Raw genomic sequence first — 144,179 nt, 5'->3', positions numbered from 1 at the left:
GCGTCCGAGCTACTTGGTGGCTGAAGTAGGAGTGAGTTTCTAACATAGGCGGTGGTCGAGTCACGCGTGATAGGTCACGTGACGGTATGACCTCGACTCTTGTATAGCTTGGGTTATAGGTCAATGCCGTTCTTTTTTAGGGGGTTGCTTCCCCTTTGGGGTGAAGCGTAGTTCAGTGTCCTAGCACTTTAACTGAAGTTAATGCTATCTATGTGAGTTGCGTAAGAATATGTAATTTAATGAGATTTTTTTTAAGATTTCACAAATCCGAAGCAGTGCTTGGTTTTCACCCCGTTACACACTTTCTTATGCACACCACCCTGCTTCCCTGTAGTGACTTACATTTGTGGAGGAGGAGGGGCCACAACTCCAGCAACAGGGATGGGGTCCCCCTCGTCGGGTCGCCGAGAGTTATTAGCTGTTCCCCCGATAACATTGATGGTCCCCACTTGTGGCTGTGAGATCACTTGTGGACGACTTCTGGCCATGGGTATGACTGATGAATTTCAACAACATTTCAATTATCTCCTACTGGTATTTTGAGATGTGACTTCATGACAGTGTAAGTGTAACTCTCCTTTTTTTAGACCCCCTGAATAATGAATACAGTGGAACCCCATTTTAAGACCCCCAATTTAAGACTCCCTCCCTTTTGAGACCTTATTTTTTCAGATTTTCTGTTCATAACCTGTGTAAATTTATCCCCATTTTCAGACTCCCTCCTTATTAAGACCTGATTTTTTCAGATTTTGGAGGTCTTAAAAGGGGGGTTCCACTGTACTACTTAACCCCCTATCAAGACCCTCTTTTTCTGTTCACAATCTCTGCAAATTAAACCCATATTAAGACCCGATTTTCTCATATTTTTGGAGGTCTTAAAAAGGAGGGGAGGAGGGGGATCCACTCTATCAGTAGCTAACTATTTCTAGAATTTTCACTACGTCAGTTTCTCTTGGGTTTATCATCCCTTAAATATCACTGATAAACACAAGGAGGTAAACTATTCAGTAGGAAGACCTGCTTTGTTCTCATCAATGCTAACCACGTTCAGCTAAACTTATTGAATTAACAAATTTCATTATGTGGCTAATAGCCATTTCAACAACTAATTATCACCACTAAACATGACCACAAGGTGGCATAAATTACACAAAGCAATCTTTATTTCATTGGTACAATTTGTATACAAAAGGTTTGTTTTAAACTTACTTGTTGGCTCTCTTGTTGTAGTTATACTGTGACTATCCAGAACAATTGGCGTCTGAAAAAAAGAACTCATACATTAACACACACACACACACCTCAAGCAAAGGCTCCTTTTTAGCCCTTTCTTTGAAAAAAACAAAACCCCTGACATTTAAGCACCAAGCATAAGTCTATGTGCCAGAATTGTAAGCTTTTACAACTTCCAAAGACATTACATGGCATGCAAGAGCTGAAGAAGTATACAAAGAAATCCTCACTCAAATCTTCTACAGCAGTCCCTCTCATGAACGGACACCCTTGGGCCATAGCAAAACTGTCCGTACATTGCAGGTGTCCGGTCACGGGAGGGGTGACCACACAACCCCCTCCCCCATACACTCACACAGAGACACACAAACAACAGGATTGAGTCTATGATAATCACTTCTTGTGGCTACTAAACAATAACAATAAACTCCTAATACTTCTTTAAACGTTCTGTAAAAAGGATTTGTATGAAAAGTGTTGAAAAGAAGAGATAAAATAAATCCTCAAGGCAGTGAACACACTCACCATGCACTGACATACGAAAGCAGCCACACAAACACAGCACAGAGGAGCGTGTGCAGATGCTTTGCAAGAATAAGCTTGAAAACCAGTTTGAATAAATAGCAGCAGATAGAGCTGCATGTCATAATCATGTAATTTATTTTTTTCTTGTCTGGCTTTATTGACTGCATGCCGATCATGTGGCATGGCAGTGACTTTTCACTCTTCAGTCGGAAATACACTGTACATAACACAGCTCCCATTCTCCCTCACTAATGCCTACCCCAAGCCGTGACAACTGATGCTTGGAAATTGTGTGGAAGAGTACACCTCTCTATTTCTCTCCAATGCTCTTCCTGCTGACATGCAGTGACACCGGACACCCCACAGAGTTTAGCCAGCTAACCCTCCACACCCCCCCCCCTTCCTCTCTCTCTCCCTCCCTCCAGCCATGTACTGTTGGGGGCTGTGGCCAGAGAGGCCAGCTGCACTATTCACTCAGAGCAAAACCAGTTGACAGTGTCGTAACTTTTGACAAAGCAAGACAACTGAAGGGTTCATAGATTACGCAACCGACTCACTGGTCAAGGCTGAGGGGAAACAAGAGTATCTTGTCAATGAAAGAGGTTAGGCCTACACACAGACACACGATGCTGAGAACTGTGGCCGGTTTTTCACTCACTTTCGCTCAGGACCTTCATCGACTGTGGTTTCTGTTGTTTACGTCCAACAGACAAGAATAAAGAGCTCAGTGCAGTTTCATGTTGGCATCTTCGCATGTACTCCACTCCGGACCAAAACTACCCCCCCTCCTCAGTGATGGGTACACGTGCACTCAAGTTATCAGTGACTGTCATCACGCCATTGCGGCTGTGATCTTTGTACCAAGAACCGGACTGCTCTGTTATCGATTTTGTTGTGGTGATAATTTGACGATGGTCTGTCCGTACATTGGAGGTATGACCTGCTGTTGGGACCGAAAATGAGTGTCCGCGTCCACGTTTTGCAGGTGTCCGTTTAAGGGGGGGCAAATATAGAAGGAAAACACTCCGTGCCGAGCAAATGTGTCCGTACATGTCAGGTGTCCGCTCACGCCGGGGGCCGTACATTGCAGGGACTGCTGTACCACAGAAATACAAACACTTTTAAAGCAAGAGAAAGAATGCATGTTAGTGTCCAAATAAGTGTGAAAATGTGCTGTATGCAGCTGTGTTTGTAACAGCAAGGATGTTCATTTTATCAAACTAGCATTGAAGAAAAACAGTTCCGTGAGTGTGACTAATAAAACCTACACAGACACACGGGACATTCAGTGAGTCAATCAAGTTCAAGACAAAGCAGATAACAGTTAACACTCACCACAGTTTTAGTAACGCCTTCGTTAAAGGCCCTGAGACGTCTCTGTTTATCACAATACTGCTGCCACGTCTCCTCTGTGAAGCCATAGTTGAAGTAATCTGTGATGTCAGCACCTGGAGAGAACAAACATTCAGTGAACTTCAACTACTCCCTTTAGTACAGAACATCCCACTAATATGGTCATAAAGTCTTCAGATGTGTACACATTCTTCACCAACAAACTACATGTAGTTCAAATTGTTTAAAAAAAATCTACATAAATTAGCTTTAATAGTTGGATCAATACTATCAATATCACACAGCAAGAAAACATAACAAATCTTGATAGTGATGCCTTACAATTGCTGTACACTGCTGCAGTGTATGGGGAATCAAGAATCTAAAACACACATAGAAAAGGCCAACAAATGTCTAAGGAGAAATATGGAGGTCCAAGAACTCAGATCTATGTATGCAAGTGCCTGTAAGTCTAAGTAATACAACAGCCATCATTTACCTGGTTTCCTCCACGGCTTCTCCTCAGCTTCAATACTGTTGAGATCAAATTCGTAGACAGGTACGCTGTTAATGGTGCCCTGCGCGTCTATGTCGATGCCTTTTGCTGTCCCTGCTGGCTTGGTGCCTGTAGCTGCAAGTTCAACACATGGTTTAGCGGCTCATGTAATAACTGATCTGTTCCTCAAACATAAACCTCAAAGGACTTGGAAATAATCACGGTGACGTAAGAAAGGTTGACATTAGTATATTAATTTTGACACATAATGCCTTTAAATTTAATGACCACAACCCTAAATCTTAAAACACACCTAACCTACTATCTACTGTCACAAAACTGTGCTATCAAGAAGTCTACCATATTTCACGCCAAATGCAACACCATAGCCCTATCCAAACCAATCCTTTAAGTTCAGAATCCAACAGAATTACAGCAACAAAAAGTTGTCAGCATCTCAAACTTAAACTGTCAAAGACCACATGATGCATCGGTAATGTATTCGTTTGATGTAAACAAAAAATACGCTGATGATAACCTTATCTACCATTACTAAAGGCTGGGTATCATTCATTCAATGAATGATGCACCCATACATAAATGTGAAGCTTTACAAACTGACAGTGACACACAGCACTAAATAAAATACAACTCACAAAGACATCCGAGTTTTGCTTTAACACACACACTAACACACAAGTACATACCTGCTGCAGGTTTCTGGTAGTTACTTCCACTTTTGAACAGATTCCTGGGTTGCCTGGATTGCAGAAAAGATTCAAAACTAGTACAGTCCTGTTAGTATTAGTACTGTAAACAAAACTGCAAGATCGAACTCTGCTGATAAAAATCGATGCAGTATGGCAACCACTACCAAGGAGTGTATATTCGAAAATTTTTATCTAAATTTTGATTTGATTAATATACTTACCCGAATCACATGATTAGCATTGACCCACTTCGATGCATAGGTTATGATAAAAGCTACCCCGTCTAGGTATAAGGGGAGCAACCCCAACTAAAAAAGTGACTGCACCAGCATGACTGACACCCTGGGTTACGTCCCATGTAGCCTACTACGTCATCAATGGTGCTGGTCACGTGATACCCCTTCAATCGACTAATTGAACATCAAAAATCGTGCGGGGCAGGAGGGAGGGAATTACCCATGTGATTCGGGTAAGTATATTAATCAAATCAAAATTTAGATAAAAATTTTCGATTATAATTACATATTCTTACGCCGAATCACATGATTAGCAGATAACTCCAACCAGGCGGTGGGTAAGATCAAAGAAGTTCAAACCCACTCTTAAAATCTGGAGAGGCATTGTCCCGCTGCCACCAAAGCAGGAAGGGACCTAGATCCATCGTTACAGATAGATCCATACTGCCAGAAGGCAGCAATGTCTCCCTATTAAACTGATAAAGACAAAAGCCGAGCACCAGTAAGCTGTGTGCAGGACATCATCCAACCTCCCAGACCGTAAAACGGCCGAGGAGGAGGCCCAGGCCCTGGAAAAAGAGCTCGGGCTGAGCCTAGGGGAAAGATAGCCGAAAGCTACGCCAAGGCGGAGGGGAAGAGAATCCCTCGCCAAAAAACTGGCCCACTGCCAAACATCAGGGAAAGAGCCGGTGAGAAAGAAAACATCTAGCTCACTCTAAAACCCTTGCCAGGAACTGGCCCACTGCCAAAAGACAGAACGGGGACCGAGAACCAACCTAAATGACAGTCGCAATGCCGCTCAGGCAAAAAAGCGAAAGACAGCATCAGAGAGCCCGTAAGCTGTGCTCAGCACTTCTTGCCATCTCCTGAACCATAAAGGGGCTCAAGTCTTGAATAACCCGAGCCGAGTAGAGGGGCAGACAAGCTGCCCCCCCCCCCCCCCTTACTATTGGAAGGAAAAGCCAAAAACCCTGGAAACGACAAGCGTAAGGTTGACCGATCATAAATGAAAAGCACCAACCTTCCCCAGGACCGTAAGACAATCATGCCAAAGAAAAAGCCTTGGCATGGAGAGAGGCCCGAAAGGCCGGAGAGATAACGGTCAGCTCCAGAGAGGAGTGACCTGTTTCCTAGAAAGAGAGAGAGACGTCTGAGTACAAAAAACCAGAGTCAAACTCAAAGAAAAAACTCAGAAGAGACGGTCACCAGAAGTCCACTACCAGACCATGCAGAAGCACAGAGGGAGGTAAACAGAGGAAGAAGCGGCCTACGAAAAGTGTAAGCCGCCAGCAGAGCGGAGAACGCGATGGCCAAAGCCTGATGTGACCGGTGACTCTAACCAAAATGACTAAAGTCAGAGTGATCACAAAGCAGTCTGCTTGTAGGTAAACGAAAGAAAATCAAAAACCCAAAACAGAAACGAGGCTGGAAAGGAAAAACAGAAAACTGTGAAGCTAACCAGCCTTAAGACTCCCTGAACGAGAGTTCACAAGAAGAAGGGCCCGAAGAAATTTCGCGGCCGACCGAGCCCAGAAAATTCCTGAGTCTGGCTGAAAAACCAAACACGTCTGATACCTCAGAACCGAGAATCAGACACGGAACACAACAGGCAAGAGTCCGTAATAGTTGCCAGCGGTAGAAGGGTGACCGTAACAGGCAACCCACCCCACCGGAAGTCGACCCGACCCGCCTCCTGGCAGGATGAGGGAAAAGAGGAAGACACAAAATCTAGAGACACGGAGACCGTAGTCGCCCATGCCAGGCAGGAGACTATTACACGGGCTAAGGCTGAGAGCCGTAACGCCCGTAGACCCGCCACCAAAGATGCTGGGCTGAAAGCCCGCACCAAGAAACCAGAAAATTAACTAGACCTCTACCGAAAGGGGAGGTTTAGCCAATAAAGCTGAGAAAAGTGATAGGCCACAAGAATGACCCCTCACCATGCATTGCTAAAACCAATGCAAACTCAGTAAAATCTGAATGTAACCTCCGAGGCCACCTCAAGTAAACCTTAAGTTTGGACGAAACACCAGAACAAGTCCGATCGCTAGAGAAAGACAGAGTCAAAATCGGCGAAAAGCCCACTAGGACCAAGTCCAAAAGAGTAGACAACAACCACCACCACCAACGGATGAAATGGCTGTTGCACCAGCCGAGGCTGAAAAACCCGGATGCCCTAATGCAGGCTGTTGTTCCCAAAAAATACAGACTAAGACGTCTGTGCAAGGAAGAACCTCTCCGGATAAACCTGAGCTGAGGACTTAGCCTGAAAAAGCTGAGTCTGCTTAGGTAGAGCCCGTTTTGCTGCTTCAAAGCTTGGAGAGCAAAAGAAGAGACCTGAAGGTCCCTACACATCTATATCTCCTTGGAGGCCAGGAGGCCAGGGAGGCCTTGGAAGCCAGGAGACTTAAGAGGCCAGGAGGCCTTGGAGGCCCGGAGGCCATGGAGGCCAGGAGGCCTTGGAGACCAGGAGGCCAGGAGGCCTTGGAAGCCAGGAGACCTTAGAGGCCAGGAGGCCTAAGAGGCCAGGAGGCCTTGGAGACCAGGAGGCCTCAGAGGCCAGGAGGCCTTGGAGACCAGGAGGCCCGGAGGCCTTGGAAGCAAGGAGACCTTAGAGGCCAGGAGGCCTAAGAGGCCAGGAGGCCTTGGAGGCCATGGAGGCCTTGGAGACCAGGAGGCCTCAGAGGCCAGGAGGCCTTGGAGGCCTTGGAGGCCGGGAGGCCCTAGAGGCCAGGAGGCCTTGGGGGCCAGGAGGCCTAAGAGACCAGGAGGCTTCAGAGACCAGGAGGACTTGAAGGCCAGGAGGCCTTAGAGGCCAGGAGGCCGAAGAGAGACCCATCCACCGAGGGTGAAGAACTAAGGGTGTCTCATTGATTCCTCACAAACTAGGAATGGGCGAGGAACAAGTCCCGTCTGTACATGACCGTATGGGCATTGTGCAGAGAGGAAGGACTTCTCCGTTCTAAATTCGCCCTAGCAAAAGTGGAGAAAGCATCCCCTGCGTCCTGCTCTAAACTGAGAGTAAAGGGCGCAAAGAACTCCGTAAAGGAGTGTCTCCGAGATGGAAGCAAGTTCCAAAAGCTGTCTGCCCACTTCCTCAGAGGGGAAGAGAGTCTGCTCAGAGAGCAGGGGACTCAAAACGTTCCCCAAAGAAGAAGTTCCGGCGTGACCGGCAAAGGTGCACGCAGAGGGGCAAAAGACGACAGCAAATTCCGGGACATCTTGGGCAAAGGCAACCTCCTCTGAGCCGCTAATGTCCCGAAGCTGGGAAGGCCGGAGCCTGAAGCCCCTTTCCTGCAGGTCAACGGCCAAACTTCACCCCTGACTAAGAGGAGGATGAGAGGCGTCGAAGACCAAAGGCACAGGAAGTGAGGAGAACGGCAGAACCCACTACCGAAGTGTGTGGTAGCTGCTAATCCGCCTGAGGCAGGGAGCCTGCAAGCCCAAAGGGCACTGCTGACGAAAAAACCAGACTCAAACCAGATGGGACCATAGCAGGTCCACTATCCAGTGAGCCCCCACTTCCGGCCGGAGCCAGAAGCGCAGAGGTCGCGTACGACCACCGCCGTAAGGCAAGGTTCGAACTGAACGTGCCAGTAGCCTGTGCACTAACCAGTGAACCGATACCTCCAGCCGGAACTGGAAGCACAGCCGTCGCGTAGGGCAAGGCTCGAAACCGGACGTGACAGCAGTCTGTACACTAACCAGTGAACCTACGCTTCCGGCCGTAACCAGAAGCGGCGCTGTCGCGGACAACTGCTGAAGTAGGTAAAGGCTCGAACCAGAAGTGACAGCAACCTGAGCACTAACCAGTGAACCTACACTTCCGGCCGGAACCGGAAGCCCAGCTGACGTTGACGACTGCTGACGTAGGGTAAGGCCCAAACCGGACGTGACAGCGGCCTGTGCACTGCCGGTGAACCTACACTCCCGGCCGGAACCGGAAGCGCAGCTGCCGCGGACGACTGCTGACGTAAGGCAAGGCTCAAACCGGACGTGAACGCAGTCCGAACACTAGCCAGTGAGCCTTTTACTTCCGGCCTGAGCCGGAAGCAGCTGTCGCGGACGACTGCTGACGTAAGATGTGGGACGCACCGGACGTGACAGCAGGCTGCGCACGAGCGGAAGAACCACTGCTTCCGGCCGGAGCCGGAAGCCCAGCTGTCGCGTACAACTGCTGGTGTAAGGCGGGGTTCGGTCCGGACGTGAACGCAAGTCGCTCACTAGCCGGTGAACCCCTACTTCCTGCCAGAGCAGGAAGCCCAGCTGTCGGAACCGACTGCTGGAGTACGGAGAGGTTCTGACCCGACGTGAACGCAAGTCGCTCACTAGCAGGAGAACATCCGATTCCGGAAACCGGAAGTGCAGCTGCCGTAAACGGCTGCTGCAGACACCAACCTTGAAGTGGCCGGATCCCCGGAGGGACATGCACTGTTGCGCTACCGCAAGCGGAAGGCAACCAATGCCGGCCAGGAAGAGGAGAAGAAGATCCCCAAGGGACCGTCCAGAAACATCGCGGTGGACAGCAGCCTGGTCCGGAGAAGACCCAGCGTCTGAAGGAGAGAACGTCGCCTAACCCCCAGGCGGGGGGCAGAGCTGGCGACGAAGTCCGCCGAGGCAAACCTCGCGAACGAGGGAATCTATTTCTGGAAATAAGCAAAAGATAAGTGCAGACCCCAGAGCCCGAGACTCTGGAGCCGAAACAGACGTAAAACGACAGCCTTGGAGGCCAAAACGGACGGCAGAGAGCCAGACGGCCAATCGTCCGTAACATAAAAAACGGCACAGAACAACGTAAAAACTTGCCTAAAATTGTGCCAACATGAACGACAAAGGCGTTCTTCAAAATAAGAGGCTGCTGAGGGATAGAGCTTAGCAGGGCCCAAGCCCTAACCCTCAGCCTTAGCTCCCTCTAATTCTCATTAACGGCCAAGTAAGCACCGAGAGAAAAATAATAAAACGACTGAAACTAGCAAAGTCCGAAAGGACGCCAGCCTTTCAGAAGCCAGCAAAGAGGGCAGCTAAAACCAGTTTAGGAGCTACCAAAGGCAGCTAAACAACTAGCTATACGAAGAGTTAAGCGTCCGAGTACGGACGAAAAATCAACATAACAACAACATGCTAGCTAAAAATGGCGACCAAGGAGGAAGCCACAAGTCTGAAAATAATAAAGTCCGTACAGACACAAACATTTCAGAAGCAAGCGAGCAAAAAAGATAAGCACGTACGTAAAAGCTACCGACGGCAGCTACAAAGCAAGCTACGACAGCGTTAATAGCCCGAACACGGCTAAAACAACAGAAGCCAGCCAACGTGCTAATGCAAATGGCGACCGTGAGGAAGCCAAACAACCGCTGAAAACTTCAGAGTCCAAAGGACATGCGAAATTCACAGCAGAAACAATAAAACATACAAGAAAATATGAACGATCTCACCAGCTGCAAGCCAGCAAGAAGTAGACGGGGGCCGAGGCCGGTGGGTGCCGTAGACACAAAACCAGCCAGAGCAAAAGCGAACACAACCGTCACCCTTGAGTGATAGTAGTCGATTGAAGGGGTATCACGTGACCAGCACCATTGATGACGTAGTAGGCTACATGGGACGTAACCCAGGGTGTCAGTCATGCTGGTGCAGTCACTTTTTTAGTTGGGGTTGCTCCCCTTATACCTAGACGGGGTAGCTTTTATCATAACCTATGCATCGAAGTGGGTCAATGCTAATCATGTGATTCGGCGTAAGAATATGTAATTATAATTTTGTATACATGTATTTACACTATCTTTATAATAAACTAAATATTGCTCCAATGATAACACATTTTATAGAAACAAAAAATACCAAACATACTCATTGACGCTCCAGGCTTTGATGTCTCCAATAGTGACTTGAACGTTATCCTCATCAGAATCATCATCGTCATCTTTCTCTTGTGACTCCCCTTCCTCCCCGCTCTGCACATATAAAATAATATTTGTGATTAATATATATAACAATATATAAAAGGTTCATAAAAATACATAACTATTTATCAGACATCTATTAACAACAATTCCAGATGCACGAACAACCAAATTACTGAGCTGTTTCGGAAAAAATGAAACTGTACAAATAGGCCGACTGCATACATATCATTAATAATTTCTTAAACAATATCTTGCAAAATCTAATAAATCTTTATCCTATCAAGTTTATACAAACCGCCCAACCAGAGGTTGGCTACATGTTCTTCTTTCATGGTTTTCTTTCTTTCTTGTAAATCAAATTAACACTCTTCACCTGAGTGTGTACACTGCACTTCTTTTTGGCGGCTTTTCGCAAAAAACACAAAGATGAAAAAAGTGAAAGAATACAGAACAAGTTTTGAATACCATTTCTCCTTCTTCCCTGTCCTCTTTCTTCACCACAACTCCATTCTGTACTGCAGGGACACCTCTGCTGAAAACAATGCATTTTTAAACAAATCTGGAAATTATCGACATGAACTATTATTATATATATACTCACTAAATTTTCTTGCTTGATTATTTGTAAAATAAGATATATGTTTCAGCTCCCTCCCTTCTCCGAAATTGGTGGCATCAACAATAGGACAACTCTGATACATAATAAGATTCAGAATAGGTATAGGCTGGAGCACTGACGAATCAGTTACTGAGCCCCCAGACTCAAGATATGGCGAGTCGGCTACGGAGCACCCAGGCTTCGGGAACCAGCACTATCCACAAGCTACCTTTTTTCCCAAAGACCGAGGAGTTAAAAAAAGATTTTGTTTTTAAAAGTTAAATTCCAAGCCCGGCGGTCTTTGGGTGTGTTTTTTCTTCTGGAGAAAGATTTATGGAGATCAGTTTTAGAATCAGGAAGACTTGTATCTCGGCAACAGCACAATCTTAAAGACTGACAGAAGCAATATACGTGGTTTGCAGGTGTCGGCTCTGTCAAATTTGATGCGAAGCAGACACGTTTTGCCATAACTGAAAAGAAATTTGTTTTTTTCTCTTGTTAATGATTTTAAGTATTGCATTTTACTATTTTTTAGTAATAAATCAATTAAATGCTGCTTTTAGCCTTGGGGCTAGTGATTCACGATGCTCGGTTCGCAAACGCATTTGTCTTCAATCTTTCAGAGTCCATCCAACAGCTTTGGATCAAATAAAGAGAGCGGGGGAAAAAGAACGGACAGGATGAAAAAAAAGAAGGTTGAAAGATTTTGTTTTTAAACAACAAAAACAAGTGATGGCAGGTCTCAAACCCTGGACCACACGATCCATGGTCCAGATAGTCTAACCACTGCACCGCCACTATGCACACCTTATTGACACGATAGGCAATAAAAGGGAGGTCTATTTTGAGATCTACTGACGACTATAATTATTGGTTCCCGAGCCTGGGAGCTCCGTAACCGACAGGTAAGTTCCCGAGCCACTCTGTTCAGAAAAATAGTTTAAGCAAGTCCATACAATATTAATACTCACTTTGACGGTGGCTTGTCTTGACCTGCATCACCATCCTCCTTGCCTTTACCTTCATCTGTAACAAGCTCTTCATATCAAACTTCATTCCAATGGTTTGTCCATGTAGTTTGTAGAATTCAACAATCCGAAAAGGGTTATTTATAATTTCTCTCCCTCTCTCTTTGAAGTCTTTCACAATAAAAAATTTCACACTGGCCATACGCACTTGGAGTGTATACAGGGGTCAGAATTTTGTATACACTCCGGCGTTTATTTCCGGCCACGAAGCGAATTTGCCATTCGACACCACTTTGCGATAGGAATGCAGAGCAGTTGATTATAAGACTACAAAGAAACAAAAACAATCTGATCCCGCACGGCCTTTGCTGTAACGTAGATTACATTTTCAGGGTGTACTTAAAAGACCAGACACTGAACCGCATCAACACTCCGAGCGTAATTCGACGCCATTTTGCGAAGGTACGCTTCACTTTCAATTCATGGTATCAAAGTACGCTGGAAACAAACACAGACAAAAAAACAAACAGTGAAACACACACACAAAACTTATGCTTCACGGCAGTTTATTGTCAGAGCTTGGAACACTTTTGGGGTGTGTATCAACCTAGTTTGTATATTATGTGAGTGTACATTATTTGCCAACCCTCGCCACTCCGAAAAAGAGATAGCGGAAGTCCATACGTCAGACTGATTTTTCATTGGCTACTTCCTAACGACTTGTTAAGGGGCATTTCATTAGCTACAGATTTGTAACCGAGTTTTTCATCGTCAGAGTGTATACAGACTCATCGATCCTGAATACAGTACACTCTGAATCTGAGTGTAGAATGCTGTCATTGTCACTGTCAGATATTTTGTCTATTATTTCATGCATTAAAACAAGTCTCATATTCCAAATCAGAACACTCTTATCTTACCAAACACTCTGTATCTGTATCTGTAGGTTACGTCGCTAGCATCCAGATTGCTGGCTTTGGCGCGACGGGTGGGTGTGCGCAGCGACGTCGCTTATCGGCGGCTGGTAGTCAGCGCCGCCTTGAATGCCTCAATAGAGGCTGAGTGGACAACTGTGTTGTCCAGGTGATTCCACTCTATTGTGGATCGTGGGAAGAACGACTGCTTGTATTGTTCAGTGTTGCAGCGTGGTACAGCGAAACACCTGTTGTTATTTTTTATGTAATTGTCTATGGGGTTGCTACCAACGTAGTCTGCTGTTTGTCTTCTGGGTCGAATCATGCGGCCAGTACGTTGAGGGGTCAGGAATTTGTCTGGAGGCATTGCCGGCACCAGCCCCTCAACCACCTTGTAGTAGAAAGTCAGGCGGAGGTTTACTCGACGTTCCTGGAGAGTTGGGAGGTTGTGGCGTGTCAGGAGGCCCGTAACAAAGCCAGGATGTCTTGATCGGTAGTCGTTGGCGATGAAACGTGCTGCTGTGCGCTGTATGCGTTCCATCCTATCGATGTCCTGCGCTTGGTACGGGTCCCAGACTACTGCTCCGTACTCAAGGTTGGGTTGGAAGGGACAGTTTTGAGGATGGTGTTGTTGAGGGAGTACATGAAGGTGGAGGGTGGTTTGTGGGAGATGCTCATGACATAGCACTTGGTGGCGTTGAAGCGCATTCCCCATTTCTCTGCCCAGCCTTCTAGACACTTCAGGTCCTCTTGTAGGGTGGGGTGGTCGTTAAAGGTGTTGATCTCTCTGTAGACGAGACAGTCGTCGGCGAACAGCCTAACCTGGGATCTGACTGCCTGCGGGAGATCGTTGATGTGGCTGAGAAAAAGGAGTGGGCCCAGCACGGTGCCTTGTGGGACGCCTGAGTCGACGGTAGTGGGCTGGGACGTACTGCCTTCAACGACGACTTGCATGCTGCGTTCCGTGAGGAAGCAGTGAAGCCATGCGTGGAGGGGGCCTGTGATGCCATAGTTGGCCAACTTGAGGAGGAGCCGGTCATGGGGACGGTGTCGAATGCTTTGGAAAAGTCTAGTATGGCCATGTCAATTTGTTTGCCTTGATCAAAAGATTGTAGTAGGTCGTTGGTGGTGGTTAGTAGTTGGGTTTCAGTGGAGTAGCCAGATCGAAAGCCGTGGTTCAGGTTTGTAAGGATTTTGTGGGCTTGGAAATGGGACATAATGTGGCGGAAGATAATGTGTTCAAGGAGTTTGCAGGGGACAGAGGTAAGGGAGATTGGGCGATAGTTGGCGGGTTCGTGGCGGTCCCCTTTCTTAAAGGCACACGACACGTTGGCCGACAACCAGTCCTTGGGTAGACGTCCGCTGTCGACAGAGGTCTGGAAGATCAGTGCTAGCGCTGGGCCGACGCTGTTGGCGAGTGTCTTGAGGACGGTGTTCGGGATGCCGTCTGGTCCGGACGCCTTGTTGACTTTCAGTTGTCGTAACAGCTTGGTGACTCCGGGGACTGTGATGGTAATGGGTGGGATGTCAGGGGCGGTGGATTGGAGGTGGGGGAGGGGTTGGGAGGAAGTTTTGGTGAAGACAGATTTGAACTGGTTAAGGAGGATGTCCGATTTTGACTGGCTGTCACTGTGGAGTTGGCCTTTGGTTTTGAGGGGGGCTACTCCGACATTGTCCTGTTTCCTGGCCTTGATGAACCGCCAGAATGGCTTGGTGTCGTTCCTATCTAGCCCTTCTTGAATGGTGCCGTTGATGTACTGCGTTGAGTTGCAGAGAGAGAGAGAGAGAGAGAGAGAGAGAGAGAGAGAGAGAGAGAGAGAGAGAGAGAGAGAGAGAGAGAGAGAGAGAGAGAGAGAGAGACCGGACCGACAGAGACACTCAAGACAGAGAGAGAGAGAGAGCGTTTATTGTACGGTGTTCGTGCATGCTGAATAAATGCAATTTTTCATGACAATGAACCTTAAAACCAAAAGCTCGAAGGTTTAAGCTTATAGCTTTACCAACCGAATTACAACTTTACCTCCGTAGAGCCATGCATCATCGTCGTCGGCAGCTGCCTCTTCTGTCGGCGCTTTTTCTGCTTCGGGCGCAGCCATTTTTGATTGTAGTACACATGCAAAGCTAGCATTTCGTGCGTTTGATAATCGATTATAAAATGTAATGTAAGTTTTAATAATCTTTTCAACAAATTCGATTTATGAGGCATTTTTTTCGGGTTTTTCGCTTGATTAAACTTGTATCAATACATTTAGTTTCGCATCGTAAGGAAGGGAAGAAACTGCATACACCAAAAAAAACTGCAGTTGCTCCCCGTGCACTATAAACTTGACTGAGAGTGAGACTTCATCTCCTTCCTTGTCTTTTCTTGAACCCATTTCTCCACCCCAATTCTCCCACACCCTTCCCCATTGTTTTATAATCCAGTATTCCGATGGGTTCCCTGACTCTGTGTGTGTTGTCAGGAAAAAACAGATGAAAGCACACACGCACGCACGCACACACACACACACACACACACACACACACGTTGATGATCCAAAATCACGATTTAAAATTGTCAAACCTTTTCTGAAATTCTCTGTGATATTTTAGGAGTGATTTTGTTTGTTTGCTTGTTTATTTTTGAACTGGTGGATGTTATTCTGTACATTCTCGTTCTTGTACCTGTCAGTATCTCAATCAGGAAATCATGCAAAAGACAAAATTTGCAACAACAAAATACAAAACAATTAAAGCTAACTGCGTTTTCATGGTCTTCTTTACGTTGTATTCATTCAAATGAGAGTATGCTCATGTACAAAAACATTTGAACAAAGGTAGAGTCTGTAAAAATACAGACAACGTACTTCCCAATTTAATTATGACAAGACAAAGAGCACTCTTAATCATCAATGCTACTTTCAACAGAAGTGGAAGAAGCAGCGCAGCAGTGAAAGAACCATCATACTGAAAGCAGCTGTGACAATAACATACACATTTCGTAATACATTTTGGAATACATGTACATGTACATGTATTAACATCATCATGATTATAATTTAGAGTGCTCATGCAATTAGTAATGCAGAAAAATACATTCAAAGGCAAAGCACAAATCAAAATCATAACCGAGTATCTCATTAAGCTTCATTGCAATCGTGTTTTTACGGTAACAAAAAAACCCACAAATGGAGACGTGTAACAAAAGAATGAAAATATTCTTTTCTGATTCACAACTACTGTCTTAATTTGTACATTACATTTCGATATGTGGGTACATACATACTCGCATTTCTGATTTAATTTATCTACTTCATTCATGTTTCAGTTGTCATCCATTCATCATGACACATTTACACCTGTGATCTTGCCTACTTCTTTGATGTTCTAAGATTCATCCACTAGTCCTTCCTAACCCATTCACATACACAGAAAGCATACAACAGTTCAAGGCTTTAACCTAATTAATCAACAAAGTGGCAAGATGAACAAACCAACCAAAACTTGTTCAACAAACTACATGTGTACACATAATTATAATGAACTACACTGATCACATTTGTTCACTATATACATCTGAAAGACACAATTTATAAGCTCCATTTTTGTCTGCATGTACATGAAATTCAGCTGGAATTGATTAAATGCTTATAACTGTGATTCTCAATTGTTCCTTGGGGGGTGGGGGGGGGGGGGGGGGGGAGGGGGGGGGGTAAAACAAAACAAAAATAGCACAACCAATTTCAAAATCATAGTTTTAACCACAGCCAGCAACGCTCTGCTACCCTCCACCTTGCTGCTTAATCTACAGGCTGCTTCACCAAAATCAAAAGCCTGAAACCTCATTTTCAGATATACTCCACTCCCATTTTCAAACACACAGTGAACAGATATATTTAAAGTGATATAATCTAGCTAAAAACAAAACTGTCTCTCATAGCCCCAAGAGCTATACATTTCAGGTTGGGGGTTGTAATTATGTGACCACACATCAGGAATACCTTAAAAATAAACGTTTGAGTGCTGAGTTACTCAAATTGAAAACGGCTGTGTTTTGAGTGCATGGGCATTCCTGACTGTCATTTTTATTGTGGCGCCAGTCATAATTTTCGTCCTACCTTTCGCCCCTGAGCGTTTCTAGAGCTATACAGATTTGAAATTGAGCCCAGAGTGTTGAATAGATGACAACACACACGAGGAAGGTCTTGGAATTAGTGCATGAGCGTTCTTTTTTTAAAATCTAAATGCTGTGTTTGGTTGTCAGTTCGGACAGTGATATTTTCTAACGGTCCGTGTGTTTGTTTATGTAATGCGAAGCGTTTTAGCCCTGTATGGCACAGAATGACAGTACAGTGAATGTCCCTAGAACTGTTTAAGGTCCAAATCGTCAGAAAACATTCAATAATGGAGCCTTAGCAAACACTGTACATAATTGTAGTTTCTTTGGCCTTAGGTGTACATGTACTAACTTTAACTCAAACATATACTTTTACCACCATTGTAGTTGTACAAGTGTGCTAAAAGTTGAGAACACAAGCTCATATGGTTTGTTTGTTTTTTACTTTGGGCGGTAAGGATTTTTTCTAACATTTTGATTTTTTTAACTCTTGGTATAACTTTGGTGTCAAAAAAGAAGGCTGACAAATAATCAGCATCAGCATAATACATGTTCATCTTTATTATTTTCTTTGAGCCTTTAGGAGGAGGAGGGGTGTGAGGAAGACACTTTACAAAAGATCATGCCAGATAATAATAATAATAATAATAATAAAGATAGCTTATATAGCGCCGCTTCACAAATTTAACTATGCTCTTAGCGCTGTACATCGAGATATAACAATTTCAATAATATAAATACAAAGATGATATTATAATAATACACATTTACAAATATCACTCACGTGCATACATCCTCGTGCACACCACGCGCATACACACTCCCACTCATTAACAAGTGCTTCCATCCCCCTGCCACTGAGATGTTCATATACCCCCCTGGACAAGCTCACACCATGTCCGTCTCCTCTCTAGACTGTACATACACTCAGCAAGAAAAAGAAAGACTAAATGCAATAAAGTATTAATATTACTCCACTTAATGGTGTGTGTTTTTTGTGTCAGACCTTTACTGAAGATCAAATAAATTAAGTTTCTCCGTTAAATTTTGTTTCTTTTGTTTGTGTTGTGTTGTTGCATAGTGTTCTTTTCCTTCCAATACCCGCTACACGCCTTGTGTTCAGCTAAGATTCTGCCTGGCAGTCGGCACCATGACTTTTCTTCTTTTCTTCCTTGCTTTGTTCTTCAATGCTCTTCAAGTCCCCACCGTCGGCCTCAGTTTTCACTCCTTCTCCGCCCTGTTCTCTTCCATCCTTCTCTTCTTCTCCCCCGTCTTTTTTCACTCCATCCTCCAATTTTTCCACAGTTTGGCCACCAGCATTATCACCAATTTCCGAAGACTCTGCAGTGTTTGCGTCTTTGGCCCATTCGCCTTTATCATTCGCTGCTGCTGGAACTTCTTCCGTGTCAACGTAGATGATGTCATCGGGATGTGGGGGTTTGGGAAGGAACTCTTCTTTTGGGCAGATCTCTTTGAAGATGGTTTTTGCCTAGGAGAGAAAAGAGCAGATTGAATGTATGAATCATTTTCTGCCTCTTCGAAAATATTGTTATGAAAATAACCAGCAAAGTTTTTTTGTGACACATGCACTCTCAAATGAACCCGACTTTTTCAGTTTATATTGACCAAGAGAAAACAAAGTAACTTTTCTACCAAATTTGTAATGGTAAACGTTTTGCTTTATGTTTGATGAAAAATTCCCCCTGTCAAAATACATCAAGCTTTTCAAAGCCAAAATCTTTTGATTGGCAATAACAAAATTTAATAGATGATGTTCAGAAATAACTCTGTCAGGTTTGTATGGATTGTGAAGAGTGAATACTCTTGGATTTATTGAGGCACACTTTCCCATGGGACATTATAGGTCAGTCACTAGTAAAGGGGTGCATCTCCAAACGTGGACAAGGAGCACGCGTAAAAACACCCCCTTGTGTAGAAAAACACCCCTTGCTATGGACCAGCCTATAATCTCACAAGGGAAAGCAATCAATGCAGGAGTATTCACTCTTATAAAACACTGACAAATCCAGCAGAGTTATTTCCGGAATGTGTCTATTCTCTACAAGCTTACCTCCTCCACGCATCTGTCTGTGTCCAGCTCCACTCCAGGCCCTGTCACTACAAAGACATTGCTGGGTAACTGTTCGGATCTGCTGACTGCCGACAAATCTCTGTGCTGAAAATGAAGCGACCACAGCACTCTCGGTTTCCGTGTGTCCTTGACTTTGTCAGATTCTGCAGCGTCCGGAGTGGTAGCGTCAAACAGTGCTGACACGGCCGGCTCTAGGTCTGAGCTGATGTCAGAAACTGCTCGCCTTGTCATGTGCACCACGTCTATAAAACATGAAATTTGTCAGATGTTGTGTTCCTACAGTGGAATCTGATTTTTAAGACCACCAAATATCTGAGAAAATCCTGTCTTAAAAGTGAAGGTACAATGTAGTCTTACAATGGACGTAAATTTACAGAACTTAAAAACTAACAAGATCGTCAAAAGTAAAAAGTCCTGACACTGTATTTGCTGTTTGGCTGCTAACACTAATGTAATTATTGTTGTTATCCTTTGATTTTTCTTTTTCTTCTTCTTCTTCACACCATAACCCAGCCCCATATCTTCAACAGTTTCCTTTTCTCCCTCAGTTTTCCTCCTTTTTGAGTCACTTGAGAAAAAGTGACTCTATGTAATCGGTCAGTGTTAGTCTGTCCGGCCGGCCGTCCGGCCGGCCGTCCGTAGACACCACCTTAACGTTGGACTTTTCTCGGAAACTATCAAAGCGATCGGGCTCATATTTTGTTTAGTCGTGACCTCCAATGACCTCTACACTTTAACGATGGTTTCGTTGACCTTTGACCTTTTTCAAGCTCACAGGTCAGCGTCAAAGGAAAAATTAGACATTTTATATCTTTGACAAAGTTCATCGGATGTGATTGAAACTTTGTAGGATTATTCTTTACATCAAAGTATTTACATCTGTAGCCTTTTACGAACGTTATCAGAAAAACAAGGGAGATAACTAGCCTTTTCTGTTCGGCAACACACAACTTAACGTTGGGCTTTTCTCGGAAACTATAAAAGTGACCGGGCTCAAATTTTATGTGAACGTGACTCATTGTGTTGTGAATAGCAATTTCTTCCTGTCCATCTGATGCCTCATATAATATTCAGAACTGCGAAAGTGACTCGATCGAGCGTTTGCTCTTCTTGTTACTATCTAATAACAGAATTTAACTTAAACAACAAATTAACCAGCTTGAAGAATGAGTCTGTATAACCATGAGTATGTATCAAAGCATGAGTGATCTTACCGGAACTTAAAAAGACAAGGAAACGTATAGATCTCCATATTTTAGAATTTCTGCAAAGCAACAAAACAAGGAAGGAATAATGATCGAGAGGAAGTAGAGAGGGATTGAATGAGATACAATAGACACCCCCTTTTTATACCACAATCAATCTGAACAAAATCAGATATAACAGAGAGGGAGTCTTAAAATGGAGGTAAATTTACACATGTAATGCACAGAAAAATCAGAGACATCTGGGCCTTCAATTAAGGGTTTCGGGCGGGGATGTAGCTCAGTCGGTAGTGCGCTGGATTTGTATCCAGTTGGCCGCTGTCAGCGTGAGTTCGTCCCCACGTTCGGCGAGAGATTTATTTCTCAGAGTCAACTTTGTGTGCAGACTCTCCTCGGTGTCCGAACACCCCCGTGTGTACACGCAAGCACAAGACCAAGTGCGCACAAAAAAGATCCTGTAATCCATGTCAGAGTTCGGTGGGTTATAGAAACACAAAAATACCCAGCATGCTTCCTCCGAAAACGGCGTATGGCTGCCTAAATGGCGGGGTAAAAAACGGTCATACACGTAAAATTCCACTCGTGCAAAAAACACGAGTGTACATGGGAGTTTCAGCCCACGAACGCAGAAGAAGAAGAAGAAGAAATTAAGGGTTTTAAACGGGAGTTCCGCTGTACTGATAAACTGTTTCTTACACAAGTGACGAGGAGACACCATGGCAGATGGAGGTAATTCAAGAACTGTGGTGGATGGAGACTGGGGCTGCCCCTCATGAGGTAACTGTAGCAGTGACAGCTGCAAACCATAATACATCCATTTCAGTACGTCAGCCTAAAATGTAATGCATATCAGGTAAGTTTATGTCTTATCAGGAACAAGTGTAAGATTTTGAAGATATCAACCCATGCTTCAAAAATGGTCTGGATCTGTATTTGAAAAAAAACTGACATATTAAAGCTTGAAAATCTTGTTTTGTTGCAGATTCGAAACATTTTCTGTGTAATTTATTGCATACAGAAAAGTAATAAAGGTAGGAGATCTAGCTGCAGTCTTCTATAATCTGCCTTTCACCAATCCTCACAACAATTTCTCAAACTGAAAGAAGTACATACAGGCAGGGTACCAGAGCAGCTAGGGTCTGCTAAGGAAAACAGAAACGGGTGCATTTGTCACCAACATTTGTTTTCAACATATGGAAGCAAATAAACAAACACGCATCAATCTGCAAACACACACATGCGTGCATGCATACACGCATGCATACAAGCATGCATACACACACACAAACACTTACATCCTCTCCTTCTCCTGACAAAATTGAGCTGTCTGTCACAAAGATGCCTCTGGAAATTCGACTGAAACATAAACAAGAAGGGCAAAGCCCATACGACTCACATGCTTGACCTTCTGCTTTACACATTTTTCCTTCCAAAATACATGTGACCTTGACCCAAGGTCAAGGTCATCCAAGGTCATGCAACACAAAGCTGTTAATTCAAGACATAGGAAGTACAATGGTGCTTATTGGCTCTTTCTACCATGAGATATGGTCACTTTTAGTGGTTCACTACCTTATTTTGGTCACATTTCATAAGGGTCAAAGTGACCTTGACCTTGATCATATGTGACCAAATGTGTCTCATGATGAAAGCATAACATGTGCCCCACATAATTTTTAAGTTTGAAACAGTTATCTTCCATAGTTCAGGGTCAAGGTCACTTCAAAATATGTATACAATCCAACTTTGAAGAGCTCCTGTGACCTTGACCTTGAAGCAAGGTAAACCAAACTGGTATCAAAAGATGGGGCTTACTTTGCCCTATATATCATATATAGGTGAGGTATTCAATCTCAAAAACTTCAGAGAAAATGGGAAAAATGGGAAAAATAGCTGTTTTTTAGACAACATTTATGGCCCCTGCGACCTTGACCTTGAAGCAAGGTCAAGATGCTATGTATGTTTTTTTGGGCCTTGTCATCATACACCATCTTGCCAAATTTGGTACTGATAGACTGAATAGTGTCCAAGAAATATTCAACGTTAAAGTTTTCCGGCCGGCCGGCCGGCCGGCCGGACGGACGGACGGACGGACGGACGACTCGGGTGAGTACATAGACTCACTTTTGCTTCGCATGTGAGTCAAAAACAGCAAAATCAGTGCCCCATGTGGCAAAAATTCAAACACACTATCAACATACATGCACACATAAAAATGTAATGACAAAATGCCTGGTACAGATAAAAACTTATCCATTTGCACTCATACAACTTACACTTCCAACACACACACACACACACACACACACACACACACACACACACACACACACACACACACACACACACACACACACACATACATGCACCCACACTCGCACACACACACACAGTTGCAAAAAGCACCTTTCTTGAGGAACCTTGTAGAAATCCTTGGGGAGGTAGCTGGGATCTGCTATCAAATACCTGAAATACAAAACAAAATGTTGTCAGCTCTGTGAATAACATGAGAAAATCACAGTACAGAGGAACCCCCAAAATCTAAGAAATTCAGGTCTGATAAAGGAGCGACTTTTAAAAGGGGGGTAGAGCGGGGATGTAGCTCAGTCGGTAGCGCGCTGGACTTGTATCCAGTTGGCCGCTGTCAGCGTGAGTTCGTCCCCACGTTCGGCGAGAGATTTATTTCTCAGAGTCAACTTTGTGTGCAGACTCTCCTCGGTGTCCGAACACCCCCGTGTGTACACGCAAGCACAAGACCAAGTGCGCACGAAAAAGATCCTGTAATCCATGTCAGAGTTCGGTGGGTTATAGAAACACGAAAATACCCAGCATGCTTCCTCCGAAAACGGCGTATGGCTGCCTAAATGGCGGGGTAAAAAAACGGTCATACACGTAAAATTCCACTCGTGCAAAAAAAAACCACACGAGTGTACAAGGGAGTTTCAGCCCACGAACGCAGAAGAAGAAGAAGAAGAAAAAAAGGGGGGTACATTTACAGAGGTTATGAACAGAAAATCTGAAAAAGCAAGGCCTTAAAAGGGTAGAGGTCTTAAATTGGAGGGTCTGAAAAGCGGGGTCCCACTGTACACCAAGACACAACAGATCCTGGATTCAATTTCAAGACCAAAAGCAGAAATACAACACATGCACAAGTGCATTCTAAACTCCTTAACTAACCAAAGAGCTATGTTAACCACTTTCCTTTCTATTTATCCATAACCTTCAGAATAATTTAGTGCCACATAACCCTTTTCTTTCTGCTCTGAGTAATAAACATGCAAGATCCCATGTATTATACATCTTATCCAAATATTATAGAGGTATACCAGATGGAACTCTCCATGTGTTGCTCTTATTGTGTTCTTTCGGTTTTACATGTGAGCGCTATCTTACTTACTTGCAAGAAATCCTCTGTCCAGCTGAAGTGATAACGCCTGTGCATCTAATAGTCAAAAGAAAAAATGTAAACATATAATGCGGAAAATAGTTCATGTACTAGACTCCACAGTGCATTCATATTTGTAATAGAAACATTTCATCTGTGAAAAAAGGTTACTTCTAAAGTGTGGTATGTATTCTAAATCTCATGGATGAATTGACATGGGTTTTTTCTTCTAAATTCTAGCACCAAAGAGTTTGTTTGCTTCTTGGTTCACAACATTCATATTGAAGCGGTGCATAATCTTTTGACCTGCTCAACTCAAAACAATAAGTGCAAAACTTTACACTTTGTTTGCGATAAATCAAAGTCAAAATAAATGTTTAAAAACTTTGAAAATAGACTAGAATCACCCTCTACCTGCAAGCATACTTTCACCACCCAGACATGTCAACAACACAAAAATCTACAAATAAATCTCTTACTTACTTGTTCTCATCATTCACAAGGAGATGTGAGACTGAGAGAGTCAGGACATAAATCCCACCAAAGACAGCAGAAAGCCTACAGAAGCCTTGTGGAAGTTCACCGCTGCCATACAACGGGAAAAGGAATGCTGTGTTGCCGTAGCGACCTAGGGATCTCAAGAATTTCTGGGTGTTTTCCAAACCCTGTAAAAAATAAAAATATATACAACCAAGCAGAGGAAGATACGCAAGAAAATCAGCAAATCAAAACATTCATTTTGGAACACCAGACAAGATTTGCTTCTTTTTGCTATGTACAAATTAATTTAGATAACTATCTTCAAGAAGGATCACAGTGTATGTAGTGATCACAATCAAAGTAAAATGTGACAACAAACATGAACACCAAAACATAAAGACAGATAATCACAGAACCAAAACATAATACTATACCTCTTTGGTAGATGTGGACTCTGTCGCCATGGCAATGGCATGCAAAATGAAATACTGAATCTTTGGAGACAGCTTCTTGGAGGCAAGGAATTCCACGAATGGTTTGTCCTCAAAACCTGCAACACATTATGTATTTCCATTAATTTCACAGACACACACACACATACAATTTCACAACTCAAAGGTGAACAGTTTTCCTCTGGCAAGTAAATAAACATCCTCCAGCATGTTTGCATGCAGAGTTGGCAGAGGGCAAAACTATTCTGCTCTTAAAGTTTCTCTGTTAAGAAACTGAAAAGACAGAAAACATGTCTTAAAATAGTTGTAAGAGCAGACCTTAAGTTCAAGCTTTCAAGTGTATTGCTCAAAGTATCAGACTTACGTACCTTTACAGATACAAGTGAAAGAAAGAATACCTTTGTATTCATCAGGCTGCTTATCATACTCAGCAGCGAAGGTGAGGAATTTCATCAGCAGTCTCTTTTCCAGCAGTGACAGGGCTTTACTGCTGAACACATCCGCACGAGAACATGGCACCTACACAGAAACACAAGATGTTTATAACATTTATTTTTACAAGGATATTGCTTTCAACACGTTCAAAGTCCCTGGAAAATGTTCTCTTAAAAAATGAGTCTTGAACCAGTGACACATTTAGTGTTTTACAAACAGTCTGAAGACAAAATATAATGAAACCAGGTTATAGAGGAAGACCTTTCAGGAAAATATGTTACTGTACAGTAGAACCCCTCCCCCCCCCCCCCCCCCCTCCTTTAAAGGCCCCCGATTTTTTTTTTTATAGATTTTCTGTTCATAACCTCTGTAAATACATTGTAGTCTACACACCATCTGATACAGGAATCCTGATGTCATTTCACACTTTTGCAATAAGACATAGATAAAAGTTAATTATCAGGCTGTGTCTTTCTCTGAGATTGGAGCTTGATAAATGTACAAAACCATCAACAAAAATAATAAGGACACAGAAGAGCAAACCTTTGTCTACAAATGGAATTCATCTTTCTGATCATACAGTCAATTAACATATATAAATACTAGAAGAATACCCGGCTTCGCCGGGGTGAATCGCGAGACAGAGACAGACAGCGTGGCGGTTCACCACAATCACCTTTGAAGGCGAAGTCCTGTCAAACGGGATTGAGAATTTTAGAGCTTATTTTCTTAGCCCTATATTATCTGCTGTGGAATCTCAAATGCCAGAACATACAGACAGACAAAAGCCGCTAGACCACATCACAAACAGAACTCTACAATGCACAGGTTTTTGCCCACACACAAACACAAACACACACACACACACAGAAGCCGTATATATATATATGTATATCTATATCTATAAATATATAGAGATAGGTGAGAGTGTATTTTTCGCGTGGCTATAAATTGATTCGACCTTTTCACTTTGACAGTAAGAACAACTTACGGGTGCAAGGGAAGCGTTGTGGACAGCGCAGTGACATTCTAAAAATAGTAACTTACAAACGGAAATATGGATTGAAGCCACACGAAGGAAGGGAGATAAACGCAAGACACTGGAGAAGATAAGGAAGAGTTACTTATAATGGTGAAATTAACACCAAAACCAAAATCGGTTCAGCGCTGCGCGCTGAGAGCACGTGTTGAAATATCTCATCGATGATATTGTGTCCGGTAGCTGAATACGGTGTCCAAATTTGAAAAAGATCCACCGAGAACTTTGGCGTTGTGATGTGGTCTAGCGGCTTTGGTGTGTCGGTATGGGGGCCCGGGTAGCTGAGGTGGAACCAAAATCGGTTTTTTGAAGAATTTATTTTTCGTACTTTAGAAATTAAGATTGTTTTGAAAGTTAGTGATGTTTTATTTGGTATGCATTTTGTAATGGTGAAAAAGGCAACTATGTATAAATTGAACCACATTATCTTAATCGGAAAGATGTGCGTTAGTATATATAAAAAAACAAATTCGTTTTTACCGTTGGAAAGTATTTTTAATAGGCAGTTACAGATAAGAAGCATTTTTGTGTGAGTGTTCGAAGAACAAAACGTTAAAAAAAAGTTAGCTTGTTGTACTCGATAAGATGTATTTAATTCATTGTATGAGATATTGTTGATTGTTGTTATTTATTTGAATAAAATTGTAAAAAAACAAAAAACAAAAAAAAAAAAAAAAAATCGGTTCAGCGCTGCGCGCTGAGAGCACGTGTTGAAATATCTCATCGATGATATTGTGTCCGGTAGCTGAATACGGTGTCCAAATTTGAAAAAGATCCACCGAGAACTTTGGCGTTGTGATGTGGTGTAGCGGCTTTGGTGTGTCGGTATGGGGGCCCGGGTAGCTGAGGTGGAACCAAAATCGGTTCAGCGCTGTGCGCTGAGAGCACGTGTTGAAATATCGACCAGGTTGTGTCCTGTCCCGGGTCTACCTGAATATGCCCACCAAATTTGAAGCAGATCCATCAAGAACTTTGGCCGTGCATCGCGAACTCACAGACAGACACACAGACAGTCACACAGACAGACAGACACAAGTCGTATATATATATAGAAGCAAGTAAAAGTGAACATACTGTACAGTAAACATAAATACATACACACACGCGCATACACACACACACACAAACACACACAACCAAACAAGTATAAGCAAAAAGACTGACCCTTTCCAAGTTGTTGTCACGCAGTGTAAGAACGCGACTGACAGTGCGAAACTCACAGTACTTGGCCACGTCTGAGACAATGAGCAGTTCCACCATGGACCCAGCACAGTACAACAACTGCAACAAACACAACCCAGGGATGTCATTAAGCGTCGACAGACGGTGAATCTCCAAAACTTGTTTCAAATCACTGAAAACTTAATGCTGTCATTCATAGCAAAATTGACAAACTTTTTCATAATGGGGTAAAGGAAACACTTCCAAAAACTGCTGAAACTGTTATAGCCATTTCCACAAATTTTCCAAAGAAACTTCATCCTCGAAACATCACTGTAAACTCACTCTTATGAAAAACAAAAACTGTATAAACTGCAGGCACATTTCTGACAAAACGACCCTTGAAAGCTATACAGCCGAACCGGTCTTTAACGAGCTCCTAAGGGAAAAAAACATGTAACGTTCTACAAACAATAACACTGAAAAATCAACAGCCGGTGCCAACAAACCTTAGGAGTAAGGTCAAAGCTGAATTTACGCCACTCTTTCTCAATGTCCTCAAAGAACCATTCTCTCTGTTGCTTCTGTTCTCCAGCGGCTGGTTCCACCTTTCCACCGCTTGCTTCCCCTGCTGGTCCAGTTGCCTCCCCTTCACGCTTTTCCGTTTTAGAATCTTCTTCCTCTTCTGGAGCGGAATCAAACTGTCCTGGGACAATTCCAGTTGATGTCTCAGCATCCCCTGTCGGAGAAGGTCCCGACAGTTCTGGAATTTTGGAATCTCCTGATTCAGATGCAGTGGCAGGGGGTAGAGAAGTGTCTGTAGAGTCAGGCTTGGCTGATTCATCTGTGGAAGGGGAAGAATCTGGAATGGCTTTTTCCTCTTTGGGACGCTCTCTGAAATAAAGAAATGATCAAATACAGAAATGAATAAACAAATATATAGGTAAATAAAGAAACAAATAAGTTAATAAAATAAACTAGCCATTAATCTAAAGCTTCTGACTGGTAGGAAAAAAGATAGACAATGAGACAGACTGGCAGCTAGACAAACTGAAGATATTAATTTGTATAAAGTACATGCAATGAATACAAAAAGTTGACCGGAGCTCCACATCTTACAAGCCTGCAAATGAGAAAAAGAAGGATTTTTTGTTCTACTTCCTTACATTTTAATATACAGTAGTCCCTTCCATTTCCGGCCCTTTCGTGGGCGTGAACCTGCCCGGAGCGGCCAGCTTTCCCATGACTAATGAGTTTTCCTTCTATAATTGACTCTTAATGGCCGTTAACCTGTCTGACGCGGTCAACGGTCACTGATTTTTGCCCTAAGGTGCCCCTCTTACTCGACAGGAGCGGCCACTTAACGGCCACTTGTCACTTTCGCGGGCAAGCGCCTGTGGCTCTCCCCGCCCACCCACCTCCCACCTGCTATCTGGCTGTTAGAAATCAGCACCTGTCCACTTTCTATAACTGTTAACACATGTATCGCCTGTTAATAAAGCTGACGAGTCAAACTCAAGATTGTTTTTGTTTACATTGGAGTGTGAGCGATCGCTGTGTGTGTGTGTGTGTGTGTGACGGTGTGTGTGTGTGTGTGTTGTGTGCACCAGAGATCTGTAGACAGTATCTCTGTGTGCACAGACGGCACAGCACGAGCAGACGACATGAATACTTACGCATGCGCAAACTGTAAATACAGACATGCGCATACATGTACATTTACGGCAGTCACTTCCGGATCGATCACAGCTGATGTGAGTTTGAAACACTTGTTTATCTGACACTCAAATACATATATAATAATCCAAACAACACACATAGAAACATACGAAACAATAGCTTAGCCAGGACGATCGAGTTAAACACGCAAATAATTAAGATGTATAAACGAAAGCAAAACTAACAGAGACAATGAATCGGCGGCTCGTGGATGATCGCTTTCTTTTCTTCATGAAAACTTGATCGTGTTTTGGGGTTTTTTTTTGGAGGAGGAGGGGGCCTGTAATGAACGGCCACCTGATATTTGCGGTCACCTTTGCAATGACTAATGGGTGACCGGATATGGCAGGTACTACTGTAATCTTATTTTTCTAATCATACCCTGCTGTCATTGCGAGTCAAAAGGTCAAGTAAGCTTAACAACCAAAGGTACATTATTTTGATCTTGTAGGCTGACACCAAGGGTGTCCTTTTATTAAAGGTACCACTGTACTACAATCCTGAAGTGTTTGCTATATGCTTACAGTGGAACCCCCTTTTTAAGACCTCTAAAAATCTGAGAAAATCAGGTCTTAAAAGGGAAGGAGTCTTAAAATGGAGGTAAATTAACAGTGGTTATGAACAGAAAATCTAAAAAAGTCAGGTCTTAAAAAGGAGGGAGTCTTAAACTAGGTGGTCTTAAAAGGGGGGTTCCACTGTACATAATCTTGACGCACCCAACATGGTATTTGCTCTGTGCTTCAAAGACGGTGTGGAATGTCTCCGGAAGCTGCAGAGCCCTCTCACCCTCCTTCAGCAGGCTGGACAACTTCTCTTCATTCACTTCACTCGCGTAGCACTGAGCTTTCTGGAAAGACAAAGGCCATAACAATGACAATCAAACCGCTTGCATAGGAGACTAAATAAGTCTACCTAATAATAGAAATATGTGAATATTAACCTCTGAAAATAAATATACTTACAGTCCCAGGGTGTATGTGTGTGTGTGTGTGTGTGTGTGTGTGTGCATACATGTGTGTACCCATGACTGTGTCTGTGTGTGTGTGCGTACATGTGTGTACCCATGACTGTGTGTGTGTGTGTGTGTGTGTGTGTGTGTGTGTGTGTGTGTGTGAGTGTGTGTACCCATGCTGTCTGTGTGTGTGTACCCATGGCTGTCTGTCTGTCTGTCTGTGTGTGTGTGTGTGTGTGTGTGTGTGTGTGTGTGTGTGTGTGTGTGTGTGTGTGTGTGTGTGTGTGTGTGTGTGTGTGTGTGTACCAGTGTCTGTGTGTTATTGCGTCTACCAAAGTGTCAATGGATACTTATACTACGTTTGAACCGTATGTAAATGTAACACTGTCACTTGTTCTTCCCAACTGATGTTTTAAAAACATATTTCATATTTAATTCATGAAGATGAAACATAACATGCAAAAACAAAAAGATCAAACTTTTTAAGCAAATGACTTCTATTATCTAGAGACCTACACATGTACAGTAATACACTACTTTTTGAAGTAAATCACCTTTACCTTTTGCCCTTCAATCCATCCAGGAATTTGTCTCAAACTAAAGGAAGCCCAGCTGCCACTGTAATAATCGTTCCTGTATAAGACAAATTTATACACTTTTGTTACAGCTAGTAGAATCAAATGTTACTTGTATCAAGTAGATCAGTCACAAATACTGTATAAATTAACACTCTACCACATACTGCACAGTGATAGCTCATTCATTTGGTAAGCTTAATTGTTTCAAGTTTAATGTCCGCAGCCCTTTCAGGATTGTTTTGCAATTAATATAAATGATAATCACAAAGCACCACTAAGCAACCCGGAATTATGAATTGCTTGTCTTCTTCACCAGCATTACAATGGACCCACCCCCCCCCCCCCCCTCCCTCTTTTTTTTTAAACCACTTATTTCAACACCCCCCACCCCCGTTCCTCTTGTTCGTTTGTTTGTTCGTTCTTGGGCTGAAACTCCCACGGCTTTTACGTGTATGACCGTTTTTACCCCGCCATTTAGGCAGCCATAACGCCGCTTTCGGAGGAAGCATGCTTGGTATTTTCGTGTTTCTATAACCCACCGACCTCTGACATGGATTACAGGATCTTTTTCGTGCGCACTTGGTCTTGTGATTGCGTGTACACACAGGGGTGTTCGGACACCGAGGAGAGTCTGCACACAAAGTTGACTCTGAGAAATAAATCTCTCGCCGAACGTGGGGACGAACTCACGCTGACAGTGGCCAACTGGATACAAATCCAGCGCGCTACCGACTGAGCTACATCCCCGCCCTACCGTTCCTCTTAAAACAGTTTAATTCAAGACCCTATGTTTTCCAATTTTCCATTTAGTACCCTCTGTAAATGTAATTGTTGTAAATTGACCTCAATTTTAAGACTCCCTCACTTTAAGACCTGATTTTCTCAAATTGTTTGAAGTCTTCAAAGGAGGGTACTCTTTGTAAGGCCAACAAACAAAAATAGTCTGTTTACGGTAACATAGGCAAAAAAAGGTCGGGATTTATTTTTTTTCCCCAAAAAACCATATTTTTAAATTATTTTGCCAAAAAACAAAGACTCCCCCCCCCCCCCCCCCCCCCTCCCCAAATGCAAAAAAAAAGTTCAGGGTCGCGCGAAAAAATAGGGTCGGTCGGGATACCGTAAACAGACTTTTTTGTTTGTGTGCCTAATACAAACAAATTGAAAATGAAATGTTTAGATAAAAAATTGTAACCTGTCCAGATGTAGCACTGTCAATCCAATTCTGGAGAATGCTGCCGCAAGGAGGGTTTCAGGAAGACCTGCAAAAAGTATCTGACATAAGGTGGCGATTTGTGTGATCACCTTAATTGGTCTTAACTTATGTGCCTTGGATGGCAGAAGAAGAAACTTTTCACAACATAAAGAAGAAGTTCTTCTTCTTCTTCTTCTTAGTGATAGGTAGCCAACATCAGCATGGTGATGAATCTGCTACGCTTGGGTGATGTTGGTTCCGGTCTATTGCTTGGTCAGGGGTGAAGTTCAGGGGGGGGGGGGGTTGGGGGTAGGGGGGGGGGGTTGGGGGTAGGGGGGGGGGGCTGATGGGTCAGTGGAGAGTTGCCAGCCTGGCCTGAAAGGATGCCAGGGATGGCGCTGTGGCAGTTTCTACAGGCAGGCGGTTCCACTCTGGAATGGTGCGCGGGAAGAATGTTTTCTGCCTGTAGGCTGTCCTGGAGTGGGGGATTTCGTAGGACAGAGCGTGGGTCTGCCTGGTCGTGTACTTGGGTGGGCTTGGCTTTGGTGCGTGGTTGCTCTTCACTGCGACAAGGTCGTGGTGGACTTTGTAGAAAGTTGTTAGTCTCGCTCGCCTCCGTCTGCTCTCAAGCGTAGGCCACTCAAGGTCTTCGAGCATGTTGTTGACGCTGGAGGTCTGGCGGAAGCGATGCGACACCCATCTGGCTGCTCTTCTTTGGACCTTTTCGAGAGAGGCACTGTCTTCAGCGGTGTGTGGGTCCCATACTGGGCTGGCATACTCTAGGATGGGTCGTACTAGTGCCTTGTATGCAGCCGCCTTGACCTTCTTGTTGCTGAGCTTGATGTTGCGTCTAGCAAAGCCAAGTGCTCTGTTCGCCTTGGTGGAGATGTTGGCGATGTGGGTGTTCCACTTCAGGTCTTTGGTCAGGGTGACGCCGAGGTACTTGGCCTGGGTCTCCTCCTGGAGTTTCTGGCCGTGGAGCTGGTACTCGTATGGTAGGGTGGTACGACGTCGGGTCATGTGTACGGTGTTGCATTTGGCAGGATGGAATGCCATCTTCCACTTCTGTTCCCAGGACGCCAGTCTGTCGAGGTCTGTTTGGAGGTTTTCTTGGTCCGCTGCTGTCTTGACGTCAGCGTGGCACGCTGTGTCGTCGGCGAAAAGTCGCGCAGTCGAGGTCAGGTCTGACGGGAGATCGTTTATGTACAGCAGAAATAGCGTCGGCCCGAGCACGGACCCTTGAGGAACGCCACTTCCCACTGGAGCTAGCTCTGAGATGGCCCCGTTGACGACGACGGACTGCTTCCTGTTGGTGAGGAAATCCTCGACCCCGGCGTTAACTTTCCTACCTATGCCGTACTGACGGAGTTTATGCACGAGTAGGCTGTGGCTGACCTTGTCAAACGCGCGGGAGAAATCCAGCACTAGAAGGTCCACCTGGTGCCCTTGCTCAAGCGCGAACAAGGCCTCGTCGACAAGCCCTAGCAGCTGGGTCTCGCATGATCTTCCCCGTCGGAAGCCGTGTTGTTCAGGACAGAGTATTTGGTGTTGTTCGCAGTAGGTGAGGATGGCGCTCACAATGATGTGCTCTAGGAGCTTGCAGGGGATAGATGTGAGGGAGATTGGTCGATAGTTCTCCGGCCTATAACGCTCCCCTTTCTTGAACACTGGCGTTACATGGGCTAGCTTACCCGTCATCTAAGCTTCACCTGTCAGCCTGAATGAATGATTCATTAGTGTATACATGTCTTTCTCCAACTCTAGAACTAAAATTAAGTATGGTTCTTTTTTCTATCGTTTCACTCTCAATACCATTTTAAACCCAAATTAAGTTTCCAAACACTTCGCATTGAGAATGGCATCACTTTGTCGTGCAAAGATGTTTGGGGGGTTTTTCATAGAGAGAGAGGGAGACACAGAGAGAGAGAGACAGACAGAGACAGAGAGACAGAGAGAGAGAGAGACAGAGAGAGAGACAGAGAGAGAGAGACAGAGACAGAGAGAGACAGAGAGACAGAGAGACAGAGACAACCTTGTTACAATGCAAAACGTAAACAAACCTGTGCCAAGCACAATAACATCGAATTCATCAGGAAGATCCGAGGCCATTTTTGAATTCTTGGATACAGTTTGTGTACTTTTCTTGAAAATCACTGTGTCTCCAGTAGAATGTAGTAGAGAAAGCCACTGATTAGCAAGTGCTAAAATCGAAAAATGATTTCATCCCCATGACCAAGTGTCCAATCAACTCCCGCAGAGTAGAGTCCCCTGGTACATCAGTCCGTTGCGAGTGACTTCCCTTGCTGTGAAACTCTGAGAGCAAACTCAAACTGCATTTGCAGTGGTACTTTACTTTTTCGACGAATTTGCCTCAGAAATGGCAAATCCATTGTTTCCTTCGCTTATGCCGCGGGTGGTCGATCGACTGTGGTTTACTGCAGACAAAGCATGTGATGATACAGAGCAGCAAACGCAGCAAGAGACAGAATACACTTCATGGGTAAACATTTACTTGCTCTCTTGATCTTGATCTTGATGGATTACGCTGCTGGGTACCAGAAGACTGGCGTAAATGCAGCGGGGGAGAGTGCGGCAGCCTAATGGTGGTGTACGGCTGCTAGCTTGGCTTTAAAGATGCCAATGCTTTTGGAGGTTACAGTATTGTCCTCAAGTAGATTCCAGTCTTGTGCCGTCTTCACAAAAAAGGAGTTCCTAAACTGATCAGTGCGGCCTTGGGGCACTGAATAGGGTCTAGAATTGTTTCTTGAATACTGTGAGACGATGTTGGATGTGTGATGGTCAGGGTGTCTCACTGGCCTGATTTTACGGCCTTGCTTCTGCTCAGTTAAGAACTGGTGTGATGGTAGTGCCGGTACCAGCCCCTCAACCACCCTATAGAAGAACGTCAGACGGAGTTGTTGACGTCGCTGTTGCAGAGGTTGGAGTCCAGTTTTCTCTAGGAGTCTGGTGACGCTGCCGGGGGGTCGACGACCTGAAGTCGCCTGTGATAAACCTTGATGCTTTGCGTTGTACGCGTTCGATGCAGTCAATGTCTTTCTTCAGGTAGGGGTCCCAGACAACCGCCCCATACTCCAGGAGGGGACGCACAAGGGAGAGGTAGGCCTGCTGACGGCAACGAGGCGGGCAGCGTTGGAGGTTGCGGCGAAGGAAGCCAAGGGTGCAGTTAGCTTTTTTAGTGATAGAAGAAATGTGGGGGCTCCATTTCATGTCGTCTGAGAGGAGAATGCCAAGGTAGGGTGTGGATCTAACGTTTTGGAGGATGCTGTTGTCCAGTTGGTAGTAGAAGTCAGAGGATTTGTTTATACTGAGGATATAGCATTTGGAGGCATGCCCCAGGTAACCGCCCATTCTTCGAGGTGTCTGAGGTCTTGTTGCAGGGATTGGTGGTCCGTGAAGGAGTTTATTTCCCTATAGAGCAGGCAGTCGTCGGCGAACAAGTCTCAGTCTCACTCTCAGTCTCAGTCTCACTCTCATTTTTATCAAGGGAAATTTACCATTTTAAATGATTCAATCATTCATCTACTATTTAGATCTGTAAAAAAAAATTAAAAATTAAAAATACATGTACTTCTACTAATAAATTATGTAGAAGTGCAATGCCAAGGCTGTTAAGTCCTTTGTACTGGAAACTTGCATTCTCCCAGTAAGGTCATATATTGTACTACGTTACAAGCCCCTGGAGCAATTTTTTGATTAGTGCTTTTGTGAACAAGAAACAATTAACAAGTGGCTCTATCCCATCTCCCCCCTTTCCCCTATCCCATCTCCCCCCTTTCCCCGTCGCGATATAACCTTGAATGGTTGAAAACGACGTTAAACACCAAATAAAGAAAGAATGCCAAGGCACTGCATACCCCCAGCGAAGGACAAATTGACCCTCTCTCTCTCTCTCTCTCTCTCTCTCTCTCTCTCTCTCTCTCTCTCTCTCTCTCTCTCTCTCTCTCTCTCTCTCTCTCTCTCTCTCTCTCTCTCTCTCTCTCTCTCTCTCTTTTTTTTTTTACGTTGAAAAGGAAACATAGGCTAAGAGAGAAAAGCAAGGAAAAGAGAGAGAGAGAGTCAGACAGACAGACAGACAACTAGAGACAGAAAGACAGAGAGAGAGAGAGACATGCATGTATACACTGACAAAAAGATAGTAAGGCAGTGAGAGAGATCACTCACAAGCACGCACACACACAAACACACACACACACAGAAAACAATTAGGCTGGGGGGGTAGGGGGGCTTAAATAAATCAACAGAAGCTTTCTCTCAAGTTGAAGAATTTTTTTGCTGTTTGACTGTTTGAGGGAAACTGTTCACAGAATTTATAAGGACCACCTTGTCAGAGTAAGAGTTGCTTTAAGGTTTTGCCAAGAAGCCCAAACAATGCAATTTTGGCACCAAGCATCTTTTTTAGCTAGTCTACATAAATGTCAATATCAAAGTTAATTGATAATTTGATGTCCGAGTCATCAGAAAGGGTGCAATGCTTTCATTGGTAGAGTTACTTGAGAATTTTAGAGCTTATTTCTTAGCCCTATATTATCTGTTGTGGCTTCTCAAATGCCAGAACATACAGACAGACAAAAGCCGCTAGACCACATCACAAACAGAACTCTACAATACACAGGTTTTTGCCCACACACACACACAAACACACACACACGCAGAGAAGCCGTATATATATATGTATATCTATATCTATAAATATATAGAGATAGGTGAGAGTGTATTTTTCGCGTGGCTATAAATTGATTCGACCTTTTCACTTTGACAGTAAGAACAACTTACGGGTGCAAGGGAAGCGTTCTGGACAGCGCAGTGACATTCTAAAAATAGTAACTTAGAAACGAGAATATGGATTGAAGCCACACGAAGGAAGGGAGATAAACGCAAAACACTGGAGAAGATAAGGAAGAGTTACTTGTAATGGTGAAATGAACACAAAAACCAAAATCGGTTCAGCGCTGCGCGCTGAGAGCACGTGTTGAAATATCTCATCGATGATATTGTGTCCGGGGTGTAGCTGAATACGGTGTCCAAATTTGAAAAAGATCCACCGAGAACTTTGGCGTTGTGATGTGGTCTAGCGGCTTTGGTGTGTCGGTATGGGGGCCCGGGTAGCTGAGGTGGAACCAAAATCGGTTCAGCGCTGCGCGCTGAGAGCACGTGTTGAAATATCTCATCGATGAGGTTGTGTCCGGGGTCTCTCTGAATAAGCCCACCAAATTTGAAGCAGATCCATCGAGAACTTTGGCCGTGCATCGCGCACACACACACACACACACACACAGACAGACAGACAGACACAAGTCGTATACTATATATAATATATATATATGTATATATATGTTCTCCCCTAAAATTAGTGATTTTGAAAGAATATGCCTTTAGGAGTGCTATTTACTGAAGTTTGACTGTTCATTTGCTTTTCAGTTGCACAATATTGGTTCCAAAGATGCTCATGTTATACCCATTGGAAAGACTCTGGAGGTAAGTTTTAAATACATGCATGGTTCTAACAGATTGTGGCTAAAGTTACCATGATTAAGTGAAAAACACACATGCATGCTTGCAGGCGCGCACACAGTGAGACACATACATGCAGGTATTCCACACAACTACGCAAGCATTGTTCGGCTTTGATATTGTCATATATATTATATGATGCTAGATGATTACCCGCTTCGCCGGGTACCGGCTTCGCCGGAATACCCGGCATCGCCGGGAAGAAGTAGAGCCGAATACCTGGCTTTGCCGGGTACCCGGCTTAGCCGGGAAGAAGTAGAGGAATACCCGGCTTTGCCGGGATGAAAGCGTTGTGGACAGTGACCTTCTAAAAATAGTAACGGGAATATCCGGCTTCGCCGGGATGAAAGCGTTGTGGACAGTGACCTTCTAAAAATAGTAACGGGAATATGGATTGACGCCACACGAAGGAAGGGAGATAAACGCAAAACACTGGAGAAGATAAGGAAGAGTTACTGGGAATGGATCTGGGAAGATGAACAGAAAAACCAAAATCGGTTCAGCGCTGCGCGCTGAGAGCACGTGTTAAAAATTCTCATCGACCAGGTTGTGTCCGGGGTCTACCTGAATATGCCCACCAAATTTGAAGCAGATCCATCGAGAACTTTGGCTGTGCATCGCGAACACACACACACACACACACACACGTCGTATCTATATATATATACGACTTGTGTCTGTCTGTGTGTGTGTGTGTGTGTGTGTGTCTGTGTATCTGTGTATTTGTGTATTCGCCATGCACGGCCAAAGTTCTCGATGGATCTGCTTCAAATTTGGTGGGCTTATTCAGAGAGACCCCGGACAAAACCTCATCGATGAGATATTTCAACACGTGCTCTCAGCGCGCAGCGCTGAACCGATTTTGGTTCCACCTCAGCTATTTTGGTTCCACCTCAGCTACCCGGGCCCCCATACCGACACACCATAGCCGCTACACCACATCACAACGCCAAAGTTCTCGGTGGATCTTTTTCAAATTTGGACACCGTATTCAGCTACACCCCGGACACAATATCATCAATGAGATATTTCAACACATGCTCTCAGCGCGCAGCGCTGAACTGATTTTGGTTTTTGTGTTCATTTCACCATTATAAGTACAGCAGTCCCTGCAATGTACGGCCCCCGGCGTGAGCGGACACCTGACATGTACGGACACATTTGCTCGGCACGGAGTGTTTTCCTTCTATATTTGCCCCCCCTTAAACGGACACCTGCAAAACGTGGACACGGACACTCATTTTCGGTCCCAACAGCAGGTCATACCTCCAATGTACGGACAGACCATCGTCAAATTTTCACCGCAACAAAATCGATAACAGAGCAGTCCGGCTCTTGGTGCAAAGATCACAGCCGCAATGGCGTGACGACAGTCACTGGTAACTCAGGAGGGGGGGGGGGGGGTAGTTTTGGTCAGGAGTGGAGTACATGCGAAGATGCCAACATGAAACTGCACTGTGCTCTTTATTCTTGTCTGTTGGACGTAAACAACAGAAACCACAGTCGATGAAGGTCCTGAGCGAAAGAAAGTGAAAAACCGGCCACAGTTCTCAGCATCGTGTGTCTGTGTGTAACCTCTTTCATTGACAAGATACTCTTGTTTCCCCTCAGCCTTGACCAGTGAGTCGGTTGCCTAATCTGTGAACCATTCAGTTGTCTTGCTGTGTCAAAAGTTACGACACAGTCAACTGGTTTTGCTCTGATTGAACAGTTGGAGCTGACCTCTCTGGCCACAGCCCAACAGTACATGGCTGGAGGGAGTGAGAGAGAGAGGGAGGCGGGGGGGGGGGGGGGGTGGGTGGGGTGGAGGGGTAGCTGGCTAAACTCTGTGGGGTGTCCGGTGTCACTGCATGTCAGCAGGAAGAGCATTGGAGAGAAATAGAGAGGTGTACTCTTCCACACAATTTCCAAGCATCAGTTGTCACGGCTTGGGGTAGGCATTAGTGAGGGAGAGTGGGAGCTGTGTTATGTACAGTGTATTTCCGACTGAAGAGTGAAAAGTCACTGCCATGCCACATGATCGGCATGCAGTCAATAAAGCCAGACAAGATGAAAATAAATTACATGATTATGACATGCAGCTCTATCTGCTGCTATTTATTCAAACTGGGTTTCAAGCTTATTCTTGCAAAGCATCTGCACACGCTCCTCTGTGCTGTGTTTGTGTGGCTGCTTTCGTATGTCAGTGCATGGTGAGTGTGTTCACTGCCTTGAGGATTTATTTTATCTCTTCTTTTCAACACTTTTCATACAAATCATTTTTACAGAACGTTTAAAGAAGTATTAGGAGTTTATTGTTTAGTAGCCACAAGAAGTGATTAGCATAGACTCAATCCTGTTGTTTGTGTGTCTCTGTGTGAGTGTATGGGGGAGGGGGTGGTGTGGTCACCCCTCCCGTGACCGGACACCTGCAATGTACGGACAGTTTTGCTATGGCCCAAGGGTGTCCGTTCATGAGAGGGACTGCTGTAACTCTTCCTTATCTTCTCCAGTGTTTGGCGTTTATCTCCCTTCCTTCGATCGTGTGGCTTTCCCGTTTGTAAGTTACTACTATTTTTAGAATGTCACTGCGCTGTCCACTGCGCTGTCCACAACGCTTCCCTTGCACCCGTAAGTTGTTCTTACTGTCAAAGTGAAAAGGTCGAATCAATTTATAGCCACGCGATATCTATCTATATATATATACGACTAGTGTCTGTGTGTCTGTGTGTGTGTCTGTCTGTGCGCGATGCACGGCCAAAGTTCTCGATGGATCTGCTTCAAATTTGGTGGGCTTATTCAGAGAGACCCCGGACACAACCTCATCGATGAGATATTTCAACACGTGCTCTCAGCGCGCAGCGCTGAACCGATTTTGGTTCCACCTCAGCTATTTTGGTTCCACCTCAGCTACCCGGGCCCCCATACCGACACACCATAGCCGCTACACCACATCACAACGCCAAAGTTCTCGGTGGATCTTTTTCAAATTTGGACACCGTATTCAGCTACACCCCGGACACAATATCATCGATGAGATATTTCAACACGTGCTCTCAGCGCGCAGCGCTGAACTGATTTGGGTTTTTGTGTTCATTTCACCATTATAAGTAACTCTTCCTTATCTTCTCCAGTGTTTGGCGTTTATCTCCCTTCCTTCGTGTGGCTTTCCCGTTTGTAACTTACTATTACTATTTTTAGAATGTCACTGCGCTGTCCACTGCGCTGTCCACAACGCTTCCCTTGCACCCGTAAGTTGTTCTTACTGTCAAAGTGAAAAGGTCGAATCAATTTATAGCCACGCGAAAAATACACTCTCACCTATCTCTATATATTTATAGATACAGATATGCATATATATATACGGCTTCTCTGTGTGTGTGTGTGTGTTTGTGTGTGTGTGTGGGCAAAAACCTGTGTATTGTAGAGTTCTGTTTGTGATGTGGTCTAGCGGCTTTTGTCTGTCTGTATGTTCTGGCATGTGAGAAGCCACATCAGATAATATAGGGCTAAGAAATAAGCTCGAAAATTCTCAATCCCGTTTGACAGGACTTCGCCTTCAAAGGTGATTGTGGTGAACCGCAACGCTGTCTGTCTCTGTCTCGCGCCTTTCACCCCAAATTCCCGTTTCTGAGTTGCTATTTATAGAATGTCACTGCGCTGTCCAGAACGCTTCCCTTGCACCCGTAAGTTGTTCTTACTGTCAAAGTGAAAAGGTCGAATCAATTTATAGCCACGCGAAAAATACACTCTCACCTATCTCTATATATTTATAGATATAGATATACATATATATATATATACGGCTTCTCTGTGTGTGTGTTTGTGTGTGTGTGTGTGGGCAAAAACCTGTGGATTGTAGAGTTCTGTTTGTGATGGGGTCTAGCGGCTTTTGTCTGTCTGTATGTTCTGGCATTTGAGAAGCCACAACAGATAATATAGGGCTAAGAAATAAGCTCTAAAATTCTCAATCCCGTTTGACAGGACTTCGCCTGCAAAGGTGATTGTGATGAACCGCCACGCTGTCTGTCTCTGTCTCGCGATTCACCCCGGCGAAGCCGGGTATTCCTCTAGTGATATATATATACGGCTTCTCTGTGTGTGTGTGTGTTTGTGTGTGTGTGTGGGCAAAAACCTGTGTATTGTAGAGTTCTGTTTGTGATGTGGTCTAGCGGCTTTTGTCTGTCTGTATGTTCTGGCATGTGAGAAGCCACAGCAGATAATATAGGGCTAAGAAATAAGCTCTAAAATTCTCAATCCCGTTTGACAGGACTTCGCCTTCAAAGGTGATTGTGGTGAACCGCCACGCTGTCTGTCTCTGTCTCGCGCCGTTCACCCCAAATTCCCGTTTCTGAGTTACTATTTTTAGAATGTCACTGCGCTGTCCAGAACGCTTCCCTTGCACCCGTAAGTTGTTCTTACTGTCAAAGTGAAAAGGTCGAATCAATTTATAGCCACGCGAAAAATACACTCTCACCTATCTCTATATATTTATAGATATAGATATACATATATATATATATACGGCTTCTCTGTGTGTGTGTTTGTGTGTGTGTGGGCAAAAACCTGTGGATTGTAGAGTTCTGTTTGTGATGGGGTCTAGCGGCTTTTGTCTGTCTGTATGTTCTGGCATTTGAGAAGCCACAACAGATAATATAGGGCTAAGAAATAAGCTCTAAAATTCTCAATCCCGTTTGACAGGACTTCGCCTGCAGAGGTGATTGTGATGAACCGCCACCCTGTCTGTCTCTGTCTCGCGATTCACCCCGGCGAAGCCGGGTATTCCTCTAGTATATATATATAGATAGATATTCATTTGCATTTGTAAATGCTTCTCACTCTCAGGTCTGCAATAAACTGGTGCGCACTACAAATTTATCAATGACTGTGGACCATGAAGACGTAGTCAGATCTCATGCTTATTTTCTCAGAAACACTGGAGACTATCAAACCAAGGAAGTCCTCCGAAAGCGGCATATAGCTGCCTTAATTGCGGGGTAAAAAACGGTCATACACGTAAAAATCCACTCGTGCAAAAACACGAGTGTATGTGGGAGTTTCAGCCCATGAACTCAGAAGAAGAAGAAAAAAACAAGGAATTTTAACATACAAAAGATTGGGGCACATAAATGTTGAATATTTAATATTATAACAGTGAACACCTTTCTAGTGATGTTTTTATTTTAGAAGACTGTCATTGCTGTTTTTCTAGAGGGAAAAAAGAGCATTTTCTTTGAAGGATTATATATGATGGTGTGATTAATTGGTTTCAGCACAAAGGAAGAAATGTGATTGTAATGTCAGCTGATAAAAATAACATATTTATTAAAGAAGGGAGAGAAAAAACTGCAGCATGAAATAGCATTGTTGAATGTTTTTTCTTCATAACAGCAAATGGATGATGACGATGATGAAGATGAAGATGATGAAGGAGAAGATGACGAGGAGAGCGATACAAATGATGATGAACTGGACACAGACATGATGGATGACAGGGACTCAGCTGAAGATACAAGTAAGTGTACTGATTATGTATGTGTGTGCAATTTTGCGTTTGTTTGTCTGTCTGTGAAAGTATTTTATTAAACAACATCTGAAAAGCTTAATAAAACAGCATTGTTAAACAGTTATTTCTTTCAGTTTAGGTTTCTCCAAAATATTTCACTTAAAAAGATGTCATGCCAGTTTTGTACTTCATTTGGTTTGAATCGCTGCCAGAACCCGATGACAGGTTTTTGTGGCAGCCATTTCGTTTGTGTGTGTGTGAGTCAAAACTAAACTTGGCCAAAAAATTATTGCAACAAATTTCAAACCCAAATTAAAGCATTAATCCCCGTGTCATTTTATTAACACTTTATATGCCAGAGAAGGCTGTTCACTTAACCTTCAGGATCACCATTTGGATTAAATATTTCTTTTACAGGGACCACGTGACCGCCGCTCAAGTAAGGGTACCCTCAAAATCGACCAGACAAAAACGGAAGAGCCGAATGAAAAATCGACAAAAAAATCACAATAGGCAAAATTTTGCAACTTTGACATACGAGAAGAAAGTCAAACCAATTATCTACCCTGAACAGATTGTTTTGTTTTGCTACCTTGCGTATTTCGCGTGCTATGCTATTCCTACTGATGCAGGTGTCGATCGCAAGAGCGGTCAAAAACGGGACTTTTTGCGTCATTTATTAGGGGTATCATGACAAAAAAGTCTGCACTTTAGCAATGACTTGGTGGATTGCTTTGAAACTTTCAGAATATTTTACCAACATACTAGAGATACTTCGAGCAAAATGATGGATTGTTACAGGTGTTTGTTAAAATGTTATGCAATTTTTCGAAAGAAGTTTTTAATCTCGTCATAGGATTGTTCCCTTGGGTCCAAAAAATGTATGACTTTACATGTCTTTAGAAAAATTATTGATACACACACTGCTAAAGTTTTATGTGCGTGTAAGTACTGACGCATTCTTTCTTTATTTGGTGTTTAACGTCGTTTTCAACCATTCAAGGTTATATCGCGACGGAGTACTGACGCAAATTTGCTGGACCAGTAAACACGCTACATATTTAAGCGATGATTCTGGTGCCACAGCGATGCCCAGCCAAGGTTGACCGTAGCATGTTTTAAGAGGCACGCAGCGATAACAGCTGTAAGCGCGAAACAGCATGAACGTTCTATTTTTTCCTCATGTGTTTGCATGACTACCAAATTAACGCCAGCAGCTACACGCAAATGAAACTTAGACAGAATCTGTATCAATCATTTATCTGTAGATATGCAAAGTCATGAATTTTTTTGACACAAGTGAACAATCCTATGACAAGTTTAACAACATTTTCCGAAACATTGCGTCACATCTGGATAAATAACCGTAACGATCCAAACTTTCGCACAAAGTATCTCTAGTATGTTGGTAAAATATTCTGAAAGTTTCAAAGCAATCCACCAAGTTATTGCTAAAATGTAGCGCTTTTTGACATGATACCTATAAAAATTGACGTAAAACGTTCCGTTTTTGACCGCTCTTGCGATCGACACCTGCATCAGTAGGAATAGCACAGCACGCGAAATACACAAGGTAGCAAAACAAAATAATCTGTTCAGGGTAGATAACTGGTTTGACTTTCTTCTTGTATGTCAAAGTTGCAAAATTTTGCCTATTGTTATTTTTTGTCGATTTCTCATTCGGCTCTTCCGTTTTTGTCTGGTCGATTTTGAAGGTACCCTTACTTGAGCGGCGGTCACATGGTCCCTGTAAAAGAAATATTTAATTCAAAAGGTGATCCTGAAGGTTAAGTGAACGGCCTTCTTTGGCATATACAGTTTTAATTAAATGACACAGGAATTAATGCTTTAATTTGGGTTTGAAATTTGTTGCAATAATTTTTTGGCCAACTTTATATGGTTAGTGTAATAAACCTGTGCATCACTGCATGGGTCTGCATTTCTGTTTGTATTTACCGGTATGTGCCATTGGCTTCTAAGCAGACAGCACATCTTTCTCTAGCGTAATACATGTAGTTTATAAAATGGGCATCACTGTATGCATTTGTTTCATGCCTCTTTGTTTGTATCATTGGTTATTTTGTTTGTTTTTACATTTAGTCAAGTTATGACTTAATGTTTTAACATCGAGGGGGGAATCGAGACGAGGGTCGTGGTGTATGTGTGTGTGCGTGCGTGCGTGTAGAGCGATTCAGACTAAACTACTGGACCGATCTTTATGAAATTTGACATGAGAGTTCCTGGGTATGATATCCTCAGACGTTTTTTTCATTTTTTTGATAAATGTCTTTGATGACGTCATATCCGGCTTTTCGTGAAAGTTGAGGCGGCACTGTCACGCCCTCATTTTTCAACCAAATTGGTTGAAATTTTGGTCAAGTAATCTTCGACAAAGCCCGAACTTCGGTATTGCATTTCAGCTTGGTGGCTTAAAAATTAATTAATGACTTTGGTCATTAAAAATCTGAAAATTGTAAAAAAAATATTTATTTTATAAAACGATCCAAATTTACGTTCATCTTATCCTCCATCATTTTCTGATTCCAAAAACATATAAATATGTTATATTTGGATTAACAACAAGCTCTGAAAATTAAATATATAAAAAATATTATCAATTTTTTTTTTCGAAATCAATTTAAAAACACTTTCATCTTATTCCTTGTCGGTTCCTGATTCCAAAAACATATAGATATGATATGTTTGAATTAAAAACACGCTCAGAAAGTTAAAACGAAGAGATGTACAGAAAAGCGTGCTATCCTTCTCAGCGCAACGAATACCCCGCTCTTCTTGTCAATTCCACTGGCACTGCCTTTGCCACGGGCGGTGGAGTGACGATGCTACGAGTATACGGTCTTGCTGCGTTGCGTTGCGTTCAGTTTCATTCTGTGAGTTCGACAGCTACTTGACTAAATGTTGTATTTTCGCCTTACGCGACTTGTTCTGTTTGTTTTGGTTTTTGTGTGGGTTTGTTTGGGGTTTGTTTGCCAATTCGTGCACCTCCAGATTTTGCTATGTCAACTTTTTTGTTCCCCAGACTGATCCTGAGGGTATCCGGTGCACTCCTGCAGATCTGAGGAAGACACTAGTTGTGCAATGTTAGGTGATTTAAGGCCATGAGGGAGTAAGAATGTGTGTGTGCCTGCCAGTATGATGCGTAGTTAGTTTATCATTGCTTTGCATACTTAATCTCTTTTATGGTCATGGTCATTGTGTATATTAAAGCATGCTGATCTTGAAAGTGTCTCTTCTGGTGTGTTAACTCTCTCCCTCTCTCTCTCTCTCTCTCTCTCTCTCTCTCTCTCTCTCTCTCTCTCTCTCTCTCTCTCTCTCTCTCTCTCATCTCTCTCTCTCTCTCTCATATATTAATTATGCCTCCACTGTATGGTGCGGTGCCAGTGAAAATATAATGAAAAAACTAAACTCCTTGCACAGAAGAGGTGCTAAGCTTATTGTAACCAATCCTTATCTGTCCACGTCAGAAAAGTTGAAGGTAGCCAATATTCTTCCACTTCAACAGCAGCTTGATTACAACATCTTAATTCTAATGTACAAGGCGCTCAATGAGCTGGCCCCACCATACCTAAATGCATTCTTGACTAAAGCTTCCGAGCGCTATGTGTCAAACAAATCTATATATATATTACCAAGGACTCGCATAGATCTATACAAAACTAGCTTTGCTTTTGTGGGACCTTCACTGTGGAACTCTCTTCCTTCGAATGTACAAACGTGCCGTTCATTGAACGCATTCAAAACCTCCCTCAGGAAACACATACTGAGGTCTTCATAAGTTACGCTGCCGGTATTGTAGCTAGCTTTGTTAATTATAATTATTTTATTACTCTGAAATATAGACTGCTGCATGCCTACATAATGCTAAATCTACCTGTCTTGATTGGCTCACTGTGTGCTTGTTAAATGGCACTTAGTTGTGTGTATATTATTATTAGTACTATATGTGTTCCTCCTTGTGCGTCTGCGTGTGAGTGCGCAAGTGTGATTGCGTAATTAATGTTCCATTCTGTAATTGCTTTATTGATGTTCCATTCATGTATTTTCTACTACTTTTCTCATTTATTATTACTGTATGTTTGATGTTTCTATGATTCTAGTCGGGCGCACGCGTGAATATGTGTTTGTGTGAATGTAAAGGGCACATTGTAAGATTAAGCCTATGGCCTAAAATGTCTACCCTTTATGTGAATAAAATGTTCTAAGTCTAAGTCTAAGTCTAAGTCTAAGTCTAAGTCTCTCTATCGTTGTCACACAGACACACACATTCACACATACACATCTGCCCAGTAAACAACCTCATTGTTTCTTTCTAAAGCCTCGGTCATACAGGCGACTCAGTCGTTGCGATTCAGTCTTGCGATTCAGTCTTTGGCCGATCGCACATCACATCGTAGGCCATTGATCCGTCACACGATGAACGATAGACGAACGAATGGCGAACGATAACTCCACGCGAGCGGGGTGGAAGCGACGTGTCATAGTGAACACGGCAAACGCGCTTTGCGAGAGCAGACGCTAAATGTTCGAACGTCGCTCTACCTTTCTGAAAAATTCCTTTCAGCATTATGCCTTTGCAAGAAATAAAGTTCCCAGACAGCTGCAATTAATGTTTTCCGACCGCTGTACACGCCTAAAACGTCTCCTTTATATCTGAGTAAAAAACTGTTCTTCCAAAAAGTTTTGAATCGACGAAGAGACGCTGTACGCCACTGTCCGCCATTATTTTACGTCACGGCGTCAAGGCCGCAGCAACGTGTTCTGATTGGCTCTGTTGGCTCTGCCCCTGCGATTGACCGACGACTGGATCGCAGGAATAGAACATGTTCTAAACCTCAAAGCTACGAGGGAATCGCATGAGACTGAGTCGCAGACTTGTCGTAGCTGTTTTCTACGACTGAGTCGGCTGTGTGTCAGGGTGAATCGCGCGACTCAGTCGCATGTGTGACAGCCCTCTAAGCTATTTCTCCTTTTTCAGGGTGACAGTCAAAAGAACATAGATTTGTTTGTCTGTTTAATTTTTACTTTCAATTTTTCAATTTATTGAACATTTCATAAATATGAAAAAGGCATAGTAATAGTTTAATGCTTTACTGTGAAGGCACTTGGAAGTTATGTTCTCATTCCACATATATATTAAAAAATATATATATACTTGCCATTCTTGTCAAAACTGATTATAATTGAAATGGTGTTATGGGTGCAGACATACCAAAACAAAATCTTAACATCAACGGCATACAGGATAACCGTACATTCATTTTTGTACACACTGAAGTGTTAGCAAACATAACTCTAAAATTGTGAAGTAAGTGTACCAAATCAATGCCTCTAGACAAATTCCTGACCCCTCAACGTGCTGGTCGCATGATTCGACCCAGAAGACAAACAGCAGACTACGTTGGTAGCAACCCCATAGACAATTACATAAAAAAAACAACGACAGGTGTTTCGCTGTACCACGCTGCAACACCGAACAATACAGACAGTCGTTCTTCCCACGATCCACAATAGAGTGGAATCACCTGGACAACGTAGTTGTCCACTCAGCCTCTACTGAGGCATTCAAGTCGGCGCTAACAACCAGCCGCCGCTAGACGACGACGCTGCGCACACCCACCCTCGCGCCAAAGCCAGCAATCTGGATGCTAGCGACGTACCCTACAGATACAGATACAGAGATCAAATTTAAAGGTACATGCATACACAAGATTAAATTACATATCTTATCCCAACTCACACATAGCATTTTACTTCAGTTTAGTGCTAGGACGCTGTACTACGCATCACCTTGGTAACAAGGGAGGGAATTCTTAAAAAAGAACGACCCTGACTTATAAACAGGACATAGGCCAGACCGAGGCTGCCTTCCCACTTGTGCCGCCATCTTAAATCATTCTCTCTCCAGCGTCCGTGTCTTGTGGACGTGTTTCTGCTACGCTCAGGCTTTTCAGCCTTTCGTCTGGTCTAAGCTTTAGACAGACTTCACCTTGGTTCTTTCTTCACGTCCTTCTACTCTCAGACTGTGTTTTGGGTGAGCCCTTTCCAAATTTTGACGTTTTATTGGTTTGACACAGTTGGTCTTGTTTACTTGATTTTTGTACACTTTCGTCCGTTATGTCGGACAGTGGCAAAAAGAAGAGTTCTAGCTAAGCAGGTTTCCGCCGAGCTTTCTTCGGTTAAGAAACCCTCTAGGAAGGCTAAAGGTTCTTCCAGTTCAGGCGATAGTTTAGGTTTTAGACCCTTCGTCTAGAAATTCGTTTGCTGTCACTATCGATTTGCCAAAGTCATCCTCCATGCCGGCTCTGCCTTCAGAGATTGTACCGGTTACGGCTAGCTCTAGCTCAGCTAGCGAAAAGCATATTTCTACGTTACTCCTCTCTTTGAGTGCGCAAATTAACTCTTTTTCAGCAGAGTTTTCTTCCACGAGGGCTGAGTTCCTTTCCTTGCCGGGCAACAAATTAAACAACTAACAACTAGTCAACAAGCAAACTTATCATTCAGCACATTCACTCACAAGTCACATGCACCTTGAAGATATCTTCTCAAGGTTTCAGAACTAACTCCACGTAACGCCTTTAGCCATACAGTCATCGGGATACTGAAAACTCATAAGACGCTCACGCACCCCTCCCTCGGGACGGCGATCGATAGGAGCATGGTCTGAGAGCGGATCAGGTTACTGATACTCGCACGTGCCTTTCCCAATTACGGACTGGATTAACACAGAACTAGCAGGCAATCAGGTTTTCAATACTCCCGACTTTTCACCCCTGCTTTTGCAACAGGGAAAGTATACCCGCCTCTTTGCAGCCACGGCATGGACTTTCTCGTTTTTACAGCAAAAGGCCGCAACACGGTCTCGTTCCGACCACCGAGGTTAAGCAGCATCGGTCCCGGTTACTACCGGGATGGGTGACCGTTTTGGACACGGGCCTGTCAGGCAATCTTTTTAACTTTCAAGCTGCGGCCTTACGGCTTCAGCTATTGTACTGTCATTTACTCAAACACAACTTCAGCAGTACTTCGCTCCCGCGAGGGCGACATGTCCGGTTAAAGGCCGAGGGCCGGGTATAAAAGCAGACTGGCGCGTGCCACGACCAGTTTGTGATTGGGTGCTTTGATGGAACGAGCTCTCGTTTGAACCAAGTTTTTGTAAAGTACGACGGCAGCAGTACAACAACAATCACAAAATTGTGCGAGTGATTACATCTGCATGAACACTACACATGCAGTTCAAAATTTTATCACAAACAACCTTCTAACATGCTTTTTCAGAAAAAAATTCTCACTCACCAAGTTTGAATTCAAAATCAAACGGCTGTCAGTCAACCAAAGTGGGCGGCGCCAATGATAGCCGTAGGCAACGTCCGAATCCTAAGAATAGTTCCTGCTGTAAGCACCCACCACCTGGAATACGTCATCCAGATGGCGTACGACCCCAACATTCCGGTCACTGGCGGCCACTGCCGCTGGAGCTGATACCTAACACCAACGTTCGTTGAGCACTGAGAAAGCACAGAGTTGACCGCTTTTTATATCCAGTGTTCATCTGAATTCTTCCTGCTACTTTTTGTCCGTTTTTATTTTTAATTTGTGAACATAATATTTTGTTTTGTTTTATGATTTTAGTGTTGAGATGACCATGAAAAGGAAATTTAAAATTGTTTTGAAAACATCAGGATCTACTTCTCAACCGAGACACACACACGAACATTCAGTTCAACCTTTTTGCAAACATAAATGGAATGCAGGCATTTAAAAAAAAACACGAGCGTTACAGGTCTTGACGACTTCTGTCTATTCCCACAAATGACCCATGTAGGCGGTGCAAGCTGGATTTGGGAACCATGTCCGTATAAGAGATATCACACAGTTCGGCATGATGTCGCGTTTGTCTCTATCTTTACTCCATACAAATTTCCTTCTGTGTGCGTCGAGCTCCAGTGCGCTTTCTTTCTTCACAATGTATTCAGGTAGATTCCAGACTCCTCGGTGGTAAAGCATTGTCCAGAATCTTCTGTACAGGTCTTTTCTGTACAGATGATTTTTCCGGTGTGGTTCAACATTTTCCATCGGCCACCATCCTTGACGAAAGTCCTCATGCGTCACACAGGGCTGTGCAAAACAAAACGGACACCTTTCTCGTCCCTCCAGCGCGGGAATATAAAAAGGCGGGTCCGGGTTGGCTGCACATTCCGATATTTGTGAATAACTAGTCGATCCCGCAGAATCAGTATCAACAGAAATATCAAAGTCAACATCACTTTGCTGGAAAAATGCCTCCAACCTGTCTAATTCATCCGACGAAAGTTCCACAGTCACAACGAATCTTTTTTTCTCAGCCATGATGAAAAACCTTTGTATGACCGAACGCTTGCTTCACGGCTTAGAATAACGGTTCCCTCCAAATTTTCTTCTCTTCGCCTGCAAGATTCGTCGACCAGCTGACCGTTTGGAAGAATCCAATTTGGATGGGTAAAGAAGCATCTCCATCATACCATGAATTGCACTTGCAAGGATGTCCAATGTAAGAGGCTCTACCCCACCCTTCACAATGGGATAACCCTTAGTGCCGGAAAACGATCAACCAACATGACATAGAGTTAAATATTCGCGCCAAATTCTTGACTAAGGACTTCCTAGTAAAATGTGTCTGGTCAACAGATTTAGCTCTGTAAACAGTAACTGAATTCAGGGGGTCCAGACGCATGCCAGCCCTGCCAAAGCATCTGCTGGCACTTTCTGTTACACAGTTGTGTCAACAAGATAACGGGACCTGCATGAGAAGAGTGTTGTGTACTGCAGAAGTAATCTCACAGTGTGAAGAACAATAATACACTCCCAAGTGTACATGATGCAATAATATTATAGCTGTACTTTAACCTATGTTATTACGTTTACATTCACTCCCCGGCATGTATTACTGTTCTGCATCAGTGTTACGCTTTTCCCGAGTAAAACAGAGAGAGAGATAGAGAGAGAGATGAGAGAGAGAGAGAAGTGTGTGTGTGTGTGTCCAACAACCTTTTTTTTTTTTTACCCTACTATTATTTTGAATTGACCTTTGATGTTGTACCGCATTTCCCGCCAAGATGTTTTTAACGTCATACGAGCACACACTATACGATTAAAAGTTTGTTTACAAGCTCACTGATTCAAACTCTTTTTTCTCTCTTTATTTATAGGTTATTGAAATGAAAGAAGGCATACGTGAGAACATGCGCGCGCATGTGTGTGTCAGTGTATGTTTGTGTGTGTGTGTGTTTTATCGCGAGAGAGAGTGAGAGATGGATTAATAAATTAGATGCACGCACACGCACACACACACACACACACACACACAGACACACACACACACACACTACTACTGCTACTATTACGAGGAATGAATAAAATCGTCAGTCACACACACACTCACAAATCTTCAGTACTAGCACAACCCGTTATCCGTAGCGTATGGTTTCACGGCTGACGAGCGGGCACAGCGCAGCTGTGTTATCTTCTCACGCTTACTGACCGCTGTGGTCAAAAATAGACAGCTCTGGCAGTTGAGAGTAACGCGAGACCTGCCACTCAGCCACCAATCCCAGGAAAGAGGCTCCGCCTATACCCATGGGATTTCTGGCCTGTTGGACCTCGGCCTTTAACAGGAGCTCGCCCTCTTTATTTCAAGCCACCGCGTAGGGACATGGGTATATAGTTCTCACTGATACCACTCCCGTAGCCATAAAGGACAACGGTTGTCTTCTCTGGAGCTTGATTTCTTCTCAGAACTTCATCCTTTTTTTTTTTAAAGACCAGGGACATTCTGTCACACTCTCGCAAACGGGGCTCCTCACTCATAAGTCTTTTGAGATAAGGCGGAAAGGAAAAGAGGGGGGGGGGGGCGTGTTTGCAACTTGGACAGTTCTCCCTTGGGCTCCGTCCAGGCTGTGCGAGATAGAACATGGACCTACTTCTAGGCCTTACCTGAATTAGGCAATGCTTCTCCCTTATCTTGTCAGTGTGACTGACTTAGCTCGCATTATAAGATGACAGGTCTCTTTTCACAGAGAGACCATATGCTAGATAGGGTTCAATACCAAAAGGTCACAGCAAGACAAGTCCGAGTCTTTTGGTTCCGGAGTTTCTACCTCCACAGATTTCGAACCGCTACAGTCCGCAAGCCTTCATAAACCTTACGCGCGAAAGGATCTCCCTTTTACTCCTAGCTACAGCACGCAGAGGTAGCAAGATTCACGCACTCTTCGTCTTACCGGGAGACGTAGTTTTCAATAGAGGCTCTCTATCTCACTCCGTTTCCGGCCAGACTTCTTAGCCAAGAATCAGAAGCCGTAGTTTTTCCTCTTTATAGGATTCTCGCTGCAGGCGACCCATTCTTATGAATCTAACCAGTTAGATCACTATGCTCCTTCCTGTCTCATACAAGGGGTTTAAGATCATAAGCAAAAGCTACCCTTATCGTCTTTGAACACAAAGGTAGATAAGGACATATCTAAGTTGGTGCTAAAATCGGGAAGATTATCTGAAGTCCTTGACTCCGCCTACTGGAGATCGGAGGACGTCTCTATCAACCTCTACCTGCGCGACATTTCCGGCGCGACAGGACGGTTCCAATGCGCTACCAGCAATGGTAGCAGCAGGGCAAATTATTGCCTAGCTCATAGAGTGAGTATCCCACCACCTACATTAGCACTGATCTGCTACATGTGAGTTGGGATAAGATATATGTAATTTAATCGAAAATTTCAGTAATAAATTTTCATTTGATTAATATACTTACCCAACTCACATCGTGAATTCCCTCCCGCCTACCCTGCTACATGTACTAGAATTTTCTCCAAAAAAAGAAGGGGGTTTTCTCCGCTTCCGTGGGAATGATTTAAGATGGCGGCACAAGTAGGAAGGCAGCCTCGGTCTGGCCTATGTCCTGTTTATAGGTCAGGGTCGTTCTTTTTTTAGAATTCCCTCCCTTGTTACCAAGGTGATGCGTAGTATAGCGTCCTAGCACTAAACTGAAGTAAATTGCTATATGTGAGTTGGGTAAGTATATGAAAATTTATTACTGAAATTTTCGATTTAAAGCTACAGTACTCCTCGGATAAGGTGACCCCCCTTGGGACCCAAAAAAATCGTGATCTTATCCGAGGGACACGTTAACCGATCCTCGGATAAGATCAATTTCAGTGGAAAAATTTGATCTTATCCGAGGAGATCAGAGTTTAGTTTGAGGCCCCATAAAAGACTTCCCGCCCATTGAAAGTCAATGACGTGATACATGTAATGGGCAGATCAAGAGAGAGACACACATTGACATACATACTGACACTGAGACCATCAGCTGCATTTGAGAGAGAGCGAGAGAGAGAGAGAGAGAGGAGGTGAGGTAAGACAGACAGACATAGAAAGAGAAGAGAGACACAGACAAACTGATCATGACAGACAGAGACGAGAGGGAGAGAGACATGAAGTTAACAAGTCGCGTAAGGCGAAATTACTACATTTAGTCAAGCTGTGGAACTCACAGAATAAAACTGAACGCACTGCATTTTTTCACAATGACCGTAGTCCGCCGCTTGTGCATAACGGAGTGAAACTGACGAGCCTGTTCAGCGCGGTAGTGGTTTCGCTGTGCTGCTTAGCACGCTTTTCTGTACCTCTCTTCGTTTTAACTTTATGAGCGTGTTTTTAATCCAAACATATCATATCTATATGTTTTTGGAATCAGGAACCGACAAGGAATAAGATGAAATTGTTTTTAAATCGATTATGGAAATTTAATTTTGATCATAATTTTTATATTTTTAATTGTCAGAGCTTGTTTTTAATCCAAATATAACATCTTTATATGTTTTTTGGAATCAGGAAATGATGTAGAATAAGATGAACGTAAATTTGGATCGTTTTATGTAAAAATAAAAAAAGATATATTACAATTTTTAATGACCAAAGTCATTAATTAATTTTTAAGCCACCAAGCTGAAATGCAATACTGAAATCCGGCCTTCTTCGTCGAAGATTGCTTTACAAAAATGTCAATCAATTTGATTGAAAAACTGATGAGGGTGTGACAGTGCCGCCTCAACTTTTACAAAAAGCCGGATATGACGTCATCAAAAGTATTTATGTGAAATCAGTGGAGACAAGGCAGATGAGACACAGTTCACACAATTAACATACAAGCAAAAAACAACAGAGTCAATGCATAGTGTTGCTGCAGTAGGCCACCGAAGTGACAATTATTTTATTAAATTCTGTAATTATTTTACCTTACCTATGTTTTTCAAGAATAGATAGTTAATTGCCCAACCTGTTAATTAATTTAGTTTGGGATTCTCATGGAATCCAACAATTGAATTTCATTATAAAATCTAGAGAGTCCATAAAGCTTTTGGGGCTGTTCCGCCATAACGCTGACAATTGAAACGTAAGTTTGATATTATTTAGATATATGTTTATGCCAGATGCCACAGTCGCCGGCTGCTCAGCCCAAAAACCGCTCAGGGCGAAAGGGAAGTAGTCTGGACCTGGTGCAACTGTGGACTATAGCCTAAGTTTCGGTTCCAGACCAATCAATAATGGTACTGCACCGAAGCTCAAACGGTGGTGCCAGCACACCCTGGCAGCATGCAGAATAAAAATTGTCAGAATCAAAAGTGAATAGGAGCCAATAAGGGCATGAAATGTAATAAACCATGGACAGCATTATGGCATGGACAACCCATCGTTAGACTAGAGGCTAACTCATTCCAGTGACAGGAACTAAAAGTACAAGCAAATTTACTAACATACTGTATTCAGCAAGGTGACAACAATAATAGCTTGCAATATAATGACACCATGACAAGGATAATCTAAATTTGCATTGCAATATGTAACAAAGGGGATAACTGGTAAACATAGGGATGGGTGGGAGAGAAAAGACGAAGAATAAGTCAAAAGTAGACAGAGCAAAAATGATGTTGTCTGTAGGTAGACAAAGAAGAGAGTGGCCGAACGAGGTCAAGGGGAAAGCATCCACGCTAAGCTGGCTGGAACAATCTCTGGCATTACCCAGCGATTGGTCCATGTGCTACTCATAAATATTCATGGGGTTACAGCAGAGGAATTCCGATTTCCCATAAATGTCCTTGTTACCCACAAGACTTTTTATGGAAAAAAAGAAAAAAACATCCAGGGATATCATACCCAGGAACTCTCATGTCAAATTTCATAAAGATCGGTCAAGTAGTTTGGTCTGAATCGCTCTACACACACACAGAGACACACACACATACACACATACACCACGACCCTCGTCTCGATTCCCCCTCTATGTTAAAACATTTAGTCAAAACTTGACTAAATGTAAAAATAGGGAGATCGAGAGAGAGTAGGGGGGGGGGGGGGGATTGAAAGGAAGAGAGAGAGAGATAGTTTGGAGGCTGAGAGAGAGACTGACAGAGACATGATAGAAGAGAGATGGCCAGAGGGGCAAAGATAGAGAGAGGAGAGGGGTCGGAGACTGAGAGTGAGAGAGAGACAGACAGACAGAAACAATGACCATGAGAGAAGAGAGAGAGGGGGAACGAAAGAGAAAGAGACAAGACAAGACAAGACAAGACAAAATCTTTATTATCGAGAGTAATAGATAAGCAATAATATTGCTTTTTTACATCCAGCCCTCGCCCTAATATAGGGTCAACAAGAACAGAGAGAGAGAGAGAGAAAGCTTCCAAATATCTCAAATCTTGAACAATGTCTTTTATTTTGGCCTAAAATTGGCACTACTCAAATATCGCTTATGACAACATTGCATTGCAACATGAGGTCAATTCTGGCCTCATGCCTCTGCAGAAGGGGAGCGGGCACACTGCAGTTACATCTGTCATCATCCACGAGTCTCACTCTGTCAAAGTGGTTTCCGGCAATTTGATTGGTTCAGCGACTTTTTTGGCGGGAACTGTTTTCCAAGTTTTATTTGCGAAAGATTTCCTCATCCTTCTCTTTGGTGTAAAATAATCGGGCCAAATAATCTGATGACGTTTACATTTGTGCGTCACTTCTCTTTTGACGTCATATCATGATATGTGACCCTCCACCACGGAATGAGTCGGATGTCACCTCGCAGGGTTCTGCACTAAGCCTTATAAGTTATATACGTCCGGGGGCAGTCAGGTATCAGTGTGAGGATCCCGTTAGTCCCAGGCATATAACTCGAACAGTTTTCGCTCTTTTCTAAATCGGTGTTCACCAAAGGATAGAGCATAAAATACTCTATAAGAAAATGTACAAGTATAAAAATCATGCAAAGGTGACATGCAACTCATTCCGTGGTGGAGGGTCACATATTATGGAGAAAAAAACTCTGTCAAGGCCACAGGAGCTTGTATCCAACCACCGGTCGATAATTATTTACTCCTTATTCCATTTATCTACTTATTATTATTTATTTACTAATAAATAGTAGTAGTAAGGGTAAGCATGCAGCAGTAAATAATAAGCATGCAGGAGTAAATAATTATCGACCTGTGGTTGGATACAAGCTCCTGTGGTCAAGGCCGCAAAATTGGGAGATTTTTTTCCCAGTTTCACTTTCGCTTGATCTTAAGCGGTGGTCTTCTGCATTTAAAGACCAGATCGGGGGTCACCTAAAAAGAGGTGTTCCCGTATCTGAGGTCACGCTAAGCGAGGTTTTCTTAGTCATACAAAGAAGGCTTTAGGTCGGGACCAACACCCTGATTGATGTTATCAGAGGTGTGACCTTAAACGGTAGTGACGTTAACCGGGGAGTACTGTACATGCATACAGAACAGGTCGGACTGTCGTTCTGTTTTTCTCACATTGAAAAGGGAAAATACAAAGTTTAAAACAAAACAAAAACACAAATGCAGACAAGTTATTTGCACAATCTTAAAATGAGTACATATACAATAAATGCTTTTTTCTGATAACAACATTGAGATCAAAGCAAAAAATAGCATGTGTTTCTTGGTAAATGTTCAATGCTGTACAACACAGTGGTACATATAAGAGAACACTTTCCAGACCATCAATAATAATGCAACCGTCATGGAGGTAGTTTTTTTAGGTGGATAATTTGAGTAACACAAATTGGCATGAGGTGTCCCTTACTTTAACAATGTCCTGTCACCATGTTGTAACATGAACTTTTATTCATGTCTGCAATTACCGTGTGTGTACAAGATTAAACAAAACAAACACACATGAGTAGCATCCACATGGTCATTGTGTCAGTGAGCATCTAAGATACCTTGCGTCACAGTTCTGGTTGCTACATGTAATAATAAGCTTCAGTAAAATTAAATGACACAATCTTCTCTCTCCTCCAAACAAAATCGCATATTGCATGCTCTGTCATGTACAGACTTGGCCTCATTTCCTTGAGGGTAAAAATGTTCTGACGAAGGATCTTTAACCTTCAGTTTTCAAACAAGAAAAACAAGTCGCGTGAAGCGAAATTAACATTCAGTCAATCTGTCGAACTCACAGAATGAAACTGAACGCTCTGCATTTCACGACAATAGCTTTGTCGATTCCCCGCGGCCTCGAAAGCACAGACACATTTATGTGAAAAGCGTACCGGCCTGCTGATCACTTGAAGTGGCAAGCCAGTATAGCGCTGTAGTGTAAAGCGCTTTGCAGAAAAGCTTGTTTTTGTATATTCTTTTTAACTTTCTGAGGCAGTTTTTAATCCAATCATAACATATCTTCATAGTATAGGATTCAGGAAATGATAAAGACTAAGATAAAATCATTTCAGGATCGATTATGAAAATTTTGATAAGAATTTTGAGAAACTTGTAATAAGTTTTTAAGCTTCCAAGGTGAAATGTAGTCCAATAGTCTGCGCATCGTCGAAGTTTGCTTGACCAAAATTGTAATCAATTTGATTGATAAATGAGAGCATGACAGTGCCGCCTCAACTTTCACTAAAAGCCTGATATGACGTCATCAAAGACATTTATTGAAAAAATGAAAAACATCTGGGGGTATCATCTGGAAGAATTTGTATGTACAGTTTCATGAAGATGTGTCTGGTAGTTTTTTCTGAATCGCTCTTCATATACACAAACACACACACAGACACCATCATATCACACTGATTTTATTTGTGTATGTTAATCAACTGTAAATTGTTCTGTTGTGACACAGAATCAATGTCACATATTTTTCACATTATCATTCATCTCCATTTGTCAAAAATTTTTTTCGTAAAAATGCCCATGATTGTGAATATTATACAATGGTACCTGTGATGAAAGAACACCCTTCAGGACCAGGCAAAAGATTCCCTACATTGCGGGTGGCCTGTTGGTCATGTTTAAAGGAAAAAAAGACAACAGAAGTTGTTGAGGGTACCCACATCGCAGGTACCACAGTATATATATGGTAGTCTGATTTTATATTCATGTAGAACATGTGAAAAATCTCAAATGTTTTGTCGTGACACAAAACCATTCACCAGGACATCACCAGTTGAATAAAAAGACTATCATCAACAACATGCTCCTTGTTGGTCAGCTGGTTTTCAAACTCATGGATGATCTGATCCTGAGAAAGTTTTAAACAATCCACTTTGAAGTTTGAGTTTTTGCACAGCACAGGTCTTTGACACAACTGCCGCTGTTCATTCTCACTGCACTGTTCCACAATCCAAACAAGTCACACATTATTTTTTAAATCATCATAGATTTTTCAGTCCCAGTTATCGCACTTATTGCAGCTTAGGTTCATGGTAAAATGATTATCAAAAAAACACTTATTGGTAAGACAGTTTCTGTACCGCCAATAAAAGTCATCTAATTTTCTTTTATATACACTGGTGGCAACACTCTTGGCTGCAAGTGAACCGTGACAAAGTGTTAGTAATTTACGCAAAGCAATCCCCAACGGTCTATTTTCTCTTCCATTCCCCTTTTCATTCCGACCACCTGTCTATAGCGTCTACTTTTTGTTGGACCCTTGGATGGTCGTTATAGACAAGGCTCTTAGGCCTACACCAAAACACTGTCACTGAGCTGCCGGCTTCTAACCTGATGATGCATAAAACGCTCAACTATTTCCGCTTCAGCTTTCATTTTTGTCAAAGGCATGGACGACCTTTCTGTATGAACACGACTGGCTTGGCCATTACAGATCCTAATCTGGGGATGAAATATCTGCGTCGGCATCATCATCATGAATTCTTTGCTGTCGTAGAATTTCATCCGTTTCCTCGGGAACGATCATCATCAACTTCTGTAGAAAGGTCGTGATTTTCTCTGCACACAAAGTCCAACATCTGAACGGTTATTATTTTTATGGACAGGCACAAAACACAGAAACTATACATTAAAGCCATATGTACTCGATGACTATACACACTAATTGCTTTACCAACAGCTGGAGACAGACTAAATTAAGTTCCCTGCAAAATATTGTGGTCTAGGACCCCTTAAATGTTGAGATATTTGAATTTTTATTTTGATCTGGATCGTCCTATTTATAGATTTGGCAACACATGTAACGTTGATGCAAGGGAGAGAACACCGCGGCTTTGTTGACATCCTCACTTTTTCAGAGGCTAGAACAAGCTGTAATGCATGTATTATGGTCCGCGCATGGTGACGTATCGTCATTATATGGTCTTATGGTGCGTTTGACATCGATTGTGGGCAAACTACACTTTGTAAACACGGGAGTGCGTTAGTATGCCTTTAAATATGAATGAGAAAATGCAATTGAACGAGCATATTTGCAAGAAAATTGGATGTTTGCTTTTTTCTTGTTATATGAACTAAATTATGAAAGTTCATATTTTCTTGTCAGCTTATATGTGTTCTGCGCGTTCTTAGAATCCGGTTTCATTCTAGAATGGACCGGGTCCAGGTTGGAATTCTAACCCTGCGCAAGTACAGGGGTGCCATTCTAGAATGAAACCCTTGTTGCTGGTCCATTCTAGAATCGGCCGTGCGCAAGGTTGGAATTTGGGTCCAAGTTGAAATAGTCATTTCAGTTAGACTATCACACAGCCAAAGCCACAAATGTGGATTTTCTGTTTGTTTTTGTTTTTTGTGTGTTTGGTTGGGGTTTTTTTTCTCGGGTTTTTTACACTTTACTCAAAGACATCGTGAATTGGGATTGTGATGTTCTGAAAGTGATTACGATTTTGAGAGACACTCAGCACTGATCGCTACGAACGGAAATTTCCGGACCGACAGTGTTTTGCCGATCTCGCTTGTAACTTTTAATCTTATTCATATACATGAAGAGTTTAAAACGTGGGCATATCACAGTTTGGAAGGTAGGGATTCTGATAGATTAAATAAAAACTGTCAAACTTTTAGGCATGGAATTCCCCTTTGAGAGTATTTGTTGTGGTAGTACTACTACTATGAATTGCTTTCAATGTTTTCCCATAATATTATAAAACCAGACAAAAGTTGTTGTTGATTTCTGTTTTTGTTAATGTCAACTTTTTTTTAAACCTGTGACAACAGCTCTATGACTCACTCTGTCCTTCTGTTGGTCTGTCTGTCGGTTAGTCGGTCTGACCGTCTGTCTGTCTGTCTGTCAAAAAAATTGTCAAAAAACCGGACATTTCCGAGAGGGAGACAGCGCTGACATTGCAAGCGGCCGCAACCGGCTCTCATCACAAAAACAACTGCCCTGCAAACATTACCGCCCTGGTAGTCCCCCTTGCTATGGTCTGCCTTTGTTTATTGCGTACTCATGACATGACATGACATCGCAAGATCGCCAAAGGATTTTTTTCAGGGGTAGACAAATCAGCCCCATTTTATCAAAGGGAAGGTGCAGGTGGAGATAATTCAAGGGAAGACAACTCTGTCTTACCTACAAACATTACGGCCCCTTTTATTCACTCTCGCGATGCTTCCCGCATGTCAACTTTCCTCAGAATGGACCAGCAACAAGGGTTTCATTCTAGAATGGCACCCCTGTACTTGCGCAGGGTTAGAATTCCAACCTGGACCCGGTCCATTCTAGAATGAAACCGGATTCTAACTTCGCGCAGAACATAGATATGTTAAAGTTAATAACATAAACTATAAACCAAGAGTAAAGTATTTGAGAAGGTATTCTTTATATCAGCTTCCTAAACGTTAAACTGACCTGGCTGTGTTTCATTGGAAGTAGGATTTAAGCAGTACCAAACTTAAAAGACTAAAATGCAAAGAATGAAACGATAATAGAGTTAAAACAAAAAATTGGGGTGCTGGAAGTTGGAGCCACTCAAAAGGTAAGAATAAAAAGTGCAAGACTGAGATTGAAGGTGCGCTTGCAGACTACAAATGACATTGAAACCCACCTTTGAAGACCCCCACCCCACACAAACCACCCCCATCCTCAACACCACCCCCCTTTTTTTAAGGACCTCGTTTTGGGGATGTTCCTTTCATAATAACGTTAGGAAACGAGGCTGCAGACAAACTTGCCAAGGAAGGTGCCTCAAAGGAACAGTTCACGTCCCAGCTGCAGTACAAGGAAAAAAAGACAATCATCAAAAACAAGAGGAAAACCAGAGCGGAGAATACTACCACCTGCTCCAACGTGAAGAACAAGTCGTCCTACTCAGACTCCGCACTGGACATAACAGACTAAACCATCATATGGCCACAAAGCTGAAGCTAGTTCCCTCCCCTCTATGTCCGTGTGGCAAGAATCAGACAGCAGAGCACATCCTGCAGGCTTGTCCATACCACAGTGCTCTGAGGGACACCACCTGGCCAGAGGAGACGGCGCTACAAAAGAAGCTATACGGCCCCAAAGAAGACTTGGAGAGGACAGCACGTTTCGCCCTGCAGTCCGGACTGACGATCTAACAGCGAACGACAAGAAGACAACAAGATAATAACGTTACATTCACCAACCATTTTAAGACTCCCTCCTTTTTAAGAACAGATTGTCTCATATGTGTGTATGTCTAAATGGGGGGGGGGGGGGGGGGGGGAGGTCCACTGTAAAGAACTCACCTATCTTGCTCTGAATGGCGTACGGTTTGTCCCACGCAATCCCAACGATGTAGAGTGGCACACCTGACATGATGAGTGCCAGGCAGATACCACTTTCGTAAGGTTTACGGTACACCGTCATGAAGAGGATGGCCAAGCTCATTATAATCAGGAAGATGGGTAGAACCAGAGGGAGCTGTAAAAGACATGTCATTTATGTCTATAACAGGTGCCACTTGCATAAGGTTTACGGCAAGTCTGAGTAAAACTGTCCTCATCAACTGTATCTCAACGATAAATTCCATTGCTCTCAAATGTATGCATGTGACAAAAAAATGAAAAATGGCCACTTTCTTTTGCTGTCCAGTATTTATTATTAAAAAAATTGTATTCAGAAAACTGGACCACAGTGACTGTACTGCATTTGTAATAGATAAGACAAATGTTATCTACGGTTCAAGCACGCCTCAGACAGAAAGTGCACTGATAATGACACACAAAATATATCCATTTAATTTTTATTTTTTATCATGCCTCACGTAAACACCCTGTGACCCAATTTGTTTACTGCAAATTACAGGCGGATGTTACGCTTTGTATTAAAATTATAAACATGCCGAACGTTGTACAAAAATGTGGTAAGTTAAGGTGGATTGTGGGTAGCAATCAGGAGGGGGGGGGGGGGGGGGTTGTGTTGTGTGAGGGGCATTTTGCGAAGGCGGGATTGCGATTCTAATTGTATGAGGCATTTGCATGGTACACTTTTTTCGATCACACATTCCGTTCTCTTGCAATAGACGATGTTCGGAAATAAGTCTGTCGGGTTTGTATGGGTTGTGAGAGAGGGAATACTCTTGCTTTCCCTGAGTCAAACTTTCCCACGTGACATTATAGGCCAGTCACTAGCGGGGGATGTGTCTGAAACACGTGGACAAGAAACACGTGTAGACAGATAGCCTTACTAAAAGCAAGAGTATTTGCTATTTCACAACCCAGACAAACCCGTTCAGTTATTTAGTTATTTTCGGAGTGCGTCTTTTGTCATTTACTTCGTAGCAGCACTGAATTACTTCCCTTACGTTGAGCTGCTGCCATGACTTGACTGGACTGGACCGATTGTCTCATGTCTATGAGTGCCAGACTTTCTGTGCCTGTGGTTTAAATCAGTACCGTTTCAAGTCGTAGAATGTCGCAGCACAACCCACTGCATACATACAGTCACGCATTTTGTTTGTTTATTTGTTTGTTGGTTTTCCCTGTGTGTGTGTGTGTGTGTGTGTGTGCTTTGTCGGGGTGATGGGGGGGGGGGGGGGTAAAACTTGCCGCTACCTTGATGGGTCTGTGCAAGTTAGGTTCCTGGAGTCGTATCTTGATCAAGCCGGCCAGCACTACTGTCAGCACGTTGGCGAAGCCGAAGCCCATCATCTCGATCAGGAAAAAAATATCTCCGAATATCTGCATCAGTAGTGTCAACAACAGCTGAAACGAAAGACAAGAAATAGCGAAAAGCCTTAATATTTGATTCCACTGAGATATATATTACCCCAAATTTGTTTTAAACATTATGATACAAATTATTACATAGTTAACTTTGTCTACCATGGATCGCACCAGGGAAATTTGATTTAGTTTATTAGTAAAGTTATCATGTATTACCAACATTTGTTTCCCACAGGAAAGCTTTGCTGCGCACATATGCCGTAATCGCAAATCCTAAATGGAAAGTGATACTTGCATTCATTGGCCAAAAAGCGACAAAAACAAAAAAATGTTTAAACAGCTGGGTGACTTACCACAGCAATAAGGGAGGGCGCGGGAGTGAGACTCTTTACTGTGATCATTGATATACACTTTGGTAAGTGGTTGTAGCGCGCACCAACGAAGAACAATCTGGGGAACAAATTGCAAACAAATACATATCACATATCAAAGAAATACTCGAGTACCTTTAAAGATAGGAACAATATACATTACACAAACTGAACAGGAATATCACATATTTTCCTGACATCAGTGGGTATCTCGTGTCTTTTAATCATCAGTGAAAATTCCGACTGCTTATCAAGTTCTCGCTCAGAAAAGTCAATCATGTTTGCTCACTAATGCTGTAAGCCTGTATGTCTATGGAATACACGCATTTTCTGGTTTGGTACGTAACAAGATAGCTTGACTAAAATTCCATGGTTTTCTCAAATTTAACTTTATCCACCATGAACATTATTGAATGTTGTTTGCTGACACAGCACATTTTGCCTCTGCATAAATTCATATATTATTCATATATAAACGCCTTTTGAATGCCGGAGCATCCTTACAGGCTACCTCTACAGAAATCGACATAACTTTCAATAATGGACAGGACTGGACTGGGTAGAGGTCAATTGTACAGTGGAACCACCTTTCAGACCTAAACAATCTGAGAAAATCGGGACTTTCTTTCTTTCTTTATTTGGTGTTTAACGTCGTTTTCAACCACGAAGGTTATATCGCGACGGGGAAAGGGGGGGAGTGGATAGAGCCACTTGTCAATTGTTTCTTGTTCACAAAAGCACTAATCAAAAATTTGCTCCAGGGGCTTGCAACGTAGTACAATATATGACCTTACTGGGAGAATGCAAGTTTCCAGTACAAAGGACTTAACATTTCTTACATACTGCTTGACTAAAATCTTTACAAACATTGACTATATTCTATACAAGAAACACTTAACAAGGGTAAAAGGAGAAACAGAATCCGTTAGTCGCCTCTTACGACATGCTGGGGAGCATCGGGTAAATTCTTCCCCCTAACCAACGGCGGGACTTAAAATGGAGCGAGTCTTAAAATGGGGGTAAATGTACAGACATTCAAAAAACAGATCTGAAAAATGAAGGTCTAAAAAGGAGAAAGTGTTTGATTGGGGGTCTTAAAAAGGGGGGGGGGGTACACTGTACCTGGACATGGAGAGCACAGATCCATTGATGCCCCCGGCTACAGACACTGCTATGAGCACGGGCATCACGTAGGCTAACACCATCACTGTCCGCTCCGCGAATGTCTGCACACACACACACACACACACACACACACACACACACACACACATACTTATTTATGAAAGGTTGTACTTCAAAAAAAGAAATAGCAAGGGAGAAAAAGATGAATGAAAATAAATAAGAGAACGGTCTAGTCTGTCTGTCTCTCTGAATATCTCTCTCTCTCTCTCTCTCTCTCTCTCTCTCTCTCTCTCTCTCTCTCTCTCTCTCTCTCTCTCTCTCTCTCTCTGAGTTTATTGTTTATTTTTCCTTTTGTTTTCGTGTGCCTTTTCCTTCTTTGGTAACTGATGTCGACGCCATGGCAAACTCTGGACCCTTGTCTGGGTTCACACAAATTAACACGCACACACACACACACACACACACACACACACACACTCATACACACACACACACACACACACACACTCATACACACACTCCCACACTCATTATTCAGTTGATTTCAAATAAACCAATCAAGATGTTACCACAGCCACGGCAGAGGACTGCAGCATGTCCGCAGGAGTGAGAACGGCGAAGTAAGCCACGTTGGCCGTCAGATACACTAGAGTGATGATCACCATGGATATAACGATGGCCAAAGGTAGATTTCTGAATTTCGTCAACATTTGAAAAACAAATAGGACAAGCATTAATTCATCAATTTAACAAGGCAAGGCAAAAGATGTACTTTTCAGACTATATGGCGCAACATTTTTTCCCACACTTGACCCCTGCGGCTTATTTAACGAAAGCGCCTTATGTGTGGCTGAAATAGAAATCCAGGTGAGTACCAGTCAAACAACTTGTGATAATGCATGTTTCTGCTAAGTCTCTCTATACTACCCTGGCCAAGTTTCCTCTCAGACATCAAAGAGACCGCCCCATAGGTTAAATTAGGTCACTGACCCAGAGTAAGAAGGTCAGTGTCAGTAAACTTGTGCAGGCAGTGTTTCCTCTCAGACATGAAAGGAGACCGGTCTCGGTCATTGACCCCGGGGAAGAAGGTCAGTGTCTGTCAACTTGGGCAGGCAGTGTTTCCTCTCAGACATGAAAGGAGACCGACCCTCATAGATAACACTCGGTCATTGACCCCGGGGAAGAAGGTCAGTGTCTGTAAACAAGGCCAACCAGCATCACAATGCCTCTGCCTTTGATCTCACCGCACATCCAGAGCAAAAGTATTTCCACTCTGTATTCTTCCTTTGATGTGCGGCTAATAGACCGCGGAAGCGCCTAATGTCATGTTTATTCTCAATTTTACATCAAAAGTGGGGGTTGCGCCCTATATAACAAAGCGCCTTATAGTCACAAAAGTACAGTATTTAAGAAACCGCACGGGGATGCATGAAAATAAAATACAAGTAAAAGAAAGAAAGGCAATTTCTTGCAAACATACAAAACAAACAAACAAGATAGTTTAATTATTGGAATGTTTATCATAGACAAAACAACACATTCACCAGTAAGTCGACCTAGTTGTCATAAGTTTATTGTGGATGGACATAACAACCAAAAGAAGAACATCGCTTAGTAAAGAGGTGGCTTCGTGATATCAACATGGCGAGATTCGAAGGCCGACATTTTCAGACAAAAGATACAATTAACGCAGAGAGACAGTATGATTAGCAGTGTTAACCTACGGTTACACACAAAAAAAGGTTTTATGACAAATGAGTGCGAGAACAACTGGTCAAAACAATGAATTCACTTCACAATATGAATAGCTTTTGAAGCAGTGTTGCATTTGGCTGGAGTCCGTAAATACGATGAGCTTGCAGATTTCAACCGTAACTAAAAGTTGTATTTAAACTAAAGATTTGTTTTCGTCATCGTAAATGATTAAATTGGCCGGAAATCACCTATTTTTATCCCACAATAAACATTTCTGTGACACCTTTTTTATATCACATCGTATGATTTTATTAACGCCATCCTTCCAAAACACAGTAGAGCGATTATTCTCAGTATTAATATATACATTATTATTTAACCGGCTCCGCTTTGTTAATAAGAGAATGCGTAACTTGATTATATTTTTCTCAGAGAAGGAGCAAGTATGTGGAATTGATTGTCAGTGTTGCGTGTGATTGTTAATGTTGCGGGCAAGTAAAAAAACCAATGTTGATAGTATAACTGCCATCAAATGTTTTGATACCTGGTGATTCCTCTTTTTTGCAGTCATTTTACAAATGACATTTATCGATTTATATTTTGCGTTTTCAATGTAGAAGAGTAGGCTCATTAATATGTAGATATACTAATCAAAATTTGAAAATTTAAAAAAAACTCACTTGTGTGGATTGATTACTTCAGCTGTTAGAAAGTTGAGGTAGTTCCTGCAAAAATAGAAACAACAAAGGTTAAACTCCTAAAAACACAAAAATACTGTAGACGCAAAGTACACACACCTACTGCTCCTGCTATTGTTGCTGTTTTTCTCAGTTCTCCCCTTCCTTCTTCTATTGCTGCTACTACTACTACTCCATACTGTCAGAGACATTCTATCTATGTCTCTGATACTGTTAAAGAGAATCATCGTTTTTTTAAGTCAATATAATTATAGTCTCTTACGCCAGTGCTGCACTTTGGTGTATTTGATAAAAATTCTTAGAAGAGGGGTCACAACAATCGACTGCAGAAACGCGTCTGGGTCATATATGTTTCGTCGGTGCGCATGCCTTTGCCAGGCTAACATACGTTACTTACTTGACAGAAAGAAAGAACAAAAAGAAAGACTTGAAAGACAGAACAACTTGAAAGGAAAAAAAGAAAAAAGGAAAACAAGAAAGAAAGTCAACACAAAACAAAAAGAAACAACCAGAAAGAAAGAAAAAAAGAACCAAAAAACAAAGAGAAAACGGAAGACTGACCATCCCCCAAAGGCCCAGAAGCCGGAGTAGAAAGCCACAGCGATGGCTCCCCCGCTGTAGTCGCTGCCCTCGAAGGCGTTCTGTAGGTTCTCCACTCTGCCTGGAGAAAAAAAAGATTTTCTTTCAACGTCTACAGTTTACTGCCTCGTGTTTTATAAGCATGGGACATGTGAAGGCTATAAGCATATATGCAAGATACAAGTGCACTTGCAAGCACGAGTATACACACACACACACACACACACACACACACACACACACACACACACACACACACACACACACACACACATGCAGACAGAAGGGCACACACACACACATACACCCACACCCACGCTGACAGACACACACGGACACACACACACACACACGAACGCTTTCATTTGTACAAATGCAAGCTCAATCTTCTGCTGACTGATAAATATTTAACACTTTACTCATTGAAAATCGTCGTAGCTTTGAGAATCACACACCTAAGCATTGAGCGATTGATTAAACACATTAACAAACCAACAACAAAAAATAATGATAAGTAAATACAATTAAAAAAAATAGCACACCGTTTTTTTCTTGTCGTTCAAGCACTTTTTTAAATTAAACCGAATAGGCTACATAACAACATCAACATCAACAACAACAACAACAACAACAACATACATCTAATACATAATTATGAAATAAACAGCAATAGCACGCGACTTTATCAAGTCACAATGACCTTGACCTATTTTCACTGACCTTTGGCTAGCCAGACGAAGCCGATGATGATTATGATGAGGAGGGCGATGAGTTTGCTGGCAGTGATCGCGCCCTGGATCTTGGTGGCCCACTTCACGTTCAGACAGTTGATGCTGGTCAGCAGGGCTGCAATTACGGGATGCTTTTTCATATCTCAAGGTAAAAAAAAAAAAGTAAATAAAACAAGCGGCTGAACATGTTGTCAGATACGTTTTGTCTAATTGGTGTTTGTCTGTGCACTTACAAGACCGCTGGGTCGATATATCCGTAAACGTAACGTTTTGTTTTGTCAATAATTAAACGTTCCAACAACATACTTTTCTTGTTTTTTTTAAATTTTTTATCTCAAGGTAAATTTGTTTACAAAGGAAAAAATCCAATCACAACTCGAGAACACAGTACGTGATAGTTATACAAAGCAAGCCTTCACGCACCATCAAGAGTAACAGGCTATAGATAGCACAAGGCTTCCATTCCGTACAGATTTGCAATTTCGTATTTGAGGATTTCGCACACACATATTTTTGATATTTTCCCTTTATTGGTTCCTTCGTTTTCTCATATACTCTGTTTTTCCCCTTTTTTTGCTCGGCTTTACAATAGTGTATATATACTTAACAATTTCGCAGGAATTTTCCACTACATTTATATATTTTGCGCGTACAAATAAATGCATTGTGACTTGACAAACTAAGGAATGAAAGAAATTGATTAACTTACCGTCAAAACGAAATATTTTAGGATTCATTGATTATTTGATGATTTCAGGCATTCACCCATTCACTCATTTACTCACTTTTTTTCGTCTGAATTTCTCGAATGCTTGCATCGTCGATCGATCAGGTAAAATGTTCTAAAATAGAGTGATTGAAAACTCCTCTCTTCTTCATCAAATATGGAGAAAAAAAACTGTAGCCAGCAACCAACCACTGCAAAAGTCTGTGCTCCCAAAAACAAACCTACACTTCTGGTTTCAGCGCCTCTTGCTTACTTAATATTCATGGGAAGCTGTCGATATCTTTCCATGTGAATTTTTCATGATGTCACATAACAATGCTATTCTGCTATTTCGTACACTCTTTGACTAATATGTATGTTTTGTATATGGTCAAACTCGTGACATTTAATTTCTATATAAAATAAAATAAAAAGTGGTGTAGGGCTTTGAAAAAAACACCGAGGAAACCATGCTGTAACTTTCTGAGCATGCGCTTTGGAAATCTAAGCTAAACCATTTTGTAATTATTTATCCTCACCCATGATGAGAGCAGCGATGATCCGTGTGGCCTCCTCGGGCGCGTCGCAGTTGGGGAACATGGGCCTGAGGATGTAGACGGCGAAGATGAGGCTGGAGGCGGCCTGGCCCACGGGGTTGATGATGATGAAGTTGACCCACAGACACAGGAAGGCCGGCAGGTCACCGAAGGCACGCATGATGTACAGGTACTCCCCGCCCGACTCGGGAAAGGTGGCGCCCAGCTCCGCGAAGCACAGCGCGCAGAGGAGAGAGTAGACGCCGCAAACGGCCCACATGACGCACGACATGCCCACGGAACGCACGTTGGACAGAATGCCCACCGGGGACACGAAGATGCCCGACCCGATGATAATGCCCATGATGATGGAGACGCAGCTGAAGAGGTTGATCTGCTGCTTCAGCTCCACGCGCTCCGTCGTCACGCGCACTGAGGGAGAGCTGCTCAGCGTCGTCGGCAAGGAGGAAGAGGAGGAGGAGGAGGTGGAGGCGGACGGGGAGGAGGAGGCGGTCCATGATTTTGTGGGAACTTGTGTTGGTCTTGAGTGTGTGGGGGTGGTGCGATTTCTTTGCTCCATGGCTGCTAGTGTTGTTGTCGTTGTTTTTGTTGTTGTGGTGGTGGTCAGTTGTGGTTGTGGTTGTAGCGATGGTGTACTTGTTTTTGTCGTCTTGGTCTCGCTTTTTTCTCGGAAAATGTTCTCAACTTATTGATTGCTTAATAACGGTTTGCGAATTTGAAAAGTGTAAGTATTCATCCTCTTTGAATTGCCATATTCATAGAAAATGATAAGGTGATGAGATTTCTTGCACAATTCTTGACACAGAAGAAAATTTTGACACTTAAAAATCGATTCAGAGGCACGTTAAGTATCTAATGAATGACAGTCTCGCGTAAACTTCACCAAAGGTATTCACTCATCCAGAACGAGAGAATTATACTGTTTACCCACCAATATCAACGGAGGAATTGTTCCTTGGACAAACCGGCTTTGCCACACCAACTGAATTTTTTGGAGACATTTTGAGGCCTTTGGAGATCATAGCATACTTCAATAAAACAAAATAACCTTGCCGTTGCAGACGAATGCATGTTTGATAAAACAAGTTAAATAGGGTAAAATATAAGGTAAGAGGCAGCTCCTTTTAATTCTTAACTCCCGCTTCCCCGAAGAGAGCTATCTGTGGACAGTTTCAACTAAGTTAAGTTTGTGTTGAGATTTCGCATTCTCGTTCGCTATCTTCTTCCTTCACCGTGTTTGGCAGCAGTGGCATTTGGTGCTCTCATTTCACTGACCCGAATTTACTTGAAACTGCAAGAAAAGAAAATGATAATAATATGAAAACTAAGCAGTAAGTGACGAGCAATGTGTTCAATTCACGCACAAACACACACACTGGCGCACACTGTTGCATGATGCAAACAAGATAGAAAACGCAACGAGAGAGATAGAAAAACACAGTCATTCGTTAGAAACACAGTCACTAGTTAGAAACACCAAAAACATCCTCACGCAGAAACATTAAACAAGCTGACGCGCAGATGGAATTGTCAACAAGTGGACATGGACTAAATGTACCTGTCTGTTGCAAACCAGAGGGCATTAATCCACTGTCTTGAGTATATCCTCACACATTTTCACATTCTCTTCCTATGAAGCTCAGTGACAAAAACTAGCTCAGTGACGAAAACTAGCTCAGTGACAAAAACTTGCTCAGTGACAAAAAGTGACAAAAACTAGCTCAGTGACAAAAAGTGACAAAAACTAGCTCAGTGACAAAAACTAGCTCAGTGACAAAGGCTAGCTCAGTGACGAAAATTAGCTCAGTGACAACAACTAGCTCAATGACAAAAACTAGCTCAGTGACAAAAACTAGCTCAGTGACAAAAACTATCTCAATGACAAAAACTAGCCGATTGATACAACCGTGTGCATGGAAGGCTCATAACGAAGATAACTTTTAAAGATACCTTTCTTCTCGTGTAACCAATTTATATCATCATAGTTCCATCCAGGTATTTACACGCGATCAGGTAAAGGTTAAGGTATCGTAATTATAGCCCTGTGCGTGCATTCATGTTTCTTATGATCTTTATCGTGCGCATGCATGCACACGGGGGTGTTAGGACACCGAGGACAGCGGTCTGCACAAACTTGACTCAGGGAAATAAATTCCTCGCCGAATGGCGTGGGGTAGAACCACGTCCATAGTGACAAACAGGTTCCAAGCCAGCGTCGCTACCGACTGAGCTATCTCCCCTGAAACTATCTGTCACAAGTTAAGAGCATCCTTCGATTTTGGACAAATCCACAGCCCGGCTGCTTCCTGTGCATAATCGAGTCAATTTTTGATGTTTTTATTTTATTTTTAATTTCTCCGAATCAATTTCACCACAAGTCTAGCTGTTACTTACATGATCCGATTGTGATTTCGCAGATTGACCAAGACGTCACTTACAAAACTAATTCTCACCTAAAATTCCCATTTTTGCACAGACTACAGCCAGGCTGTAGACCGTTGCCATGTGTCCAAACTGATGGAAGGATGCTCTTGTCACATGTAGAAACCTAGACATTCCTGTGGTGGTGTGCACAATCATTTTCACGGGAAGGACAGTATCTTTAAGGTCATGCTGTATGTATACACTGCTCTCTCTCTACCTTTACTTCGTGACAGTATCTTTAAGGTCATGCTGTATGTATACACTGCTCTCTCTCTCTACCTTTACTTCGTGACAGTATCTTTAAGGTCATGCTGTATGTATACACTGCTCTCTCTCTACCTTTACTTCGTGACATAAGTTTTCAGCCGACACTTCTCGTTGGTAGTATGTGACATGCAGCGACACAAAAATGCGTTTCAACTTTAAGATACCAGTGGAACACTTTGCCCCATTTCCTCAGCGAGCCGAATAAATCTGACCCAATCAGATTTATTAAGATCGTACTATGTAGATAAATATTAGTGTGCCAACAGGGTGTTTTTATGTGGGTGGTTTTTTTTTTTAATTCATTTATCTATTTATTTATTCATTTTCATTTACTTATATATTTACTCACGACTTTTCACAAGATGTTGCTACGTTTATGCATACGTGCTTTCCATCAACAGTGTTTATGATTACTACCATTGTGTAATCATTTTATCCAGCTTACACGTACGTTTACGAGCACCCAGTTTACATAATTATGTCTGAATGACCTGATCCGACGGCTCGCATAGCTGAGCATCGTAGAAGGTCTTTCAACGGTAAGCCATCTACTTTCCACGGGCGTGTAGATATATAGCCACAGTTATGTCATTAAAATCAGTGCAAGCTGGGTGTCTCAGTGAATGTGTGTGTGTGTGTGTGTGTGTGTATGTGTGTGTGTGTGTGTGCTTGCGTGCGTGCGTGCGTGTCTCTATGTGTCTGTGTAAGTATGCCAGAGTGTATGTGTGAATGTGTGTGTGTGTGTGTGTGTGTGCGCGCTTGCGTGCGTGCGTGTGTGCGTGCGCGCGTGTGCGTGGGAGGGAGGGTGTGTGTGGGCAGGGGGGACGCTGGCTAGCTTAGTGACTGTACGGTGTTTCTTCGTTAGCATCAAAAGTCAAGAAAATGTCATTAATCAGAGGTAGAGACCCGGGACACCTGTTCTTTCGTCAGATGAACATGTCACGTCAATGTGTGATTGCGTCAACGCCATATCTAATAAGTACACTCAAACGGAGGCCATATCTGCCATTCACTGTGTTAATGAACTACTGGGTCAGTAAATCATGGGGTCAGTAGACCATAAGGTTAAAGTATCATATTGCCAATTGTTCAAATTGTTATAGCCAAACACGAACTGTCACCTCTACCTAAACGTGTCCGAGTCCTTATTCCCCGACTCATAGTTCTATATATTCGTTATCTTATGAAGGTGCTGCGCACAATTACGAGTATAAGCTTGTTGTTCATGACGATCGGTGCTATAAAAACAACAACATGGAAATAAATTATTGTGCCAACTTTCGCACCCAAACCAAAGCATTCATTTCCGTGTCATTCCATTTAAACTTTTTATGTCATTTAAGGCACTCAACTAGGCGATCTGACACACTTTTCGGATCATAGAATATCGAATCATATTGAATCGGATCGAATCATACCAGGGCCAACTGAGACGTGCCGAACCCGACCAGGACTTAGACATTTGAAACTTGGCATGAATTAAGAAAGGTTCTTATGAAGACTTCATGCAAAATGATACGCATTTTTAACGTAGAATATTAGTACTAGGTAGCTGCTACGTCATATTATCCGTGTAATGTTAAATATATTATAGAAATAAGCTTTTGATTGAGTTCGTGTCCCTGCTTTTCAATCCAATTACTACTGTATTGTTATTTACTTGAATAAAATCTTGTTTAAACCAAAGAATTCTTTCACATGGGTTACGCGACCGCCTCTCAAATAATGATACCCCCAAAATCAACGTAAGGTACCAATTACAAATTGACGATAATTCAGAATGGGCACAACTTGCATTTTTTGTTTTACATATATACCAAATGAAAAATCTTAAAGTATGCATGAGTCCACTAATATTGACCACCTTCAACAAGTAGATGGGGGGGGGGGGGGGGAGGGGCACAGCAGGAAAAAGCTGGTTGCTGTCATTAATGAAGAAGTTTGGTTTCCTGAAAATAATATGTAACAACCATAATCAACTTATCTGGCTAGTGCTCATACTTTTAAGAAAACATCAAACATCAAGTTTTATTCACTTCTACGTTGCGAATGCCGTTTATTTCCTTTCTGTTTTTTTGTTTATTTTGTGTTTAGTTTTCTGTTGTGCTTCAATAAATGTTTCCATGGAACTGATACAAATAAATGTAATTCATATTTTAATTTATCTGACTCGCATACTGAGTTGTATCGTGTCTTCACAGATCCATATAAGTTGCCCGGGCACCTAATATGGATCAGTTGTTAATATTTAATTGTTTTGACAATGCTGAATGTTTATCAAAGTGAATTCGCTAAAGAGACTCCAAGTCCGCACCGTGGTACTCCGATATCTGTGTCAAACTGCGTGATGCCAAATGTGACCGTAGGCGTGCTGAGCGCAGGTACCTTAAGATTGGTCTTACTGTCCATAAACAAATATTTCAAGGAGCAAAGGACATTGTAAGTAAGTTAGTACACGCAGCAAAGACAACCTTCCTCCAAACCCAGATTATTGCTTGCGATTCAAGCAAAAAATTGTTCGATATTTGCAGCCGGTTGACCGGCCGCAGTAAGGTATCCCCACTTCCCACTGTTTTCCCCGCTAGTCAGCTGCCAGATGTATTCAGTGATTATTTTATCAAGAAGGTTTCTGATATTCGTTCTGAACTTGATCAGATGAGTGCACATTCTGCTTCCTCCAGTCATGTTGATGTTCCCACTGATTGTTCTTTTCCATCATTTCAGCCAATCAGTGAAAAAGACCTTAGATCCATTATTCTCAAGTCCAAACCAACAACTTGTCCCCTTGATGCCATACCCACACCACTGCTTTTTGAGAATCTTGATGTGTTGTTGCCAACTCTTACTCAAATTGTCAATGATAGCCTGTTATCTGGTGCTTTTCCATCATTGTTCAAAACTGCACTTGTCAAACCACTTCTCAAAAAACCTAGTATTGATGTCAATATTTGTTAAGAATTATCGTCATGTATCTAATTTATCATTCTTGTCCAAAGTTTTTGAAAAGGTAGTTCTGAAGCAGCTGTTGTCATATTTGAACACCCATGATTTGATCTCGCATTCTCAGTCCGCTTATCGCCCTTCTCACTGTACTGAAACAGCCCTATTTAAAGTAATCAGTGACATTCTGTCTGCTCTGGATGGTGGTGATGTGTCAGTGCTTACCCTACTTGACCTTTCTGCAGCGTTCGACACGATTGACCATGTCACACTTCTCCATTGGGTTCGAACCCCGGCCGGGTCATACCTAAGACTTCAAAATTGGCAATCTAGTGGCTGCTCCGCCTGGCGTCTGGCATTATGGGGTTAGTGCTAGGATTGGTTGGTCCGGTGTCAGAATGTGACTGGGTGAGACATGAAGCCTGTGCTGCGACTTCTGTCTTGTGTGTGGCGCACGTTATATGTCAAAAGCAGCACCGCCCTGATATGGCCCTTCGTGGTCGGCTGGGCGTTAAGCAAACAAACAAACAAACAAACACTTCTCCATAGACTTCAGACTCTGTACAGCATCTCCGGTCCACCGCTGGCATGGCTTGAGTCCTATCTCATTGGCAGGACTCAGGCTGTGCTTGCCGATGGCCAGATGTCTGCTCCAGCCCCACTTTCTTTCGGCGTTCCTCAAGGTTCAGTACTCGGTCCCATCCTTTTCATCATGTACACTAAGCCCCTCTCCGCACTGATTCAAAACCATTCTGTTTTAAATCAATCTTTTGCTGATGACACCCAGCTGTATAAACCCAGTACCCCTGCAGAGACACATTCTGCCATCCAGACCATTCAGACATGCATCACTGATGTTAAATCTCGGATGGTCGATAACAAACTTAAGCTGAATGATGATAAGACTGAAGTCTCACTGTGCAAAAAGAACACTACATTTCCCTCTCCCCTACCTGTTTCTGTTCAAATAGGCAACACCGACATTCTTTTCTTACCATCAGCTAGAAACCTTGGATTCACCCTTTCATCTAACATGACCCTTAACAAACATATATCTTTGGTCTGTAGGCTAGAGCAGCTTTTTTTGAGCTCCGTAAGATCAGCACCATTCGCCACACACTCTCCTCTCAAACAACTAACACTCTTGTCTGTGCCTTTGTTCTTTCTAAACTTGACTACTGCAACTCTTTTCTCTCTGGCTGTCCTCTGTACCTCCTGCATAAACTACAAAAAGTCCAAAACTCGGCAGCACGCCTCATTCTCAAAGCACGAAAACGAGATCACGCAACACCACTTCTTCGCACACTGCACTGGTTACCTATTCAAGCCCGCATTGACTACAAACTGTCCACCCTCTGCTTTAACTTCTTTTCTGGCTCGTCTTCTGCTTACTTCTCTGAACTCCTCACCGTCTATTCTCCAGCAAGACAACTCCGTGCCTCTTCTGACTGTCGCATCCTTACCATTCCACACACCAAAACCAAAACATACGGACAACGCACTTTTACTTTCTGCGCACCCACACATAGAATTCTCTCCCCTTTCACATCCGCCACTCTCAGTCACCCCAAGCATTCAAACGAGCACTTAAAACACAGGGCCGGACTACCGGAGGGGTTATGGGGGTTGCGCAACCCCCCCCCCACCCCCCAAAGCCTAAACATGTACCTCACTTATTTAAAAAAAATGTATTGTTTATTTTATGCCGTTTCATGCAAGGAGCGACCATTTTCCTATCTCAGAATATGACCTACCCTTCAGCTTCAGGGGACTTCGCCCCCTGACCCGCACAAGGGGCAGAGGAACATCCCCCTGGACCACCACTGGCAACCCTCCCCCCCCCCTCCTCTTTGCCTAGTCCAGCCCTGAAACACACCTCTTCAAGAAATACAACCCCTGATTTTTTTTTCTCAGTCCATCAGTAGGCTACATGTAGTGTATTTGTTGTTCTAGTGATAATGTGATAATGTATATAAACATCAAGGGCTGTTTTCAGTATTGTTGATAACATGTTCTGTTTGATTAAGGGTATTCAGCTGGTATTTCCTTGTTTTTCACTACCCATTTTATTCATGTTTTTATTACTTAGTTAGTGGAAGAAGCAAGAACAAAGCTTATATCAGCATAAAACAAAAAGTGGTCCATATTCGGGGTCCTGACCTTTCATGTATTTCAGCACAAGCTGCTGCAGTTATATATCAGAAAACATGTATGAATGTCTTTTGAAGCGTATAACGTTTCCGGCTCTGTTTCTATGGTTAGTGCTTTCTGTAGCTCAAAGCCATTTCATCTCTAGAGCTGTCAGTGTGCCATGATCAAGAGAATAGCTGTGTTTAACGAATATGGCCCATAAACACCATAATTTAATTAGTAATTACATCGTTTAGGCTTTGTAAATAGCTCCGTCGATTGGAGTCTCACCGATCTAAAACTGTGACAAGAAAACTATGGTCTTTCTTTTTTTTCTCTTTTTACATTTAGTCAAGTTTTGACTAAATGTTTTAACATAGAGGTGGAATCGAGACGAGGGTCGTGGTGTATGCAGGGCCGGACCCAGGGGGGGGTTCCAGGGGTTCCGGAACCCCACCCCTGGAAAAAGCATGTACCTTGCTTTGACTTTTACTAGTTTTAGCACCAAAACAATGCTGCTCTTAACCCTCAAAACAAGGCCCAGAATGCACCAGATTGCACAGATTTTAACCGTTTTTCAAAAAATTTCCGGGGGAACATGCCCCCGGACCCCCCTAACTCTCATGTCAAATTTCATAAAGATCGGTCCAGTAGTTTAGTCTGAATCGCTCTACACACACACACACACACACACACACACACACACACACACACGCACATACACCACGACCCTCGTTTCGATTCCCCCTCGATGTTAAAATATTTAGTCAAAACTTGACTAAATATAAAAAGTGGACTTTTTAAGCTCTTCACCCAACTCCCTCAGTTTATTTGGTCTTCTAAAACTATTTCAAATTATGAACAACATCAAGTCGACAACGGCCTGCCCTCCCCGTTATAAGTCCATCATCATGGTAATATTCAAAGTAAAGAGTCCTGTCAGACTTATTTACTAGGCATATATATGTCTTTGGGATTATTCCACTGAACCACTATGGTAAATGAATACATGAAGTATTTTGTTACTGTTGAAAATGTGTAATTTTGATTCCCAGTTGCAAGGAAAGACCAAAAAATGACCTCACAAATGCAAAATTTTCTCGGCTTCTGAGAGGCTTTGCCCCCCAGACCCCCCAGCGGGGCGTTGCCCCTGCACCCCACCGGGGCCTGGGCGGCCCCTGGACCCCTGCCTTCAGTTGGAACACACCCCCCCCCCCCCCCCCCCCCCCCTCAAACGAACTTGGTCCGGCCCTGTACGTGCTATCGGCAATGCGCGATGACGTAGGTGTTTCCATGCACGCGTGATGCGTCGGCCATCTTGGTAAGCGACACTGCCAGTCTTCCGCTTCCTTCAGTCTTTGGCACCGTGTCTTGATCGTGATTGTCACTCCAGATTCACAGACACAGCATCTAACCAGAACTTCTGAAAGAATGCCACTCAGTCCTCAGAAAAGCAATCCTCCCCCGAAAAGAACCAAAAGAGTTATTTGTTCCAAGGCCAAGCCCAGGAGAAAAGTCAGTGTGTGGTGTTTGTGTCGCAAGCCTGAAAGTGGTGACATGGTTGCTTGTGACAGTGAAAATTGCAAAGTTCAGTGGTACCACACGGCATGTGTTGGACTTGATCATTTGCCAGGGAAAGATGATGCTTGGTTTTGTCCGGCTTGCCTTGACATGTCACTTTAGCTTAGTGTAGCTGTCTGGGGGTTTTCTGTCAGTGTCATGCTGTTTGAGGTTATAAGACTGAGTGACTGCATATTTTGAAGTATGTATTTGCCTAACTGTGCAAGTCTTGCACACTTACTTGTTGTTTCATTTGTGTTCCAAATCTGAATTCACACACACACACACACACACACACACACACACACACACACACACACACACACACATTACAAATATTTGGTTGACTTCATAAACAAATGTGTTCTGTTTTTATTTTTTATTTTTGTACTGTGAGCACATGCACAGAAATGTACAACATTGGAAAAAGAATGTGCAGCTGTCTACTAGTACTAGACTCATAGAATGTACATGCATGTGTATGTTATAATGATAATGTGACACAAAATAAATCTTTCTTCTGTCCCATACACATGACTTGAGCTGTTCATACATATGTGCCTGTTTTAGTGTTTGTTGGTGTGACTGTTACTTAATGTAAGCCATTTAAACTCTGAAAATAACAGAACAAATCACCATGTCACTGCACATACAAGTCAGAGCACAACAAGAAAGTTGTAAACACAATTCTGATACAATGGGATGATTCCAGAATGCTATACACACACATCTTCAGAGTCAAACACAATCACACCACACTTGGACACATGTTGGTCAGGGCACAGCAAACAACCACTATTTTGTCGAGGAATGTTACATCCTCGCCTTCACAAGGCAGTATTAGATTGATGGGGATAGTACTACTCAGAATGGTATATTTCATTACAACATTGCCAATTACACGTTCAACATGGATCCTTAAATGTGCAATTTTTCTTGTCTGCTCAATGTCCTGGGAATGCATCTGACACTTTCCCCTAGTAAATGCAGGGATTTTCACCTCTGCACATGCAAGACCTACAATCTCCTCTATATCAAAGCCGCGATCAGCTAGCACTTTGTCTCCTGGTAACAGATGATTCAGAAATCCACTATTTTCTGTTATCATCTTATCACTTGCCTTCCCTCCCCACCCCTTCGACAGAAATGAAATAACCCCCTGTGGTGTTATGCCTATGAGATATTTCATGGTGTGGTTGTGTTTATAATTTGACCATGTCTCTGAGCGAGCCCTACAATTTGAAGGTTTTTCAATAAAAATCTCAAAGCAGTCAATGATCACAGCAACATTTCTTCCAAAGGCCTCAATGAACTCATGTGGCATGCTGTCATGCAGAGACTGCCTATCTGGCCAGTGAATAAGTCCCACTAAGCGTTCATACAGAACATTCATGGTTTCCACAAAAGTGTTTGTCACAGTGGAGCGATGCAATCCAAACATGTATGCAATGTGCTGGACAGGGAGATTTAGACGCAACCTCATCAAAGTTATGAGCAGCATCTTGAACGGTGAAAGCACTCTCCTATTGCCCTGTGGGAGATGAGGCTGAACAATGCCAAGAAGAACTGTTAGCATTGCAAAGCTCGGGAGACCTGTGTAGTACTTCACCATGTCATCATTGCCCTCAAATGCCTTCTGGTTCATTTGCTTTGCATCAAGCAATTCCTTCAAGGATTGATTTTCTTCTCTGAGACAATTAACTTCATCATTCAGTGCAGTAATTGGTTCAGAAGTAAAGTCTACCTGCACAGACTGTTCATGTAACAACTCTTCCTCAACGCCATCAGACAGACAGTCGGAATCTTGCAGAGTTGTTGAAGATCCGTCAACTTCATTCTGCTGCAGCGACGCATGTTTCCGCAAAGATCTCCCTTTTTGTCGCTCATGTCGGCCAAGGTTGGTCTGCTTGATTTCCTCATGTCCCAGGTGCAATGATGGGGCCCAGTCTGGATCAGTTTCTGCCATCTCGTACGCTGGCTCACCTGCAATCATAATGGATTGGCACTTTTATTATAAGGAAAGGTATCGGTCATACCAAATTCTATATGAAAGAAAATTCCAACATTAAAAAAAGTTCAATAAAATGACATTACTATGATGTATGAACATAAAATCAATGTGACTGAACATCCACATTAAACTCAGTCTACTCACATGAGTTTTGGAAATCATGATTTAGTGTCAACTGTACTCATATGCATAGACAAGTCAATCTATGACCGAGTTAGGTTAGCAGTGACACTGACAGTGTCAGATAGCTTCACATTCAAGTTACTAACATATGACATTGTCAGCGATATATTGGTTCCACATTAAAATAAAATAAACTTACCTTTGTGAAAATGACGAGAGCAAACACGAAAGCCATCCGATGAGTGCTCGAAAGTGATATTCGTGCGTCGGATTGCTGCAACCCATGCTCTCCTTCTTCGCTCTGTCACAGCCTTGACATGCTCCCCCTCGCGAGTTTTCACCTTAGGAATTCGAAAAAAACGCAGACTTTCGTTTTTCTTTTGTCCTTTCCAGTTGTGACTCGCGTTTGTGCAGTTAACAACACAACAAGACGCTCCAGGAGCCATGATGACAGCCGAAGAACTTCCCAAACGCTAACTGAACCGGTACTAGCAATAGTAGCAGCCGAAGCATCTTACCAAGATGGCCGCCGCTTAGAAAACCAGTGGCTGTGACGTCACGATCGCATTGCCGATTGCAGATAAGCTCACAGCGAGTCGCATTCAAATTACTAACTGACGACTAAAGGGAACCTTGATCACACGGGTTCACGATGGCTCCAGGGGCAAGATAAACCACGCAAAAATAAATTCTTTGAAAATTGCTCGCTCTTTACAGAGGGCACCTAGGATGTTCCCGTTTGGTGAGCGTTCAAATGAAAAGGTGTTTGTACTGTGTGTAAAAGCCTGACAGTATCTGTGATGGCCGTTTACGGGAGGCTTACTGTGCCTTTTAAGAGGCCATATATTTAGCCTGTAGGACATAAAGCATTCTCTCTTTCCAATACACACCACAAACAAAAACACCTCACAAAAAGTCGGGCTTCTTGGTTCTACACACCCGGAGAAGGGAATCTTTGATTTTTAGTATGTGTCCAAGTGGCCGGCAGCTCTTATAACATTTGTGGTGGTGAACATTATCGCCTAAACAAAAAGGATTATACATGTACGTTTAAACGATAGGTGCCTTAGAAACGAAACGGGTGGGTGTTTAAAAATCTGCAAATAGGCTTACCCTTTTTTCATCCAGTCGGAGCACTGAAATTTCTCACACCGAGAAAAAAACATAGCATGTCAGTCCTGATGTTTCCTGCAATGGTGGCTTTTGTCAACTCTTTTGCAAAAAACTTCTCTTTTTTCTCTTATTAAATTTTTTTTACATTAACTTTTAATCCACGAAGATTAACGATCACGGCGTCATTCAAGTATACGTAGTCTGGTCAGTCCCTGATGACTTCGGTCAAGGAGTATTCATGTCCATCTGGTGTCCATCACAGAATCCATCAGCTAGCCGCCCAGCGATCACCGTCACACACTGAGAATCAGACAGCAGAAACCACCATGCAGGCCATTCTTAATCAATGACAATGATCCAAGCTGGTACTAACGTTCTACAGGACAATGAACAATGATAATCGAACAACGGCAGCAGGCGGTGGCTTTTCACCTCAGTTGAACGATCCCGATCCGTCCCAAACTCAGAAGAACGAGTCTCTCCAGTTTCTCTGCAACAAGTGGACTGGCTGTCTCGTGTGACACTTGCGATATGCCAGACCCAGGAGAGAATCAAGTCTGTTGCGTCAGGCTAAGGTTTCTGGGACTGCAGCTGTTCCCCTATCCTATTTCTCAGGCTTCACTGAGGGTCACGCAGTCGCACTTAGTGGGCAGGGCTGATTTGTTGTTTTGTGTGCAGTGTGTGTGTGATTTGAGTGTGTGTGTGTGTGTGGGTGTGTGTGTTTTTAGCAGGGTAGTTGTCCGCTTGATGTAAAAAGGAGACAAGACAAGACAAGGCACAATCTTTATATCGAGGGTAATAGATAAGCAAGAATATGCTTTTTTACATCCAGCCCTCGCCCTAAGATATGGTCAACAGGAACAGAAAACAATATAATCAAATAGCTATTAAAGCAAGCTTAACACAAGCGTTTAGTTGAGGGCGCGAAGCGCCCGAACCTCGTATATAGGGGGGTCCGGGGGCATATGACCCCCCCCCCCCCCCCCCGGAAAATGTTGATAAAAACAAAGCCTAAATGGAGCAATCTGGTGCAATCTACGCAACAAAACTTCCCCTAATACACCTTCAAAAAGGACAAATTTGGATCAAAACAAGGAAAATTGACTGATCTGGTGCAACCTGAGCCAAACAATTACTCAACTGCCTTGCAAAACCGTCATTTAGAAGATTAAGACCGGCTCCTAGGGGGGGGGGGCGAGGACTGCCCCCCCCCCCCCCCTCTGGACCATTTTGATAAAAACAAGGAAAATGGAGCAATCTGGTACAATCTGAGTTATAATTTTTTGTTAAATTCATTTCTTTATATTACTTCATTTTATTCATTTTTGTTAGGCTCTGGGGGATGGGGGTGGGGGGGTGAGTGGGTTCCGGAGACCCCGGACCCCCCCCCCCCCCCCCCCCCCTGGATCCGCCCCTGTGCATGCAAGCTTTTTTTTTCTTCTCCTGAATCGGACTCTTAACATGTTTGTTTTTTTTAACTACGAGACTGTGAGAACCTAGCACCACACTCTGTGCACAAATACTTTTTCTCTTGTGTATGTGTTAAAGGCACAGTAAGCCTCCCGTAAACCATCACAGATACGGTCAGGCTTTTACACACAGTACAAACACCCTTTTATTTAAACTCTCACCGATTGAGAACATCCTAGGTGCCCTCCGTAAAGAGCGAACAATTTTCAGAGAATTTATTTTTGCGTGCTTTATCTTACCCCTGAGCCATCGTGAACCCGTGTGATCCAGTTTCCCTTTTTCACAATGTAGTCGTCAGTTAGTCATTTCAATGCGACTCGGTGTGAGCTTATCTACAATAGCACGTTTTTATGCACGAAACAAACGGCTGTGGTTCACAAGAACTCTAGCGATGGCTTTTGACTGTTGAGAGGAACGGCGATATGCATAAACCGTCGTCTGCTACGACCCTTGCGTGACCCTGCTTCCGGGCTTTTCTTTTTTCAAACTTTCACAACTTCGAATTGTACTGATCTTGTCTTGATGAAAAAAGAATTCTTTTATGATTAAAGAATGTTTGTGTAACAAGCTGTCAATTTATTATTTAGATTTTAAAAGTTAGGTCTAGCGCAAAAACGCACCACGGTCCAAAAACATTCTGATAATCATCGATCCACGGCTATCGCCAGTTTACATCGATAGAATGAGACCCGAAGGGAAGTAACTCATTTTTGACCTGAGTTCAGGATGGGTCCAAAAAGTGTTCGAGACAATCTGCAAAATTAATTCTTTAAAAATTGCTCGCTCTTTACGTAGGGCACCTAGGATGTTCCCGTTTGGTGAGCGTTCAAATGGAAGGGTGTTTGTACTGTGTGTAAAAGCCTGACAGTATCTGTGATGGTTTACGGGAGGCTTACTGTCCGGGCGTGATTTCCGGTATTCAGTGAATATTCATAACAGCCGTCCAGCACCAAAACGAGGCGCCATTGTTGTAGAGGAGCAAGTCCACGAAAATAAATTCTTTGTAAATTTCTCACGCTCGACAGAAAGCAGCCAGGATGTTCCCGTTCGGTGAGCGTTCAAATGGAAGTATGCTTGTACTGTATCAGTGTAGACGCTCGGGGAGCTCTGTGATGGTTTACGGGAGGCTTACTGTGCCTTTAACATGTGTCGCTTCAAATGATCAGGCCGGAAGAACCTAGCATCACACTCAGGACATGCATACTTTTTCACTTCCGTATAAGCCTACAATAGTACATATCACGCACTGCAGTATTGGCACATGACTAAACCACAGCCAAACGCGGGTAAGGCATTGTCAAACAAATCAAACACAAAAAGAACAAATGCAACATTCTTTCCACTTGGAGGAAGTAACCCAAATATCCCAGCAATGCCGTATAATTCAGTCACGAATTGAAATGGATACCTCTACTGAATTACAACAAACAGTTCAAACTGTAATTGAAAAACTCTAAACAGCCACATTGTATAGAATTTATTACATCCAATCAATACAGGGATACAGGCTGCTCCAGGAAAAGCATGAAATAAAACTTGAATCGTGAAAAAAAAATTCCACAACCGGTGCAATGGTATATAATAGTGGTAAAATCGTTGGCCACGAGATTTGAAGTTAGCTGCGCAAGATTCAAGCGTGGCCGCCCGGAATTACATGGTGAAGTGCAAGTGTGTCGCGTAGGTGGGAATTTGAATCTTGTGCAGCTAACTTCAAATCAGCTCTCACCTTGTCATGTCGAGCACAAGAGGTCATGCTTTTAAATTAACACCAAAAAAAAACACCTGTTAAAACTAACCTGTATGCAAACTTCTTTACTAATCGTGTTGTAAAAAACTGGAACAATTTGCCACCCAACACTGTGTCAGCAGGAGCACTAAACACCATCCTGAACTCAGGTAAACTTGAAAATGAGTTACTTGGTTTACGCTTGTTTTTATTAATTTCTTGTATACACGTTATAAACAGTAACAACATTAAGAACGTTAACAAGCAGACTGCTTATGGACACGTTCTAAAACTGATAATCAATACACATTCTGATAACAAGACATGGCGAGTAACTTCCCTTCGGGTCTCATTCTATCCCTGACACAGAATGCCTTGGTTTTCCTTCTCTGGAGAGGAAATCGATTTTTTACATATTTAGATCTTTTTGTAATGTGTTATGGATATAAGCAGATTCGCGATCGTCGATAATGATTTTTCATGGTGTTATGTAATTTTTAAATTACAAAGGAATTGATATGTAAGACAGTTTCAAGCGAGCTATCTTACGCGGATGTATATACTGTGCAAACAACTCTAAAGTGTCTCGTGATAATCAACTTTGGCTTCGGTGCGCGCCGGTGCAGACAATTTTTACGGGGCTGGGCCGCTATTGCGCGGGGCCGCTATTGCGCGAATCTAACCCTATCCCTAACCCTAACCCTAACCCTAATCCTAACCCTAACCCTAATATGCCCTAAAGATTCGCGCAATAGCGGCCCCGCGCAATAGCGGCCCGCGCAATAGCGGGCCGACCCCATTTTTTCTGCAACCAGTTGAGAGTGATGCAACCATATATCACGGTCTCCTTCCGACAGCAGTCTCAAAATTTCGACTTGTTTTGACCTTAGAACGATGTCTTTATCATAACTGTGAAGAACAGAACGGAGATCACTGTCGAAGTACGCCAATCTGCAATCATTTTCGTCTCGCGAACACTGATCTCAAATTTAGATCAGTGCTCGCGAAAAACATATGGGAAATAACTCTGTATTCTTGTTTTGATAGATTCGCGCAATAATTTAGCATGCTGTCAGAGAGAAACTGGCGATAGCCGTGGAGCGATGGTTATCAGAATGCACTAAACACGTTCAAAAACTTACTTGACAAGCACTGGAGACAGTTTATGTTCTCTACAAATTTAACTCAATTGAGATCGTCCTAGGACGTACGCAGCGCACAATTATAAACAACGATATTTCAAATCACTATAGTTGAAATACATAACAGGCAAAAGGCTGAAAAGCCTATCAGGCCGCTTATGTTATGTTATGTTATGTTATCTATAGACAAGCACACTTTTTTTTAACGAGTTGTGAGAAAAAAAAAGTTTTTACAAGTTTTGTTTCATGCCGTTTTCCCAAAAAACGAAAATTCGCTAAAAATCCCTTTTTAGCTCAGATAACTCCAAAAGATATATTTTCTCCCTTCTAAAATACCAAAGAACATCTCTGCATTTGTAGCCAAAAAACCTACTTTAATTAAAATTGGTTGGTCCATGCTACTTTCGGTCAGCCATAAGAGACTTGAGAGTCCATACATATATGCGAAGCACACTATACGTACCTTAGAATTCTCTCCCTTGACCGGAAATGGGGTTGACACCATTTTGAGAGAACTCTACAAACATTAAAATTCTACTGGTGACTCGTCGAACTTTTGAGGTAGGCACGAAGATGTTGAAGTTTTTGGTTTATAATTTACAGATTCCAAGAAGCACAAAAAGATTTTGTCAATTGTCGCGGATCGATTCAATTGTATTCGCGAAATCGTTCTTGAATAAGTAATTCTTGGGAAGCATAGCAGACAGACTGAAGCTTTGAGACTGCAAATCCGAAGGCTTGTTAATGTTTTAAAAATCAGCTCTGTGTGTTTGTATGTGTGTGTGTGTGTGTGTGTGTGTGTGTGTGTGTGTGTGTGTGTGTGTGTGTGTGTGTGTGGAAACCAGGACTGCGAAGGAAGACTGAAGGAATCTAGCGTTTAGGAATGAATACTGAAGTGCATCATACGAGTCATAGCATTAGCAGTTAGCACAGCAATATATCATATATGATATAGATCTATCTTTTTTCTCTTTCTTCTATAAACTGAACCAACAAAGTAACATGCATATGGTCTTAAGTCTGAAATGGTGTCCACAGCTGAAATAGCTGTGCAACCTTGGCTCTAACCTGATTTGTACATCAAAGAAAAATAAAATCCTTGTAAAGATTAATGAGACTTGTAAAAAAAAGTATGAAGTACACACCTAGAGAAACATTGTGTGCTCAGTTGTTGTTTTTAATGAAAATGTCGCCATTATCTGAAGTCAGCAGCACTACATTTTGGCCATTTTTTGTGACATGACCTTACAGCATATTGAAACATGGTCTACTCTGTCATATTTATGGGACAGAATGTCATGAATGACTTTTCACTGAGCCAGTAAAACTCAAATGTACCTTTGACAAAGCAAAGTTTTTGAATTTTGTCAGTGAGCCTGCAGAAAATGGGGAGACAAAATTTCACAGAAAGTTCATAACTATTTCCGTAAGACTTCATTTTTGTTCACTGATCAGCTCTAAATAATAATTAAAGATTGAAACCTGATATATTTTTGTAAAAAAGTATTTTACAGTATGTTTTGCAGAGGTATAAAACATAAAAAGGGTTGTTTGACTTGTTTTTGCATGTTCAAAAGTAGTTTGAAGTTTACGTGCAGATTTTCTTGTGAAAAAAGAGTTATGAACTTTCCAACCTTTTGCCTTATAAAAAGAGTAAATTGACTGGTTGGGGAACACCTAGCTTTGTAATGCATTTGGATCCACTAGCAGCAGTCACACTGAAAGTTTGCATCAAGTTCATTCATTGGTGTTTGAGTAATTGAGAAATAAAAAATTCTTGTGAGAAAGTTATGAACTTTCCTACTATCTCCACTGAGAGTGTTTTTTGTCCTTAAATGCTAGCCATGAAAGTTAAGGTTGTAGTGGAACAGCAATTTTGCATATATAAAAGTACATTAGATTTAGATACTAAGCAATTTTTGTCACTAAAGTCAAGCAGTATGCTTTAGTTAGCCATTTTCTCTGTGTCTTGCGCACTATTTTTATGTGAGAGTTACTAACTCATGTCAAAACCCAAAATATATGTAAAATGACTATTTTCAGTTTCCAAATTACACTGTACCATGATTTTCATCACAAAAAGAATCTACTGGCTGCTGACTGTTTCTTTCTGAAGTACTTAGCCGTTTTGTCATGAAGTTCATAACTTCACATAACTCAAGCTCATTTTTCAAGGGCGTGTTTAAAATAATGCCTTGTTAATAGCAAAAGAGTACATTTGACTTTATCTGGACATTTTGTAAGAAGTTTTCTGAACATCAACCCTCAAAATTACATTTTGATAATTCCAGCATGAATCTGGGTTGACTGCACGGTGTACATAACTTCACATCAACTGACCCTCAGCCCCACGGTGTGAAGTTATGAACACATGCCATGAGTATGATTTATACACAATAATTAATTTACTACACTAAATCACTACCTCAAATGATGTGCTGCTCTTCTCCAGAGTAGGCTGTTACAGTTTGATGTTATTTTTATTTTAATTTACCAGCAGATTTTAGTACGTAGCTTTTCAGTTAAATAAATGATGTGAAGTTATGAACACACAGTCAGCTGACATAAACACTAACTAAATAATGATTTCGGTAACAGTTTTCATGACTGAGTTTGGTTAAGTAAATCATTAAGTTGTTTAGAATTATTTGCAAGAGACTTTAGTTAGTTATTTTAGTATAAATGTGTGATTGATGTGAAGTTATGAACTTTCACAAGTTTCAAACAATTTGTTTTATTTTGGCAATTAAAATCTGATTTTGTAATATAAGTGCAGCTTTAGCCTATACTATAACTCTGTGTTCTCAGTTTGTCATTGTTTTGCAAATATATTATACAGTAACTGTACTAGAGACCAACATAACAAAAATTCTTGTGAAGTTATGCGCACGCTCACATTTTATGATTTTTGTTATCGTTTGTTTTCACAAATGTTTTACTTTTATTACTTAGTTGTATGTTGATTACAAAGAGTAGCTGGAGAGAAAATAAGATGACATATGCACTTTCTTACTTTGGTTTGAATTAGCCATAGTTTGTGATGTCACGGTGTGAAGTTATGAACTCCTAGGACATTCTAAAAATACTTTCAGTTTCTGCCAACTCTTTGAGTCAGACAAACATTTTGGTGTATTGAAATCCTTTTGATGGTACTTTTCAAGCACATTTTGCACAAAAACAGCAAAATTGTAGATTTAATGATAACTTATGCCAATATTTGCTGTGAAAAAATTGTGACAATATTAATTTCTATAAATAATACAGATAACCAAAAAATCTTCTCCACACTTCATCTTCAAAAATTACCTTCATGTTCCAGCTCACCTTTTTCAGATTAAAAAACAAAACAAATTGTTTCCTGCCTGTATAAATTAAATTTATTATACCAATAAAAGTAAATTATGTGAAGTTATGAACTTCCCATTAATGGAGTTCACATCTGCATCATGCGTGGCCAAAACAAGTTTAACTTGCTTGAAATGCAAAGTAATTTGCTGTAGCAATTTGCTCAGATGTCTAAAACAGACCCAATACATGTAGCAACAATGATTTAACAAGTCTAAATTTTGTGACGGTGTGAAGTTATGAACTCCTGCAAACGTTTAAACCTGAATCTGTGAAGTGATCAAACATGAGTTTTCTTAAATCATAGCTGTTCCTTGCGTATTTATGCTCTAAAATACATCTCTATTTTCAAAACAAAGAAAATGTTCATTTTTAAAATTGATTTTGTATGTCACAAAAATGGACACCTATTCTGACTTTGGGCCATATTGTCAGTAGAGCATGTTCATGTTGTCGTTTTGATGCAGATGCAAGGATAAGCTCAATAACACCTATTCTCTTTGGGGAAAAAACTTATAATGTGTGCTGTCTGGTCACACTGTCCTCATGATATAATGATTCTAAGGGGACACACCCATGTCACTAGTGCCAGTTGTAATTCCAAAGTGATGACTAATATGCCCGTAAACCAAAAGTGCAGATATTGACTGATATTAATTGTGTCTCACTCCTAAGTCAGTTGTTGAAATATTGAGAAAGAATTTCATACTGATACACTGATACTGATAGCAGTATATAAGCATCAGCACTAGCAGGCAACATATATATACCTGTCCTATTAGAGTTATTTCATGTGAAGAGCCACAGGATGACACATAAAGCACCAGGTTTTATTTTCTTCAACTGATTACTTTAATTAGGCTAAGTTGTTTTTCCAGCTTGTGGTATATATGCTGTAAAATTGTAAAAGATCATTCGTGTAACTTAAAATGATAGCTTTCATGAATCTCGTGTTTCTGTCATTGAAGTGTGGACAGTTGCCTCCAGTCCCCTGTGACAGACGTCACAGCAGAAGACAGCCACCATGTCTTCAGGGGACAAAGTCACGCTGACCAACGCTCTAGAAAATGTTGACGTTTTGGATGAGCTGGTACTACCAGACCAGCAGCCATGCATCGAGGCGCTGTCTGCGTCCATCCACTACCGGGCCAACTTGGACACAAACTTCACCGACAAAGCTGCCTTTGTCAGTGGGCAAGCAAAATACATTGAACAAGCCACAGTTCAGGCTGATCTTGTGAGTGCTGATGTCGTATAAGTTGTTTGTATGTGTGTGTGTGTTCAGCTTTCATTTTATTGTGATTTCATTCTCAGTAGCATAGCTGCCAACCCTCCCTAGAAAACCGGGAAATTCTCGATTTTATGTCCAGTCCCGGATTTTCCCGAATAGTGCAAAAGTTTCCCGATTAAAAAAATTTCGAGTATAGTTATATAATGACTGGAGTGTATTTTCAAGCACCTGTACTCGGCGTAGTTTCACTTCTGAACTCTCGTTCAGCGCGAGGCTTCGTCACACAAACGCTGTGATCAAAATCGAAACTAAACGAGAATAGGCGAGATTTGTGGCTAGCACATGCGCTTCAGTCGAATGTGGATGAGAAGCAGAAGAAGAAGCAGCAGCAGACGACCACAAAATGAAGAAAACAATGGTCCAGCGGCTGAAAGTCGGCCCGAAAGTTCTTGTAAAATTTCAAAAGAGTTACAAACAAGAGTATGACTTCATCTCCGAATCGACAAGACGCAGCATACATTTCGCGTTTTGCACCAAGTGCCGCGAAGATATATCGGCATCGGACATGGAGGCCGGGGGGGTATTGAAGCTCATTCAAGAACAGCAAAACATGAACGGAACCGGGGGACAGCCGTCGAGAAGACGAGAAAGATTACCCAACTGTTCGCTTCAGACGTCGATGTTCGAACTATGAACGCTGATCCGTTCCAGTTATGCCGTTGTGAACTGTGATGGCAACAGCAATCTCTTTCATACCCCTGGAAGGTGTAGTGTTTTGTGACTTTTGGATTGTGAAATAAACTCAAGGAAGTAACTAACATGAACTATGATTTTGGTGCTGTTGTGAACTGTGATAGCAAAAGATATCTTCCCTGGCCACACACAATTGGAAGATGTGAAATACTGTATTTATATATTTTTTGGATGATTAATGAGATGAGGATGATTATAATGATGATGCTTTGGATTTCCAATTTTGGTATGAAAAACTGTAGAAGGAAGCTTGACGTGCATTTGTAAGTCACTACATCTACTCTCTCTCCAACTCATTCTTCCTTTTTTGTGACAAAATTTGCTGCCAGAAACTGGCAATTATAATCCTCAGAGTGCACCAGATTGCACCATTTTGCATCCTTTTTATCAAAAATTTTCCCGGACACCCCGGCGCGATGCTCAGTCCTCCCTATTTTTATCTGGGAAAAGTTGGCAGCTATGCAGTGGTAAAAATGTGCTCAATTCATGGATAATCGTTGTTTTCACTTTTATTTTTATAAAGCTTTGAACTGTGGTTCTCTTCTGTTGGTGTTGTTTTGAAAGCACAGAAGATGTTTGTTCACTTGTACATTTATTTTCTCCAGAACACACTGTTAGAAGAAGGAGAGGAGTATGCTGTCATGCTGTACACATGGAGATGCTGCTCCAGAGCTTTGCCACAGGTAGACAAGAGTTCTAAACATATCTGCATCACTTGAGTTATTCTAAAAAAAATTAGACATAGAGCGCTTTGATCAAGAAGTTTTACACTCTTTTTAGATAACAGGCAGGTCAGCTTGCTTGAAAATGATCTGGTCAAAATGAAGGAAATCCCAGGAAATTCAGCCAAATGTACCGTTGCACTATTTCCTCTTTATTTCACTTTAGTTCTGAATCTGGCTGTTACTCTGTCACTAGAAGTAGAACATGAAAAGTAGAAGGAAATTATGCGTGTCCAACTTTGCATGAACATGTAATGTTAGTCACTGAGAGTCATGGCTTTCTACATCGCAAGCTGCAGACAAGTCATGAGTTTATTGTGCCTTTTGTTTCTTGTCATGACTTGTTTCATTGTATAACAATTAACATGGTCTGCTTCAGGAAATTATCGCGTTGTAAATGGGTGTATAATGGTTTTAATCAGGTGAAAAGCAATGAGCAGCCGAATCGTACTCAGATCTACCAGAAGATTGTGGAGGTACTTGAACCCCATGTCAACAAACTGATGCAGTTCATGTTCTTCCAGGTAAGTTTTTGTTCAGATTTTGGATGGCTTCATTTTTTGACTCACATGCGAAGCAAAAGTGAGTCTATGTACTCACCCGAGTCGTCCGTCCGTCCGTCCCCCCCGTCCGTCCGGACGTCCGTCCATCCGGACGTCCGTAAGGAAAACTTTAACGTTGGATATTTCTTGGACACTATTCAGTCTATCAGTACCAAATTTGGCAAGATGGTGTATGATGACAAGGCCCCAAAAAACATACATAGCATCTTGACCTTGCTTCAAGGTCAAGGTCGCAGGGGCCATAAATGTTGTCTAAAAAACAGCTATTTTTCCCATTTTCTCTGAAGTTTTTGAGATTCAATACCTCACCTATATATGATATATAGGGCAAAGTAAGCCCCATCTTTTGATACCAGTTTGGTTTACCTTGCTTCAAGGTCAAGGTCACAGGAGCTCTTCAAAGTTGGATTGTATACATATTTTGAAGTGACCTTGACCCTGAACTATGGAAGATAACTGTTTCAAACTTAAAAATTATGTGGGGCACATGTTATGCTTTCATCATGAGACACATTTGGTCACATATGATCAAGGTCACTTTGACCCTTATGAAATGTGACCAAAATAAGGTAGTGAACCACTAAAAGTGACCATATCTCATGGTAGAAAGAGCCAATAAGCACCATTGTACTTCCTATGTCTTGAATTAACAGCTTTGTGTTGCATGACCTTGGATGACCTTGACCTTGGGTCAAGGTCACATGTATTTTGGTAGGAAAAATGTGTAAAGCAGTTCTTAGTGTATGATGTCATTGCTAGGTTTAGTTATTTGACCTTGACCCTGAAGGTCAAGGTCATGTCAAGGTCAAGCATGTGAGTCGTATGGGCTTTGCCCTTCTTGTTCCTAAATGTGTAGGGGATGTTTATTGCTTCAAATAACATTGCACTATCAGTGAACTGTTCGTCGCCAAAGAAGAAGAAGAAATTGCACTATCTAGTGATGGGGCATACAATGTTTCTGTGTTTTATCCATTTATGTTTCTCACATCATATACTTTCTCGGGTTAGTTTATGGTATTGAGCTGCGTCTTTTGTTATCGTCTTGCACGTCAACTATTCGTTTCTTCAGGATTGTGTTAAGTGAGTTGAACATATGTTCCTGTGTGCAGAGGAAAGCTATTGACAGTTTCTGCACCGAGGTCAAGCGTCTATGTCATCGTGAGAAACGCAACGACTTTGTGTCTGAGGCCTATCTTATAACACTAGGGAAATTCATCAACATGTTTGCTGAGCTGGATGAACTAAAGAACATGAAGTCAAGCGTCCGCAATGACTACTCTGCATACAGAAGGTAAGCGCAAAAATCTCACCACGTTTAATGATAACACATACCTGTTGGGTTTGTGTCAGTGTCATTTCTGAGTGCACTGTGGTGTGTGTGTAACGTTGTTGTAATTGTTAGTCTGTAAGTTTTGCAATTTTTGTTTGGTAGTTGGTTACTTGTTTTTGAAAATGTCAAAGATATGGTTTACTTTCGCCTTTCACCATTATCAGTAACACACTTCGGTGTCTCATAAACAAAGGTCTGCATTGTCATTTTTGGGGTCTGCTGAGCATTATGATTGCCATTTCTTGTGGACACTTGTTGATTCAGTATGATGCTGTCTCTAACTTCTAGTCCCAACCTTTTTTTGTGTGTGAAAATATTCCTTGTAGAATTTGAAGGATCTGTGGTGGGTTTCTTTCATCCTTCCACTTTTCGAGTGTCTGGAGTTAGTAACCAGATCAGCCAGCCTTACAGATTTGAAGAATCTAGCGGAGAATCTCTTTGTAAACAGTTAACTTTTTGTGTGTGGCAACAAAGCGGCACAGTAATTTGCAGAATCTAGTGGAGAATCTCTTCATAAACGGTTTACTTTTTCTTTTAGAGCTGCACAATAATTTAGACCTGTTTACCAGTACGATTTGGGCGTATTTTGTACGCCAAATTATTATCGGTACGACAATATGCGACACACGCACAAAATACGACTAAGAAAAAGACTAGAATACGTTTTCCGGTGTTGGTGTGCTGATTACGGGATGGTACAACTGATAACAGTTTCGGTCTAAGGGAGATAACCCTGACAGCGGGTCTTCAGCTGTGGAAACCTCGTTCAGTTGTTGGCACGTGCGATCGTCTGGACAATCGTGGCAAAATGAAGTGGACAAATTTGCCAGTTTCGGATGACTGTACCAAGTCTAAACAGCAGAAGCAGCAGATTTTCTTGGAGAAATATAAGAAAGAGCCAGGAATTGTGGAGTCTACTGTGGGAAAAAGTCATGCACACTGCAAGTATTGTAAATCAGATTTCTCCATTGCCCATGCTGGGAAATATGACATCGAACGACACTGCAGTTCCAAAACTCACCTGGACAAGGTTGCTGCAAAGAAATCCGCTGAAAGCTGCCAAGGAATTATGAAGCAAATCCTGCCAGAAGAAAAGGCTGTAGTCCGTGCTGAAGCAATGTTTTCTGAGATGATTGTAAAAATGAACTTGCCACTGTCAACCGCAGATGTTATTTCACGAACTTCATCTTTTCATTATCAATCTGTTTGAAGACACTGGTTATAATGCTACAAACTGACAGGTAAATAAAATTGTTTTATCCCTGTTGTATTGGAAGGAGTTAAATTCTGAAGGTGTTCACAAGACATGCTATTCTTACACAAACACGTTTGCACCCACGCGTACATTTTCCCTAGTCCATATGGCTTTGCTTGCAAAGTACATGTACACCAACTTTTTGAAAAATACACTCAACTTTTTGGGAAAGTACTCTTGCCTCGGGTTTAGGGTAAACAGGTCTGATAATTTCTTTTGAAGCGGCACAATAATCTGCAGAAACTAGCAAAGAATACCTTATGAACTGCAAACATCTTTATTTCTGTCAACAGAGCGGCACAGTAATTCGCAGAATCTAGTGGAGAATCTTGTTATAAACTGTTTACTTTTTCTTTTAGAGTGGCACACTAATTGGCAAAATGTAGCGAGGAGTCTCTTATAAATCAAAAAAATCATTGTTTCTGTCAGCAGAGCTGTACAGTTTCTGATGGTTACAGACTAACAGAATCTAGTGGAGAATCTTTTTATAAAGTGTTTTACTTTTTCTTTTAGAGTGGCACACTAATCTGCAGAAACTATCGGAGAATCCCTTATAAAACCCAAATCTTTATTTCTGTCAACAGAGCTGCACAGTATTTTACAGACTTTAGTGGAGAATCTCTTTATAAACTGTTTTTCTTTTAGAGCGACACAATTATCTGCAGAAACTAGTTGAGAAATCTCATAAACCATGAACTTTTGATTTCTGTCCACAGAGCGGCACAGTTTCTGAAAGTAATGGCAGACCAGCAGGCCCTGCAGGACTCACAGAATCTGTCCATGAACCTGGCCATCCAGAACAAGATCCGCGACACACTGAAAGCCACGCTGATGGAGATCCCTGGCTACGAGGAGCTGCTGGCCGACATCATCAACATCTGTCAGCACATGTACGAGTCTCGCATGTACCTGGAGCCCACCGAGAAATACATGCTGGTTAAGGTGAGTGTGTGTCAGTGTCTTTCACTTTGTGCACATATATCTGAATAAAAATATGTTAGTTCAGGCCTGAAAGTGGCAGGTATTTTACTCGCCGTGGCGAGTAGAAACATGTAACTGGCGAATAGAGATGTTCATCTACTCGCATTTGATGCAGGTAAAGTTGCTGAAACAAATTGTTGGTTTGGCTAGTAACGTTTGCTCTCTGGCTAGTAAATTTTCAGAATCACTACTAGCCAAAGGCTAGTGCACCATTTTGTTTACTTTCAGGGCTGTAATTATACACATTACAAAATATTCACTAACAAAATAGTATCTGAATCCCTCAAAGATATATACTTGATGTGTAAGGACAGCTGAGGTCATAATAGGGGTAATTTTGAGTGAATTGATTAAGGGTTTGGTTTTTGTATTCCTGTCTCAGTGTCTTTCTGCCCATATTGATTTGTTAATGAAGCCTTCTGGAGCTGTCCCTTGGACAGCTATTACCACAAATATTTGTTGATTTTTGTGTTTATTTGTTAGGTTTGGGTCATTTTTGTTGTGCTTTGTTTGGTGTTCTTTACCTTTGTTTTGTTTAACATAATGTATATTCCTTTTAAAACAGGTGATGGCATTTGGACTGTTCTTGATGGACACAAAGGAAGGAAACAACATCTACAAGATGGATGCTAAGAAACGCATCAGCATGCACAAAATTGACAGAATACTCAAGGTAATTGGGTTACCTGTGTGTGTGTGTGTGTGCATCTGTGTATCTGTGTGTGTGTGTGTGTGTATAAGGCGCTAAAAATTCAAAAATTGTCCATGCTGGAGGTACATTTCCTGGCACTTTTTTTTGTGTGTTAAAAACTTCCAGATCTTGGCTTTATTTTCACATTAACGTACATTCAATTTGCTTGCCTTTTTTACAGAACCTTGAGATAGTCCCCCTGTACGGTGACATGCAGATTGCACCGTACGCCTACCTGCGCAACTGTCCAAACTTTGACCCGTCCAAGTGGCCTTGCTGCGAGTCCAGTGCTCCCAGCCCGCAGTCCAACCTCCTCATCAATCTGGAAGCAATCAGGGACGACCATGGACAGTACATCAGTCAGCTTGCTCGCCATAGCAACGAGGCCACGACCACCACACGGGAGGTGCCGCGGAATGACGAGGAAAACCGGGAGCTGACGGAACTGGCTTTGCGAGGTCTACAGCTGTTGTCGGCATGGACGCAGCAAGTCATGGAACTGGTGAGAGAGGCGTGTATAGTTGAACCCCACTCTTTGTGACCTCGAACACTCTGAGAACATCAGGTGTTAAAAGGGAAGGAGTTTTAGAATAAAGGTTTATTTACAGAGCCAGAGGTTATCAATCAATCAATCAATCAATGAGTCTTATATCGCGCATATTCCGTGGGTACAGTTCTAGGCGCTCTGCAGTGATGCCGTGTGAGATGAAATTTTATACGGCCAGTAGATTGCAGCCATTTCGGCGCATATTTACCTTTCACGGCCTATTATTCCAAGTCACACGGGTATAGGTAGACAATTATTAGCAATTCTGCCAGGAAAGACCCTTTTGTCAATCGTGGGATCTTTAACGTGCACACCCAATGTAGTGTACACGGGGGGAGGTTCGGACACCGAAGAGAGTCTGCACACAAAGTTGACTCTGTGAAATAAATTTCCGCCGAACCTGGGATCGAACTCACGCTGACAGCGGCCAACTGAATACAAATCCGGCGCGCTACCAACTGAGCTATATCAGAAGAAGCAATGTCTTAACAGGGGGGAGTCTTTAATCAAAAAGCCTTTGAAGGAGGTGTTGGGGGGTTTCACTGTTTTGAATGAAATGTGGGCGGGGATGTAGCTCAGTCGGTAGCGCGCTGGATTTGTATCCAGTTGGCCGCTGTCAGCGTGAGTTCGTCCCCACGTTCGGCGAGAGATTTATTTCTCAGAGTCAACTTTGTGTGCAGACTCTCCTCGGTGTCCGAACACCCCCGTGTGTACACGCAAGCACAAGACCAAGTGCGCACGAAAACGATCCTGTAATCCATGTCAGAGTTCGGTGGGTTATAGAAACACGAAAATACCCAGCATGCTTCCTCCGAAAACGGCGTATGGCTGCCTAAATGGCGGGGTAAAAAACGGTCATACACGTAAAATTCCACTCGTGCAAAAAACACGAGTGTATGTGGGAGTTTCAGCCCACGAACGCAGAAGAAGAATGAAATGGAATGTTATCCTAAAGTAGATGAGTTAATTGAGATGTTCTGTGACGTTATCTGCCAAGACGGTGTTCCTTGTTGCAGAAACATTGCTGGTATCTTTCCTGTTTTATCCACCTGGTTAGTCTGTTTTTGAGCATGCCAGTGGATTTCTTTGTCATGTGCTTGTTGTTCCAGCTCAAGGGTTTTGTTTCTCTGCGTATATGTTCACCAAGGTGTTTATTAATACTTTTTTTTTAGTATTCATGGAAGCTGCTGAATCCAACCGACCCACACAAAAACAAAGAGTGTCCACATGAGGCAGAGGAGTATGAGAGGGTAAGAAGCATGTTCGTGCAGGTACTAAGAGTATAGTCTTGTGCATGAGTTGTAGAGCTTCATTTGGTCCTAGTTTTCAGAATGAGTGTTTGATAGTGATTTGTGATTTGTGCATCAACTCTTCCAAGAGGCTGTTTCTTCCATAAGGACCGCTCTTAGAAAGCCAGAAGCTTTTCTTTTACTGTAAATTTGTTTTATTTGTTGAAACAAAATTAAGAACATGAAACATCGGAGAAACTTTGGGAGGAAAGCTATCAGGACATAGGACAATAAAGAGCACACATTTTGCCTTGCACACAATTCAGCTGGTTCAGTGTACAGTTGTTCTATGTTCTGAGCACTTCCCTTTCTGTATCGCTTTGATTTAGAAGTAACGGCATAGCCTTGCTTGTTTTGATTCAAACTGATGATGATGAATGAGAGCAAAAACAAACAAAGGCAAGTGAGACAAACTTCAAGCCATGGTGTAGATTCTCCTCTCTTTTTCCGACAGGCTACTCGCTACAACTACAGCCGTGACGAGAAGTTTGCCCTGATCGAGGTGATCGCTATGATCAAGGGTCTGCAGCTGTTGATGTCTCGCATGGAGTCAGTTTTTATGGATGCCATCCGGCGTCACATATACGCCCAGCTACAAGACTTTGTGCAGCTCTTCCTGAGAGACCCCTTGCGTAAAGCCATCAAAAAGAAAAGTGACATCATCAAAGTGTGAGAAATCTTTTTCTGTTTGTTTAAAAACCTGCCAGTTTTTGATTTGAGCAATTTTTTTTTTTTTATAATTAGACAACTTTTGTATGAAACATTTGGTTACGTCAGTTAAGAGAATATTAGTGCAATCGATATGTATTGTTATTGACAAGGTCTGTCAGCTGTGGCATCGGTGATTATATTTATGCTCTTTTCAGTTCGGTAACTTCTTTGTTCATGGCATATTTTTTGTGTTCTAACACTATTGCACAGAAGTAGAGCAGTGCAGAATTAAAAAACAAAACAAAGAAAAGAGCAGCTTTACCTGGCTCTATCGCCTCAGCTTTTAGCATAGGACAGCGTATTGATTTTCTGCAGGATCCTGCTAACCCCACTCGTAAGTTTAAGAAAAGACAGTTACTTTTCTTGCTGTGTTATGCTTGAGTCTCATGTGTTACTTGTGTGTTAAACAGCATCATCGTGTCAGTGCGAGACACATGTTAGTTTTTTTACTTTGTTAATCTCGAGTCTCATGTATTACCTGTGTTGAACAGCATCCCGTTTTCTTGCTTTGTAATGCTTGAATCTCATGTGTTACGCATGTGTTGAACAGCATCATCATGTCAGTGCGAGACACATGTGTGGACTGGTTGCGAGGCACAGAACCACCAGAAGACCCCGCCATGAGAGGCAAGAAGGATCCTGACGATGGCTTCTTCATTAAGGTGCCTCGCAGGAACGTTGGGCCCTCATCCACACAGGTAACCAGAAATTGTGGGCACAGGTGTGCATGTTTTCAAACCTGTCAAACGTAACAAGAAATTCTAGGCATGTCTCGCATGGAGTCAGTTTTTATGTGCAAGTTTTCAAACCTGTCAGAGGTAACAAGAAATTTTAGGTGTAAGTGTGCAAGTTTTTAAATCTATTAGAGGTAACAAGAAAATATGGGTTAATAGTGTGCTCGTTTTTGAACCTATCAAAGATCTTGGGAGGATTATGTTTGTTCAGATGACTTACTGATGTGGCATTCACATGTGAGCCTTTTGAATTGGTTGAAAGAGTGCTTTATTTCTCATTCATTTAACTAGGCTATGAAAAATTGAAAACAAGAAAAGGGAGGACACCAAGTTGAACTTAACAAAATGTGTTCTATTGAATTTGAATCGACTAAAGTGCAGGTGTGGTATTTATGTGATACATGTCTTGACCATGCAGAGACTGGTAGCAGTTTAGTGAGGTATGGAGACTGGAGTAATGTTGTGTTAGTCTGTGTGTGTGTTAGTGGTTGTGCGTGTGTGTCCGTGGCGCTCTAGCAGTGCTTGTTGAAATTCGGTATCAGTGACTCTGCTGGTGTACAAAGTGAGTGTATATTTAATAGGGGCAAACCAACGACTTCTTAATGATAACCCTGGCAAAGTATTTATTGAATTACATCACTGATATTTCACTTATTTCAGCTGTATATGATCCGGACTATGCTGGAATCCCTGATTGCGGAGAGGAGTGGGGGTAAAAAGACACTACGCAAAGACATTGACCCCCACCACCTGATGACCATTGATGACTTCCATCGACGTTCCTTCTTCTGGAACTACCTCCTCAACTTCAACGGTGGGTTAGCTGATTGTTGACTACATTTACAGTGTGAACACAATAAAATGTGTTTTGTTTGCCCTAATGTGTATTAAAAGAGGGTCACAAGCTACTTTTTTGAACTCCTGGTCTGATTTTGATTTGATCCTGGTCATTGGATAGTAACTAAGGTTGAAAGTGAACAAGTAAAATCCATCAAATCATAGAAAACAGAGGTAAATTTCTTGGCCTGAGCTACAAGTTATCAAGTTAAGTAAACTCAAATTTTTTTAAACTGCACAGTTTCTTTTTCCTTGGCCATTGTTTGCTTTTGAAATTGTATTTACTGAAAGTATAGTTCACATAATGAAACTGTGCAGTTAAAACCTTTCAGCTGATGATATTAGGTACATGGGTCATTCCATAAAGCTGTGTACCAAACGTGTGACATGCATCATGGAGATTGAAAGTGTCTGAATAGGTTGTTATTACGGTTTATGTGAAAGATATAGACATATGTCACGTTGCCATGCTAAACAAAAGATAAGTTTAATCTTTTTGGATACGAGGGGTGGTCGGAAAGTTGTGTAACATCACACATGTTTAACGTAACATGAGATCTAAACACACAAGACAGATAACAAAAAGCCATAGTATATAGTAACAAGCTTTTTTTGCTTTACATTTAGAGATTATGGAATTATCGGGAAGAATATGCACGCTCAAGAAGCAAACATCACAAGAAAGCTGTACCGACTTCGTGATAAAGTCGACCATTTCATTCTTTCTTTCCGAATGGGCCGTGCTCAGTATCTTTGGATCTTCGGTTCAACTTCAATGCGTATCTTTGGTGTAGTTTTCAGGTTAGTCATCATTAACTTCAGGTGTTCATGTTGTATGTGATATATGGCTGCTGTTTTTCATGTGTTATCAGTTTTGTCATTTTCTGTTTGTCTTTGAGCGTGTATCGTTATGTGTTATAAGCGCATGATCGAGTGACTTGTTTGGTGAAATTGTTGTTTTGTACAAGGGCATTGTTTTTGTGGCTCATCGACTTGATAGGATATACTGTTACTTATTACTCATTTCTCTGCTTGCTTCAGCACAGTCTATCTTTAGCTTTCTGACACTCTTTTAAGCAGAATAAGTTGGAATGGACCTCTGGTGCTAGTGAGAATAGACTAAAAATAAAAATCCAAGATGTTATGTTTTTTTAGGCTGATCACAGTCTCTTAGGTTTTTGACAGGCATTAAAGTGTCACATTTTTTAGAGCCCAGGAGAGGCCATAAAATCACCTATAAAACGTCAAAATTTGTTTTCAGCTGGGGGGCTTTGTTCCCCTGGACCCCCCAACAGGGCGCTGCCCCTGTACCCCGCCAGGGCATGGGCGGCCCCTGGACCCCTGCCTCAGAATTTTCAGTCAATTTATTTTTTTAGGTTTCACCCATGCATGTGTAGGGGAAAACAGCTAAGTGCATATGTTACACTAGCACAAAACACAACAAAGATGTATATCGGGGAGTTCTTGGTCGCATTTCATGAGCAGCCACACGGATACTTAAAATCAAGATTTAAGCATGTCACACAAAAACTGCCATTTTTGACGTCATTTTCAGTGTTTGCTTTCATACAAAACACTAACCAACCGAACGATTTTCTTGATTATATTATCGTTATCTCTTTGGTTAATTTGCAGTCTGTTGATATCCTTATATCATTCGAGAAGCAAGAAAAACATTCCGAAATTTTACTCTAAAGTCATGACCCTCTTGTGGTACACAGCTTTGTGGAAGGACCCACATACATTTTTTTTTTTATACTTGAGCATCTATTTGATACGTATGTGATGAGCAAGGAGATGTTTTGGAAAGTGAGTTCGAGTGCTTTTATTCTGTTCAGAATCTCTGTTTAACTGCTGTGACCTGTCTCAACTTTGGTACCGAGAGTTCTTCCTTGAAATGACAATGGGAAAACGTATACAGGTAAGTGAAAAGCATGATAAAATAGATCGTTATGAGGCTGACCATTTGGACAAAGATGGTTGAGTATTAAAATAGTTGAAAATGGGTAGTGACAAGCAAGCATTGTCTGGAAAACTGTTGATGAATTAATAATACTTGCCTAGTGAAGCAAGTTTTGGTATTTGGTTGAAGTTCATGTCTGTCTGCTGGCTGGTGATTTGTTTCATTTGTTTACAAGCGGCACGACCATCAACCGATCCAAAGCTTTCGGTGTCATTTAGTCCCTTTTCTATCAGCACCATCTTTTGAGTATGTCAGTTTGAAGAAGGTTATTTCCAATCCATAATAACACTGGTATTCCTCTTTACTTGTGTTCAAAAGAGTTCAACAAATGAAAACTTGTTCGTATTTTAACAGTTCATTTTGTTTTGCGTACAGTTTCCCATTGAGATGTCCATGCCCTGGGTCCTGACAGACCACATTCTGGAGACCAGGGAACCATCCATGATGGAGTGAGTGTCTTACTTTCTTTTGAGCCCGAGTCCATGCTTTGACGCAATGATCATGACAGAAAACCTGTCATATTAGTGCTGATTTTGAAGCTGTATTTCGAATCTGAGTTTGAATCTGTGGCTTGAATGGTTTGTGGTTTATTTGCTGCATGAGTTTTGTTATCGTACATTGTCCATGTCTTCTGTTCTTTTGTTAGGTACAGTGGAGCCCCTCTTTTAAAACCACCCTCGGTTAAAAAATCAGGGCATGAAGGGATGGAGTCTCAACATGGTGGTTCATTTACAGACTTTATGTAAAACAATTGTTTAGAAAAAGCAAGGTCTGAGAAAGAAGCACTCTTAAATCAGGGTTCAAAGGGGGTTTCCACTGTAATATTCTCATGATAGCAGATTAATAAGATTTTTGCCAACCTATCACAAACATACAAAAATATGACATGGCTGGAAAAGCAAAAACAATATGAGCAGTAGTTTGCAATAAGTTTCCAAGTACTGTATTAATGTTTGACTCTTTCAGGTACATCCTGTACCCACTGGATCTGTACAACGACAGTGCCCAGTACGCTCTCATGCGCTTCAAGAAACAGTTCCTCTATGATGAAGTGGAAGCGGAGGTCAGAATGATAATCTTCAGAAAATTAGACAGAGAGTAACATGCATCTTTGTGAATCACAAAAGCTTGGGCTGTCAGTGGTGTGTCCAGTTGCTTATATTGGGGTTTAAATCCATGTGCTTTAAATGAAGTTTTTAGAACTTGTCAGTTTCATTGGATGCAGAAGCCAGATTGATCGCCTGAATAAAGTTGATAAGAGAACAGTCTGATTGACGTAGATAAGAGAACAGCCGTAAAAACGTAAATAAGAGAACAGTCTGAATCAAGTAAGTAAGAAATACATTATGGGCTTCTGCATACAAAGCAGATTGGTTAAACTATTAAAGCAGAGTAGCAAAATAAATTTGTTTTTGACTTTCTCATCACAAAAATGATACTTTGCTTTAGACATTCTTGTACACTATATCTGATCGGAGTGTATTCAAATAATATGATTGGTGTTGCAGGTGAACCTGTGTTTTGACCAGTTTGTGTACAAGCTGAGTGACCAGATCTTTGCTTACTACAAACACCTGGCTGGAAGGTATGCGAACAGTGTTGATGGCTTCCCTGTTGTTTTACTAATAAATGAGACAACTATGTTGTTCGTTTTATTACTTTGAGACAGATCATTTGTCCATTGTCTTTCAAATCTGTCTTTAGTTTGCTTATTTTTATTGTTTTTCATAGGTGGTGCTATCTCTAAAGTGTAGTTTTAAGAAAGAAAGAAAGTTTTCTGAAGACCAGAGCAGAGACAGTTACACATTACAAAATTGAAACCTTAAGGGGAAAACGCGAGAAATTTTTTTTTTAAACAAACTTTTTTTCACATGCGAAGTCACAATGTGCATTATTTTGGCAGCATTCTCCTGGACAAGCGGTTCCGTGCAGAGTGTGTGAATGCAGGGGAGAAGATCCAGTTTCCAACAGCCAATCGCTATCAGACACTGCTGAAACAGCGCCACGTGCAGCTGCTGGGTCGTTCCATTGACCTAGATCACCTGATCGCACAGCGGGTCAACGCCGCACTGCAGAAAGCCTTGGACGTGGCCATCTCCCGCTTTGAAGTCGGTGACATCACTGGTATCATTGTGAGTACTTTGGTTTTTTTGCTCAGCTCTTTGAAATCTTCTGTGTTGGTACTTAATAACATGTGGTTGATTATTTCCCCTCTTGTGTTGTCCATACCTGAAAGACTTTCAGACAAAAGGAACTCATTGAATAAAAAAAAAATTTAAACTTGGCAAAAGGAATTCAGTAAATAAGAAAAAAAATTAAAACCTGACACTCAGGCATTTTAAACTTTCATGAATTCCAACAATTTTCTAAAAGAATGTTAAACTTGTCAATTGAGTTTGATACCTGTCACAAACATGTCAGCTTCTGAACAAGATGTTGAACCTTGCAGTGTGAATTTGTTCAGACTGTCTGTTTGTGTAATGTGTTTGTACACCAGCTTCTTACAGTGGAACCCCATTTTTAAAACCTCTTCCCTTTTAGGTCCCTAATTTGTTCAGACTTTCTATTAATAGGATCCTCTCTTGATTTTCTTAGATTTTTGGAGGTCTTAAAAAAGAGTGTACCACAGTACTATAACAGCTGCATTGCCCCACTGTTGTTTAATTGCAGGAACTGGAGAGTCTGGTGGAGTGTAACCGCTTGACTCACAAGCTGCTGGCAGAGTACCTGACGCTCAATGACTTTGACGCCATGCTGCGTGAAGCCAACCACAACGTGTCAGCTCCGTACGGTCGCATCACATTGCATGTCTTCTGGGAACTCAACTATGACTTGCTGCCGAACTACTGCTACAATGCTGCCACCAACAGGTTGGAAATGGGGATGTTGGGAAATAACTCCGCCGGGTTTGTATGGGTTGTGAAAGAGTGAATACCCTTGCTTTTAGTGAGGTCAACTTTCCCTCAAGTCATTATAGGTCAGTCACTAGCAAGGAGTGTGTCTGAAACATGTGGACAAGGAGCTCGTGGGAAAGTTTGCTTCACTGAAAGCAAGAGTATTCACTCTTTGACAACCCATACAGACCTGACAGAGTTATTTTCGGAGTTTGTCTACTCGTTTGTGTCCTCCACGTTTTGATCTCGGGTCATGCTGTGCTTGGTGTTTACTACCACATTAGTAGCCATCTTCTCAGACAAATGAAAGTACCCTTTCTTTGACACTCTTGACAAATTTTAAACTCGCAGTTTTTGTTGTTTACTTCCAGATTTGTCAAAACGCAGCTGACCTTTGAGAAAGAAACCAAGAGAGACAAGCCTCCCAACCCTTCAGCGTACTACATCTGGGGCAGCAAGGTATGGCATCTCAACCATGCATGATCAGTTGTTCATGGAAACTCAAAATAGTCTGGTATTAGTGGAACTGAGTGTTCAGAATTATTTTTAGATCTTAGCGTGTGGAAGGAGTAAAAGGACAGCTTTTACTTTAGTGTGCTACTTTTGTGGAGATTCAGCTCTAAGGTGTGGTCGATACGTGTATTGCATATTTATCTGAAACACCATTGTAATGCAGATGGACATTGTTCTTTATTTAAAAGCTTACCTGACAGCTGTAACATACCTGGCTTGTATGCTTTAAATCTTTACACAATTTATTTTTCATACAGTCGAACCTATCAATAATGACCACCCAAGGGACACACTGGAAGTTGGAGTTATAAAAAGGTGTTCACTATGGAAAGGTGAATTTGATAGGGAAATAAGATCTGGGGATTCTTTGTGGTGGTCATTGTGGACAGGTGGCCCTTATCCAGAGATGGTTGCAAGGGCAGGTGGGACTGTATTACTCACTTTGGTCTTGTTGCAGCGCATGAACACATCATTCGCCACCATGTTACTACTTTTGGTCTTCTTCTTGCAGCACATCATTCGCCACCATGTTATTATTTTTGGTCTTCTTCTTGCAGCGCATCAGCACAGCATTCGCCACCATGTTACTACTTTTGGTCTTTTCCTTGCAGCGCATCAACACATCATAATAATTCACCACCATGTTACTACTTTTGGTCTTTTCCTTGCAGCGCATCAACACATCATTCGCCACCATGTTACTACTTTTGGTCTTCTTCTTGCAGCGCATAAACACATCATTCGCCACCATGTTACTACTTTTGGTCTTCTTGCAGCGCATCAACACATCATTCACCACCATGTTATTATTTTTGGTCTTCTTCTTGCAGCGCATCAACACATCATTCGCCACCATGTTATTATTTTTGGTCTTCTTCTTGCAGCGCATCAACACATCATTCGCCACCATGTTACTACTTTTGGTCTTCTTCTTGCAGTGCATAAACACATCATTCGCCACCATGTTACTACTTTTGGTCTTCTTCTTGCAGCGCATAAACACATCATTCACCACCATCTTCAGCCTGTACTCTGGGTTCATCGGTGCTCCTCACTTCAGGGCCATCTGTCGACTGCTGGGCTACCAGGGGATTGCTGTTGTCATCGAGGAAGTCCTCAAAACCATTGAGAGCTTTGTGAGTCACCTCTGTACTCCTTTAACTGCAGTGCCACCCGGCCCCCCCCCCCCCCCCCCTTTTTTTCAAAGACCCAAGTTTTCCAAATATTTTGTTTATAGTTTCTCTAAATTTACCTCCTTTTCTGACTGTTCCTTTTAAGACCTGCTTTTCTCAGATTTTTGGAGCTCTTATTGGGGGGGGGGGGGGGGGGTGTTCTACTGTAACAAGTTTCACATTATCAAAGATTTGTATCAGTGCATATTCCATTCCCTCTTCAGTGTCACAGATTTTGCCACCTGTGTGTACAACCATGCATTTGGAAAAAAGGTTTGAGATAGCCATGTTACATATAACATTTATTTCTAAATGATCATTCCATGAATATTGCAGAGTCTGATAGGTTTTTTTTTTTAAGTTGCCATTCTTATGCCATATACATCAGTACTTGGGCCATAGCAAAACTGTCCGTACATTCAATCAATCAATCAATGAGTCTTATATCGCGCATATTCCGTGGGTACAGTTCTAGGCGCTCTGCAGTGATGCCGTGTGAGATGAAATTTTATACGGCCAGTAGATTGCAGCCATTTTGGCGCATATTTACCTTTCACGGCCTATTATTCCAAGTCACACGGGTATAGGTAGACAATTATTAACTGTGCCTAAGCAATTTTGCCAGGAAAGACCCTTTTGTCAATCGTGGGATCTTTAACGTGCACACCCAATGTAGTGTACACGGGGGGAGGTTCGGACACCGAAGAGAGTCTGCACACAAAGTTGACTCTGTGAAATAAATTTCCGCCGAACCTGGGATCGAACTCATGCTGACAGCGGCCAACTGAATACAAATCCAGCGCGCTACCAACTGAGCTATATCCCTGCCCATTGCAGGTGTCCGGTCACGGGAGGGGTGACCACACCACCCCCTTCCCCATACACTCACACAGAGACACACAAACAACAGGATTGAGTCTATGCTAATCACTTCTTGTGGCTACTAAACAGTAACAATAAACTCCTAATACTTCTTTAAACGTTCTGTAAAAATGATTTGTATGAAAAGTGTTGAAAAGAAGAGATAAAATAAATCCTCAAGGTAGTGAACACACTCACCATGCACTGACATACGAAAGCAGCCACACAAACACAGCACAGAGGAGCGTGTGCAGATGCTTTGCAAGAATAAGCTTGAAAACCAGTTTGAATAAATAGCAGCAGATAGAGCTGCATGTCATAATCATGTAATTTATTTTTTTCTTGTCTGGCTTTATTGACTGCATGCCGATCATGTGGCATGGCAGTGACTTTTCACTCTTCAGTCGGAAATACACTGCGCATAACACAGCTCCCACTCTCCCTCACTAATGCCTACACCAAGCCGTGACAACTGATGCTTGGAAATTGTGTGGAAGAGTACACCTCTCTATTTCTCTCCAATGCTCTTCCTGCTGACATGCAGTGACACCGGATACCCACAGAGTTTAGCCAGCTACCCCTCCACCCCCACCCCCCTCCCTCTCTCTCACTTCCTCCAGCCATGTACTGTTGGGGACTGTGGACAGAGAGGCCAGCTGCACTGTTCACTCAGAGCAAAACCAGTTGACTGTGTCGTAACTTTTGACAAAGCAAGACAACTGAAGGGTTCATAGTTTAGGCAACCGACTCACTGGTCAAGGCTGAGGGGAAACAAGAGTATCTTGTCAATGAAAGAGGTTACACACAGACACACGATGCTGAGAACTGTGGCCGGTTTTTCACTCTCTTTCGCTCAGGACCTTTATCGACTGTGGTTTCTGTTTACGTCCAACAGACAAGAATAAAGAGCTCAGTGCAGTTTCATGTTGGCATCTTCGCATGTACTCCACTCCTGACCAAAACTACCCCCCCCCCCCCCCCCCCCCCCCCCCTCCTGATGGGTACACGGGCACTCAAGTTATCAGTGACTGTCATCACGCCATTGCGGCTGTGATCTTTGTACCAAGAGCCGGACTGCTCTGTTATCGATTTTGTTGTGGTGAAAATTTGACGATGGTCTGTCCGTACATTGGAGGTATGACCTGCTGTTGGGACCGAAAATGAGTGTCCGCGTCCACGTTTTGCAGGTGTCCGTTTAAGGGGGGGCAAATATAGAAGGAAAACACTCTGTGCCCAGCAAATGTGTCCGTACATGTCAGGTGTCCGCTCACGCCGGGGGCCGTACATTGCAGGAACTGCTGTATCTGTGTGGACAATATGTTGCTTTTTATGCTCACACATTGGATGAATTGAGAAGACAGATGTTGTTGCATTCGACAGCTGAAAGGAACAACGCTGGAGTACATGAAGACACTGATGAAGGTGATGCCAGACATCTGCAAGCTGCAACGCTATGACTACGGATCCCCAGGTGGGTTGCTGGCTCAATTGTGTGTTGAAAGGTGAACATATGCAATCTATACTACCCTTCTTAAAAAAAAAACCGTGGCAGATCTTTGTAATGAGGCCAGGTTTATAATTGGAAAGGCCATTCATTCTCCCACCGTATTCAGCAAACAGAGTGCTTTTACGCAAGATAGTGCCTATACAGTGGAACAGACAGCACAGACACCCCGGAAATGAAATTCAAAAAGCAAGGTTCCCTTCGTTAAAATCGACTGGTATTATAGGGTGTGTATGTTCTTATTTGCGTACGTGTGATTTGTGTGTGAGTGTGTGTATGCATGTGTGCATGCCAGCATGTGCGATAAACAGCACAGAAAGTTTGTGTGTTATAAATAGAATGGAAATTGTGTGTTACCTCAACAAAGTATAATTCACACCTCCACTCCCTTGTAACTAAAACATACACTGTCAAATTTCTTGTGAAACTGTATAAGGCAAAGCTCTTAGAGTTCTGTGACATTTAAATATCACACATAGTGTTGTCTGGTGCAGGTGTTCTAATGTACTTCCAAGCCCAGCTGAACGACCTGATTCAGTACCCAGACCTCCGGACAGAGGTGTTTCAGAGCTTCAGGGAGGTTGGCAACGCTATCATCTTCTGCATGCTGGTGGAACAGTCATTGGTAAGGACACCTGTTGATGGCCGCCTGAGCTCAGTGTTAGCACTTCTGACTTCCAAATTAAAGATCTAGATTTCAAATTGTGAGAGCGCCTGGAGTGCATGTTGCTAACTAATTATTCTGACCGTCCTCACTGGCCTAAAAAACAGTTTTAGGGAGGTTAACTGGTGAGAGAGGGAGAGAGAGAAAAGACTGAATCAAAGGAAAGTTTTCAGTCTGTATCTTTCCAAACTTATCTTTATCTATGGTATCAGGTTTGAACCTGAATCTATTTATTTGGTGACTTGGTAATAAAACAACCATCACTGCCCCTTTCCATCCCCTTCATTGGTCTAAACAAACTGTCTGATATGTTCCAGACTCAGGAGGAAGTGCTGGACCTGAAGCATGCTGCACCTTTCCAGAACATCATCCCCAAACCATACATCCCTCCCAAAGGTAAGCACGCTTTTCTGTTTGTCACGTTTCACAATATCAGTTCTGTTCCAAGAGTTGGTCTGGTGCTATCTATTTTATTACTGTAATTTTCAAGGAACTGGACTTCTTTTTTTTTGTACAGCAAAGGAGTCCATTTCAGAAAGTCTTTTGAAATGGAAATTGAATTAAATGACTCTCACCATCTTGCTATCAAGGAGTCATTGCATTTACTCGGAGAACTTCCTTTTTTCATTGCCTCATTATGTTATTTTTTTTTACAGCAAAGGAGTCCATTTCAGAAAGTCTTTTGAAATGGAAATTGAATTAAATGACTCGCACCATCTTGCTATCAAGGAGTCATTGCATTTACTGGGAGAACTTCCTTTTTTCATTGCCTCATTATGTTGTTTTAGTAAGTTCGTCCATTATACAAAGACCACTGGGGTGAAATACTCTTGTAATTGAAACGTTTCAATTTTGACAAAATTAAATGTTCCAATACCTTACCTTACCAGTTTTTTTTATTCTGGATTTTTGTATGTTAGCATTCTATCTGTTTTTAGATTTTTTACCTTTCTTGTGGTTTGATTTTTTTTAAAATGAATTTGCCTGATTGTTAGTTAGCCAATGAAGACTTTCTCTCAATAATGTTACTGTATTGGTATGGCGTGTTTGAACAGAGGGAAAAGACATGCGCGAGCGAGAGCAAGAGGTGAAGACGGTGATGAAACAGCTGGAGAAGAAGTACGCTGCACTGCAAGTTGTGTCCGTCATCAAGAAACTTGGCAATCAGACTGTAAGTCTTCATTTCTCTCTACACATGGTAGTATATGCAGTGCGTTAGCCTGTCTGTATGCTTATGGGTGCTCAAAGCGCATAGACCGCATACCTCCAAAGCATGGCATTTTGAATTATAAAAGGTTCCTGTGAAATCTACCACCTAAAAATGGGCAAATACTGATTAAATAATTTTGATTACTTTTTTAGATGGTGATGCAATTCGCAGAAAGAATCAGTCTTTTTTCTTCTTCTTTTTCATTTTTGTTTTGTTTTGGTCTGGTTAATCATGAGGTAGGTTCTTCATAATCTCTAACTTTACAAGTGAATATTTGTTATGCATATTTGAACCCAAAATATGGTTTGAAGTATGCGTGGGAACCAAGCGATGACTGAAGTGGACAGCACACAAGTCACAATCTTCTTCTTTTCTTCCAGCAAGCAGACATAGCAGCAGAGGGCGACCTTCTGACCAGAGAACGACTGTGCTGTGGACTGTCCATGTTTGAGATCGTGTTGACCCGCGTTAAGACTTTCCTGGATGAGCCGGTCTGGCAGGGCCCGCCCCCATCCAACGGTGTGATGAACGTCGACAAGTGCTCCGAGTTTCACCGACTGTGGAGTGCCATTCAGTTTGTCTTCTGTATGCCTGTTGGGGAGAATGAGTACACCGTTGAGTAAGTATATACTATTCTCTTGGTGTGTGTGTGTGTGTGTGTGTGTGTGTGTGTGTGTGTGTGTGTGTGTGTGTGTGTGTGTGTGTGTGTGTGTGCAGGGTGGAAAGGCCATAATGTGTGATAGATGTGGTATGAGTGAATGTGGATGATGCTTCTCCTGTTGTATGTCTATGTGTCAGTCTAGCTTTTTGTGAGCGTTATTTTATTCACGATGGTTTGTGTGGTATGTTTTTTAAGGTATATGACCACTTTTGTCATTTAGGCAGTCATACGCCAATTTTAGGGATGCATGCGTGGTATTTTCGTGTGTCTTTAACCCAGCGAAGTCTGACTCGAATTACAGGATCTTTTCCGTGCACACTTGGTCTTGTGCTTGTGTGTACACATGAAGGGGGATAAGGCACTAGTAGCAGGTCTGCATATAAGTTGACCTGGTTGATCGGAAATACATCCACCCTTAACCCACCGGGCGCAGCCAGGATTCGAACACTCAACCTTACGCATGAGAGGCTGGCGTCTTATCCACTGGGCCATTGCACCCGTCAACTTCTTCTTCACAACTGACAACATAAAATAAGTGTGTGTAAATATAAAACTTTGTGGCAGATATTCGCAGTAATCGTAACAGATTGAGAACAAGATCTACTTCCATTTGCAGAGAGCTGTACGGGGAAGGGTTGAACTGGGCTGGGTGTGCCATCATTGTGCTCCTGAGTCAGCAGCGGCGCTTTGAAGCCCTCGACTTCTGTTACCACGTCCTCAAGGTCAACCGTGTAGACATGAAGGATGAAGTGGTCAAAGGAATTGTGAGTATCTGTCTTCGTGGTGTGCATGTGTTTGTGTGCGTGAGTTTGGAGGAGGGGAGGGGTTTACGTTTTGGAGGAGGGTAGGGGTTTTGAGTGTGTGTGTGAGTGTGTGTGTGTGTGTGTGTGTGTGTGTGTGTGTGTGTGTGTGTGTGTGTGTGTGTGTTGAGGAAGGGAGGGGTTTTGAGAGAGAGTGTGTGTGTGAGTGTATTTTGTTGAAGTATGTGTGAAGATGTCTTTTGCTCTGGAGTTTGTTTTGATTGTCAGCCCCTTTGCTGTCTCTTATCTCTTCACTGATTTGGCCTATTATGGTCCGCTGGACCCGAAAAGCAACAGCTAACTAACTATCTCTTCACTATGAGAGAAAAAAGTATTTGTTATGAAGTATCTGAGTCTAGCTTTGTTGTCATTTTGTTAATGTTATTCTGATTTTCAAGCACCATCCAAACTTTGGTGTAGGTAAGAGCAAAGAGCAGAGTTTCATAAGGAAAATAAATGTTTGTAAATCTCTGAGGTTTCTCGTCACTTCCGTACCTTAAAGTTCTCTGTACCAGGAGCCTCATACCACTTAGTCAAAACATGACGATTTTACTTTCTCCTTGTTTACAGCCCCTGAAGAAGATGGTGGATCGAATCCGCAAGTTTCAGATCCTCAACAATCAGATCTTCTCTGTGCTCAACAAATACATGAAGACCAGTGACGCGGAAAGCATGCCAGTGGAGCATGTCCGCTGCTTCCCTCCCCCCATCCATCAGTCGTTGGCCACCAGCATTTAGTCAGCTAAACAGTTTCCGTGGGAACTCTTAAACACGCAGTTCGTCAGATTTGGGAGCCAGTCAGTGACTTTTGTTCCGTCTGCAAGACGAAGTTACTTGAGAACAGATCAAAATGAAATGATTTATTTCATTGTTGATGACAGAAGTACTCCATTTTGAGTGTTCAGTGAAACCTTTAATTATTTTTTACAAATCTGTGTTGTGTATCATTTTTTGACATGAAAACCGATGCATTTCTTTGGCAAAGAAAGAGTTCAGGGAATCTTGAATACATGAAAAAGTGATTACATTAATCAACTTACCTGCATGCATTTTGATGTACTCGAGGCCTGCCTGTTTGACTGTAATTTACTGTACATGTTTACAGACCAGTGTGAAGGTGGTTCCATCCCTTGGCTCAGTTGCAACCTTGTTCCTCCTCACCAGTGTTCTCCATGACACAAGACCAGAAAAGTAGTGATCCAAAAACAGAAAGACTGCTAACGTTCCAAAATTCACAATCAAAAATTGAGAATTGTAGGTTACTGGAACGTTTTATTATTGACTAAATGTTTTATTATTGTAACGTTTTGTTTTGTCAATAATTAAACATTCCAATGACCTACAATTCTTGTTTTTTATTAAAAAAAAAGTAGTGGTTAAGGAGCTGAGAGGTATGTGACCAAGTTCCATGTTTGGAGACTAGCTTAGTGACAGTGCAACTGACCAATGTGTGTTTTGCAAATGATCTGACCAGAATGTTTCTCCTATACATTGTCTTGACAAAATACTTGCCCGTTGTCCCAGACAAATCCTTTTTTAATAAGTTACTTGTTAGCTGCTCCAACAAAGCAGAAATTGTGTTGTTATTGAATGATTTACTTTTTGTGGAATTGAACAAAGTGAATGAATGATATACCGATAATTGAAATGAACAATCCTTTAATTTTTACCCCGTTTTTGTGTTGTTGTGTTTGCGGTTTCTTTTGTTTGTTTTTTAATCGTTTTTGTTTTGTTTTTGCAAAAGAGACAGTCTCATCAAAGGAATGAGTACATGGAAAAAAAAAGCATTGCTTGCCATTTTGTTACTGGTATTTTTTTTTCTTATGAATATGATTTGCTGTAGTTACAAATGTGTTTATTTTTTACATGCACATTTGCATTTGATCATAGACATGTGATGGCAGAATAGTAAAGTAGTGACTACCACACAGTGATGTATGTACACATCTGTTTATCTGTTTCTTTGCATCAACTCCAACAAACTAGTTTTGCTTGCCAGGCTGCATTAAGCCATTTTTATGTTGTGTTTGTGCACAATGAGTGCTTCATGTAATCATTGACTTGTGTTTTGCTTTGAATGTAGAAGCATGCTTGTTTTCTAATGAGTTAAAATTTGTGTTGAATTATACACTTGTGTCAGTACTTTTAGTATACCCACTACAAGGATCCTACACATATTCTGCCCTGGTGGTGATTGATGCAGAAGTGGGAAATTATATGTAATGATTGTTTTTGTTTTAATGATTATCAGTATATGAATGTGCATTTGGAAGATAACAGCCATGATTGCTAGTCATCTCTTGTACCCGTTTTCTATAAGTTATTCCCTTGATCAAAATGTGCCCCTTCCATGTGTTAAAGGAGGTAACTTAAAATTGAGTAAAGGGCAGTTGTACCTCATCATCTTAGTTTCATCTTACCAACACATTGTTGTGTTACTTTCATTTGCGTTGTGTTGTTAACTGCAGCTTATTTGGTGAAACCTCATGGCTGAAACTCTGTCACCTGCCTTTTTTGTAGGCCATTGATGCCTAAGAACCAACGGTGAAATTGTAGAGCAATGATTTAACTGCAAGGAAGGTGAAAAGTTCAGCACAGCTTTTAATTTATTCAGGCATTTGGTGTGTGTTCATTATAGTGAGAGGTAAGAAACAAAATCCACAGTGGGGGTTGCAATGTGAGGCTTCTTCAATAAGAGGACACCTCCCATGTGAGGACCCTGACTGTTGTTGTTTGTTAACTTGATCAAAATGTACTTATCATGAAAGGACACCTGCAGTTTAGGGACACTTTTGGTTTGTCCCAAGGTTTTTTCTTTCATGGAAGGTAGCGTGGTATTGATTCAATCAGCAGCACAAGATATGAATGAGGGTTGTCAAAATTTTAGCCAGGAATACAAATGTAAGGGAACAATACATGTAGTTATGTATTTATTCATTTGTGACAGATGATAATCAACTAAGGTCCTTATGTGTTGAAATTGTGGTGAAGGACATTCTCCCATAGCACACACACACACAAAGCAGTCAAGGTTTTCACTAACTCATACTCCATAAAGAAACATGCTGCATGCATTTTACACAGTCATGTTTGATTTTTGCTATGTTGTAGTCACTTTTATTGTATGGAGAATCTCAAGAAAATGAAAGTGTCATTTGAAAACCGTTTCAGTATTCTTACTGCACTATTAACAGATTGAAGTGTTGCACTTGAAATCATGTCACTTAAGTTCTTGATAGTTGTCATCATGTGCATTAAGGGGGGGTTACACATTCTAACAAGGGCAATGTATCATAAGTACCAAATGTTTTTTGCATGTTATGGCCTTGTATTTGATTTTTTTAACTTGGTATCTACAAACAAATTGTGTTCCCAGGGTTTTTGCAATTTTTTCAATCAAATTTTCACGCAATCATTATGTATGTCAACAGCCCTCTTGTTTTTATTTGCAGTAATGAGAGTGTAGAGTGTGGTGCTCTATACAGTATATCTTTAACTGAAATCAGGGTTTGTAACATGTTAGTCTGAGAAAAGAGAAAACATCAGTAGAATTAAAAGAAAAATTGTAACAACCATGTTGATGAATATTCTGACTTGGCATCACTTTTCAGGGCAGGGTGTGTAATGCTGAGGAAAATGCGTCTGGTTTGTGAACCTGTTTGTTGCTAGTTTCTGGATTTCATCTTCTGCTTTCACCAGGGGTTTATGGGAAAAGCAACCTGAATTTCTGTAAGCTTACTTCCATAGATCCCCACAGTTTTGTATCTGGATTCCATAGGACTAAAAAGTCTAAGCTGACCTGACCTTGGGTAATCTTGAGGAAATCCAAATTGTGGGGTTGAGAATGTGGTTCTCAAACGCCTAAATAAAAAAGAAGATAATGTGTAGAATTATGACGTTGATACACAATCATGAAAAAGGGAGATGGATGTACAGTGTAAAGATAATATTAGAACAAATGGGAGAGGAGGATCTCAAAAAAACATGTTTGTCACAAGATCAGTGAGCTACGGAGCAAAATTCAGTTTCGTAACCTTTATTGGTCATCTTTTTCTTTTGATGTTGATTTGGCTTGTTAAAAAAACACCAACTGCTATATCTATTAATACCCATTATTTGCATGGTGTAGTCATGTGTTTTTATGAACCAGTGGTGTTCCCTTGAGATAGAGAGAGAGAGATATGAATTGAATTGAATTGAACTTTATTTTACAAAGATTAAGATTTAAGGCTATGAGAGAGAGAGAGAGAGAGTGTGTGTGTGTGTGTGTGTGTGTGTGTGTGTGTGTGTGTGTGTGTGTGTGTGTGTGTGTGTGTGTGTGTGTGTGTGTGTGTGTGTGTGTGCAAAAGACAGACAGGAAGAAACCCCCCGCGGGCTAGGGGGAGTCCTATATTGGTTGGGACGAGAAAGAATTTACCCGATGCTCCCCAGCATGTCGTAAGAGGCGACTAACAGATTCTGTTTCTCCTTTTACCCTTGTTAAGTGTTTCTTGTATAGAATATAGTCAAAGTTTGTAAAGATTTTAGTCAAGCAGTATGTAAGAAATGTTAAGTCCTTTGTACTGGAAACTTGCATTCTCCCAGTAAGGTAATATATTGTATGTACTACGTTGCAAGCCCCTGGAGCAAATTTGTGATTAGTGCTTTTGTGAACAAGAAACAATTGACAAGTGGCTCTATCCCATCTTCCCCCTTTCCCCGTCGCGATATAACCCTTCGTGGTTGAAAACGACGTTAAACACCAAATAAAGAAAGAAAGAAAGACGGGAAGAATGTGGAGACTTTTTTTTAAGTACAGCACATGTTCCAGCACATGAACATGTGTTTGGTGTGATTGAATTCATGTAACCCTTTGTTTACTTTTCACATGTATGAATGGATGACATAGGTTTATACATAATATAATCAGTGTGGATAACTTTTGACATATATATTTAAATTTTGATGTGGTATAGTTCGATATGTCTAATTAAAGTTAGTGGCTCAAAAGTGCAATGACAAATGTTAGGTTTATTTTGTTTTAAAAGGCAAAAACATATAACATTGTATTTTATTTCAAGGCAAACTGTGAACAGACCGTCCTGCAGATGAGTGTTTGAAGAAGCACTTGGTACTTGAAACAGAAGGTGGAACTTTTCAGTTCTATTTGTTTATTTTTTGTTTTGTCTTATTTATTTATTTATTTTAAATCTATCATTTTGATCATGTTAATTCTTCTCAAAGACCACTGTCTGTTGTAAGTGCTCTTCACATACTTATATGTGAACATTTGATAAGTTGCTAATTTTTCGCATGTGTGTGTGTGCACCTGTATTTGTGCCTGAATTCTCACGCACGTGTGTGGGTGGATGGGTGTGTGTGCCTACACTGGAGCACCTGAATATGTCTGTGTGTGCGTCTGATCAAGCGTCTTGAAAACGTTTATATGAGGGATGGCAGTTGTCAAAAATAAACCATACAAGACCAGTAATTTAATTAAATAGAAAGGTTGTATTTTAGAGATCCATTTTTGTGAAACTTGAATAAGCATTTTGTGTGACCTGTTTGTTAATAATTCATTTTATATAACACCTGATGTTCTGTTTAAATGTCAGTGGTAAATGTTTTACACAGCTTTTCATGTTTACTTGTATTGTCTTGAATTTTAAAATCAAATAAAAAAAGAAATATTGTGTTATTTTGTTTTTATTTATCATGATCTGATAAACAATCGAGATACACATCGTTAACATTTTCTCTTCCCCATCATCAGCATTTCATTTCTTTCAATTCCCTTCTCTTGTTTCTTCTCCCTCTTCGCTGTTGTCCACTTTTCTTCTTCATCGTACACCTCTCTCTGTCTCCTTACTCTCCTAAAATAAAGAACTGCCAGTGCCATTGTCCTCTGTCACGATATCTCTATACAGACAACGCCGCTGAACTCGATCTCGTCGGGGCCCCCCCAAAGAGTTCGAGGTATGCGAAGTTCGTGTTATCCAACACGACGGATAGCTCGATTTTTCAAAGGAAGACTTCGAGCTATCCGAAGTCAAGGTAAGTGAAAGATTTTTAGTGATATAAAGAAGGCTGGTGGCAGGGACCAATGGTTCACGACGTATCCGAAAAATCGAGGTAAGCAGCGTAGTCTATCTACAGGACAGCTCTCAGCAGGCTCTTGGGGCTTTTTTGATGATGTGTGCAAATCTGCTTGTATGGTGTATATATTTATATGTACGTATTTACGTGCGGCATGTGTGTGCGTGTTTGTGTGTGTGACGGTTTGTGTGTGCGTGTGTGTTTGTATGTGCTTGTATGCTGACTTTATTAGCAGGCATCTGTCAAAAATTGTTACGATCAACGATCAAGTCAGTGTAATATCATGTATATACTTTTGATTTGATTACGTGAAATGCTGCTTTTGTACATTTTCTTTTGTTTTACCATTGTAAAAACCAATTCACTGGTTATACAATTAAACAATCCATCCATCTCTCCCTCTGAGAACTATTTGTGACCCTCCACCACGGAATGAGTCGCATATGTCACCTTTGCATGATTTTCATATTTTTTACATTTTCCTGAAGAGTTTTTTATTCTCAATCCAGTGGTGAAACTCGTTTTTAAAAAGAGTGAAAACTGTTTGAGTTATAAGCCTGTGACTAAGGTGACCCTTAAGCCTAGCGCAGAACCACGCGAGGTGACGTGCGGCTCATTTCGTGGTGGAGGGTCACATTTTCCATGTTTTGTTTGCGACATAATCTTATGACGTTTACATTTGTGCGTCACTTCTCGTTTGACGTCATATGGAGATAAAAAAGTGGGAGATCGAGCTAACCGATGTGATGAAAATAAGGTGGAACCTGGGCATGAGATCGAGTTAAGCAGAAAATCGAGCTATCCAAAGTCGAGGTAAGTGAAGGAAATTTAGTGATAACAAGAAGGTTGCTGGCCGGGACCAATGGTTCACTTCGACGTATCCGGAAAATCGAGTTAAGCGAGTTCGAGTTAAGCGGCGTTGTCTGTATATACCTCACTCTCACTCTCTCACACACACATGCACACTCACTTGAAAGAGAGGGGCGGGGATGTAGTTCAGTCGGTAGCGCGCTGGATTTGTATCCAGTTGGCTGCTGTCAGCGTGAGTTCGTCCCCACGTTCGGCAAGAGATTTATTTCTCAGGGTCAACTTTGTGTGCAGACTCTCCTCGGTGTCCGAACACCCTCGTGTGTACACGCAAGCACAAGACCAAGTGCGCACGAAAAAGATCCTGTAATCCATGTCAGAGTTCGGTGGGTTATAGAAACACAAAAATACCCAGCATGCTTTCTCCGAAAACGGCGTATGGCTGCCTAAATGGCGGGGTAAAAAACGGTCATACACGTAAAATTCCAATCGTGCAAAAAAACACGAGTGTACGTGGGAGTTTCAGCCCACGAACGCAGAAGAACAGAAGAAGACTAGAGAGAAATTCATTCTCTCTCGTTCTCTCTTTTTATCTGCCTCTGTGTGCCCCTCTTTCTTTGTTTGTCTCACACATACGCACGCAGACAACATGCACACAACTCAAAGAAAGAAAGAAAGATTACTTTCGATCGATTTGTCTTTTTTGATAGTTTTGTGTCAATAGATAAAATGCACTTTGCAGGTAAATCTGTACTTATTTACATCTCGTTTTCTGCATATATAAACATTGGAAATGATTGAATGAGAATAAAACAAAGAAGTGTAGACATGCGCTTTTTAATTGTGGACGCATGTTGGGCATATATATGACAAATAATCTTTTGTTTTAAAATAGTAAAACAAATCTAATGCAATGACTGCTCCCTTTGTCACATGACCACCACAGGCAGACGACAGACCCGGAGGTGGCAAGGCACTGGGTGAATGTGAGCATGGAAAGGTAGGTTTCCCGGTTTATCTTCTCTTTTTATTTTATTTTTATTTAACTCATCGTAAACAACCGATCAAAGAAATAAGACACAGATTTTGTTGTTGTTATGTTTAAAATTGCTTCTTTATGTTCACTATTTAACTTTGTTTTCTCTCTTGATCAATGACTGCATGGTTGCATCCACGGACACGGTTGCAGCGACAAGCACAGTAGCAGTCGTGTATGCATTGTTCTCCATCATGCATGCTGTAGATTTGTGCTGCTTCGGCTTTGTTATCGTTTCTGTCCGTTACTTCTTAGGCTCGTAACAAACGACCCATTCTGACTAACATGAACTTAATTTTCCGTGTCAGCTTTTCTCGTTTGGGAAATTGTTTGAAGGGGGGATTTCCAGCGTTTCAGATAGGCCAGCTTGACCCAGTTTGTCCGGTGTGCTGTTTTTTTCGATGTTGCTATGTTATATTGCCTACTTTTTTTAAATTGGGTCATTGTGCACTAAGTGCTCCTTTATTCAGTAATAATAAATTGCTGATGCCGCTGCTTCATTTATTTTTAGTGGAGATGGAAAACATTGGCCCATGATGGGGGGGGGTTGAAGCCAACAAGGAGGACTGCTTAAAGGCACAGTGCAGCTCACAGCCTTCGTTTTGCGTTTTTGTTGCAGCTGAGTGCATTTACAGTTCAAAAATCCTCCTATGATAGTAAAACAAACCCAAAACTACCCAACGACGACATCTGTGAAGCTCGACAGTTTCTTGTTCACGCGAGTGCATAAATTAACCTAGTTATTACTTGGTGTTTGGTCGGAGTTCGATTCAACTGAGTGATTCCGGCCTCGATTTTGTTTTACACAAACTCATGATGACGTCTGACATAGTTTCAAAGTTTGCTAGTGACGTGTCTTTTTGTGCATGATGTGGTGATCTACCTGATCTAAATTTAGATCCAAAAATAGGTCAAGACCAGCCGGGTCCGAGTACGAAATTAATTCGTAAAAAAATCGCAGTTCTTGACTCTTTGGGTGCAAGTCAATGAGACTTGGTAGTTCTTCTAATGGATAGCTGCCTGAGGTATGACTAAAAGCCCCAGGGGCTCCGTGCACCTGGATTTGACAAGTTCAGTACCTTTAAGAAATTATACAAAACAAGGGACTTTTTTTTTTAAACAGCAGAAACAAAACGCACAAAAACACACATTTGCAAAAACCATTCAAAGAAAAATGAGCCAGGACATTGCCCTGAGAAAGAAAAGTTGTAAACCTGCTTCATTTGTTTACAATTTTTTTTAGTCATAACTTGTGCAGTATGATTTGAGGTAGTTCTTTTCTTATCTTTACTTTTACTTCTATTTACTTTGTATTCTGATTAAGACTGTGCTCTTGAGATTACAATACATAAAGTCAAGTTTTAACTAAATGTTTTAACATAGTCATAGACTGGGAATTGAGACGAAGGGGGTGGTGTGAGTGTACATGTGTAGAGCTATTCCGAGAAAACTATTTGACTGGGCAATTTTCAGGAAACTTTACATACAAATTCTTCCAGATGATGTCCTCTGATGATTTTCCCCCTCATTTTGATAGAGTTAAATTGATTGAAATTTTGGTCAAGCAATCGTCGACATAGCCAGGACTATGGGATTGCATTTCAGCTTGGAAACTTAAGAATTAATCAATGAATTTGTTCATTAAAAAAAAATTCTAATTAAAATTAAGATTTTAGTAATCGATCAAAAAATCTTGTTCTTTATCAATTCCTGAAAGTGAAACTAAGAATATAATAGATATGCCATGTTTACTCTGAAAATGTGCTCACAATGAAAGAAAATACATTAAATAGGTCAGTCAGGCACTACGTTCGCATGTTTCCCAGAAGACTATAGCTAGCTGGGCTCATCTCAGTCTTCAGGCTTGGCTAGCGAAGCCTTTGTATATATATAATAATAATAATAATAATAATAATAATAATACGAGAATTTATATCGTGCACATATCTCACCACAAGGCGACTAAGGCGCACAGTACAAAAATATGAGAGAGCCCTGAAATGCAGTCGCTCGGCGCAGAAGGGACAGCACTCTATATTTCGGGGGAAGCATGCTGGGTATTTTCGTGTTTCTTTAACCCACCGAACTCGAACATGGATTACAGGATCTTTTCTGTGCGCACTTAGTCTTGTGCTTGCGTGTACACACGAAGGGGGTTAAGTCACTAGCAGGTCTGCACATAAGTTGACCTGGGAGATCGGAAAAATCACTTTTAACCCACCAGGCGGCAGCGACCGGGATTCGAACACATGACCTTCCGATTAGGAGGCCGATGTCTTACCACCACACCACTGTATATGTGTAGTCTCAGTGTTGGCTGTTTTTTAATGTTGATATTTTAGTTTCAGGCTGTTTTTATATACCGCTTTATGCGGCTGGTTATGTTATATAAAAGAATACACAATAAAAAAAAATATCAGTGCAATGTTCAAGTTTTATTTTACTTGTTTACCATTATAATTAAGAGGGCAATTAAGGCCCAAACATAATGTCAAAACTCAGTTAAATTCAACAATGTAGAATTTGCATTGCAGTAATTTGCAGACAGAAATTTGAAGTCAGATGTTTGGTTCACGTGTGTCAATTTTCTCAAACTGAAGAAATTTGATTTTTTGGGGGGGTCATTTTTCTACCAGCTTAGGTCATCAATAGGAAATTGAAAGATCCTGTAACATGCAGCCCTGGGTCAGATGAATCAGGTTTTGAAACTCCTTCAAATCTTTTGCAAATTATTTTCTGCATAAGAAATGTGAGGTCTATACTGTCCAGGATTAGAAAAAGTCACTTCAAATCTCAATGCAAGCCACATCAGATTCGTTTAAACTCCCTAGCTTTAAAGCACTTTAGCTAAAGCTAAATGGATGTGCAGTGGATTCATTGTTGCCTGAAAGAATGCATTGCTGCAAATATGATTTCACCCGTTGTCCGATAACATTTTATTATCTAGAGGTGGATTTCGCCTTTTCCCCCTTCAAATTAATTATGCTAATGTGACAGGGTGATGCACTTGTCCCCCTTTCACAGCAGCCGCCCTACAGAGTTGTCTGCAGGTCTTGAGCATGAGCTATTTATAGCTCAAATGTTTCATGGCTGTTGGGTCAGACACCTGTGAGTTGTAGAGAGCTGCTATTGTGATAGGGTCTGTCAGTGCTGTTATGTTATGGCATTCACTATTGTGAAAGGGTCTGATTCCTCCGGTCTCGATTTTGATATCAGTCTCATCCCGCAGTGGGGCACTGCGGTTATGAAATTAAAAGCCCCTCCTGTTTTTGGAACCGCAGGAGCTTTCTAGTTTGCTGTTAGGTAGATTTTTGGTTCCTCTTTCCTGTCATGCTCTCTTTTTCTTCATGAATTCTTTTCTTTTTTCTGCCTTCTTGCTCATTCACCTGTATGTTTTCCAAAAATCTCTTCTCTTGCCGCTTGTCTCGCGATTCATGTATAGTTTAATCTGTTAGTGTTCTGATGTAAGTCCAGCAGTAGATAGGTTAAGCCTATTTTAACATACTGGAAACTGGTAATCTTCCAGTAGGTATTAATTTAGTTTTACTAAAGCCTGCTGGGACACAAGTAATGGGTTAGTGCATTTGTAAACAGGAATCGCTTGACAAGTGGCCCCCTTCATCCCCCCCTTCCTCGTCCTGATATGGCTCTGCGTAGTCGGCTGGACGTTAAGCAACAAATAAACAAACAAATCAGTCTCAACAGACCATAGCAGAAGATATCATCACACAGTCCATCAATATTGGGTAATATGCTCTTGTGAACCTTTATGTTCACATGGCAGATTTTTTATTTAGGTATTAATTTAGCCCAAACCCATTCCTGTTTGACTGACTTTGCCTCCAAATGATCGCCCACATTTTCTTGTCAGTTTTTCACAGAAAATTAAATTTTGACACATGTTTACATTCTGCATTTACTATGCATGCACACATCTCCTGGATCAGTAATACTGTTGCATATACAACCCTTTGAAGTTCAAGAAAGGTTGAGATTGCCTTTTTTGAAATAATTGTTCTAGGAATATGTGGGTGTCACAAAAGAATGGCCATAAAGGGGCCCACAGAAAATCCAGGGTTCGAGGAATAAAAACCGGTTTCCAGTGTCATTTCCAGCTTGTAGACAGCAGGAAATAGGATTGTAATTGTGTTGGAAAATGGCAAAATGTGCTTTGTTTCTATGGGCTTTGCCCTGTGCCATGTCGGATTTACTGCTAATTGACAGACCACTGCAGGAGGTATGGGGCCTGTGAAACTCTGCATACAGATCTAGTCATGACTGAGGTTCTGTTGTTGTTGTTGCTGTAAAGAGAAGAAAGAAAGAGCTTAGTCAGCATCTCTAACAGCAAAATATGTTTTTTTCTAAGATGTCGTTTCACCAAAGTAATTGCCATTCTCTGTGATAAATGTCAGCATGCTGATGATAGGGGATCTGAAATGTTTTTGTTTTGTTCATTATTTCCCTGTCGGCACTTTTTAGTCCTGCTGTCACTTTTTTTCTTTTTTTTAGCCTCTTTTATTAAACCAGATCTTCTTTTTTTTTTAATCAGAATTCAGAATGTGTTGATTTCTTCATCAGTGAAAGAAACACAATTCTTATTAAGTTAGTGATACCATAACAAGTTTACCAAAATAATTATAATCACCATGTGTGTGTGTGTGTGTGTGTGTGTGTGTGTGTGTGTGTGTGTGTGTTTCAGGAAGAAGAAGCTAATGACAAAAAGGTGGATCAGGTGACAAGAATAGGACCTGGCAGCACCAGACACCAAGATGATTACACACCTCTTTTTGTTGCCACAGCAACAAGCACAGTCAGACAGAAATCTCATTACAGCTTAATATACTTTTGTCATGCTAAACACTGTTTTAGCGCTAGTCAATACCTTATATGCATCGGATTTGTTCTTTCTGATGATATCAAATGACGTGTCCGGCATGATCTGCCTCCCGTCAACGTCATTCGCACGCTGCACCGCTACTAGGAGGGCTGGGTGGAGAGCAGCTGATTGTGAAAACAGATCGCCTTACTCCAGACACACATTTCTTTCAAACAGCCAGGCCCAATGGACAAAACAGCAAAAAACAGACAAACTCTGCTCAGCAAAACAGTTGGAAGCTGCATACCACAAAAATCGTTCAAGAACGTTATTTACCAAAATAGAACAGACATTGAAAAGGAAACCAGAAAAGAAGGTAATGTGAGCCAGACAACGATTAAAAAAAATGTTCAAAGGGTACAAAATGGTAGGACAAAAGAGGCAGGGAAAACAGTAAGAAGTCAAGAGGAGATTTCAGAAAGTGCTACACTGGAGGCTGTGCATGTGCAGAGGGTGTATGATCAGATTGCGCCACATATACAAGACTTGAAGCAGAAAACATGGCCTCGGGTGAAAGACTTTCTTGCATCACTGGAACCAGGTTCTCTTGTTGCAGATGTTGGTAAGTTTTTTGTTCAGTACTTTGAGACAGTAGTTCATTTTTTTCTTCAATACTTTATCATTGTTTTTATATTGTGTGGCTTATGTTTTTTTAATGTTTTTATTTTTTGCAGATGTTATACGTGACTTATACACTTAAGGTTATTTCAATGTTTTATTGACATGTATTGGCTGCGTTTGGTAGGTATTGTTTTTTGGGGGGTTATACATCTGTTTTTCATTTGTCTACTGTCAGTTTGCTTCAACTTATATTAATTTATATATGACAAGCATAGATGTAAAATATTATTCAAAAATCTCCAGGAATCTGTACTTCAAGAGAAGATCAGACAAAAGTGTGAAAGAGAGAGAAAAGTTATATCTCTGATTGAATTTGAATGTTCACATGATCTCCATCAACATAAGGCATCTTCAGTGATTATCATTATGTCAGGATTGTAATGTTCCAGTGCAGTTGCATTAGAAAAATGCTTTAAATTTCATGAATCACATGGTTGGTACCTGTCATGAGAGGCCACTGTCTTTACGACAGGGATTACGTTAGTGTTTGGTTTTTTTTACTCGCCTTAGCAATCAGAAGAGTCTTACTAATGAACAATGTTAGGCTGACCGGCCTTTGTGCATGGATGAAAAAACTTAGCGTTGAGGTTTTCTCAGATGTTATTGAATCTATACCTTTTAAACTTTACACACTGCTAGGTTTTGATGACCTCCAGTCAGGTATATTTTAGGGAAGTTTACAGACAAAGGGACAAGAGGTGTCCTTTCTCGGGAGGGACAGGTACCACTGTATTGCTTCATGGTCCCTATAAGGCAGTCAAGGACACAAGCACGCCTGTGTGCACACACATTACTAATACTACTCACAGACAGATACACATATAGTATGAACACAAATATATATAAAGAAACAGAAGGTGGATGATGACATTCACAGTCACAAATAGTCAACGCATCTTGTGAACATGTTACTGTTAGAGCCTATTATCTGAGACTTAAATTGAGTTGTCATGTAATTTCATGTCATGTTTTTGTGTATATGTGTCTCTCTGTGTTGTAGGATGCGGTAATGGTCGCTATCTACAAATCACAAATAGTCAACGCATTTTGTGAACATGTAGAGCCTATTAATCTGAGATTTAAGTTGTCATGTACTTTCACGAAATGTTTTTGTGTATGTGTGTCGTTCTGTGTAGCAGGATGCGGTCATGGTCACTATCTAAAAATCACAAATAGTCAACGCATCTTGTGAACATGTAGAGCTTTTTATCTGAGATTTAAGTTGTCATGTAATTTCATGTCATGTTTTTGTGTCTCTGTGTTTCAGGATGTGGTAATGGTCGCTATCTACAAATCAACCCATCTGCATTCAAGATTGGCTCAGACATCTGCCTTCCTTTTCTCAATTCTGCTTCACTGAAAGGTTTTGAAGTTCTCTCTGCCGACAACTTACAATTGCCCTACAGAGATGACCTCTTTGATGCAGCCATTTCAATCGGAGTCATCCATCATTTTTGCACCAAAGAGAGAAGGCTGCAGGCGCTGCGAGAGTTGACACGCATTGTTCGCCCAGGAGGCCTCGTCATGGTGTATGTCTGGGCCTTTGAGCAGAAGTACAGAAAGGTAAGTGTCAAGTGAAAAAGTCTGTTATTTATGTGAAAGAGAATGAAAATAAAAAATAATGAAAAGTCCACTTTGATGGGATTGTGTGTTCACATTCAAACCTTATGAACCTAGCTGTGCTATCTTCCTTGTAAATCCATCTTCTGCTTAGTCTAGCAAAAGCACTTTTTAGCTGAACTCCAGTTCAAAACTTTTTCCTTGAAAAGTTTTAACATTATTCTATTTAAAAAGAATATGGTGGTTTTTGTTTGTTTTTTTAACCATCAGATGCAGCTGTGCATGTGTTTCGTTTTGTAGCGCAGACAGTTTCTGTATCTGAGACTTTATTGTGTAATGTCAGCATGTTTCTCTGTGGGATGAATATCCCTGAGAAAAAAAAACTGCTCTAGTTAAATTTGAACTTTCTGATTGTGTGTATGTTTCCACAGTTTGACAGCCAGGACATACTGGTGCCTTGGCACAAACCCAAAACATCAGGTGTGTATTTTACCCCCTTCAGTTGTACTTTAAAAGACAAAATTCAACTGTTGCAAGTAGTATTAAAGTATATAATAGAGTTTTATTTTCACAATTCAAAACATTTGAGTATTTTGACAAATTGAACAGAATACAACAGATCATTCCCGTAAGATGTGTGAATGGGGTTTTCCTTTGATAAAAAAGTTTGAAAGTAGACTACTGTAGAGTTTCAGAAATGTAAATAACAATTTACAAGCACATTTTTTAAAATTTGTTTCTTTATGAAAGGTTGATTTTAAATTGCATTTTTTCCTCGCTCATTGATTTTATCTAGACTCGATGTTTGCAGGCTACGTACAGCCTTTGCTGTTTGCAAATGCAATAGTGGGGAGGAAGTTCGTTATTGCAGTGAAAACAAGTCAACTGTGACCAATGTCGATGTTCAACATCAATGACAAGCCTTATCTAATAAAAGATCTGACCACCTGCATCGTTTGTCAAGAATTGGAGGCAATTACTTTGACAGTCTTGTGGGCATGATTGACATGTACACCTGTGGCCTACATAGCCATAACACTAGCGTCCTAGGAGTTGAAGAGATATGATTCTAAGTCATTATATGCACTGGCTTATTTTAATGGTTAAAAAAAAAAGCTAGCTGCATGCATGCATGCAAACATGTTCACTTTTGTACACAACCTTAGTATGAAAGATGTGTTGCTGAAGAGAATATTTTGTTTTATTGTCATGGAAAGTAGGCACCATGCAAGTCAGTCCATTTAATCTAGATTAAAAGGGAGATATAAATGGGACAGGCTAGAATTTGTTATGATCGCAAGTTCAGTGCTCTAGCAACTACCAACTGAGTTAACAGTACCAGGCCCCCCTACCTTTGCCCTCAACTTTCCCCCACTCAAATATATTATATTATATATGGTAGATGAAAAATAATAAGTAAAGAATAATTATGACAGATGTTTTCCTTTACATGTTGACACTATAGGAGAAAAATGTTGCACTACAAAATATTCTTACAAGCAGTAAGCAAACAATTGCTCAATTTAATTATTTCCCTAAGGTGTTTCAGTGAGGGAATGCTATGAGCAGGTGTGGCTTTCTTATTGATGGCAGATTTATTCAATAGCTGTAGGGTATGTAATTGAAACTTGCCCACTCTAAATGAGTGCTATTTGTCCATCCGTTGAATTGAGGATGGGTCCTCGCCGACAGTAAATAATTGCCACACAGCTGAATCCGAAGCAGCAATTTTGATAATCAGTTCAGGAAATATCAATGTTCAGCTTGATGATTATATCCTGACCATGCATGTGTAATAATGCCTAGCCTGCATGTCATTTTTAGGGGTGAATTAATTTTGGGTCAGTTGTGAAAACTGGACCCCCCCCCCCCCCCATTTTAAGACTTCTCCCTTTTTAAGACCTCCCAAAACCTGCAAAAATCAGGTCTTAAGAAGGAGGGAGTCTTAAAATGGGGGTATCTTTGCAGAGGTTTAATGAACAGAAAGTCTGAGAAAACCGGGTCTAAAAGGGAGGGAGTCTTAAATTGGGGGGTCTTTGAAGAAGGGAGGTTCCACTGTATTTGACTTGAAAATCGGTTGTACAATATGGCCAAGGAATCAATAGTAATTTATTTAATCAGATAAATTCATCGGCTTTAAGTGTTGTTGCCAGCTTCGGAGGACAAAAGGTCAGTAATGGACCTGGATTGAAATTATGTGTCCAAATGTTCTGGCTTTGTCCACTGAGTAGGAAAATTGCCCAAACAATCTCATACATGTATGTCAAAACTATCGGACAGTTGGCTGACCAGGGGTCAAATCATTATGTCAGGTCAAAAAGTATGCGTCACTGAACAAAGGCCAGGCCTGGGAACACCGCTGGGCTTAATTAAAGGCAGAGCAAGAGGTGTGACATGAATATGACATTGGGAGAGGATTTATTTGTGGGAGATGATATGAAAACATAGATTAGTTTTGGTGCTTTTAAAACAAAAATCAAATCTCTATCCCTCAAGGAAAAAAATGCTTTAGATGAATTAAGACATTTTCTGAAGACGTACCTGAGAGAAAATATTCAGTACAATGGAACCTCCCTTATCCCCCCCCCCCCCCCCAATTTAAGACTCCCTCTCTTTCAAGACCTTGTTTTTTTAGATTTCCTGTTCATAACCTCTGTGAATTTACCCCTTTAATTTTAAGACTCCCTCCTTTTTTAAGACATGATTTTCTCAGATTTTTAGAGTTCTTAAAAGTGTGTGTGTGTGTGGGGGGGGGGGGGGGTTCCACTGTACTATCACAGTTTATAGATCTATACACAGAAATGTCATTCAACTCCTGAGAGAAAACATTTATGAAGTACTGTCATTTTAAGATTGATAAAGTCAGCAGCAATGAAAGATTGAGAGAATGCCCCTTTGTGACTGTATGTGCAGTTTCAGGCACTTAGTGCTGATACTGGCGACATGATTCTAAGTACAAAGCCAACATGTGTGGGTATTAGTGGGGTATTTAGTGTGGAGTTACGAGATAAGAAAAGCCGAATGCGAAAGTTTGTGTCAGTCGGCAACTGACACAGGCACACAAAAACGGCTGTTCCGTTTTACTCCCCTGTTTGTACTACATCTTTCGACTTTGGGCATTTTGTGGTGTTTAGGGACAGAAAATAATTGATTTAGTCCTGTTTCATCGGGAAGTTAGCAGAAAAGGGTATGCTATCGACATTTAGGCTGAAAAACATTCCCGAGAAGAATTTCAAGTTGTCAGTGTATGCTGTTGTCGATTAAAACATCGGGTGGTACAGATGGGTAAACCGGAACCATGCGTCTTTGTTATTGCCAATATGCTTTTGGATATTGGCAAAAATGGCCGACTTCCGTAGCGTTATGCTTTGATGATCGGAAGAGACCATCCAATCACAGCCCCCGAATTCCCCCACGTGTCCATCAGAATAGCTATATACAATGATAATGACAAAACTTTATTTTTCGAGGGTAACAAGATTAAGCATAGATATGCTTTGTTGCATCTGGCCCTCGCCCTAAGGAGGGACTAATCTATTTTACTGCAACTACTTAACAAAAAAGTTTAAAAAGTTAAAAATCATGACATAAAACATAATTAATGGTAGAACATATAAGTTTGTGTACAGAAAGCGCGTTATATAGAAACATTGTAAATCATAAGATAGTGTACAAAACTGGGTGTAAAGCAATAATAAGACTTAGATATAAAGAGAGTGAGAGAGAGAGAGAGAGAGAGATCAGTGAGTGCAGGCTGACATGAGGCATGGACAGATATAATGCTGGTACATGTAATATAGTGTGAGTTTAGGTGTGATGACTGGGGGGTAACAGGCTGATATTATATGGTGCTATAATAGTGGTTTAATTGGTCTTAACTATGGACCTGAAGCTCTGTCGTGATAATATGGCAGTAATAAGATTAGTCCAGGTCGTTTGCCCCAGTAATTAGTTACAAATTGTTTGCATAGAACCAATGGTACTGTGACAACAGTTAAAGTTTGTATGGGTATTGTACTTGATCACTGTATTTGTGTGTGTGTTCAGCAGCAGTTTTTGACTTGAATCAGACATGGGATTCTTCCGTAAATTTACGGAATTCCGTAAATGTTTAGGCTCCAGGGATCATTCTTGAGATTCGTGCAAATCCGCTGAGAAAATTTTGGCGTATATGTAGGTATAGACCCAAGTTTTTCGGCCGGTCCGCTGATCGCGACGCTCCATTCCATACTATTCTTGAACGGTTGGTTCCTAAAACGGTCAGACTGTTGCTGGTCGATCCGTATGGGAACGCGCTCTTTGTCTCCTACAGTCACCGTTTCAACGTAGCTATCGGGGATTCAGTATAAGCATACCGTATGAAAATGATTCGGTGCCATTTTTATATCGCTTCGAGCCACCTGCCAAAATGATGAGGAAGCTAAAGCGAGACGAAACCGTTCTAGCCCGGGAAATTGACCAGCAGAAGTACAAGAAAAATCTCTGGAGATTCGACTGGCTCGATGAAGTTGTATCATTGAGCTGGAAAGACGAGAAAGGCCAGAAGACACAAGACGTGAAACTGAAAGTTGGCGATGCTTTTGCTAAAATCAACTTGCCGGGAAAAGCTCAGTGCACTTTGTGCAACGATGTTAATGTTATCAACTACGGCTCCAATGGAAAGACTGCCCTCAAAAGCCACTTGAAAAGCAACAAGCACCTGACTATCCTGAAAACCCAGTCGGGTAATCAGTCACTGGGGTCGTTTGGCACCGACAAGGTAAGAACATTGAAACCACACCATCACACGCCACCACCCACCCCCCGCCTCTCTCTCTCTCTCTCTCTCTCTCTCTCTCTCTCTCTCTCTCTCTCTCTCTCTCTCTCTCTCTCTCTCTCTCTCTCTCTCTCTCTCTCTCTCTCTCTCTCTCTCTCTTTCTCCTCCTTATTTTGAGTCTTAGCGTAAAATTAATTTGAGAAACATGGGAAGGAAGAGAAAGGGGGGGGGGGCTATGATTTAGCTGAAATATGCATTTCAGGGCCATTTTTGTATGTCTAAAACACTAAAAACATTCAGCTTCTGGGGGCGAAGCCCCCAGACCCCGACCAGGGGCGTCGCCCCTGGACCCTACTGGGGGCCTTCTGCGGCCCCCAGACCCCCACCTTCTTTTTCCTTAATTATCACTTTTTCTGAATCCCATGTCTGTTAAATACACTCACCTTCACGTGGAAGGAATTTTGTTAAAACAATTTTTGTGTAAGTTTGAGTGCATAGTGCATTGTGAAGCCGTCACCCCACAGACACTCCACCTACAGGGTCCAGGGACCAGCAACTTTAGTATATATAGTGGGTCGTTTAATGAAAAGGGGCAACTTTAAAGTCGGTCCAAAGATAAGGAGATTCATATTCTTGCTTTCGAAAAGTATTCCTTGTCGACAAATGATCCCTGGCTTCTAAAGAGTGTAAGATACACAGTTTGGGAGCCCTGTTGAATGTTGACTATCACATCAATTCGGTTTTTTTTTTGTGGGGCCTCGATCTGTGGAATTAAAAGTATTCACAAAAGGCAAAGCATGAGTTGCTGGCAGGCAGCAAAAGTGAGATGAAGAGAAAAACAACAGTTTAATTTGGCCAACAACTCACATTTTTTAGAGTGCTTTGTGTTTCAATCTTTCATTATATCTAGTGTGCCTGAGGTCATTGGCCAGCTATCTTTAGGAGTTTGTTTTCAGCTGCCAGTGATTGATGCTGGAATTGTCTGCGGGAGTCCATTTATATGATTGATTTTCAGTTAATCCTGTGTAAACAATCTTTATGAAAAATTCAACACACATGTTTACTCCACACAGTCCACAGTTTTTCCACACAGATCTCTTCTTCTTCTGCGTCCCTGAGATTTTTACTCTCAAAGTCACCTTATTGTGAGACGCCTCTGTACAGACCTCAACTTTGAATCTTTAGTTCTCTTCATGTCAGTCTACAAAACTAGCAAGCTGATAGAAATCAAAAAACAAATAGACTGCCAATGTTCCAAAATTAACAATAAAAAAACAAGAAAGGTATGTTATAGTAACATTTAATTGTGACAAAACAAAACGTTATGTGTTTAACACCAAAAAAATTGATTGTAACGTTTTGTTTTGTCACAGGTACATTCCTATATAACATACCTTTCTTGTTTTTTGATGTAGCAAACTGATGGGTAAATGAAAGATATGCCATGCACCAAAACACCTTGAAACTCAATAACTATTGGACTTCAATTTGGGCAAAGGAAAACCAGTAAGGCACTGGTCACTGGGTTTTTTTCCCTTACAGTGTTATGGTCAGAAATGTTCACGATATGGTTAAAGCCCTGAAAGGAGTGCAACTTAATATGCCCAGTTCTTTTGGATTCAGCACATCAAATAACTCTTAACTTTGTGTGCTTTCAGAATCAAGCCGAAGACGACCCCGCCTTTCTTCGCTGTCGGACTCAGATCGGCTCAGCACCAGTTCCACTGGCAGTTCTCTCAGCGATGAAGAAATCACACCTTGCCCAGCATGCCAGCTGCAGGATATGAAGACAGATTCCCACTCCAATGGCCGCCTGAATGCCAATTCCCGCACAGACACTCAGCTAAATGCAGCTTCTGGCATGAATGGACAGCTCAATCCTTTGGAATCCTTACCTGCAGGGAAACACGACTGGCCAGAAGTTAAGGAGCAGCAGATACAGGGAACATCAACCAGTAATGGAACCTTTAGACTATCTTTCGCAAACAAAGGCTCTCATTCTTCTGGTGAAAAGTTCAGGTGTCGAGGCAGTGTTTCGGGTCGGTGTCACGTGGAACAACAGCTGGCCAAGGGCGAGGCGCTGATCAGAGAATGCCAAAAGGTGGAGTCATACATCACCAGCCTCAGCCAGGAACCATGGGAAACTTTGCTGCCAAAGAACAAGTCTTCAGAAAATATGAGAAAACTGCGTTCGTCTGACAACACACCCAGACAGACCAGTTCACCTGGGTCTTTTGAAGAACCAGGCATGCTTGATAGCCTTGACGGGAGCAGTCTGAATGGTGATGATGTTTTCATATCAGAGGAGTACACTCAGCAAGATTCGACTGAAGCTGTTTCTCATGAATCAGTCCAAGTAGAAATGAATGGGAATGAAACTTCTTTGGCCAGTGCTGCACAGTCTTTCACACAGGACAAACCAGAAAAGGCAGGAATCTGTCTTCTGAAGACTGCACAGTCTTCCATATCTGCAACATTAAAGAAGATTTGGCCTTTTTCAGTGGCAGCTTCAAAAGAGAAGCAAAAGTATGTGCAATCAGCAGACGACATTTCTGCTATCAGCAGTCCTGAGCAGGGTCAGAATGGGTTGAATAAAAATGACTTTGATTCTCTTTCGCTAGCGCATGACCCCCCAAATGTGAACTTGTGTGAGATTGAGAGAGATCTGCATGATAGGAGAGAAAGTAATCATCAGAAACAGAATGGGAAAAGTGTGTATTGTTCAAGGGTGAGTGGAGAATTTTGGGACTCACAGCAGGAGAAAGTACAGGACACCGAACACGCAGGTAACCTTGAGGACGCAGATCATCAATGTACCTTTGAGGATGATCTCAGTATTGTTGATTTGAGTTTTGACGAAAAAGCTCCTCAGACTCCATCACTAGCCAACCCGGATCTTTCAGAAGACTCGCCCAAAAATGTTTTATACATGATCAAAGATGGTCTGAAAAGCATCTTCACAAAGAGCAAACAAGAGAATGGTAAACATCTAGCACCCTACTTTGTGCCATGCATCTCACAATCATTCCCACCGGAACACTTTCAAATCCGTGAGTTTCCGCAGAGTAGTCTGCCTGCAGACGAAGCAACAGAAAATGCATTCTTGGATGATGTAGCCTGTAATTCAAAGGTACTTTCCAGTTTTTCTTCTGCTGAAACTGAAGTTTCAAATAATACTATTACTTCATACCAGAGTCATGTCACATATCAAGACGCTTCAGTGAGGAAGTCTGCAGGGGACATCTTGCAACCAGCAGCAAATGCACATCTGCATTTAACAAGAAACTGTGATACTCAGCTTGCAGTGGTGGGAGGAACAAAGAAGAATGCAGCCAGAAAATCAAAAGGCCTTGAAGAGGCCTCCTATGCTTCTAATCACAATGAAACGTTTTCATCCATTGTTTGCGAGAAGGATGATGCCATAAACACGGACCTTTGTCGCTTTTACCATGTCTTTCGCGAAGGAGAGCTTGTCAGTCTTGTCGCACAGAACATCAGGGGAGTGGAGATTGTGGATTCATTCTATGATCATGCCAACTGGTGTTTGATTCTCAAGAAAGTTTAGACTGGAGAAGCTTCAGCTGCGTCATTACCAGATGTTATGGAGAAAATCTACTAGATGGCCTGCTTTAGAGTTCTGAAAAAAGTTTGTTAGAAAATATAAATTTGTATTTAAATTCATGCAGAAACCCATGTCTAACTCGGAGACTGTGTCAAAATTCAAGCAGGAAAGAGCTTTTGAATGGGGATTACACTTTTTTTAATTTAAAAATTTGTTTTTTACAAGTTCTGAAGTTGCCTTTGTCATAAAAATTTGTCAAAGAGACTTGAGCAGGTGACAAATTTGCAAAGCCGATGAGAGAAAAAAATGGTAAAAAAACCCCACTTTCTGTGTCTCAGCAGCAATAGTGATATAGCAATAGCAAGAAAGACACAAGCATACCAGTTCACACTCATGAGAAACTATCGTGAGTCTTAATAGTAGCCTATACCAGCTGTGCACTTGGTGCAAGTCTGACAAACATTCTCACACTTTCAGCAATGCAATCTAGTCAGTTATCATGTTGATAACATCAGTATCATTCATATCTTGTCAGTATGCGACTTTTGCAGCATGTGTGATGTTCAAACTAGTGCAATGCGTTCTGATTTTATAGCAACATGTAGAGGTATTCTCTTCATGGTTTGCCTTACAATTGTTCATGATGTTTTTTGTTTTTACATTTTGTCAAGTTTTCAGAGAAAACTACTGGACCGATCTTCATGAAATTTCACTTGAGAGTTCCTGGGGTATGATATCCCCACATGTTTTTTTCGTTTTTTTAATAAATGTCTTTGATGACGTCATATCCGGCCATTTGTGAAAGTTGAGGCAGCACTGTTACGCCCTCATTTTTCAATCAAATTGATTGAAATTTTGGTCAAGCAATCTTTGACAAAGTCCGAACTATGGGATTGAATTTCAGCTTGGCAGCGTAAAAATTAGTTAATTAGTTTGCTCATTAAAGTTGTCATTAAAATCGAATTTTCACTAACAGATTTAAAAATGATTGAATCGTATTGCTCAGTTTCTCCTGAATTCAAAAATATATACGTATGTCATGTATACTCTAAATATGTGCTCAGAATTACAGAAAATAGGTTAAATAAGTACTGTGTTCGCACACTACGCGGAGACGAGCGTGACCCGTCTCCGTCAGTTTGGGTGTGGTTAGTCGAGACTATTTTAATATAGTCTTGGCGATGACTGTTTTTTTAATGTTAATCTGTTACTTTGATGCCGACAGCTTGACTAAATGTTTTTATATCGCTTCACGCGACTTGTTTGGTTTTGTTTTTATCAAATTAAAAGTTGCTTCTGTTGTCAGGGTGACGATTTAGGCACTCATATGGAATTGTTTATGACTTTCGTGTTCAGAGTGTTTTGACATTTTTTATGTTATGTTATTTTATACTAAATTATAGTTGCAGAATTTAATCCAAATGCTTTTTTTTCAGAATTTTGATGCAGGGTAGCATGTATGGTAGATCATTGTATCTCTATTCTGGTACTTAGTCCGTTTTTGAGTCACTTGAGAAAAAGTGACTCTATGTAATCGGTCAGTGTTAGTCTGTCCGGCCGGCCATCCGTCCGGCCGTCCGGCCGGCCGTCCGTAGACACCACCTTAACGTTGGACTTTTCTCGGAAACTATCAAAGCGATCGGGCTCATATTTTGTTTAGTCGTGACCTCCAATGACCTCTACACTTTAACGATGGTTTCGTTGACCTTTGACCTTTTTCAAGGTCACAGGTCAGCGTCAAAGGAAAAATTAGACATTTTATATCTTTGACAAAGTTCATCGGATGTGATTGAAACTTTGTAGGATTATTCTTTACATCAAAGTATTTACATCTGTAGCCTTTTACGAACGTTATCAGAAAAACAAGGGAGATAACTAGCCTTTTCTGTTCGGCAACACACAACTTAACGTTGGGCTTTTCTCGGAAACTATAAAAGTGACCGGGCTCAAATTTTATGTGAACGTGACTCATTGTGTTGTGAATAGCAATTTCTTCCTGTCCATCTGATGCCTCATATAATATTCAGAACTGCGAAAGTGACTCGATCGAGCGTTTGCTCTTCTTGTTAAAACAAATAATTATCATGGAAGTTTTATTATTTTGTCATTTTCTAAATTGTAATTCATTTTGTGCTTTTGGAAGAGGGGACAGGTCTATTCAACTTTATTGCTGAAAATTGCCACTTAAAAAAGGATCCAGTCTTTTATTTTGTATTAATATTTTTTTTGTTTTTTTTTTGTTGTTGTTGTTGTAATGCTTCTTGTGTTACTTTCTGGTCTTGCTGTGAGAATCATCTTGTAGTTTTTTTTGTGTAGGTCCATATGTATGCTTTTGCACTTATTTCATATCTATTGCTGGTTTAGGGTTGACACAGACTTGAGAGGCCTTTTGTGGGCAGTGTGGCTTTTTGATTTTCACACTGTGCTGTCACTGATCTGTTGGTTATTTTATTACCTGTATTATTTTCAAACTGTGCAATGTTTTGGCCTTGATAACCTTTTTAAATGGATCTGGTGTATTACTGTAGCTCCAGTACTTCTAAGTCAAACATGTCATTTGTATGCAGTTTTTTAATTGAGAAGAGCGTTTGTGGGCATTTCTTTTTAGTTTTGATGTGTGCGTGGGTAGATCTTGTCAAAAGAACTCGGGTTCTTAATTAAGGTGAACTCTGAGGGACTTTCAGTGCACTGCCACCTTCATAGAGGAGACGGGCATTCCCATCTGACGAATGAAAAGAAGTGACAGAAAGAATTAAGGCGAACATGAATAAATTTGTTTTGTATTTGTGTTAGTATTAACAGTTGATTAGAAGTATGCTGGTACAGGTGTGTATGAAGTCATTTATATGTATTATGCTTCATGAAAAAGAGCATTTAATCATCACTCCAGTGGCTTAATTTTCTTCTACATTCATCACTTCAGTGGCTTTTTTTCTGTGAGCAGATGTGGTGGTGTCAAATGCATTACAACAGCCTTCAGTGTATCTGTAAATGCCATTAAATATTATTGGACATGTCAGTGTTCTTTCTTACAGGCATAGCATTTTGTACTCTTTTACATTATTTGTTACGTGGTTCTTTTTATACAAATATACCATGAATTGTAAATTTCATAAGAATTTGTACTGAAAAAGAATGGTTTTGGTAGATGTGTAATGCAGGTGGTCAGTGGTTTCTGGGAATGTAAGGTGAGAAAGGCATACAAATGTGTGCAGATGCTGTTGTGAATGTGGTTGTATTCAGTTTACATTAAGTGTTTGTTTGATATAAAATAAAGAGTGTTCCTGTCTGGTGAACTGATATCAACTTGTGTGTGTGATATTATAACCTCTCTCTCTCTCTCTCTAACTCTCTCTCCTGTCGAAGTGCCTGTTTGTGTGTGTGTGTATGCAATCACAAGCCTGTCTACCCTTCAAGCCATGCACATGCTCGCAATCACCATCATCACAACGAATAACAACAAATATACCTTAGCAAAGAAAACAAAACTTCAACATACCTAACACAGCAGAATTGTGCAGATGTATAATAGTTCTTTAAAACAATTCAAAATAATTGTCAATACGTCATGAATATGTAGTTCAAAAACTTAGTCAGGGTGGCTGCATATATATCTGTCAACAGTTATTAATAAATTAACTTTAATGCCTCCTGATCCTATAAGCTAGGCTATAAACAGGAGAAATCTGATGAAATCATTTAAACTGTCCTAGCAGCAAAAAGAACATTCAAGTTGTATGCCCTCACAGCAAAGCCATTAGGGGCATGTGAGATGGGGGAAAGTCCAGGTTTTGTATAAAACAAATTATAAAAAAAAGTCGCGTAAGGCGAAATTACCACATTTAGTCAAGCTGTGGAACTCACAGAATGAAACTGAACGCACTGCATTTTTTCACAATGACCGTAGTCCGCCGCTAGTGCAAAAGGCAGTGAAAGTGACGAGCCTGTTTAGCGCGGTAGCGGTTGCGCTGTGCTGCAGAAAACGATTTTGGAAATTTAATTTTAATCATAATTTTTATATTTTTAATTTTCAGAGCTTGTTTTTAATCCGAATATAACATATTTATATGTTTTTGGAATCAGAAAATGATAAAGAATACGATAAACGTAATTTTGAATCGTTTTATAAACAAATAATTTTAATTACAATATTCAGATTTTTAATGACCAAAGTCATTATTAATTTTGGGGCGGGGATGTAGCTCAGTCGGTAGCGCGCTGGTTTTGTATCCAGTTGGCCGCTGTCAGCATGAGTTCGTCCCCACGTTCGGCGAGAGATTTATTTCTCAGAGTCAACTTTGTGTGCAGACTCTCCTCGGTGTCCGAACACCCCCGTGTGTACACGCAAGCACAAGACCAAGTGCGCACGAAAAAGATCCTGTAATCCATGTCAGAGTTCGGTGGGTTATAAATACACGAAAATACCCAGCATGCTTCCTCCGAAAACGGCGTATGGCTGCCTAAATGGCGGGGTAAAAAACGGTCATACACGTAAAATTCCACTTGTGCAAAAAACACGAGTGTACGTGGGAGTTTCAGCCCACGAACGCAGAAGAAGAAGAAGATTATTAATTGTTAAGCCTCCATGCTGAAATGCAATACGGAAGTCCGGCCTTCGTCGAAGATTGCTTTACAAAAATTTCAATCAATTTGATTGAAAAATGAGGGTGTGACAGTGCCGCCTCAACTTTTACAAAAAGCCGGATATGACGTCATCAAAAGTATTATCGAAAACAAGAAAAAATCGTCCGGGGATATCATTTCCAGGAACTCTCATGTCAAATTTCATAAAGATCGGTCCAGTAGTTTGGTCTGAATCGCTCTACACACACACACACACGCACAGACAGACACACACACACACACACGCACAGACAGACACACACACACACCGTCACACACACACACACACACACATACACCGCGACCCTCGTCTCGATTCCCCCTCTATGTTAAAAGATTTAGTCAAAACTTGACTAAATGTAAAAAGGAAGGCGGGGGGCAGTAATTTTCCCGTCATTCTGTACTAACAAACATTGTTCAGAAGTCTCGTGTTTGGTTATAAATCGTTAAAATGCACCCCTTGAATGCCGGACAAATTTAATGAAGAAATAAGATTACAACAAAAATCATAAATAAAAAGCCTAAACAACAAGTCAAAATCGTAATAAGAATTTGTTTTGAAAATCCAGGGGAGGCCGGGTATCAAATGACTGCATTGACTGAAAGAGCAACTTATAATTGTTGTTCCCCTTACCAGAGTATTGCTTTTTGGTCTTAACTTTTTTATGGTATGATACCTATTTTGGCTATTGGAAGAGTTAAGCAAGTTTTTCTGTGCTTGCAAACGAAATTGCTCATACAGCTTTTTGCGTCAGGCTAACTCTCAGCTTGCAGCATCTACATGCATGTTCTGCTTTAAAGATTGTTTTTTTTTTTTCAGTTTTCTAACAATATGGATCGGGACAAATAATGATGGAAACTCTGCCCTTGTCACGGCTAAAAACTGACAAACCAGGTGCTACCACGACACCACCGATGAGGCCTTATACCCCCCCCCCCCCCATCCATACCCAACCAAGGGTTATAAAATGGCAGGCCACCACTTTTAAATAAAATAAACCTTCTTACTTAATAAATACACCTTTTAAAAAGCAACCCTTTTACCCTAAAAGTACTTTTAGATGTCCGTAATATATGTACTCGGTGCCTCACCGAGCTTTTAAGTTATTCCTGGAACAGGCACCCATGCCAGCTCAGTGACGGCCGGGGCGTAGGCGGAGTGCCTGGCTTGCCAGTAAATGTAGATATACATATTTGTGTGTCTTTCTTTCTTTATTTATTTGGTGTTTAACGTCGTTTTCAACCGTTCAAGGTTATATCGCGACGGATATTTGTGTGTATGAATGTTCGTTGTGTCACTGTGGCATAGCCTTTTAAAATGTAAATATAACAAGACGTGCGTACTGTATATACTGGTTCTTATTTTCTCTCTGTATAAAGCTGGATCATGTTTTAACCTTTGGTTTTATAAAATGGATCTGAAATTTTTATCTCTTTAAAAAGTATTCTTTTTCGAAATAAACGTTTTCTTTTAAACAAATAACAAACCCTACCCCAAAAACGCGTTTGAAGACAATATACACAGAAACG

At 41.6% G+C, this 144,179-nt stretch overlaps 7 protein-coding genes across 9 annotated transcripts in view; 3 read left to right on the top strand and 4 right to left on the bottom strand.

Annotated features, from left to right (window-relative positions):
- The window catches only part of LOC138969001 (pre-mRNA 3'-end-processing factor FIP1-like), a 34,480-nt gene extending 19,441 nt beyond the window's left edge, over positions 1-15,039 (bottom strand). For 2 of the 3 annotated variants that reach the window (XM_070341690.1, XM_070341692.1), the window contains exons 1-9: positions 14,936-15,039; positions 12,005-12,059; positions 10,901-10,967; positions 10,380-10,483; positions 4,294-4,346; positions 3,590-3,721; positions 3,094-3,206; positions 1,210-1,261; positions 343-496 (exon numbers count right to left, since the gene is read on the bottom strand). In XM_070341690.1, the coding sequence (XP_070197791.1) occupies positions 343-496; positions 1,210-1,261; positions 3,094-3,206; positions 3,590-3,721; positions 4,294-4,346; positions 10,380-10,483; positions 10,901-10,967; positions 12,005-12,059; positions 14,936-15,011 (806 nt within the window). In that variant the 5' untranslated portion in view covers positions 15,012-15,039. The remainder of the gene's footprint in view (positions 1-342; positions 497-1,209; positions 1,262-3,093; positions 3,207-3,589; positions 3,722-4,293; positions 4,347-10,379; positions 10,484-10,900; positions 10,968-12,004; positions 12,060-14,935) is intronic. The other variant, XM_070341691.1, reaches the window with a different exon arrangement.
- A 616-nt stretch (positions 15,040-15,655) lies between these two features.
- On the bottom strand, positions 15,656-33,962 carry LOC138968995 (rab proteins geranylgeranyltransferase component A 2-like). The gene is made up of 15 exons (XM_070341679.1): positions 33,762-33,962; positions 31,702-31,768; positions 30,492-30,564; positions 29,696-29,826; positions 27,770-28,154; positions 27,264-27,380; positions 25,024-25,144; positions 24,608-24,723; positions 24,177-24,358; positions 23,706-23,750; positions 22,715-22,774; positions 21,604-21,664; positions 21,005-21,104; positions 19,083-19,345; positions 15,656-18,500 (listed from the first exon to the last, which is right to left on the bottom strand). The coding sequence occupies exons 1-15, from the start codon at positions 33,808-33,810 to the stop codon at positions 18,135-18,137; spliced, it is 2,136 nt and encodes a 711-aa protein (XP_070197780.1). The 5' UTR covers positions 33,811-33,962; the 3' UTR covers positions 15,656-18,134.
- A 23-nt stretch (positions 33,963-33,985) lies between these two features.
- Positions 33,986-45,962, top strand: LOC138968993 (anaphase-promoting complex subunit 15-like). The gene is made up of 4 exons (XM_070341678.1): positions 33,986-34,201; positions 37,141-37,197; positions 42,604-42,727; positions 45,759-45,962. Exons 1-4 carry the CDS (start codon positions 34,079-34,081, stop codon positions 45,761-45,763), a joined length of 309 nt encoding a protein of 102 aa, XP_070197779.1. The 5' UTR covers positions 33,986-34,078; the 3' UTR covers positions 45,764-45,962.
- Positions 45,963-58,834: 12,872 nt separating this feature from the next.
- LOC138968992 (large neutral amino acids transporter small subunit 1-like) lies at positions 58,835-83,689 on the bottom strand. The gene is made up of 11 exons (XM_070341677.1): positions 83,165-83,689; positions 70,579-71,887; positions 69,323-69,448; positions 68,585-68,684; positions 68,006-68,050; positions 66,200-66,323; positions 65,628-65,731; positions 64,488-64,584; positions 64,024-64,173; positions 62,716-62,890; positions 58,835-60,003 (listed from the first exon to the last, which is right to left on the bottom strand). The coding sequence occupies exons 2-11, from the start codon at positions 71,153-71,155 to the stop codon at positions 59,882-59,884; spliced, it is 1,620 nt and encodes a 539-aa protein (XP_070197778.1). The 5' UTR covers positions 71,156-71,887; positions 83,165-83,689; the 3' UTR covers positions 58,835-59,881.
- LOC138968991 (uncharacterized) lies at positions 80,282-82,623 on the bottom strand. The gene is made up of 2 exons (XM_070341676.1): positions 82,251-82,623; positions 80,282-81,900 (listed from the first exon to the last, which is right to left on the bottom strand). The coding sequence occupies exons 1-2, from the start codon at positions 82,495-82,497 to the stop codon at positions 80,666-80,668; spliced, it is 1,482 nt and encodes a 493-aa protein (XP_070197777.1). The 5' UTR covers positions 82,498-82,623; the 3' UTR covers positions 80,282-80,665.
- Positions 83,690-87,993: 4,304 nt separating the features above from the next.
- LOC138968990 (cytoplasmic FMR1-interacting protein-like) lies at positions 87,994-120,405 on the top strand. The gene is made up of 27 exons (XM_070341675.1): positions 87,994-88,063; positions 91,816-92,084; positions 93,437-93,514; positions 93,976-94,077; positions 95,226-95,407; positions 97,418-97,643; positions 98,248-98,355; positions 98,555-98,875; positions 100,093-100,170; positions 100,664-100,878; positions 101,471-101,618; positions 102,315-102,468; positions 104,330-104,412; positions 104,830-104,903; positions 105,421-105,517; positions 105,963-106,039; positions 106,358-106,586; positions 107,125-107,324; positions 107,720-107,807; positions 108,854-108,997; positions 111,275-111,365; positions 111,893-112,023; positions 112,380-112,458; positions 113,118-113,233; positions 113,653-113,891; positions 114,550-114,697; positions 115,304-120,405. Exons 2-27 carry the CDS (start codon positions 91,872-91,874, stop codon positions 115,469-115,471), a joined length of 3,789 nt encoding a protein of 1,262 aa, XP_070197776.1. The 5' UTR covers positions 87,994-88,063; positions 91,816-91,871; the 3' UTR covers positions 115,472-120,405.
- Positions 120,406-127,382: 6,977 nt separating this feature from the next.
- LOC138968989 (uncharacterized) lies at positions 127,383-139,529 on the top strand. The gene is made up of 4 exons (XM_070341674.1): positions 127,383-128,089; positions 129,416-129,711; positions 130,140-130,188; positions 136,123-139,529. Exons 1-4 carry the CDS (start codon positions 127,714-127,716, stop codon positions 138,027-138,029), a joined length of 2,628 nt encoding a protein of 875 aa, XP_070197775.1. The 5' UTR covers positions 127,383-127,713; the 3' UTR covers positions 138,030-139,529.
- Positions 139,530-144,179: the final 4,650 nt, after the last annotated feature.

This window comes from Littorina saxatilis, linkage group LG6 (genome assembly GCF_037325665.1).
Source record: "Littorina saxatilis isolate snail1 linkage group LG6, US_GU_Lsax_2.0, whole genome shotgun sequence".
NCBI lineage: Eukaryota > Metazoa > Mollusca > Gastropoda > Littorinimorpha > Littorinidae > Littorina > Littorina saxatilis.
The sequence above is the reverse complement of the archived record's forward strand: the minus strand, read 5'-3'. Positions and strand labels throughout refer to the sequence as shown.

Bases quoted from the DNA above. Each gene is read 5' to 3' on its own strand.
- LOC138968995 (XM_070341679.1), bottom strand. From the start codon at position 33,810: ATGGCCTCGGATCTTCCTGATGAATTCGATGTTATTGTGCTTGGCACA. The intron at 27,381-27,769 runs GTTTGTTGGCAC...TGTTTGTTGCAG, and splicing joins GCTTTGACCTTACTCCTAAG to TTGTTGTACTGTGCTGGGTC. The intron at 22,775-23,705 runs GTAAGTAAGATA...TTTGTATTTCAG, and splicing joins GGACAGAGGATTTCTTGCAA to GTATTTGATAGCAGATCCCA.
- LOC138968993 (XM_070341678.1), top strand. From the start codon at position 34,079: ATGGCAAATCCATTGTTTCCTTCGCTTATGCCGCGGGTGGTCGATCGA. The intron at 34,202-37,140 runs GTAAACATTTAC...TTTGCTTTTCAG, and splicing joins AGACAGAATACACTTCATGG to TTGCACAATATTGGTTCCAA. The intron at 37,198-42,603 runs GTAAGTTTTAAA...TCTTCATAACAG, and splicing joins CCATTGGAAAGACTCTGGAG to CAAATGGATGATGACGATGA.
- LOC138968992 (XM_070341677.1), bottom strand. From the start codon at position 71,155: ATGGAGCAAAGAAATCGCACCACCCCCACACACTCAAGACCAACACAA. The intron at 64,585-65,627 runs GTACAGTGTACC...TTTGTTCCCCAG, and splicing joins TCTGTGCTCTCCATGTCCAG to ATTGTTCTTCGTTGGTGCGC. The intron at 64,174-64,487 runs GTAAGTCACCCA...CTTTCGTTTCAG, and splicing joins CGCCCTCCCTTATTGCTGTG to CTGTTGTTGACACTACTGAT.
- LOC138968991 (XM_070341676.1), bottom strand. From the start codon at position 82,497: ATGGCTCCTGGAGCGTCTTGTTGTGTTGTTAACTGCACAAACGCGAGT. The intron at 81,901-82,250 runs GTAAGTTTATTT...TTATGATTGCAG, and splicing joins CTCTCGTCATTTTCACAAAG to GTGAGCCAGCGTACGAGATG.
- LOC138968990 (XM_070341675.1), top strand. From the start codon at position 91,872: ATGTCTTCAGGGGACAAAGTCACGCTGACCAACGCTCTAGAAAATGTT. The intron at 93,515-93,975 runs GTAGACAAGAGT...GGTTTTAATCAG, and splicing joins GCTCCAGAGCTTTGCCACAG to GTGAAAAGCAATGAGCAGCC. The intron at 108,998-111,274 runs GTGAGTCACCTC...TGCATTCGACAG, and splicing joins TCAAAACCATTGAGAGCTTT to CTGAAAGGAACAACGCTGGA.
- LOC138968989 (XM_070341674.1), top strand. From the start codon at position 127,714: ATGGACAAAACAGCAAAAAACAGACAAACTCTGCTCAGCAAAACAGTT. The intron at 129,712-130,139 runs GTAAGTGTCAAG...ATGTTTCCACAG, and splicing joins TTGAGCAGAAGTACAGAAAG to TTTGACAGCCAGGACATACT. The intron at 130,189-136,122 runs GTGTGTATTTTA...GTGTGCTTTCAG, and splicing joins GCACAAACCCAAAACATCAG to AATCAAGCCGAAGACGACCC.